The sequence below is a fragment of the Astyanax mexicanus genome, chromosome 18 (genome assembly GCF_023375975.1).
Source record: "Astyanax mexicanus isolate ESR-SI-001 chromosome 18, AstMex3_surface, whole genome shotgun sequence".
Taxonomy (NCBI): domain Eukaryota; kingdom Metazoa; phylum Chordata; class Actinopteri; order Characiformes; family Acestrorhamphidae; genus Astyanax; species Astyanax mexicanus.
This window is the reverse complement of record NC_064425.1, coordinates 42,706,996-42,828,891: the sequence shown is the minus strand read 5'-3', so window position 1 is coordinate 42,828,891 and position 121,896 is coordinate 42,706,996. Positions and strand designations below refer to the sequence as shown.

Sequence of the window (121,896 nt, the reverse complement as noted above, 5' to 3'; positions counted from 1 at the left end):
CCAGGTTAGGTAATCAATGGTAGCATTGTCCCATGTTAGCACTGTTCTATGTTAGCATTGTCCTAGGGAAATACTGTAAGCACTTTTCCAGGTAATCAATGGTAGCATTGTCCTATGTTAGCATTGTCCTAGGTTATTATTGTTAGCACTGTCCCAGCTAATCAATGGTAGCATTGTTCTATGTTAGCATTGTCCTAGGTTATTATTGTTAGCACTGTCCCAGCTAATCAATGGTAGCATTGTTCTATGTTGCCACTGTACCAAATTAGCACAGTTCTAGGTTATTATTGATAGCACCAGGTTAGGTAATCAATAGTAATATTGTCCTGTGTTTGCCTTAAAATACTAATACAATAACCTTTTTGTACTAAATTAATGCTAGATTAACTGCACTTTGACACTTTGATCTATTCATTTATACATAATTCATACTCAAATACTCTTGTTATTGTTTGTATTTAGTATGCAGTGGGGATGCACCCGCATTATACCACTGAACTGTTTCTTTAACTCTGGGTGGAGGTCTGTGGAGGTGAGCTGGTGTAATAAACACAGATTGGTGTTAAACAGTAACTCAGTAACACACAGGAAGATAAGGCAACTGATAGAGGAGAGATCAGAGACTGCACTAAGAACCCGTAAACACTAAGTGTGTGTGTGTGTGTCCGACTGGTTCATTTGTGTACCAGTCTCATTCTAATCCATTGTTAAAGCTATTATTTACAAAATCCAATTAAAAAGTACAGCTGTACTGCATGAACACTGCATTATAATTACTGTACATTACAGAGCCCATACCCTACACTAGAGGTCTGCGCGGGACTGTTTTTTTAAACCCGCTCCCGCCCGCTCCCGCGTCTTTTTGTCCCGCTCCCGCCCGCTCCCGCAAAAAAATCACTTCTTTTAATCCCGCTCCCGCCCGCCACATACACATTCCCGCCGCTCCCGTCCCGCAGTCCTAATATGAATTGAATTAATTACATTTAGTGCTTCAAATTTACATATGTATTTATTAAAACAGCAATTCAGTTCGCAGTCCAAACACATGCCATCAGGTGCATCAAGAATCCTAGAAGTGGATTAGAAGTGGATCTATATTATATAAAATAATAAATGTAAAAATATAAAAAATTAAATTCAATTAGTTTAATTAATATTTGTATTATTATTATTAATAATAATAATAATAATAACAATAATAACAATGTTTTTGTTATTGTTATTATTATTATTGTTATTATTATTATTATTATTATTATTATTATTTTGCACCAGTATAGTAAATGTCGTCCTTTAAATTACACACCCCCCTCCCCCCCCCCCCCCCCCTCCTCTGCACACGCCTGCTGGAGATGCTGAAAATGTGTGTGTGTGTGTCCATCCTCCGAGAGATTTTTCTTGTGTTTTTTTGTTGCTTGCATGGGAATCATAGCGTGATTATTATAATTTTCTTAACTATTTATCAATTTGCGGGAGCGGGACCACATGTTAATGTGGTCCCGCTCCCGCATGGCCTGTATTGATTAAATTACCGCTCCCGCCAATAACAATTCAGTTTTGTCCCGCGCCGCAACATATTCTGACGGGTCCCGCGGGTCCCGCGGGACTCCCGCGGGAGTGCAGACCTCTACCCTACACCCCACCTCACTCTTAAGGCCCCGCCCACACATATCTGGATACTTTTAAAAAACGAAAGCCCCGTAGGAGGTAAGAGTACCTCATGTACTCAAGGAGAGGCATTAAACACACCACCAAGAAGGAAAAAAAACACAAAGCTTTATCCCAGACATTGTCTGTGTCTAAATCATATTAAATGTTTAGTGAAGTAAATGTTTTATGAAAAGAAAATGCTTCAAAATACCTTCAACCTGAAGCCAGACTTGAATTGGAAGCTTTAAAAGAAGGATCTACTAAATATTTATGTAATTTTTCTGTTGGGGCCCAAATTTATTCACCTGCCTAATTTATTTTAAAGAATTATTAAAACTGACTTGTCTATAAGAACTTTAACTTTAAGGGCATTAATCCCCAATTGCTCCCTAAACATTACTCCCTAAGTAATGCACAGAAAACAGATACTAATTCTAAAAAGAGCATTGCATATTTGTAACAGAACAGAATTATTCCAAAATCAATTCGATTCTAAATCAGAAGGTCCTAATTCGATTTCTGATTCAATTAAATTAGGGATATTTCAGTTACTACATTTCAGTTTTGTTTGGCTATAAATCTATTGTTGGAATTGTACAAGCAAGATTATCAGCCATTTATGATGCTAACGCCATGACAGCTACGCTAACGCTGTAACAGTGACATCAGCAATGCAGTACCAGTGCTAACAACCCAATACTACAGTAACACATGCTATAGTAGCCAATGCAGTAGCGATAATAACATAACGTTAGCAATGGTAGGAGAGGCATGATGCACTGGGTTATAGACTCACCTATACAGCAGAAAAATAAGTTAGTCAAATATTGATCTTGGATTCACAGGAGTTGATTGCAGATCATCCAAATAAATATTTTTTTTGTTATCAAAAAAATCAGTTTTTAAATGCACCCTCAGTGTTTACATTTATTAATGTGGAAATTTGCAATGCCTTTTGTCTATCCACACAACAACATTGAAAACGGAGTGCCAGAAATAAAAAATAATCAGATTTTAGTGACAAAAAAAAAAACACAGAAAAGAATATCCCGATACATGCAGAGAGAGGCTGAGACTGATTTATAAAAATGTAAACCTAAAAAAAATGAAGGAAGCTCAGTTTTTTGGGGTATGGGCTCTTTAATGTTGGAGTGAAAAGCTGTACTGTGGTTTTCAGTGCTCAGTCTTGGCTGTTACATGTGAAGGGAAATGCTGTATACAAAAATCCCCCTATTTTATAATAGGAATAATAAAAAAAATAATAATAATTAGCTACTAGTCTTGATAGGATAGTCAGAATTACAGTCTATATTTATAAAGTCTAGTTCAGTGTCAGTAAACGTTTGTGTGTCAATTCTAGAGAGCAGTGTTGTGTAAAGAACTACAGAACCAGTTCAGAAACTATAGTCCTGCTTCTACATTTCCCCTGAATGTCTCTGGGACCTCTGAAGCTTGAACTGCAAGCAGAATAAGGATTTAAAAGAACCTAAAAATAACCATTGTTCAATATGGTTGCTACCTTAAAGAAGAAGCGCAGTCTCCACCACTCCTGAGATGTTAGTTCAGAAGATCCAGTGACATACATAGGATTAAACATTTGGTGTTTAAAAAATTTACCACCCTGTTACCAGCATTAATTTTACCCCACATAGGAAAAACAGACCCAGGTTCTTCTGGACTATAGAATGACGGCGTGTCCTCAGGTTTTTACAGTGAGTATATTTGGACTGTTGTTTCACAGTGAGGGTTCTAAGCAGGAGGTTCTCTAGTGAGGATGCATAGTTGTTTCTAAAACAGGTAGAAAAATACTGTAAATGATCACACATTGGAAAAGGAAAAAAAAAAAAGAATACACTGACTTCATTCACACTTTGGTTGGAGAACCGGCTGTGTTTCCATGCTCTAAAGCTGTGGTCACCAACCCTGTTCCTGGAGAACCCACTGCTCTGCATATTCGCCAAACACCTTAACACTGGCCAGGTTGGTTAACCCTTTAACTCCCAGTGAACATTTTAGTTCATGTATCTTCTTACCAGTTGCTTAAAGTGCTAAGATAGTAATGAACCCAACCTCTTTGAGGGGTGGTAGGGGTATGTTAGGTTAATGAAGGGTGCCCTCCACTAGAGGTTGCTGTGTCTTTCAGTAGTATGCTTTTTCATTCTTTACAAGTTGCATCAATCTACAAGGCCAGAGAACCAGCTGCAATTCTAGGCCAAAGGTTTCAGACCAGCAAATTTTTAAAGAATTATTGTAGTTTTAGCCTCAAAGCCTGGAGGATAAAGGGAATGCTGTTGTTTTAGGTTGACAATCTGTGTTGGTTTATTCAAAATTTAAATTCATTTTAATATATGGTTGCCTGATTAAAATACTCTCTTATAGAAAATTACTATTGTTTAAGTGTTAATCAAGTGTTAATCAAAAGTCTTAACTACCTTATTTTCTTATTTTTTACCAAATATTGAGAGTAGGCAGGTAATGAAATGTTAAGCATTTTTTTCTGGGAAATGCTAACTAGCTAATTTAGCAGGCTTTAGTAACAATAGGCATGTTTAAATTATATTTGTCACCAAGATTAGCTCCTTTAAAGCTGGTGTAGAGCTGCGGCTGGCTCTCTTGCTCTGAGGATGAAATATATTATTCCATATATATTATTAACTTTAGCATATTATAGTTTCAGAGGATTTAATAAATTAAATGAAATTATGTAACTTCTTACAGCACGAAAAAGAAAAAAAAAATTTTATTGTCTTAAACAAAACAATACAAAAATAATCCCTAGCTTTTTTTTTTCTTACTGAGTATGTTAAAGGGTTAATGCCTGGAATAAGCAGGGTCAGGGTTCTCCAGGGTCAGGGTTGGGAAGCTGGTACAGAGACTAACTAACGGTGGCACGTGTTCAGATTTTTTCACTTCAGGAAGGAGTCGAGCTTTCTCTCGATGTTTGTGAAAGCGTCCATGCCCATGTAATCCGCCTGGCCCTGCTCCCAGTTATTCTTCCGCTCCTGAGAGGAGACCTGAGGAGGTGCTGGAGGAGGAGGAGCCCAGTTCATCTGAGGAGTCTTGTCATGGAATCCCACCTGCGTACAGACAAGGAGAAGAGAATGACTAAGACCTAACTGTATTGGGATCAAGGGCATCGATACAGTAAGCTTAGATTTCCTAATTTCCACTATAGCTGGGTGCAGCAATATTATCATTAGCAGCTAATCGCTAGCGCTAACTGTAGCCAATTCCGCCCAACAGCACTACACTGAGGAACACTGAGTGTTCCAGTAAGCCAGCGCGATATTAGCTAGCAGTTTATCCCACGTAGCTTGTTTTAACATGGTAAATATGCACACTACAGTCCGATACTCACGTCTTAGTATATCAGCGAAAGAGCTAGCATTTAGTATGATTAGCGGCTAATGCTGCTCCAGCAGTGCTAGCCGGGATAAGCAGCAAGCTACAGGCTGAGAATACTCTCCCCTGAATGGTGAAAGAGCTAGCGCTTAGCACAGTTAGCGGCTAATGCTGCTCCGGCCGTGCTAGCTGGGGTTAGCAGCAGCTTACAGACTGGGTCTTATTCTCCTCAGGGTCACAGTGCAGCGTTACCTCCTCCACTCCGGTGTAGAAGGGCTGGGATCCGAACTCCTCCTTCATCAGAGGAACAATTGCGGAGGAGAACAGGCTCCACCACTGCAGCAGGTAGTTGGGCTGCAGGTTCGGATCCACCGCCTGACCCTTTAGCGTCCGGCTGCTGGAGTCGTACACATAGTCCCACGGCTTCACCTTCCCCAGGAAGTGCACCACTTTAGCATTGTGCCCGTACCTGCAGAAAAGGAACATAATCGCCGGTTACATATCTGAATTATTGATTTATTAATTTATCAATTAACTAATCAACTAATTAATAAATTAATCCCGAGACCTACTGTATCCTGTGCACACCTGTACTTTGTGCCGGACACTTAATCAGATCACGCAGGATACACATTAAATCACATGTGATCCGAGTGAAATCAGAGTCATGTTTGTCCAATCCAAGAAAGCTCTGGTGTGTTTAGTGGTCATTAAAGTCCTAAACTGACTCACGCAGTTGGCCATCAGCTGCCGGAGCCCTGAGAGAGAGCACAGTTGGCCTTGCTCTCTCTGAGTGGGTACAGTAGATGGCGCTCTTTCCCCTCATCACTCCTAGGGTGATGCCGATCAGCACGAGGCATCTGTGAGCTGATGTATCAGAACCGAGTCGCTGTGCTTTCCTCCGAGTGTTAGCGCTGTGATGCTACTCAGCAAAGCTGCATCAGCAGCAGTTCAAAAAGAGGCGGAGTCTGATTTCACTAGTGATGGGGAAATATACAGGAACCCCTCCTCATGGATGGGAAAATTGGCCAGATACAGTAAATTGGGAGAAAAAAACTTGAGGAAAGCTCTAAACTGACCACTAGTGACCATAATCAGACCCACACTGAATCCAGCACGGCTCAGAACACGCCAAACAACGCAAACGGAAAACAGATCATGTGCCGGACATGTCCCAAACGACATTCAGCCTGCATAAAGAGCCCGAAATATCACACTATTTAAAGAACACACACACACTCTCTCACACACTCGCACATCTCATGTTACAGATGGCTGTGGTATGGTCCTGAGTGTGTGACCCCATCACCTTTAACTGTAGTGTGATTACATCAGAACCCCTCCTCACTCCGTCTAAACCGGGCGTGGAGGATCTGCTGGGGTTTAGACATTTATCGTAGCTCTCTAATAGTGATTAGAGCTGTGTATGACAGTTTAGACTATCTTCTTGATAGTTGTTTTTTTACTGCCATCCTGGGTAATATAGGTATCATTTTATTGCACCACATTTACAACTCAACACTGAGCTAAGCTATTTTCTTCATTAAACTGAGCGTTTTGCTCTGTGTTGTAACACACAGCAGCTGCTCAGAGAGGTTATAAATGGAGAGACCAGCCACTGATTGAAATATGAGAGGAGTTCTATTAACACTCAACCCAGGGTCCATTCAAATAATAAACTCCCAACAAGAAGAATTAGAAGTAAAACATGGGGACACCCCTGGTTCTTACTAGCATCAGATAATGCGCCTTAAAAACAAAAATAGGCGTTTATTGATAGTGCGCCTTATAATCTGGTGCGCCATATAATGCAAAAAAATAGCATTTTTCTCACCATTTTAGATTGAAGGCTGAATGGATAAAATGGCCCAGGAGGGTGCCAAGTGAACACACTTGTCTATAAGTGGTTTTACTTACTGTTTGAAGGCAGGGAGGTAGGTGTAGATGGCGATGCTGCTGAGGTTGTAGATAAACGGAAGGTGTTTGGAGATATCTGCTGTGGCCCAGTCACTGAAGAAACTGTTCAGAAGCCCCTGATCCCCACCTGCACAACCCAGTAACACACATACATTAATACATAATCAATAATAATGATTATCACAGAGACTACTACAAAAACAGTAACACACGAACATTAATACATAATCAATAATAATGATCATCACAGAGACTACTACAAAAACAGTAACTCACGAGCACTGTCAAAAAACACTCAACACACTACAAATACATAATAACTAATACATAAATATTAATTATGCTCCTCATCAGCTGAGCCTAGTACTAATTAGAACAGGCCACTAAAAAAAGAAAAAATAATTAAAATAAAGACATAGATTTTACACAAACACACACTAAAACACTCCTTATAACTTATAAGCATAAAATGGGAAGACATAAGCTGCTGCATTAAAAAAAAAATTAAATCCTCAGTGAAGTGCTGTCAGGCGGCATTAGCGGTTAGCGACTAATGCTGCTGCACGCAGCCTTAAAGGAAATCTGGAAATCTAAGCTTACTGTAAATAAACAGAAGCGCTTTACTCAGTCAAATAAACAGTTTTCAGAAGAGAAATTGCAGAATTACAGTTTTGTTTGCTTAGCTTAGGGCGATTTCTTAATACAGAGTACGGAGTTTGGAGTCAGGACATGAGGATGGTAATTGGAGGACATCACTTTAAGGGGAACAAAAAGCGTTGTTCTGAAAAAGTAGAAGCACATTTTCACATCTCGCTTTTTTAACAAGTAAAACATATATCTGAAGTTATTGCCTAAAAATAACTTAAAACTTTATTTTATCACACAAAAATATGATTTTTAAAATGTATAACTTAAAGCTGATACTGCTGCGAAGTGCATTGTGGGATATCGGACTACAAGATGTCCACACAAGTCACCTTCCGTGTATCCTCGATAACTTGGGAGGAGAAACAACTCATCCAGGTATTTGTAGTGAACTTGGCTAACTGTGATCTTCTAAATGAAACAGTACTTGGGCTGCGACTGATGTTGTTACCAGAGTCCACAAGAACAGACAAGAATGCAGATTGAGAAACAGCCTTGGTTCCCCACAGGCTGGGGTGTGTTTGGTGTGCTGCAACTCTGTCCATGACCCTTAACCTCGTTTTGCCCTCTATACATCATCACACCCTCACAGTGATAACAGGAACAAAGCACTGACCTTTAGGACTTTACTTTAGCTGGACAGCTGCGACATAAACACCCCACCTCCCTCCCAACACCACCTAAACATCACCCACACCTCCAATCCCTTCCCCCCAAAACTACACCAACAGAACTATTTCAGATTTTATTTCAGGGCCTAACATAGAACTCTAGCAGTAGCAGACATGCTAAAGCAGCTAAAGCATGGGGTGGACAATATGGAACAAATATTATATTACAATATTGAAATATTTGGACAGGCAGACAAAATGCTTCAGCATAGCAGCATTCTCTTAAAAACAATATAAGTGAAAGGTCATCAGTTGTCTGAAGTCAGTGTTAGCAGTCTGTACCTGCCTGAATTTAGGCACTAAAGACAAGCTAACTGTGAACTTAGCCAACCAGAGAAGTGATGAGGCAGCTAAAGACATGCTAACACTGATATGACAGAGCTAGACACGTGTGGATACTGTTCTGAGGCAGGTAGAGATCTACTAAAACTCATATACGGTGGGTAGGATATGTGCAAAGGAAGCTAGAGATGTGCCAACCCAGAGCCCAGGCAGCAGCGGATGTGCTAACTCAGAGCTCAGGCATGTAGAGATGTGCCAACACTGAATTTAGGTAGCTAGAGATGTGCTAATGCTAATTCAAGGCAGCTGGTTTTGTTCCAACAAATTTGAGCCACTAGAAACTTGCCAACACTGAATTAAGACAGTTAGATATGTGTTATTGTCGAACATGCTAATCTGAGGCAGCTAGAGAAAGAAGTGCCATGGCTGTGGTATGGTCCTGAGTGTGTGACCCCATCACCTTTAACTGTAGTGTGATTACATCAGAACCCCTCCTCACTCCGTCTAAACCGGGCGTGGAGGATCTGCTGGGGTTTAGACATTTATCGTAGCTCTCTAATAGTGATTAGAGCTGTGTATGACAGTTTAGACTATCTTCTTGATAGTTGTTTTTTTACTGCCATCCTGGGTAATATAGGTATCATTTTATTGCACCACATTTACAACTCAACACTGAGCTAAGCTATTTTCTTCATTAAACTGAGCGTTTTGCTCTGTGTTGTAACACACAGCAGCTGCTCAGAGAGGTTATAAATGGAGAGACCAGCCACTGATTGAAATATGAGAGGAGTTCTATTAACACTCAACCCAGGGTCCATTCAAATAATAAACTCCCAACAAGAAGAATTAGAAGTAAAACATGGGGACACCCCTGGTTCTTACTAGCATCAGATAATGCGCCTTAAAAACAAAAATAGGCGTTTATTGATAGTGCGCCTTATAATCTGGTGCGCCATATAATGCAAAAAAATAGCATTTGAAAGGTCATCAGTTGTCTGAAGTCAGTGTTAGCAGTCTGTACCTGCCTGAATTTAGGCACTAAAGACAAGCTAACTGTGAACTTAGCCAACCAGAGAAGTGATGAGGCAGCTAAAGACATGCTAACACTGATATGACAGAGCTAGACACGTGTGGATACTGTTCTGAGGCAGGTAGAGATCTACTAAAACTCATATACGGTGGGTAGGATATGTGCAAAGGAAGCTAGAGATGTGCCAACCCAGAGCCCAGGCAGCAGCGGATGTGCTAACTCAGAGCTCAGGCATGTAGAGATGTGCCAACACTGAATTTAGGTAGCTAGAGATGTGCTAATGCTAATTCAAGGCAGCTGGTTTTGTTCCAACAAATTTGAGCCACTAGAAACTTGCCAACACTGAATTAAGACAGTTAGATATGTGTTATTGTCGAACATGCTAATCTGAGGCAGCTAGAGAAAGAAGTGCCAAGGCAGCTAGCTAACACTGAATTTAGGCAGCTAGAGCCATGCTAGCACAGTATTCAGGCAGCAAAAGACATGCTAATGCAGTTAGAGATATGCTAAAGCAGATTTGTGAAGCTAGATTTGTGCCAAAACTGCACACACTCATGCTAACTATGCTAGAGCTGTTCCAGTATTTGTACTATGCTAATTAGTACACTTGGGTAAATGTATGGTGAACCTCTGTAAAGTGTATGTAATAAAGGAATAAATCAAACTTATAACAATCAATCTCAGTTCGAAATAAAATCCTCATTACAAACAAGTTAAATACTCAGAACAGAAGCTGCTTTTTCAGCCTTACACACTTCCTGTCTTACATCACAAGCACAATTGCTTCCTGTGTAAAGTAATGTACTTGAGCACTGATGCCTACAAAGAGGGGTTTCTGAATGTATTGTAAAGTGAGCGTATGGGTCATATAAGCATTATAGAGCATTGTAAAGCATTATAGTGTCTGTAAGAATGAACGTGTGGATATGAACATTATACAGCATTACAGAGCACCCCCTACACTTCCTGTAGTGTATTACAGTTTGTCAAAATGAACGTGTGGATTATCTAAACATTACAGAGTATTATAGAGCACCCCCTACACTTCCATTAGTGTATTACAGTCGGTCCGAATGAGCACACAAATAATATGAACATTATACAGCATTATAAAACTATGCTCACCATCGAAGCTGCCGTTCTCTGTGCTGAAGGTCAGCAGTTTCTCGTATGTCTCGATGGAAGGCCGGAACACGAACACTCCAGAGTTAAAGCAGTCGGGCCAGCCGGGGTCTGGAGCCGCTGACAGCTCGTCTCTCTCGAACAGATCATCTACGTTACACACCACCTGAAGAACATCACCACACGTGCCTCAGACACAGCCAATAAATAAAGAATGGGACCAACGTGCTGTAGGCTAAATAATAGGTAGAGCCTCAACTGCTGTAGGCTGGAATAATGGAAGGGGCTAAACTGCTGCTGTAGGCTGAATGGGCGGGGCTTCTTACCAGTGTATCTGCATCCATGAACACACACTTGCTGTAGTGTGTGAGGGTCCAGCAGTGCAGTTTGGTGAAGGTGACCCCGAGGTCGGGACGCTTCATCAAGGCCAGATGAGCCTTATCTCCACTGTCCATCACGTCCACCAGCCGGACCTCATCATACAGCTTACACAACACCGCTCTACACACACAGACACACACAGTTTGTTGAGGCTAGAATCATAAAAATACATTATGCATTGATACTGATAAATACATGTGCGTGGACTCATCTTGGACTTCACCTTCACTAACTTGGACCTGGAACCAGACTTGGGCTCCAAAAGACTTAATACCCAATTTGGAATCCAGAATTTATTTATTTTTTGCACAAATTAAGTAGATCCCTCTACCGAGGGCTGAGACACTCATGCTTCTTACTGCATCTGACTGGTGGTGGAGTTTCTGTAGCACCTTTGGAAAGCAGCAGTAGAAGCTGAAGGGTTTTGATGTGTATGATGGAAAAAAAAAATATTATTGTGATTATTTTTAATTACTTTAAAAGTATTTACTTAATATTAAATGTTATTTTCCCAATCTAACATTGTCTCTTTTATTTACATTTAAACACTCACTAATCGAAAATTTTGAGAAGAGGAAAAGGCGAGAATAATTGTGATAAATCACAGAATACTGTTGTGATTATTAATTTGATTTAATTATTTGAATCGATTGACACCACTTACTCAATCACATAACTAGAGCATTTCGTATTGATTGCCTGGTGCTGCATCACTGTAACGGCGGGCGCTTTGTGCCTCAAGCCCATTTTACAGCAGATGCTGTTCCCGTACCACACGATGGCCCATGCTGAGCAATGTGCACTACGCTCTAATATTAAGGAAGGTAGCTTTTTTCACACTGGCTGCCCGGGTCACGTGACCCTGTGGCAGTAACAAACAGATGAAGAGCAAAAATCCATGTTGGGTCTATTTTGTGTGACACATTCTAACAATACAATCTATTAAAGAATGAAGCAGTAGTCCTTGTAGAACTGTTAGAACTAAAGGTCGGAAAGCAGGTCGCAGTTCTCGCAAGCGTTGGTCGCGGCCGCCTCGGAAAACTTACAGAGTCTGGTTTGAGCTCAGAGGAGCTTCGGCACAGACACGAGAGCACCGCTATTCCTCCTAGTACACCTCAATGCAGCGCTGCAGTGAGTTTCAAGCTGTAATTTTACTTCTTTAAAAAGATCAAAAATCAAGGAAATCCTACCTAGTGCTGCTTTAATACGTCAATACGTCGACAAACAGCTGTATATTAAAACTGCAGCAGCAATGCAAACCCTGAGCATGTACAAGTAGACCAACTGTATGATAAATAGAGTTTATGGTACAAATAGTTTTTAAAAAGCTGTGCCTGAAGCTGATGGTAAATTTTAGGTTATTTAAATTCCATGACAATAAGCTATTTGCCTGGTTTTGTAAATGGGAAAATACAATTTGCCAGTATCGTTAATTTAGTGTAAGTGAAAGTGTTTGGATGCTGCTTTCTTCCATTTCTGCTAACACAGTCTTTTCCTTAATGTGCAGACTGAGAAATCCAAGAGTAGATGTTAGAGATGGGCGTTATGGCCCGAAAAATAATAATATCTCGATATGTTATAAATTTTTCGCGATAACAATACTCTTGGTAGTATGACAAACATTTTAATTATTTTGGGAATACACTACTATAGCAAAATGAAAAATTAATTTTATTATTGCATACGATATAATATGGCACATTCCTTACTGAGATAGAAAAAAAAAATACAAACATTTTATCAGATTTGTAACAGAAGTCAATGATCCAGAATGTCATGATTCTAATAATGCTCTCCATATATCTCGATATATCCAGGATTAAAGTAAAATAAATGATACTGGTCAGATATCATCTGTCTTTAGTAGATATATTATGGGAAATAAGAACAGTGTGAATTTTTCTTTTGCTTAAAACAGTAAAAACAGTAGTACCCTGAAGTGATAATTAGGGGTGGGTGATATGGCACCACATTTAATATCGTTCATGATACTACTGCTTATGATACAATATGGCACACCCAAGTAGATGTGCATTGAAAAATGTAATTAATAAACTAAAATCCATCTCTATTTTTCCAGATTTATTATTTATATTTTAGGAATTCTCCTCTAATTTGCAGGGCCAATTACAAAACCCACTAATTAGGAGTTCGTAACCGCCTCTGTGCTCTCTCGAACTCCGGCTGCTGATGGACTGAGTGCTGAGAGCACACTGTTTACATGACTACTTAAATATTTAATCAGGTAACTGCACTAATGCAGTAATAAACATATATGTAAACTCATTCTCTATGCTAGTGCATGTTTAATGGTTGTACTATGCTCATATCCAAGCTGACGCCAGGAATTATGAATTATGCATTTATGTTTATGCATGTTCAGTCAGCAGTTAAGATCAGCAACAGAAATGAGTGACCGATTATTGATTATTATGACTTTTAATTATTGATCACTGCTCTTACCTGGACGGTTCTGAAACGTGAGGGCCGATCAGAGCCACAAGCTTGCGGGAAGTCTGGTGGTTCTTCAGGGACTGAGCCAGAACCAGGGCTCCTTTAGCATAGCTGTCATTGGTGGCGAGGGTTACAAAGGCCTGGTCTGGGTATACACACACACAAAAAAAAAATATTACTGTAATGCAAATACTCTAAGATTGATAATCAGCCAACCCCTTAATCAGCCAACTTTACTCATCTTAAAGTATTGGAGCTCCATCGTTCCAGAGAACACTGTTCCACAGCTGAATGCTGGAGATTTTTAGCCATTGAAAAGACCTCACCTGGCCTTAAGCATGATGCCAATAGATTCATGGTTATTTTCCTGTTCCAGAGAGTCCTACAGTATCTCACAAAAGTGAGTAAATCACTCACATTTTTGTAAATATGATACCTTTTCATGGTACAACACTAAAGATATGACACTTTGATATAATGTAAAAATAACTCAACACACATGAACGTTATTAATGTCTAAACTGCAGGCAACACAAGTGAGTACACCCCTAAGTGAAAAATGGCTAAATTGTGCCCAATTATCCATTTTCCCAATAACAAGTGTCATGTGACTCATTAGTGAAAAAAGTCAGGTGTAAATAGGGAGCAGGTGTATTAAATGTGGTGTTATCGATCCCATACTCTTTTATACTACTCACTGGAACTTCAACATGGCACTTCAGGGCAAAGACTGTCAATGCCCGACACTATACGTCACGCAATGCATCAACTCGGTCTGCAAGGCCGTCATTCCAGACGTAAGCCTCTTCTAAACATGATGCACAAGAAAGCTTGCAAAGTCTACTGGAGACAAGAAGACTAAGGACATGGATTACTGATAGCAAGGTAAACTTTTTGGGATTAGATGTCATTTTAGATGAATTTGAGGCGGCAAACAGGTCAAGAGTACCAAGACAAGTTTGTCTTGCCTACTGTCAAGCAGGGTGGTGGGAGTGTCATGGTCTGGGGCTTTCTCCTGCTAATGTGTGCTGTCTCTTGCCAACAAGCGCTGTCTTTACGTCTCTCGCACTGTCTCACACTAACTTGCACGGTCTCTTACTTGTGCTGTCTCCGGCTAAGTTGTGTTTGATATTTTTTAAAAGAATATGCATTATGTGTAGGTAAATGTTTTGTAGTTTAAGCACGAGCAACGATTACTGTTCTTAATAAAGGGCCACAGACATGCTCACTGTTCGTTCCAACAAGATCCAGAAAGATGGAGCCTCACATGATGAGAATAGATTACTTGTGTTGAGAAACCTTGGGTATAATTTGAGATACCGATTTCAAAGTAATGTTTTGATACCGGTGTTCGATACCGAATTCAGCACCTCCGCCAGAAAGAGCACCCTACGGTGGCTGAGAAAGCCCAGCGCAGTGCAAATTGAAAAGCGCTGCAAAAGCACAAAACACATCCATCAAAATTACAACACAGGCGCAGCAAATAGAAAAACGCGCTGCAAATAGAAAAACGCGCTGCAAATAGAAAAACGCTCTGCAAATAGAAAAACGCTCTGCAAATAGAACCACAACACAACGGAAGTGAGTCACAACACAACGGAATTTTCCCGGGGGACCTTAAAAGATGCTGTACCAGCTAAGCTGCGTCTTCAGTAACGTCTCGGACTTCACTATGTGTACAAAGGACAATAAGTGGCAAACAAGGCGTTTTGTGAAGCAGAACTTTTAATAATATGCACACAACCGTGGTAATCACAGATAATAAACATAACTTACTTTTCAGAAGCTTGTTTGCTACTTATTGTCCTTTGTATACAGCTGGTACAGCATCTTTTAAGGTCCCCCGGGAAAATTCCGTTGTGTTGTGACTCACTTCCGTTGTGTTGTGGTTCTATTTGCAGCGCGTTTTTCTATTTGCTGCGCGTTTTTCTATTTGCTGCGCCTGTGTTGTAATTTTGATGGATGTGTTTTGTGCTTTTGCAGCGCTTTTCAATTTGCACTTCGTTGGGCTTTCTCGGCCACCTTAGCACCCTCTCTCGGGAGCGTGCACGCATGTCTTCTTGGCTTTAACTTTTTTTTTGAAAATGAAAATACCCAAGATGCTGTTCTAAGCTACGCTGACTCCTAAGAAATAATGAAAACATCATAGCACACCATATAGTAAGTTGTGCCAAAATCTGCACCCCCGCCAGGAAAAGCACCCCCTCTCTGCAGCGCATATGTATGTCTTCTTAATAAAAGTGCTTCAACTTAACTTATTAATACACTTTGAGAGGGGGTGCTTTTCCTGGCGGGGGTACTGAATTCGGCACAACACCGGTATCAAAAGTTAAAAACGATACCCAAGCTGCGGAAGAGCGGAGATGGAATATTTAATAAAATTCAGACTTGTTATCATGTTTCACTACAATCCAAGTCCATTTCACACCGGATTTCTCCTTTAATTGTGGTGTTTTGCTAATTCATGTGATGCGAATTTAGCTTTAACTAAAGTGTGAACGCTCAAACCAGACTGAACCGAATCTATTTTCAATTTTCTCGTGCACGCGCGCTCGTGTACGTGCAGCACTGACATGTATAAATGCGTATGTGTGTGTGCTGAACAACCAGCTGGTCGCTCAACACACACACACACACACACACACACACAGAGCTAACTTAGCAGTGCTAAGCTAACCTGCAGCACTAAACCCCTCTTTAACCCACAGTTTAACCAGTACACCAGTCTGTCTCACCTGCCATGAGCCGAAACACCGCCGCTCCGCCTCCGCAGGAGTGTGTGTGAGTGTGTGTGTGTGTGGAAGAGAGAGAGAGAGAGAGTGTGTGTGTGAGTGTATGGCTTGTTTATACTGCAGCAGCTCTGACTCTTAGCGGTCATGTGATCTCTGACCGTTCTGGTCACTCCTACACACACTCACACTTACACACACTCCTGAGATAATACACACATCTTTATTTATAATAAACATAATTATAATTAGTGCTTTAATAATAAGAAATAAATTATATACATAAAAAACTATGTTAATTTATTATTATTTATTATTTATTATAGAGTGAATGAGAAGCGCTGTGGCTGCCATTATGTTTGGAGTTTGGCGACATCTAGTGGCCGAAGGAAAAACCATAGCGCTCGATTTGCTATTCAAATGATATGTTTTTGATTTTATTAGTATATACCTTTATTTAATTTCTGAAACACATAATATATAGTACTAAAGTATAGTCTGAGTATAGTCAAAAGTTTTGGCACACTTTAAATTCAGTGTTTTTTTTTTATCTTAATTATCCCTCTATGTAATGGCCCTCAAAAAAAACGTTTTTTGTTTTAGCATTACACTGTCCCTTTAAAAATCTCTCATTTTCGCTCTCTCTCTCTCTCTCTCTCTCTCTCTCTCTCTCTCTCTAAGTTTACATTATTTCAAACTATTTTCTAAAAACACTGTGCTAAAAACTGTGGCAATTTTGGAGGAAAAACTTTAGGAAAATGTAAAAAAGCAAATTAGAGGTTAGACAAAACAAAACATTCGGGTTAGGAAAAAAGGGGTTAAACACAAAAAATAAGGTTGGGGTAGACAAATAAAAAATTAAGGTTAGGGTTTGACAAATAAAAAAGTTAAAATTAACAATTAAGATTATGGTTTAAAAAAAAAATCAAAAATTAAAGTTAGGGTTAGACAAATCCAAAAAGGTTTAAACAAAGATAAAGTAAAGGTAAGGTGAGTTTTAGAATTTTCTGAATGGTATTTTTATTTTATAAGTGCTCTTTGACTAATTAATCTGTGCTATGAATGTATTTACATATTCAACCTGGCAAAAGTGATGTAATTTAGAAATTATTTATTTAATATTATTTTCTTTTATAACAACAATTACAGAGTCTCAAATATTTCACAACCCATTATATATATATATGACATCCACCAAAATCATAGTTAATACTCCTTCTAATCATTAATCAATAGACCATTAAAATACTATTCACTAAACAGCAGTTTAGCTCCACCCATCATTCAATCTACATCAGCCAAGCTCCACCCATTATTTAGTCTACAGCAGTTTAGCCCCACCCATTACTCAGATCTAAATATATCACATTTAATCACACTCATAATCAAATTATTTAAACCTGTACAATTTTAGCTGAGGTAAGTAACAGTCAGTAACAGATGCTGTAAATACTGTATATCTCTACTGCAACATTCTTATAGCTGCACCTTTATTCACTCTAATCATTAAACATTAACTACTTTAGAAGACACACACACCCCGGATGAAATGTGTAGGAGATTCTTTGTAGGAGACTACTTTAATACAATTTAAAGAGTAACTACACTCATTTTTTTGTTACATTTTTTACATTAATAGCTGAAATCTGTTGCTCTGTAATAATAGAACAATCAGCCCTGCTTAAAACTTACTTCGTAAAGTACAAATAAAAAATGTATGTAATTTATTATTTTAGTCAATACAGTAATTTCTGATGGGGCTTTTATTATGAAGCTCAAAAGGGCAGATTAGCCATAATGACTGGCGATGCTAACTGTTTTCTGATCTGAATTGCTCACTAATTTTTGATAAGGTAACTAATATAAAGTTCTATTGTTTGATATGATATGTGTGTGATGTCTGTAGCCTTCCATCACCCATAAATGACGAAACACCCACTTAGGTGGCCCTTTAATAGAGTTGTAGTGCCACACCAGAGAATAAATTGTAATGTGGTGCCCTATTAATGCCCTATCAATGGTACAAGATCACTCTATCACTATACATTGCTGTTAATCATGTACGAGTAAAAAAAACTGATTTCTGTTCTGAAACACTTGAATACATTTTATCTTTTTAAGTTTTATAACGTACACACCCCATGGCAAACAGTAGGTGCCCATTTTTTTGTTTTGCCCCTGCCCTTGCCCATACATACAGAGAAGAGTGTACACCCACCAGTTATTATAAGAGCTACAAGGCTGATGTAACAAAGCAATGGAAGCTAACTCTCTAACACAAGCTACCAATTAGCTTTGTTGCTACAAGGCAAACGTAACTGGCAAAAGAAGCTAACACTACATTTCAGGCACTTGAGACAGTGACATGTTCCTTCTGTCCGTATTTTGCGTGGATTCTGAGCCTCGGTAGGACATTGTGCTCAGCCTGGTGCTGAGACTGGGATGGTTCAGTGAGGAAGCACCAGAGGAACACCTCAGCAGTTTCAAGAGGCTCCTGCGGAAGTTCTTGCCTACAAAGCCGTACAGGATGGGGTTCATGCAGCTGTTGAAGAAGGCGATGCAGATGGAAAAGGGCATGGCTGTGTCGATGACCGCCACCACGGCGCACGCGTGAATCTTCTTCAGTGTCAACAGCGCCTCCATGAAGCTGAAGACCTGGTGCGGCGCCCAGCAGAGGAAGAACGAGAGCACGGCAGCCGCGAGCATGAGGAACACCTCGTCCCCCTGTGTCCCTGAACTCTTCCGGACCTGCCCCGCCTCTAGCAGGGCCCGGCCAATCAGAGAATAGCACGTCAAGATGATGACGAGAGGCAGAAGAAACCCCAAAATGGCCTTCATCAGACTCAGAGCGGCTAGGAGGCTCTTGTGTTCAGCATCCAGTAGGCCGCAGACGGTCACGTTGGCGTGTTTGATGAAGTGCGTTTTGCGGATGTACGTCGCTGGGAGGCTCAGAACGAAAGCAAAAAGCCAGACCAGAGCACACACCTGCCAGGCACAGGCCACCGTCCGGCACTGCCGCGACTTCACCGGCCGGACAATGGCGAGATAGCGATCGACGCTAAGAGCCGTGAGGAAAAACACGCTAGCATACAGCGTGAAAAATGACAGCCCAGCCACAGCCTTGCAAAGGAAGTCGCCAAATGGCCATTCGTAGCCCAGGGCCGTGTACGCCGCCCACATGGGCAGGGTGACGAGGAAGGTCAGGTCCGAGATTGCCAAGTTCAACACAAACACGTTGGCCACCGTCTTCAGCTTCAGGTGGCGGTAGATGACCACCACCACCATGCTGTTTCCCACCACGCCCAGCAGGAAGTTGAAGCTGTAGACAAGCGGTATGAAGGTGAAGATGAAGTCGTGTTTGGTCAGGTTACACGTGAGCTCCAGACCGGTGAGGTTCTCCATCCTTCACCTGAACAAAGTCTGTGGATACACACCTTCCTACAACAGCAGAGCAACAGAAGACACAAGTTAAACCAAACATAGTTCCATAGAACCAAAAACCAACTGAGGCTAAATGTTCCTATGAATTCATAAATTTTTGGCTTTTTATTTTAGGCTAACATACAGTACCAGTCAAAAGCGCACATGTTCTCATTCAATGTGTTTCCTTCCTTTTTACGCTTTTTTACATTTTACGTTTTCAAGACATATAAATTATACAGGAACACATGACGACCGCAGCACAGCACTGCCAATGTTACATGTTATAGCACAAACATCGAGTGTATTATTGTGATTATACCACAGTTCCATTATCGCTGTTTATTGAGAGATTCTGAGTTAAAGAGGAGGAGAAAATAGGATCTGTTTGGTTATAAACACTCCACCAGTTAGAATAGTTCCATTGCTGCTCTGTTTGTAGCTGCGCTGTTTGGCTTGTAAGCGCTGCATCGTTGCTAGGTTACCTGTATGTGGCGGAGTAATACATGAAGTGCTTTGGTTACAGTGCATTACCGGCTGATAACGGCACTCATAGAACCCATCTCAGCCAATCACCTTGCAGGGTCAGAACAAACTGAGGTATAATTTAGATTAGCTTAATCTACAATTTGAAAAACAAACAAACAAACAAAAAAAAAAAAACACCATTGAATATAAAGATATGCAAAAACAGCCCGAGCCCCGCCTCCCTCTCTTTCTCCCAGCAAACAATAATTTATGTTCTGACCTTTCACGGAGGTCAGACCGAGCCCTGGAGCAGAGTCTGATAATCTGAGAGAGCGTTCCTAACAAGCTGAAATTACTCAAGAGGAGTCAGAACATTACAGGGTCATTATCCCAGCAGATTCATTCGTCACTGAGCCGTGTTTTCATACGGAATTCCTTCAGTTTGGAATGTTTTCCTGAGATTATCAGCAGATTCCTTAACACACTGAGTGATAAATATACAAATAAAATGGCTGAGGGAGAAAACAGGAACAGAGCACAACCTATAAACAAGCAATACTCTTATATATTAATAACACTAGCTCTGGTGCTAATTAAAAAAAAGCTTCCATGACTAGTTATTTTGAAAATGTGTTTTGTCAAATACTTTTTGCAATGTTATATATATTTTTAAAAAACATATTAAAGGATATAGATTACAGATCTGGAAAAAAAAATTAAGAGACTACTTTCGTTACTTTCTGAATCAGTTTCTCTGATTGTGCTATTTATAGGTATATGTTTGTGTAAAATGAACATTTTTTGGAACATCTTTATTCTATAAACTACTAACAACATTTCTCCAGAATTAAAAATATTGTAATTTAGAGCATTTATTTACAGAAAATGAGAAATGGCTGAAATAACAAAAAAAGATGCAGAGCTTTCAGACCTCAAATAATGCAAAGAAAACAAGTTCATATTCATAAAGTTTTAAGAGTTCAGAAATAAATATTTAGTGGAATAACCCTGGTGGTTTTTAATCACAGTTTTCATGGATTTTGGCATCATGTTCTCCTCCACCAGTCTTACACACTGCTTTTGGATAACTTTATGCTGCTTTACTCCTGGTGCAAAAATTCAAGCAGTTCAGTTTGGGGGGTTTGATGGTTTGTGATCATCCATCTTCCTCTTGATTATATACGGCTGGCTGATTAATATTCTGTGTTTGTTTTTAATAAACTGTGAAAATATTCCATTGCCTTTTCTGCACAGTTTCCATTAAAAAACAATGTCAGTCGATCACTACTAGGCAGCATCACAATAGAAATATGAGGAAATGCTTCATTACATTTGTTTTCAACTCAGGTCAGTGCAGGTCTAGAAAAATAAAAATCCACCCGCTTGCCTAAATGTATCTGTACCAGATCTGGACGCTATGTGAATCCGGGGTCTATTTTTAAAGGCTTGTCTGGAGGAAGTGAGGTCTGATTAGATCTGTTTTAAGATCAGTCTGATTACACATATTTTTAATGTCTCAGAACTCCTTTCTGTCCTCCTTAAAGATCATTAATGATAGTTCACTTCCACTCCACCACTTCCTCCTCCGTCCACTGCTGTAGTGATGTGATCCTGCAGCCACGTGTGTTGCCTCATACTGGCAGTTTTCAGCAGGATAATGCTCCCCCACACACAGCAAGGGTTTCAAGCAGTGTCTCTCTGCCCTATTTTGATTCTGGCTGGTCATCTGATTTATCACCTATTAGATTAAAAATTAAAAATCTACTAGTGTACAGCAGGATCTACAGGTTCAGCTGTAGCAACACCTTTGGGTAAATGTGCTGCAGGATCCAAACAGAACCTGTACACCTCTATAAACAAAGATCGTATCTTATCTTATATCAAACCTAGAGCATCCTTCCTCCTTCCGTCTTTTTTTTTGCCAATAAACTTAGTCTTTCACTCTAATATTGTAACCAATTACACATATCATCATTACATTCACACATATAAAGCTTCATTACATTACTATTATGAAGTAGTTGTAGTAGTGTTAAAAACTAAAGTTGGAACCAGTTTGAAACCATTCTAAACATAAAGTCTGCCCACGAAAATGAGCGAGAGAAAGAGAGAGAGAGAGAGAGAGAGAGAGAGAGAGAGAGAGAGATTCTCTGTACTGTACCTTCAGAGCTACTCTGGACCCTCAGCATTCCAGCTCCATCACAGACTGACCACCCACACTCCAGTACCAGCCTTACAAGAGAGAGAGAGAGAGATGGTGTGTTATAGAGAGAAGGAGGAGAGAGGGATAGTGTTTAAGAGAGAGAGAAAGAGAGAGAGAGATGGTGTGTTTGAGAGAGAGGGAGAGAGTGTGTTTGAAAGAGAGAGAGATAGAGAGTGTGTTTGAGAGAGGAAGGGACAGAGAGAGAGAGAGAGGGAGAGAGAGAGATGGTGTGTTATAGAGAGAAGGAGAAGAGAAGGATAGTGTTTTAGAGAGAGAGAATTTATTCCAATTTTCATGTATTCCCATTGTTATTTAGACTTACTTTTGCTCATACAAAAATAATTAATAAAATGACTAAAATTTACTCTAAAAGTTTCTCTAAAGGTGACTATTCGAATGCTTTAGGAATTGTACACTTTAGGTAACTTCAACCTCAATTTTAAATCAAGTTTTAAAATCAGTTTTAAAAATAATTTTTAGTATTATTACATATTTTTGTATATTACTAAAAAAAATAGGAGAAATGCACTTAGAAACTGTGTGATTTCTGCAGTGTTTATGGCATAATTATTATAAAATCAAATCAATATTAATCCACTTATAGGTCCAGTTATTAGTCTGTAATGCCAGTATACTTACATTCATTAACCCTTGTGTGGTGTTCGGGTCTGTGGGACCCGTTTTCATTTTCCATCAAATGATACTAAAAAAAAATTTTTTCTAACTCAAACTCATTGGCATTGGCTCATTTTTTGTGAAAAACATATATCAAAACACATTTTCTATAAACACACACTGTACATCCCCCCCCACCCCCCCCCCCCCCCCCCTACACACATTTATATTACATACAGTCTGTTTGGCCAAGGGCTAATAAACATTGCTTCATTTGTAAATTTGAAACTAATCAAATTTTCTACTCATATCTTGAGTTAAATTCATTTTCTTTTACATTTTATTAAAAAAACTAATAAAAAAAGAGTAGCACTTTTTGAAAGAAATGTAACATAAGGAAGGTAAAGGGCAAATATTAACCATGTAAGCTGTTTATATTGCTTGCAATTTAGGTGAAGCGAGCATGTGTAAAGCATTTTAATGTAAAATTGCTTAATTGCTGGATTAAATACAAGTAACAAAGTAAACGAGTAACAAAAATATGAACACCACTGAATATGAACAGTTAAATTTGACTGTTTCAGTCGTCTAAACATTATGGATTATGAAAATGTATTAAAACAGGAATTTAAATGAATTAAAATTATGAATGAGAATTAATACAGACGCAGTGTGCCCTAATGTAATTTACAAATTTGCTGGCTAGTAAGCAAAATAATGGGAAATTAATAACCTTATTGTTTGCATCTACATACATTATATTACTATATCTCTTTTTTTTTAGATTTCTCAGTTTGTCTGCGGTGTTTATGATGTTGGACGTGTACACGTCCGCGTACATGGGGGTTATAAAAAAAATGGGGGTTATAAAAATACGATTTCCCATCAGTCATCTTTCTCTGCTGACATTTAAAGAGAACTTGAGGATTAAGATCTGTTCTCCATCATGGCTCCGTCCCCACTAACCCCCACTGAACTCCTCTGAGAGGCACTTCATTGTATAATCACTAATAATTTATATTACCAGACATGTGAACTCAAGTCACATGACCTGGACTCTGATCCGACTCTAGTCAAATATTCTTAGAATTGCAGCTTGATTTTACAAAATAAAAAAAGTATTGCTGTCAACATTAATGCAAGCATTAATGCACGAGATTAATTTGGAATCAGTGACACGTTATCAAATATACTTTGCTTAAATATAATCAAGCAAAACTGCTGATGAGGCACAGTTTAATCTGATATATTAGCCAGATCATATACTGCTATGAACAAATGCTGTCTCTGCTGCTGCTCCATGCTGTTTACACGCGCAGCCTGTGCAGCGTTCATTGCTCACACCTTTGCTGTAGTCCCATTGTAAATACTGTTTAAAAGTGCAGCAGCTAATTTTCGGCGTTTTGTGTTAAAGAAGCTTCACACTGCACAGATATACAGATATCAGATACACATATATCTTCTCACTGTTTTTACTTTCTTGCTCCCACGCCAGACAGCTCTGACCAATCAGAGGAGACAACGTGCTCATGTGGTTTATTGGTGCACATTTTGACTGTTTTCTAACGTGGAAACCAGTTCAAATTTAGGTTCGCCAACCGGAGCGGTGCTGGTTCCACATCAGACAACCCATTGGAACCAAATAGAACCAACCCACGTTTCCGCCAGTTTTATTGGAACCGTCAAAACTTCACGTCATACTGTACATCATCAACAGAGGGCGTTGAACAGAACAGAAGCAGTTATGGTTCGCGCTGAAGAACCAAGTATTCTTTGGAACCCGCTGCACATGAACGTTCCTGGTTCTGGAATCTACTTTTGTTGGTGAAAACGTAGCAGACCGGTTCAAAATTAGATTTGAGAACCAGAACGTGCCAATTCCACGTCGGTGGAACAGTACTATCAGACAACCCATGGGAACCAAAACAGCTCAGCACTGTTGCTACTCTCCCTAGGCGTGGTCATCCTGTAAAGATGACTGCAAGAGCACAGCGCAAAATGATCAACGAGGTGAGGAAGAATCCTAGAGTGTCAGCTGAAGACTTACAGAAATCTCTGGCACATGCTAACAGTTCTGTTGACATATCTACAGTAAGCAAGTTTGCAAAAGAGCACCTGGATGTTCCACACCAGTGCTGGCTAAAGGTACTGTGGACAGATGAAACCAAAATTGGGTTGTTTGGAAGGAAAACACAATGCTATGTAGCTCTACAGCAGAACTACACGTATAACTACACATAAAACAATATTAGCTTTACTACAGGACCCGTCCTGAGGTGACCGAAGATTCCTACAGCAGGACACATGCTGTCCCGGCATAGCAGGAACCGTTAAATTGCTGTTGTTCTATCGTAATCAGGCTAAGTGTGCGCTGTGTCTGGATGCTTCTTGTTATCAGGAATGAGCTCATCGCTCTGAGGAGAACAGGGATGGAGAACACTCTCTCACCTCACTGTCACTAATCTGCCCTCGCTCAGAATAACGCCAGCCGCCCCTTGGGGAGATAAGAGGTCTCTGCCTCCTGCCTTTACTCGGCATGCTGGGAACAGAAATCGCTCCCTAGAGGAGCTGAGGGGGTCTCAGAGTTGCTTTGAGACCCAATGGTCGGAGAAATTGTGAATGTCCGGTGGTTTTTCTGTCTGGGAATAATTTAATCCAGTGGGTAAAACTGTTTTTATATATTTATCACTGCGGGAAACAGAGTCTCAGAGCCCCTCAGATTATTAACAACATCTTTATATAACAACCCTAATTAAAGTGTATTGTTTTCAGAAATAGTTCATGAGATTTATTGACTATGTAAAAAGGTGGTCATACCTCACCACCCATTACCGCTCATCACCATTCATCACCATTTATCACTATTAATCACCATTCACTGTCCATCATTTATTACTGTTTATAAATATTTATCCATTAATCATTATAAATCATCAATAGTCCTTCATCTCTACAACTATTCATCAACTTATTACTCTTCATCACTATTAGTCACCTTTTTTAATTCAACATTATTCATCCTCTATCTTCAAGCATCAGTTTTCATCATCACTATTTCTCAGCATTCAACATTTATCACCGTTCACCATCTATCTCTATTAATATCCATTCAAAACTTTTTTTATGACTGTTCATCACTATTACATTACATCACCATTTATCATTCAATTTCATGTGTCTTTCATCTTCAAGCAGCAGTTATCCTCATCACTATTGCTTACCGTTTAATATTTACCACTGTTGACCATTCATCACTAATCATAACCTTTCATAACTTTTTTATTACTGTTCATCACTATTTATCACCATTCATCATTCAACTTTATTCATCGTTCATATTTTTAAGCATCAGTTATCATCACTACTTCTCAACATTTATCACTGTTTATCATTCATCACTAATAATCACCATTCATCACAATTTGTTACTGTTTATCACAAGTAGTCATCATTCAACTTTATCACCGCTTATCACCATTCATCACTGTTTATTAGTCATTCATTGCTATTCATTATTCATCACCATTCATTACTATTTATCACAATTTATTACTTTTTATTACAATTTATCATCATTTAAAAGTCAACTTTATCACCATTAATCATTTATCATCAAGCATTAGCAGTCAATACTACTTTTCACCTTTCATCACTGTTCATTGTTCAATCATCATTCATTACTATTCCTCATTCATCACTGTTCATCACTATTAATCACTTCATAGTCCGCTCCCATAACCGAGTGAGTTGTTTAATGTCACTGTGTGATAACAGTTAATAAATTAATATTTTTTTATGGAGTTCTGTTTGCTGTTTTCTTGCTCTGGGACAGAAAACCCAAAGCTCTGGAGGTTCAGGATTTCTCACCAGTATTTATAATTTTTATATTTTCCCACAGATTAACTCTGTAACTCTACAGAGAGCAGCATCCCTCACTGTAAACTATCATCATCATCACCATCTTCATCATCACCATCGTCACCACCATCATTATCCTCACCACCACCAGTATTATCATCAGCAGCAGCAGCATCATCATTATCCTCACCACCATAATCACCATAACCAACACCATCACCATTATCATCACTATCACCATTTCATCATCATCCTCATCACCACCAGTAACATCATCAGCAGCAGCAGCATCATCACGACCACTATTATCATCACTATCACTATCTCCATTATCATTATCAGCGTCATCATCCTCACCACCATCATCATCCTCACCACCAGTATCATCATCCGCAACAGCATCATCACTACCACCATCATCATCATCATCATCATCCTCACCACCACCATCATTATTATTATACTATTATACTAATCATGCTCACCACCATAATCATCATCACCATCATCATCATCACCATCATCACCACTACAATAAAATCACAACCACTATCCTCACTATCACCATCACCACCATAATCACCACATCTTATAAAGGTGAGGTCAGGTGCTTCCAAGCCAACTACCAAGGCAAAACTTCACGATAAAATTTACATACTGACTTTTGGCATGCCAGTCTTTTACAAAAATCGTACATTTTTACACAGAAACCTGCACTAATTAATACACAAATAAATATGACAGATAAACACACAGATCAAGCATAAAATTATGACCACCTCCTTGTTTCTTTACCCATTATCTAAAGCAGGGCTGGCCTGCAAGCATGAAACATCTGGCCCGTGAGGTTGTTTAAACTATACTGAACGATAATGAAAAAATAAAATAATTAAATGCTTTTCTAGTAAGCTTTTGTTTACATTCCTCCCCTGTCTCTCTCTGTCACTCGGCGCGGCATATCCCAATTCACTAGCTGGGGCAGTGGTACAGTATTGGACCACGACCCTGATGACAAGGGTTCGATTTCGCGTGAGGAGTAGTGTGTTTATTTATTTATTTACTTATTTTTTTCTTATTGGGTTTACCTGCTTTGAGATCAACTGTTCTGCAATTGGGTTCAACAACCCTCTGGGCTTGAGAGCTACCAGTTTGTAACACTCCATCCCATTACACTTTTTTTGTGGCCACCACGTAATGGCTTGGAAAATATCTGGCCCATGGCCAAACTTAATTGCTGACCCCTAGTCTGTTTACCAGTGAACACAGGACTCTGATGGTGGATTATTCTCAGTCCAGCAGTGACACTGAGGTGTTTAAAAACCCCAGCAGCACTTCTGCTGTATCTGATCCACTCACTTTACCAGCACAACACACACTAACACCTCATACACCACCACCATGTCATATTTAATAAACACTGGAGAAGAGCAGGAGCTGTTTGAGGTGTGGTGATGAGGCAGGTCTCACTGGAACAGAGTCTGTTTCCTCACGTAGACTCATCAGTCAAACTGAGCCACAGAACACCTGCACCACTTACCCAGAACAAATAACCCAATCAGAACCCGCTAATGCACACACTGCAGAACTGCGCCTGAGGGAGCACTGCTCCACCTGTCTGATCTCTATCACACATACACACAAATACACAGCGTGTCTAGTCTCTGTAGAAGAGAAGTACTGCCAAAAGAATAGAACCTTCTGGAGCTGAGGTTGCTGCAGCTGGTCTGCAGGTTTAGGTTCAGCAACAGTATGTGCTGAAAGAATGAGGTCAGCTGACTACCTGAATATACTGAATACAGACCAGGTTATTCCATCAATGGAACAATTTTTTCTTTCCTGGTGACACTGCAGGCATATTCCTAGAAAATGACAATGTCAGGATTCATGGAGCTGGAATTGTGAAAGAGATCCGGATTCAGGGAGCATGAGATCATCATTTATCATTTTCACACATGGATTGAGAGAGTTCACCACAGAGTCCAGATCTTAACCTCATTGAGAATCTTTGGGATGTGCTGGACGGAGAAGAGCTGCTTTGTGCAGTGGTCAGACTCTACCATCATCAATGCTGCTGCAAGATCTTGGTGAAAAATGAATTAATGCAACACTGGATTTAAATAAATTGTGTGAAGTTGCAGAGGCTTATTAAAACAATGTCACAGTGAATGAGTAAAACTGCAAACAAAGCCAAAGTCGGCTCAGCTAAATATTACAGTGTGTGACTTTTTTTTTTTTGGTGGCGACTTATTTTTTTGGCCAGGCAGTGTATTTTAGTATCATGGTAAAGCTTACTAAAGATGAGAGCTTTTCCTTATTTCATTAAGTTAAAAATCTTAAGATAAAAATCTTGTAATATGAATTAATCCATATATATCCATATAACGTCCTGCTCTTGTCCGATATTTATTAAATTTGACATGTTGGTGGTGTATGAGGTGTTAGTGTGTGTTGTGCTGGTGTGAGTGGACCAGTGACAGAAGTGCTGCTGAAGTTTTTAAACACCCCAGTGTCACCGCTGAACTAAGAATAATCCACCAACAATGTCCTGTTTTCACTGATACCTGTTCACTGCACCAAACAGCACAAAGTCAGGTCAATAAAAGCCTTTTTTACTTGACTTGAAGCGTGTGCTGTTTGGTGCAGAAGTTTGGTTTTAATAATGCTATATTTAGTTTTGGATATATATGGATATATTAGGATATATAAGTTATTGTGCAGTTTGGATGTTGGGTGGTTTTGAGAACTGTGCTAAGTATTTTAATTATTTATTTATTTTTAAACTCTGTTTAAGCAATTGGAAAAAAACTGTAAAAAAAAAAAAAAGAATATATATATATATATATATTTTTTTTTTTTTTCAGAAGAAACAATGTAATGTACTGGTGTTCAAATACTTTTGTTCATATAGTGTGCTTAAGTCTTAAACTGCTGATCCACTGGTGTGAAAAAAATGAATCATGAATTCTTTTACTGATTTATAATAAAACTTTATTTAAAATCAGACTCTGATTTACAGCCAACGATCAGATTCACACTGTACACAATCACAGCTGCACTGACCACACTGCCGGACAACAAACAAATAAACAAACAAACAAATAAATAAACAAACAAATATATAAATAATCATTGATTATGTGTTGGTGGATATTTTATGCAGAAAACAAATAAATAAATACAATAAGAAGAAAATGTATTTATAAAACATATTTAAAAACATTATCCATGAAAATGAGCAAGAACATATTTTTAATGTACTGTACCATTTTGAAATACATTATCTCACATAATTTATAAACAAATATATGTTCATATATTTCAGTTCTGTATGGGGGAAACTGCGAAACTGTGCGTAATTAACTTCCTTAACTACAGAAAAAAGTCACTCAGATTTAGCAACTGTTATATATGATTGTAACCGGAAATAAAATTGTTTTTAAATATATGTCAAATAAATTTGTTGCACCCGGAAGGAATCAGCCAACAGTAATGAAATGCCTGAGCCTAATCTTACGTCAATTACCTTTTTGGAACACACACAGCAACTGGTGCCTTATTTCAGCAGGACAATGCTGGTCCACATACTGCTGTAACGAGTGGGATGCAATTAGACATGCTAACCAACACTCCCAACACAATTCGACCTGCATGGGATGTATTAATCGCAGAGCACCATTAGGAACCTCTACAACTCCATGCTGAGATGTCTAGAATGTTGCAGTGTTACACATGTGTTACACACTACTTCTGTACGTGTAGCTCAATAAATATTACCCATATCAATCAAAGGGCCCTATTGTACACCCTGCGCAAGGTGCGTTGTGATGCTCATTGCTATCTTACACCCCGTCAACAGTGTATTTTCAAGCCTTGCGTCGGAGTTTGGTAATAAATCTACACTGATGGGCCTGGTGGTCTGGAAGTGAGTGTTTCAATCTTGGCGGCAGGAAATACAGGTGCGCTGTACTGTGCACTGACTGATTAAAACCCTGACAACAGTCAACAGTCAGTCACCCAATTCTATTTTAGCCATTAGCCAACAATTTATCCATTAGCTGCCCCCGCTCAATAAACACACACATATGGATGCACTGCAGAGCACAAACCCGACTTTTAACTCAACAATAAACAGAATAAAAAATAAAATAACATTACTGTTAAGATAAGAACACGCCAAAGTCAGAGCTCACCTGATTCTTAAAGGGAATGACAACTGGAGAATTAGTAGATGTCTTTTGCATTGCACTTCGAGACGCACTCACGATACAAAAGACACACCGAAACGCTCTAAATCCAGCTGCGTGATCCTCAACTGATCTATAGCGATCGGCTATAGATCACTAAAATAGCGCCCTTAATGTTTAATATATCTTCATTCTGAATAGAACTACAATCCCACACTTCCTTCTGGGTGCAACTACTTTTTTGATGACGAGTGAATATATATATTTATGTATGAACTAGACAATACTTTATTTCAATATAAGTTAAGAAATAGACTGTGATATAAATATATATACATATATTTTTTAAAAGTGTTTTCTTTTCAGCAACTGCTCCAGAAAGGTAAACGCAACTACTGTACTCTGCTCTACTGAGGGAAAATTAGAAAATAACTGAGCATCTAAACGGAGAGATACACTGAGGATTCTCACCTGCAACACAGAACATTTCCCCTTTTAACACAACACAGAATATACCCACTCATTAATTAATACACAGATAAATAAATAAATCAATCAATATTCAATAAATAATCCACATACATGAAGTGCATAGTGTAAACAATGCTGCTCATATACCTTTAACACAGTGCAGCTTAGTCAACAATGACTGCACTACAACCATGACTAACCCTAGACCACATGTCAACTAGACCTGGATTAACCCGGACTATACCTAGACTAATGTGGACTAAATGCAGACTAAACCTGGATTAACTTGGACTACACCCTACCTACATTCACCCCCAGCACTTTGAAGTACAGAGCTTTTAGCCAATGCTGCCAACATGTATACAATGCTAGCAATAGTGGCGTAGTCCTCAAAAAAACGCTACAGCATTCATGCTCTCCCAGCTTCTGATTACTCACACCTGGTTTGTGTTAGTATAAATACCCCTTTGTTTCATTAGCTCCTGGCCGAGTATTGAGTCTAGTTTTCTATCTCTCTTCTACATCGCCTTTCTTTGATTGTTTTTAAAAAGTGTTTGTTACTGACACATTTTTGTAATTTTTCTCTATTCTCCTGCCCTGCCCTCTGTATCGCTTATATATATTTGTATATTTTTGTGTATTTAGACTACTCTTTTTTTTTTTTTTACCAGTGTATGACCACTGTTTGCCGTCTTTACTTTGGTATGTTGTTTATTCTTGCTGCTTTACTGTTACTAACCATGCCCATCGCTTATGCCTCATTCTACCAATAAAGTGTGGAGCTACTTTGCACTTGTTGTTAATGGTGCAAAAATAGTGATAACTTTGCATGGGCACCTTTATGCCCCTATCTCTAGCACTGTAAGCCTGTTGGGAGCTTCGGCTAAAAGTGCTGTATTTTGGAATGCTGAGGAAAAAACGTTTGTACTCGTTATCATGTTTCACTACAACTTAAGTCCATTTCACACCAGACTTCTCCTTTAACCCAGACTGAACCAAGACTAAACCTGGACTACAGTAAAGCAGCTGTTCATGAATTTAACATTCGAGTCCAGCAGTACTCATTCACATTACATACTGTATATATATACCCAGAACATTCTGAATCAGATACAACACAGTGTGAACAGGAATGAATCAGCCTGATTGATCACTCACTTATTTACAATAAACAAGCAAACAAACAAACAAATAAATAAATAAATAAATAAAAAAAAAAACATCTATTTCTGTGACTGGTCCGCAGTTCTGTCAGTGAGTGTATTGAGGTGAGGGGGGTGGTAGGTACAGTAGGGGGTATTGGTATATATCAGAGGTAGTTTAGGGGGGTATTGTGGGTATCAAGGAGGCAGTTAGGGTTACTGTCTATATCCCTGATGAGGTGAAGATGGTGAAAATTATTTTTTTATAGGTCTGGTTTTAGGGGTACTGGGGTAACTACATTTACATTTAGGTGCAGTCCTGGTGTGAATTTTGTCTTAGAGGTTTGTTTTGGGGACTACTGTGGATAACTTTAGGATACAATGTGTAGTATACAGCTCTGACAAAAAATAAGACACCACTTAATGATGATGTTTTTCCTTGATTTTACCAAGTTGAAAACCTGTGGAATATAATCAAGAGGAAGATGGATGATCACAAACCATCAAACCACCAAACTGAACTGCTTGAATTTTTGCACCAGGAGTAAAGCAGCATAAAGTTATCCAAAAGCAGTGTGTAAGACTGGTGGAGGAGAACATGATGCCAAGATGCATGAAATAAAAACTGTGATTAAAAACCAACCAGGATTATTCCACCAAATATTGATTATTTCTGAACTCTTAAAACTTTATGAATATGAACTTGTTTTTTTTTGCATTATTTGAGGTCTGAAAGCTCTGCATGTTTTTTGTTATTTTAGTCATTTCTCATTTTCTGTAAATAAATGCTCTAAATGACAATATTTTTATTTGGAATTTTGGGAGAAATGTTGTCTGTAGTTTATAGAATAAAACAACAATGTTCATTTTACTCAAACATAAACCTATAAATAGCAAAATCAGAGAAACTGATTCAGAAACTGAAGTGGTCTCTTCATTTTTTCCAGAGCTGTATGTAGCTTGTGTGTATTGGAGGTATTTGTTGTTTTGGGGGCTTGTTTTGGGGGTACCGTGGATAACTGTACTCTACAGTGTGTAGTATTTATCTAGTTTGTGTAGTGTGTGTAGTGTGTATTGTAGGTTTTCAGCAGGTCTAGTCCTGTTGTGAGCATTTTTATGGGGGTTTGTTTTGGGTGGTACCGTGGATAACTGTACTCTACAGTGTGTAGTAAATATGTAGTGTGTGTAGCGAGTGTTGTAGATGTTCAGCAGGCGCAGTCCTGGTGCGAGCGCTGCGGCTGCTCTGTGAGCTGGGGTCCCTGTTTGCCCCCGGTGACGGAGGAGTCTCCGGACTCCAGACTCTCGGACATCCTCTCGCAGATGACGTCCACCAGCCGCTCGAACGTCTGCTTCACGTTGATGTTGTCTTTAGCACTGGCCTCGAAAAACTCAAACCCTGTAACCCGGGAGATCAGACGGGTCTGTCAGCTCACAATCACAGAATTATTAATATTTATATATTTGTAGTAAGTAAGTAAGTGTTATAGAACAAAAAGGAGATGAAAGAGTTAATCACCCAGCTGATCTGCCAGCTGTCTCCCTCTCTGAGACGCCACCAGCCGCTCGTCCTCTATATCACACTTATTCCCCACCAGCAGCACCTGAGCGTTATCCCACGAGTACGTCTTAATCTGAGTGGACCTGCAGCACAATACCACAGCACACAGAACCAGGAGAACCACGGAAGAAGCAGGGGAACCACAGGAGAACCAGGAGAAAGAGGAGAACACATTAAAAAGATCAATTTAAATAATCAAACCAGGGTTAATGAAGTAGCAATTAAACAATGTAATTGTAAATATCAAAAGTTACTCTAAAGTCAAAGGTAAGATTTAAATGATACAAATAAAAAATAAAAAAAATCACAAAATAAACAATAACAAAATCCAAACAAACAATAAAAAATTAAATAAAATATAAATTCTAAATCTAATTCTGATTAAAAAATCTAAAAGGAAAAAATATTTTGGTATGTGATATAAATATTATAAAATATAAAACTTTAATTTAAAACTTTAATAAAATATAATTTCTGTTTTAAAATTTGACCATATAAAATAATTATTCAACTTATCCAGGCAGAACTATGGACATTATCAAAAATCTCACCAGCCACACAAAAACAAAAAACTGAATAATTCATAAAATGAATCAAAAGCTGAAGGTTAACATTCCTCTATCTGTGTAATAATGTGATAATTCAGACCAAATTAATATTACGCAGTGTTTGTATGAAATTTAAAGATTTTTAAAGAAACTATTCTGCAACACAAAATACAGGATACATGGCGATACTGATATTGGATGTATATGTGTGTTTCGTACCAGTCCTGAACTGCGTTGAAGGAATCTTCATTAGTGATGTCGTACATCAGGATGAAGCCCATCGCCCCGCGGTAATACGCTGTGGTTATCGTCCTGTACCTCTCCTGCCCTGCAGTGTCCTGAACACACACACAATACAGGATCATATCGATGTAGCACTAGTACTGAATCATGTTTCTATTGCAATGTTAAATCTGCTAAAGTATGCTCTCAGAGGCTCAACAGCTCAAACTTTCCCCAACCAAATGTGGGTACGCATACTAGTGAACTCAAGGGGGTGGCAGGGGGGGGGCAGCTGCCCACTTGGTGCCCCTATGGTTGAAAAAACATTGCTAAAGTGCACTCTAAAGTGGCAAAATAGAGAGAAAGTGCCTTATTTGCTGCCCTACTTGAGTGCAGTGCAGTGCTGTATAGAGTTATTCTACAGGTGATTAAACATGATTAAATGTAATATGATGCCCTGTAGGCACCACATCCTTACTATGTGATACACTGTATTTTATACTCAAAGAAAGAATAAATTGTCAATGATAACAAAAGACGATGATAAACAACTTCTCAAATTTCTTATTCTTAAATCTGCATTCTTTCATGTTTTCAGTTTTAGCCACACCCCTCTAGTATGTACAGTACATGCCCCATGTTGTGCAGTAAGTGCCCTTTAAACAGCTTGAATCTACCACTGAGCACTAGGGGGCGTCACGGTTTTCTAAATCCTCGATTCGCTTTTATTTCCGATTTTAGGGACACGATTCGATTCGATTCTCGATTTTCTTTTTTTTTTTTACAGCAGAGAGGCCTATGCCAGTTTTAGATTAGTCTATGGTCAGTCATTGGTTTGATTAATCAAATTTACAATATCTTATTTCAAAAGGTGGGCTTGATATAAATTATGCAAAGTGATACAAGTGATCTGTAATACACCACATTAGGCACAAACGGTCAAATTTTAATCGTGACACCCCTATTGAGCACACACATACCCAGATCTGCAGCTTTATCCTCTTGTCGTTCCTGTAGATGGTCTTGACTTTGAAGTCGATGCCGACAGTGCTGACGAACGCCGGGGTGAAGGAGTCGTCGGCGTAGCGGAACAGGAAGCTCGTTTTCCCCACGCTGCTGTTCCCGATGATCAGGATCTTAAACATGTAGTCAAAGTTCTGGTCAGATGTGTCTTTCTGTCCATAACGGGGGTCAGTTGCTGATGCCATCTGCCACAAACACACAAACACAAATATTTTGCATTAAAAAGACTGTTTCAACGTTTCTTTTTTTTTCTTTAAATTTTCTTTTTAATGTTTTTCCTATTTTCTCCCCATTTAACTTACCCACTCATTAGGACTCCCCCTATCACTGGTTCACTAGTATTCTGAGTCTGGGTACCAATTGTGGTACTGACTTAGTGTACTACTGAATGTGGTACTAAATGTACTATTTTGGCAATACTGGCGATGCTGAGTGCAGAACTGAGACTGGACACTAGGTGACTACCTGTGCTCCTGGGGGGCGGGGCAGGGAGTTAACAGGCTCTGTGGCCTTAAACCATCTGGCTAATGAGCTGAGAGTGATCTGCTCGAGAGATTATTCCAAAACCACACACACCCAAACACACTCACACACCTATCATCTGACTGTGAATCTGGCAGTTGCTCTTTATATTGAATCTAAACGTAACTATGAATCGACCAATAGAAATGCTGAAAAGAGTAGAACAATTCCAAAAAAGAACATTTTCATTCACTTCCATTAAAAGATAAAAAGATATTTTCCTCGCCTGTGAAGCTGCAGAAGATGCTAGGTTTTAGGATAACACTAACAGGGTAGTTGTGTACCTGCACTGTGTGCATAGTGTACAGTCCTGTGTGATGAGCTGCAGGTGTGTGCTGCTCTGTTTAGAAGCTAAACTAAGTAACTAATAGAAGCTGACGGTTCTGAAAGTCCTGCGGGCACAACAGCAGACCAAATCACCTCGTCGCCCAGATCGCTGGCACTCATTACCTGTAGGCATGTCTGAACTTCAGTTGACCTGCAGTTGCTAGGATTTACTTGCTTCATTTTACTAGCTTCAGTTGCTACCACCTGTCAGATTAGTGTTTCTAGCGAGTGTTGTAGGAAAAAAACACACTATAACAGGGGTCTTAGGCCAAAAGAGGTGGTCTTGGTTTAGATCATCTGAACCATTGGGTATTGACAGGGTGGGGCTAGGTCAGGGACATGAAAAACAAAACACAGGGCCATGTGCAGTGGAGCACATGTGGTGTAAAACAAAACAAACAGGTTGTGAAAAACTCAGAAACTAATCTGGATAAATGTAACAAATCCAACAATTTGTCAGCTCCAACAAAATTGTGCTCAAACTGGGCTAAAACTGTGTAGTTTGATCTAAGCAGAACAGAAACCTGTGTTGTGTCCAGTATGAAAAAGTGTTACATATAATACCACAAGGTAATGCAGGGTAAAGCAGAATAAGGCTGGGCTGGCAACACAGAATAACATAGGATAATGCATGATAACATGGAGAAAAAAACACTGGGTAACTGGATAATGCAGAATAATGTAGACTAGTGTGGGGTAACAGGACAACCCATGATAATATAGAATAATGATGATGTAGATGCAGGGTACCAAATGCTGCCATAGAGTAAAGCAAGGTAACATCAGGTAAAGGACTGTACAGCAGGGTTATGTGGAATAATGCATGTTTACAGGGTAATGGAAAGGACTGCAGTATGACATAGAATAAAGAATAGTGCACAGGGTACACAGGGTAGTGCAGAGTAACACAGGGTAACAGGGTAAAGAAGGTAATGTAAGGTACTGCAGAGTTACATAGGGAAAGGCAAGCTAATACAGGATAGCACAGGTTAATGCAGGCAAGAGTGGATATATCAGTTTTTAACATTATAAAGTCCAATATTGGAGATACTAAAACAGTACTGTAATTACCCTGACTAAACACTGTGAATTAACACCTGATTAACCGAGGAAGTGTTGTCCTTCAGTCTCTCAGACTGACAGAGAGAACACTCAGAGTGCAGACAAGTGAACTCACCACTGCAGCCAAAGTTAGCCTGTGGTAATTGGTGGGCTATAAAGTTATGTGTCTTTTAATTTATATTAGTGCTATTACCTGTTATTTAGTAATAAATTATTGCTAATTTGTGGCTTTAATATTTTATTACCTGTTAGTTAGCAATATATTAATGCTAATTGGTGAGTTATAAGAACATATTAACTGGTAGATAGCTTATAACAATGCTAATTAGTGGGCTATAAGAATATATTACTTGTTAGTTAGCTAATACTAATGCTAATTGGTGGGCTATAAGTATATATTACTTGTTAGTTAGCACATAATAATGCAAACTAGTAGGTTATACGATTTTTTTTATTCTAATTGGTGGGCTAAAATATTAAATTACGTGGTAGCTACATTAATGCTATTTAGTGGGCTATAAGATTCTATTAATTCTTAGTTAGCTCATACAAGTGGTAATTGGTGGGCTATAAGATTCTATTATGTGTTAGCTACATTTTTTTAGCTACATTAATGCTAATTGGTGGACTATACAATTATATTACTTGTAAGGTACATTAATGCTAATTGGTGGGCTATAAGATTATATTACTTTTTAGCTACATGAATGCTAATTTATGGGTATAGGATTATCTTACTTGTAAGCTACATTAATGCTAACTGGTGGGCTGTAAGATTCTACTATGTGTTAGCTACATTAATGCTAATTTAGGCTATGAGATTGTATTTCTTGTTAGCTACATTCATTTTAATTGGTGTGCTATAAAATTCTGTTAACCTATTTTTTGTAACATTAATTCTATATGGTGGGCTATACAATTCTATTACTTGTAAGGTACATTAATGCTAATTGGTGGGCTGTAAGAATATATTACTTATTAGCTACATGAATTCAAATTGATGGGCTATAAGGTTCTATTTCTTATTAGCTTCATTGATGCTAATTGGTGGGCTATACGATTTTATTACTTTTTAGCTACATGAATGCTAATTTATAGGTGTAAGATTATTTTACTTGTAAGCTACATAAACGCTAATTGGTGAGCTATAAGATTCTATTATTTAGCTAGCTAGCTTTTATTAGTGCTAATTGATGGGTTATAAGATTTTATTTCTTATTAGCTACATTAATGCTAATTGCTGAGCTATAAGCTTATATTGTCCTTAAGCTAGCTAGTTACATTAGCATCATGGCTGTAATGTAAATTAAAGAAGGAGAGGCTGAGAGAGATGAGTCACTGAATTATCGCTTTAAAAACGCCAAATTAAACTACAACAGGCTTCATGTATCCTAAACCCGGAACCCCGCCTAGGTCCAGCAGACGCCCGGCTCCTCCAGCTCTTTATAGCCGGCTCTACCCTCACTGTGCCTGGGCTGCAGGATGAGCGATGCTCGTTAAGTCGGGAGACGAGACTAGTCTTGATATAGGAACTCTCCGTTCCACCTTAAACGGTGCAGCAATTACAGTAGTAGCAATGCCACAGGCGGCAGAATGTCATAATGTAACTGCTGCCGTATTTAAGGTGGAACGGAGAGTTGCAATAAGACGTCTCGTAGCTAGGGGATACAGAGCGGATCAGCTAACGCCAATGCTGCAACGGAGCAGATAAACGCTGACAAACGTTTAAAAACGCGTTAAATAATTACTATTGCTCTAAATGTTAGTGTTTCGTACGTAAATAATTAAATGATCATGTCGTACCTTCAGTCTCGTGCTGTTCCGCCGCTCCGCTTCAGTAACCGTAGCGTTAACTAAAGCAGCTAAACGGAGCTTACTTCTCCCACCCGTATTTAGACTAGTCCCGCCCACCTTCGCATCAGGATTGGCTGAAAGAGCCCAGCCTCCTTTGCTGAGATTGGCTAATGTGTATCTTTGTAATAGAACTCTACCAATCAGCGGGCCTGCTTGTCTGAATGCGGGTGGGAATAAAGATAAAGCATCAGAACCGGAGCTTAGTCTGATATGAGATTATTAAAGGGCCATTGCTGGTCTTTATATTGCAGAGGGTTATTTTTTATATTTAGAAAACTGAAATTTTATTCAAAATTCACTGTTTAGATTCTGCTTAATACATTCAAAATGCTGCTTGAGTACACCACACTTTTATATTTCTGAAAATATTTTATTATATGTTTGCATGGAACAGACATATAGAAATTAAACTTTAATAAAATGTTGAGTAATCAGTGTACAGCTTATATATTAGTATATAATTAATTTCTTCTAAAAATAACATTAATGTTCAAATAGCTGACAACAGTTATTATAAGTCAGTATACCTCACAGTGAACATGTTAAAATTGTAGACAGTTGTGTCAATATACCTTCCTGGTGTCATGTGACTTGTTAAAGTTATAAAGTTCCAGTTTGTTAAATTTGGTGTTTTGGTTACATATATCTCATACTGGTCACTGGATATTCAATATGGCACCTTATAGCAAATAACTCTTTGGTGGTGTAAGACACAGAATTGTTTCAAAATTCAACCTTAGATTCAGTGGTTGGTTTAAAAAAAGTAGATGCATGTGTGCTGCCAGTAATGCTGAGAATAAAATTACCAATAAATAAAGAGAATAAAACAACAAATCATTACAAAATATGAAGGGGCCACATCTGGCACTAGGATTGGCTACTTGAGAAGACAGGAAATCAGCCAAACACAACATTAGCCTACAATTATAAAGGAAAGGGGATGAAAATATGGGTTTTTAATATTCTTCTTTAAAACACAGACAGTAAAACAGCTTTGTGCTTTATTTGCATCTAGAATTGGAAAACAGTTTGGTACACAAGTTTGGAAAGTGTTCAGGGTAAACTCAGTACAGGAGGAACTGGAAAAGATCCAAAACCAGTTCATACAGATTCCCTCGTCTCTTACTGGTTCCATCTCCAATAGTGACACAGACAAACAAACAAATAAACAACAACAAAACAAAAACAGGTGAGTAAAAAAATATTAGGTCTGTTTCTCAGGATAGTGAAGCCCTCCTTATTCATTTGCACTTGCAACTTACAATCAGTAGAGTTACAGTAGAGTTACAGTAGAGTAACAGTGGTGTTACAGTTGAGTTTCAGTAGAGTTGCAGTATCGTTACAGTAGAATAACAGTGGAGTTACAGTAGAGTAACAGTAGTGTTACAGAAGAGTAACAGTAGAGTTACAGTAGAGTAACAGTGGTGTTACAGTTGAGTTACAGTATCGTTACAGTAGAGTAACTGTGGAGTTACAGTAGAGTAACAGTAGTGTAAAAAGTCAAGTTTCAGTAGAGTTACAGTAGAGTAACAGAAGTGTTACAGTAGAATAACAGTAGAGTTACAGTACAGAAACAGTAGTGTTACAGTCAAAAACAGTAGAGTTAGGGTAGAGTAACAGTAGAGTAACAGTTGAGTAACTGTAGAGTATAGTAGAGTTACAGTAGAGAAACAGTAGAGTTACAGTAGAATTTCAGAACAAATGAACCAGGAATATGGTGAAGGTACAATACAGTGGTACAGTACAGTTATAGCAAGTAGAGTTTGAGTAGAGTTAAAGTAGAGTTAAAGTTAAAGTTTCAGTAGAGTTTCATTGGGTTAAGTCGATTTAACTAGATATTCAGTAGAATTACGGTAAAAATTAAGTAAATTAATGATTTAGAGCTTCAGTAGAACTACTGAAATTCATATTTAAATTCTACTGAAGCTTTAAATAATTTCAGTAGGTTCAGTAGATGAATTTATTTTAGTAGAAATGAGGTAGAAGGTAGGTTTTGAGTTAGAGTAGAGTTTCTTGTTCTTTGTACTGCAGAGTTATTGTGGGGTTATGGTTAGAGTTTAGGATCGTTACAAATGTGTGTCAGAGTTTCACTAGTTCTGGTAGCGTTACTGTAGAATTTCAGTAGTGCAACAGTTACAGTAGCTTCATTAGAGTTACAGTAGAGTTGCAGGAGACATTCAGTAGAATTTCAGTAGAGTTTCATCAGAGTTGCAATGTAGTCACTGCAGAGTTTCTATTTTAGTGTATACAGAGTTTTAGAGTTACTGTCTTTAGAGTAGGCACAAGAGTGGGAGAAGAATGAATTAGGTTCTAGATATGCTGTGGCTTAAAATCAAATCAAATTTTAACTCAAATTAAATTCTAGTACCAGCACATAAAGCAAATCAAAATAATTCTAATATTGGTGTTTAAAAATGTCTAAAATAAGACCTTTATTTAAAAGAAGTTCTAATAATTACGGTTCTGTCAGTAAAGAACTTTGCTTGGAAGAATCTGAAAATAATAGAACTAAATAAAGACAAAGACCTGCATTCGAGTGATTAATAGTGATTATAGTGAATTTCTTTATTGGGGCTATCCAGAACCATCTACAACAAGTTTCCACCAATGTAATGCGTAGAACCATTTAATTAATAACCAAATTACAAAAAAGGTTCTTTACTGAAAATTATTTGATGTGAGTTGACATGGTTCTATTCAGAACCATAATGTGTATTAAACAACCCTTATTTAACAGGATAACTGTGGAACCAGACAAGGAACTATTTCAACATTCTATTTAAGGAGAGTTGATGTGTTGTGGTTCTATCTAGAACAGCTGCATTTACTAAATAACCCATAAAGAACCCTTTGTAAGAGAGGAACGCAAGTAGCTATGTAGATTCTTAGGAAAAAGTGGTTGGTGGAGTCATTTTTGGCACTATGTAGAACCATCTGCAAAAAGTTCTAGATATATTCAGTTCTATATCAAAATAACTTTTCAATGTTGGTGATGTATAGAACCATTTTTAAAAAGATTCTAAGTAGTACCATCAATAAGAATGTTTTACACCATGCTGAGCACCTTTAACCAGTTAAGGAACCATTTAAATATTTAATTTAAGGTTCTTCAAGTTATCATGGTGCTATCTAGAACCCTGGTTGCAGGCTAAATGTGTACACTATAGCAAAAGTGGGTTTTATTGCAGTAAACTAAACTAAGTCGACTTACTAAAAAAAGTAATGATGATCAAAGCCCTTGATGGTACTGTATAGAACAGGTTTTAAAAGGTTCTAGATAAAAGCATCTCTAAAAGACTAAACTGAACCGCTGCTCTGTAACAGTACTGTCCTCTCTAATGGAAACTCGCCTGGGGTGAGATGGAAATGGGAGGGGGGGAGGGAGGGTTAGACGGGGGCGGGATCATAGTGATCAATCACTGAGAGGAAAATTAAAACATGGTTCTGGAAGGTGCTTTTAGTTTTAGTACAAACACAAGCCAATCGCTGGAGAACAACAACATGTACACAGCAAAAAATGATATCTTATTAAAGGCTAAATCGTCTTAATGTCTGATCATCTAATATTTCTCATTTTGAGATTATTGCACAAGTAATATTACAGTATTTGACTTTTAAAATTAGTTGTAATGTATTTTTCCTTGTTTTAAGTCATTTTTTAAACTGAATGTGGGTCAGTATAACGTTTATCAGTTCATTTATCTGTTTGAGGTTAAATTGGAAAATAGAAAATTGAGTGTAAAACTTCATTATTTTATTTTTAGCCATTTACTATAGTAAAGACTTAATGGATTTTTTGACATTTTTTAGTTTTTAGTTTATACGTTTTAGTAAACTCTAGAAATAAAAAGAATTTTTACTTAATTCTCCAAATTTCCATTTTTGCATCTTGTAACATAAATAGATTTAAATAGACTGGATTATAACATCAGATTGGAGGAGAGAAAAATCTGTTATTTTGTAATTTTTTAAGTTTAAAAGGGGAGAAATTAAAAACTAAAACATTTTAGTCAATTTCTTTTATACTTTATCAAATGAAAAAAAAAAAAAAGAAATAATGAACTTTTACAAATCATTTTCTATTTTCATGTTGAGCCTCAAATGGTTCCTAAATTTAAGAAATAAAAAGAAAAAAACATCCGTATCAGTGGAATAAGACACTAAAACACTTAACACTTAAAACAAGGATAGGTTAGAAATATTTTCATACAATGCAAAAAACAATGCAAAAATGAGAACTTTCAGATTTTTTAAACTAGATTTAGAAGGATTCATCTTTAAGACTTAATTTTTTGCAGTGTAACCGTTACGATTCTGGATGAGGTTCTAAAAGCTAAAAAGCACTTTAGTCAGACTTTAGTTTATTTAGATTCTGTGCAAATAGAGTCCGACTGCAGCCCTTTCTCAACAGAACCACATTCACAGAAAGTTCTACATACCTACGGTACTGGAACCAGAACCAGAAAAGAATACGATCAACAGAACCTGCAGCAGCAACAATAAAAACACAGCGCGCATTGAAATCTACAAAGCTGAGCTAAAAATGGGTCGATATCAATATAATGTGTCTTTTGTGTCGCAAACACTATGTACCAAAACTTGTTCTAGATTTAGTCTGAATGAATACATTATACAAATGCATATATGTACAAATATAGACCTCTCTGTACCTCTATATACAAATTTATACTTTGATAACCTCCAGTTTATGCAGTGTATACAGTTTTCTTTGATGTGAGGGGTGGGCTTTTCACCTACATGTTTGCAGTTATTTTAAAAAGTTTTTAATAATGATTTTAATAGTTTATGCATTTAAATAATTCATGTAGCTATAAAGAAGTTCTAAAAAAATAGCCAGCTTTTGGATTAAAGCTCTATTATGCTACTATGATCGGTAGATCGCTGATTTGAATCCCAGTCATGCAGCTTGTCCACAGCTGTCCACCCTATTGTGGTAAAATATTTAAAATAATTTAAGCAAGTAAATGTATCTTTAAAACAGAATAAAGTCATCATGAACAATTTATTTTTATAAATTTAGCTTCCACCAAATATCAATTTGTTGCTAAAATGGTCCACCCTGTTGTGCAATTTGAAGTAACAGGATGGACGCATGCATGACAGGAAATAAATAATGGAAATATAATTTTAATCTAGCTCGAAAATATGATTTTTGTATAGTTTGAAATCTTATAAATATAAAAAGATAAAAAGAAAGAAAAAAACATTTTAAGTTGTAATTTTTTTTAGACCATTTTAAGGACCAAAAGCCACAGTATTTTGATAATGACCCAAAAAATACAGCAGTGGTTCTGAGAGTCCGTCCAATCCCAGGCTAACTCTGGTGGATCAGCTCAGGTTCTGGTAATGGTGGGTGCTGTGCACTAGGTGGCGCCAAAAACAAACAAACACAAAAACACAAAAAAAAAAGCAAAAGTCCCACAACCTGCAGTGCAATCCCAGCAGTGCAAAGGAAGTATTCAGTGTTCAGTGTAGAAGAACCGGCCCGAGGCCGAGTCCTGGTGCGTGTCCTGAGGTGTTTACGGGACGTTCAGGGTGGTTCTCTCAGCTTTTGCTCACGAGTGAAGACCACCGTTAAACGTTGCAGTAGCAGTCGTGTGTCGTCTTCTGGAATAAATGTCTAGTGCATATTAATATCACGTAAAAACACTTCATTCTTCCTGTACCTCAGAAACGAGTCCTGGTAAACGTCCGCTAGTCCGATTCTGTACAGACGGTTCTGATCTCTGTGCTGCACGAGCCTCTGCAGAGCGAAACGACGTCAAAACATTGTCAAAATGTCATTAACGAGATGTTACAGGTGTAACAAAGACAAACTAATAGATTTTAAAAACGTCTCGGTCTTCAGAACGAAGAGAGGAGCCCGTCGCCAATGCTACGCTGGAACCCAGGCCTTCAGTCCACATGTCTTCGATTTTTTTTATGATTTTATTTATAATTTTATCCCTGTTTCTTCCCAATTTGGAAGGTCCATGCATTGCAGCTCCTGTATCCCTGCAATGCAAAGTCAGACTCCGCCTCTTTTCCAACAGTGTCCAATCAATGCAGCATCACCAGGCAGCATCAAAAAACACACTTCGAGGAAAGTGCCAGACCCCCAGCTATTATACATCAGGTAAAAGACGAGAGAGAGCTATCTACCCACCCAGGGAGAGCATGGCAGAGCAGTTGTACTGTCTCGGACTCCGGCTGCTGATGGAGAAGGCACCATTATCCGGGATTCGAACCAGCGATCCTCGGACCTCTCGGAGCCGCGTATCCGATATTTTCTTTTTTCATAATTAGTTTTAAGATGTTAATGCATCTCGTAATGAGAAAAAGGCCAAGAAATCTGCGGTAAACATAAAGGGGGTGTGGTCTTCTAAGTGCTATGTCTCTTTGAGGAGTTTTCACACCTGTAGTTAGTTTTGTGGTCAGATTTTTTGGAGTGTTTTCCCCTATGCTTTGATTTGGTTTGGTTTTACACAAGTAAAACCATCTGCAAGTGCAACAAAATGTGTCATAAAAAATCGTGAACACATTTTTCCTCTTATTGGTCAGAACTGTCTGGGGCGGGGTTAATAAAGTAAATACAGTAAGAAGGTTATGTTAGTTTAGCGTGGAGCAGCAGGAAATATGGCATTGGTTAATAGGTGTAGTAATCTCTAGCTGGGTAATAAATCAAGCTAAACTGCACCTGAACAGCTGTTTAGCTCAAACATGAGGAGTATATATATGATAGCTGGGTTGGATCAAGGATGGATTATTTTTTCTCCACAAACAAACCAGGTGTAAAAACATCTGTAGTTGTCATGATTCTATATGGCAAGCATGCAGTGATGTTCGGTGTTTGTGTAGCATTACATTACTGGTGCAATTTTGCCAAATAAACAAGAGGAATTTGGAGGTGTGGCATAAAGGGGCTTAAAGTAGCTGGGTGGAGCCCCTTTTTTGTCTCATTCACGTTTTTCTTATCTTTAGAAAAAAGTTAAAAACAAACTTTTTTTAAACTACATAAAATTATGTAATTTTATGTAAATTTTAGATTTACCAAAGTATACATCTTTTGTACAAAATAACACCTTTTACATCTATTAAAAGCTATTTCAGTGGATGAAATAACTTAAAACTATTCAAAGGTTTCTAAAAAATGTTACGGAAATATTTGGCATTGAAAATAGATGCTCTAAGCGAAACAAATAAATAAATAAATAAATTCAATAAATAAAACCGCGAGTAGAACCTGCAGATTTCAGATTATAAGCTTTGTCCTCATTAAGAGATTACACCAACATGGCCTTCTCTTCTGCAGCGTCTCGGTGTAACAGAGCCCCCCTGGCTGATTCACAGAGCTTCATGATCTTCAGTGGTCATCAGAAGGAGCTGGTGAGTCTGGATGGGGCAGTAAACCTGGCATACGTGTGGGACGGTGGACAGGAGACGGGTGGGAAGACAAACAACAGAAAATGTCAGCAATAAGAAACGGCGTCCAGCGTTACGTTCCCGACCGCTGACGTGGAATATTCCTCCCTCCCCGGTGGAGTTCTCCGTCTCCGCCCTCGTCCTCGTCCCCGTCCTCGTCCTCCCTGTCCGAGCGCTGACCGGCCTTCCAGCCGGGAGCATTCCTGACCCAACCGTGTCCACTTTCCACTTCCTCCTCCGGACTCTCGGCGTCCGTCTCGCCCTCCTCCTCCTCCAGCGTGAGGACGATCTGGAACTTCTCTCCTGCAGCTCCGCCGGACCCGACGCCGGACCCTCCGCTGGCCCCCCGGCCCAGGCTCTTCTCCTCCAGCACGGCGCTCGGGCTGTGGGGGATCAGGCTCTGGTAGAACTCCCGGTTGTCTTCCAGAGTGTCCAGGATGTCCTGAGCATCAGGGTGGACCAGGTCTGCCCACGTCTCCCACAGCGGGTGAACGATGTAGTCGATGAACCCGACCTGGAAAACCCAAACATCTCCATTAGGAACACAGAACTAACCGGAATTTGATAGGGCCCTAAAATACTGCTACAAAATTTCGGGGTATTTTTGCGATAATGATATATAATATTTGAAGGTATGAAAAAACACAATATGACAAAATAAGACAAAAATTTACACATGTTATAATAATATCAGGAATATATTACAGCTACAAAGTAAATGTTAAGACTCTGATTTTATATTAAATAATAAAAATATTGACTTAAATCACAATATATTGTGTACAATAGAATACAGGTCAATGGGTTCTATTGACTTTGTTTTCCTATTTTTTTTACCTTTCTTGTACATTAATTAACAATACTTAAGACAGTAATAAATATTGTGAAATCAAGTAATTATTAACTGACATTAAACATTACTACGTTATAATGCTTAAAGGGTAACTAAACCCCCTGATTTTTGCTGTCTTCACCCTCAGCTCAAATTTGAAAAAAGCTAAAAAATGAAAGGGGGACTGGATGATGTATGGGTTTAGAGGTAGGGCAAGAGGGAGAGCTGATTGGCTGAGCTGCAGAAGCAAGAATGTGCCTCTGATAGCGGTGAGATGTAAATGTTTGGACGTCAGCAGGGTGGGCGGTACTATTGATAGACTGATTTGTTCATTGTGATGTGTCTGCGTACCAAAGTACACAAACATATTATATAAATAAAATGTATAATTAACATAATTAATGAACTACATTTCCAATATATAATATTTTTTTCAGTCTAAGTTGGAATAACTGACTGGACACTTACCTGTGATTTCTCGATGGAGGCGTTGTGTTTATCACACATGGGGCTGATCTCCATCCCCCTCTCCCTCTCCCGGTCTCCCTGGGTGAAGAACTCCACCATGATGCGGTCTGTCCACTGCCGGTACAGCTCCAGGGGCTTGGTGGGATTACTGAGGTCAGCACAGTGGACCATGTTCTGGAGGACCTTCACCAAAAACATGGTTTTGAAGCTCATTAGAGATTAGAGTTAGTGCCATGCTACTGTAACTGCTGAGGTAAACGCTAACATGCCAAAAGTCATGACACAGGAACTTTTGCCATGTCCCATGAAAGCTACAGAGCGCTGCACTGACCTGTGGGATATATGTGTGGGATCTTCTGCATTAAATGTGGATGTGATTTCTGTGCTAGTCACTGTTCACACAAACATTTCTAGCCAAACTCCACCAGTCATGATCATTACTACTTACATGTATCACTATGAATCAAGGAATATAAAAATATAAAAACTACTTGAGTTGACTTGACTTGAAATGTTAAATACCTACACAGTTCTCTACTGTTGGAATGGGCACTAATTTGTTAGTTGGGTAGCTAATTAAATACCTGTACGTTATATGTGCAATTTCTCTACTGGTCTACTTTTTGACTAGTCAGAATGATCATTCAGGATATCTACTAACACGAGATATCTACAAAAAACATCTATATTATCGACTTCACTGTCTAGGAATCCCGTGTTTTTCCTCTAATGTAATATAAGGCTCAACCAAATCATATAAAATTTCACAGTATAATAAATTATTGTTTCTCCAGAGCCTCAGCCAAACAAGACTGAACAAATAAGCAAAGAAATACAGAATACCTGAATGCGATCTGAGTAATTATCCAGTAGGAGAACCCCCAGACTGGTCACCTTCTTGGTTTCTACCATGGTCTTCAGATCTGCTAGCAGGTTCATGTGTTTGGACATATCTGTGGCCAAGACCTGTGATAGACATAAGATAGCATCCTATCAATAAAAAAATAGAGTTTTTAGAAGTTATCTGGGTATAGCCCTGCTGGTTTTAGTTCCGTACCATGTCAATCACAATTTTCCGCAGCGACTGTCTCTGTTTCTTGCTCAGGTTCTGGAAAATATCACAGTTTTCCTCCTGCAGGAGTTTGAAGCCAACAGCCAGGTGATGATTCTCCAGCACAGATGCGTCATTGTACATCAGAGCCAACTCTGAATCTGAGAGAAGAAGAAAAGAACAGGTTGACAAATATGGCAAATATTAAATATTTAAAGAAGATTATTGAATTCATGTAGAAATATCTGCTTACTTGTGTTGATTAGAAACTGATTAGATACTCCAGGATGGTCCACATCATGGATGGCGCTGGCAAAGAGTGCAGCCAAGATCTCCAGATCAGTGAATACAGCCTAGAAAACATATATCTTAATTAGACACTTTATTTAATAGTAAATGTGTAAAAGATGAGGTTTATATAACCACACACTCATTCTCACAGGATATACTACAATAAGCTTAGGGGGAGCTCTATAATGCTCTATAATGTTCATACGATCCACACACTCATTTTGACAGACTGTAATACACAACAGGAAGTGTAGAAGGAGCTCTATAATGCTCTATAAAGTTCATATGATCCACACACCCATTCTGACAGACTGTAATACAGTACAAGAAGGGTAGGGGGCACTCTATAATGCTCTATAATGTTCATATGGTCCACTCACTCATACTGACAAACTGTAATACATAACAGGGAGTGAAGGAGGAGCTCTATAATGCTCTATTATGTTCATATGATCCACACGCTCATTCTGACAGACTATAATACACTACAGGAAGGGTAGGGGGCACTCTATAATGCTCTATTATGTTCATATGATCCACACGCTTATTCTTACAGACTATAATACACTACAGGAAGGGTAGGGGGCACTCTATAATGCTCTATTATGTTCATATGATCCACACACTCATTCTGGCAGACAGGAAGTGTACCTCTAGTGCTGGAGTGGACAGCAGGACGTTTGTGGACTGGACTACATCCGCTGCATGGATGCTGTTGTGATACGCAACATCAGAACGGTAGTTCTCCTCCAGTGCCATCATAAACGTGATGAAGGTGTCAGCTGGAATTTTAAACATCTTCAGCAGGTCTCTTTCCTGTAAACGGTCAATTTATATCTTTGATATTTCATTTAATGCTAAGATTCTCATAAATGCAGTACTGTTTAATAACACATTTCCCTCACCTGAAAAATGCTGTACATTGTGACGGTTAATGGTCGGTTCCCAGAGTACTTGGATATCTTGAAAATGTCCACACCCCATCTTTGAATGTCTTCTAATTCCTAAAGGCAAGAAAACTCAGTTCAGTTAAATAAGCTTAAGATGAGTAAGGACATGTAAAGTTAATGAAATACTGCCGAACATAAAGTATAGGTTGAGGATTTGGTGTGCTGTTTTTATGATTTAAAAGTAAAACATTTTTGAATATTGTGAACAATATTATACCCTGAATTATCCTGCCATATCACACACCACTAATTATTAAATCAGTGTACTATATTATTGCTGTTTTTACCAAAAGAAAAAAATATTTCACTATATATCTATTAGAGACAGATATATAACCTGTATCTAGTAGTCTAGTAGTCCTGGATGTATGGAGATATATGGAGTGCATTATTAGTATCATAACATTCTGGATCGTTGTATCAGTGCTGGTAAAAGTGTTTCGCGTTTTGTAAATTTGTTTTAATTTTTGTAAATTTGTTTTTCTGAAATGTAATTTTTTTTTGTCCATGTAAAATATTTTTTTCTTTTGTAATTTTGTTTTCTGACATGTTCATTTGTTTTGCACTTCAGGGCCACCATATCATCGACTTTTCTTGATTTTTTTAAATATTTTAGTTAGGTTCTTAGTTATATCTTAATTATTTTTATTTTGTTGCAGTAGTGTATTCTTGAAATATTTTTTTATTGAGTGTTTTGTCATATATCCAAGAGTATAGTTATCGCAAAAATACCATGAACTATTGTAATATTATTTTAAGGCCATATTATCTGATTGTGATGATCTGATAGGGTGAGTGTGCAGGTAAATCAGACTGACCTTGGCCAATAGTTCCTCCTGGTTAGTGCTGACGCCGAAGCGTGGGATAGACACGCTGCGGTTAGGTGTGGATTTGGGTTTCTTTAATCCACAGATTTGGGACATCGGCCTCTTCTTGTTCTCCTTCTCTTTGGACGGCAGGGACATGAGCTCCAGGTCATGCTGCTTTTCTGCAGAGTATAACAATGGGCTACAATCACATTTAGCAAATCATTAGCACAGAAAATTACTAAAATGTACTAGACTTTTCTCAGTGTTTTTAAATGATAACCGGCAATAAGTCTTTCACATCTCTGTGGAGGAATTTAGCTCCACTCTTCTTTGCAGAATTGTTCATAATTCAGCCATTTTGGACGGTTTTCCAGCATCAACGATATGTTTACGATCATGACACATCAGATCATGTGTGCTTTGGATCATTGTCCTGCTGCAAAACCCAAGTATGCCTGAGCTTGAGCTCACAAACAGATAGTCGGACATTCTCCTTCAGGATTGTCTGGTAAACAGCAGAATTCCTGGTTTCATCTATTGTCCAGCAGCCCCAGACCATCATAACACTACCACCACCATGTTTTACGTTCAGTATGATGTTCTTTTTCTGAAATTATGTGTTAGTTTTATGCCAGACATTGGGGGACACACACCTTCTAAAAAGTTCCCATAAAAATACTTTTTCACACCACTTTTTGCCATTTGGCACCATTTGGTGCTGCGCTTACCCCTACAGTATATCTCTAGCTTAAGACGTAATGCATGTCTGTAAATTAAGTGAATATCAAAAAAAAACATACCTAAGAAGGTGCTGGAGATGTACTCAGACACCTGGTTTCCTGACTTGCTGGTTTCAGACAGCTGGGTGAGCTCCCGGCTCAGCATCCTCTTAAACTGTGGGACAAAAAAAACACAAACCTAATATCACACACTGCTTATACACATACAAAAAAACACAATACGGACACTCCACTGACAATCCATTAACACTTTATGAACACAGATATGCCACAGATAACATGTCTGCATGTGGGACCTGTATTTGTAGCTCAACTGGGACCCACAAAAAGATGTCAGCAATGGGCTCCATCAGGGTTAGTAATGGGAACAGGAGGGGTTATGGACTCCATTGGGGGTTTACACTGTACATGTAATAATGGATGCATGGATTCTCACCCATGATTTCTATAAATAACAATAATTATCAGACCCACTCTACTGACTGGATTACCTATCAGGTTCCTAAAGTTTTTTAGTGAACTGGTAAAATCTGCTTTTGGCTACCGAGCACCAGCAAGCAGGAATTCACTACAGCAAACATTAAAACTCAGCTAAATCATTTTAACTTTCAGTTTCTAACCACCTTCAGACAGCCTGTACTTATTTCAGTTGAGTTTTTCTTTTACCTTTTATTTATCTTATTTATTTTGCCTTTTTATTTGGCTAATTTTCCGTTTTACCTTTCAGCCTATTTATTTATTTTATTTATTTTAATTATTTCATCCTTTTATGTTTTCCTTGTTTACTTTTGGCCTTTTACTCATGTATTGCATTTATTTTATCATTTTATTTATTTTATATTTTACATATTTGATTATACTAATTGTGTACCTTTTTATTTATTTTATTAATTTACATTTTAGCATATCCACTTATCCTTTCATTCAGAATAATTAAATTTCTTCTTAATTAAATCTTAATGGTTAAATGCTTTAACCATTCAATTTTGGTAGTTTTGTTTATGAAGTCCCTTATTTTAGCTTACCTGATTAAATACTTGATTATAGTTTTAATTTAAATGGATTTTTCAGTCCCTTTAAGTTGAAAATAAGGATTACCCTCAATGTACTATCGAGTGAAAATAAAGGTTAATAGATTGATTAATTGGGTCTGAGTGACACACATGTACAAACCCACTCAGAGCCCATGCCCACCTTGAACCCACCTGGAACCTACCTACCCCATGCTTCACTCATGTCTCACATGAGCAGCTTGGCTGTGTCTACAGACACTCAACGTATAGTCCACTGTCACCTTCACAGTTTAGTACTAGTGATGCTTCAGTGGGATGTAGTGTAGTAGAGTAATCACACACACACACACACACACTGATACAGACTGATAAACAGGAGCAGATTAATTCATTACGCTGTCAGCATCCACAATGCAGCATCCCAAATGTGTGTATGTGTATGTGTGTGAGTGTGTGTGTTTCTTACCTCCACACTCCTCCTGTTTCTGCTGTCCGGCATCGCGCAACCAAGAGCGTGCACACACACACACACTACACACACTGCTTCACTATTTCACTATACTGCACTCTAAATCATACACACTCCTCACTGTGCATACTCTCACTCTCACACTGCAGCTCTGCTTCACCACACACTCTCTCGCTCTGCTCTCACGCGTAAACACACAGCACGCGCACCCCCTCCCAGCCAATCAGATTCCAGAGAGGTGGGGTCTGACGGAGCCGCCTGGTTGGCTGTATGTGGAACAATCCGTCCTGAGTGCTGCAGTCACACATATACTCTGTAAACACCCCTCTGTACTTATCATCACTTAACTTTATATATACTGAATGTACACTATATTTATGGACACCGCCTTTAATGAATGCATTCAGCTACTTTAATTAAGCTGCACCCATCGCTGACACATATATACGTGCAAATGCACAAACACAGCTTGCATATTCCCTGTAGAGCAGTTAAATAAACATGTAGCTAATCCCTTAAGCACTATGCCTAATGCTAGGTGTAGGCTAGAGGGGTATAAAACACCCCCTCAGCATTGAGGAACTGTGGAACAATGGAACTGTGTTCTCTGGAATGATGGAGCTCCGTCCAGTATTTTTAACTCAGTATTTTGGGATGAGTTGGGGAGTTGGGGGTAAGTTGGGGTTGAGTTGGGGATGAGTTTGGGACAAGTTGGGATGATTTGGGGAGAGTTGGGGATGAGTTAGGGGGTTGATGAGTTAGGGATGAGTTGGGGATGAGTTGGGGAGTTGATGATGAGTTAGGGATGAGTTGAGGAGTTTGGGATGAGTTTGGAATGGTTTGGGGAGTTGAGGATGAGTTGGGGAGTTGAGGATGAGTTGGGGAGTTGAGGGTGAGTTGGGAATGAGTTTGGAATGAGTTGGGGATGGCGATCATCCAAAACAGTAGAGACAGTTACTTCAACAAAAGCAGGATAAACATAGAAACTAATGTCAGTTATGATCTCTACCTTGTTTGAGGCCATCTGACTGACGGAGTTACGGGTTTTGAGGGTCTCCAGCTGCTCCAGACACCAGTCCAGCTCATCCAGTGTCTCCACCGCCAGCTTTGGCACTGGCTCCTCTACACACACACACACACACACACACTGTTAGTTCTGTAGTAAATGTTGTAGTTTATTGAGTAGTATAGCTAGTTTGAAATATAGTTAAAGTTGGGCAGTATTCTCTGTAGTTAGGTATTTAGTTTATTCAGTAGTTAATCCTGTAGTTTATTCAGTAGCGTGTTCTAGTTCAGCGATTCTCAATTGGTGAGTCGGGACCCAAAAGTATTATAAACTATTATTTTGTAGCTGAAGCTTTATTAGATAGGCTGAATGTGTGGACTGACCTGGCAGACTGGTCTTGCACATGGTTGGGGTTCCGGAGGATCTCCTGCAGACAGTGATCATCGGTTTACAATGTTGCTTCACAGTGTCATCATTTATTTGGATAAAGTTGAATCATGGCTACGAATCACGTACATTCATCAGAAATTACTGATGGCTTGTCAATCCAGTGCCTTCTATTTCTTTTTTTTTTATTTCTCATTTTTACCCCATTTTTTCCATAGTTTACAAGGCCAATTACTGTCTGGAGGAAAGCGCAGCGACTCGGTTCTCATACATCAGCTCACAGACGCAGCCTTGTGCTGATCCACATCACCCTAGACCAATTGTGCTCTCTCAGTGCTCCGGCAGCTGATGGCAAGCTGTATGACCGGGACTCGAACCCGCAATCTCCCGAGAGGTCTGCTGGACCACTCTGAACCTATTGCCTTCTATTTTGAATGCAGGGTTATATCTGTTTCAGTCATTTTTCTCCTGATCTAACAATACCCTGCTGGTAACTGGTTTTAGAAGGTGTAAGCTGGTTTTTGATGGTCAAGCTGGTTGAAAATTTGGGATCAAAACAGATCGAAACATAACTTATACTTCTAAGCTAGCTGGTTAACCAGCTTTTAAAGAGCACAGGGCATTCTGTATTTAATTTTTGTCATGCTTGTTCATTTTGGTCATGCATGGTCACACTGTTGGTCTAGCCTGGTCAAATTGACTGGCGGCTACGACACCAAACCCATACCAAAACCTACCTTATACTTGTCAAGAGCTAAGCTGTTCAACCATCAACCTTGACCAGATTGAGATAGCCAGTCTGCACTGGGTTACTGAACCTTTTTCTAGTCTTTTCTAATTTACGTAATCTGTCGGTTTTGCTTACTTGCTGGGCACACGATCCTGCTGGCAGGTCAGAATGGCAAAGTTGTTCCTCACCGTCCTCAAACTGGCCAGAACCTGCAGAGAGGAGGCAAAAATCTGGTACATCAAACCCTGCTTAAAATCTGCAGCCAAACTGCAGTTGGGGAGTGTAATTTGCTCTTTGAGACACCACTAAAGGACACGTCTAGCAGATGCATTTCTGGACAAGCTGAGAGATCCAGAAGCAGTGTCTAAAGTGGAAGGTGCATATAGACTGAGGTGTTCTAAAGCTATTGTTTAAAAGTAAAATGCAACATACTGCTACTGTAACTTTTTATATTTATGCAATTAGCTCCAATGCTATTTGTTGGGTGAAGTATTTATTTGTAGACACAAAACCTGAAACTAGTGTTCTCACACTGACCTGAGCGAAAGGGGTCACTATCATGTCTTCTCCGTGGCTGAAAAAGAAAAACAGAAGTCAGTTCTGTGGAGAAAATAACAGCATTGAACTTAATAAAGCAGAGCAAGGTAAAACAGCGTCTGAGAGGGAGGACAGGCTCAGGGGCATGATGGGAAAGGAATTCCAAAACAACACTGGTGTCAGTGACAATAACACTGCGCACAAGGCTGATGGTCCATATTGGATGCTGGTGATCTTTGAGGCCTCAGGTGCAATGCATTAAACAGGCATGAATATGTACTGGAAATCACTGCATGGGCTCTGGAACACTTCCAGAAACACTGTTTAAACTACAAACGCAGGGTAAGGCTGTATCATGTAGAAAATACAGAAATGCTGTTGTCTTCTCTGGCCTAAAACTGTTTGTTAGGTTTGACAAACCAAAATTTGACATCCAATTTTGACCGTCTGTCTTTTCATTTGTGCATAGGAATTTCCCCAGAAAAACATTTTACACAGCATCCCAACTTTGGGAACTTTGGAATTAGAGTATATGTCCAGTGTGTAGAGTCTATTTTAGTGTGCTCCATTTGGACTGGAAGGTTCTTTAGAGGGTTCTCATGGTTCAGGGTACAGCATAAACTATAGCAGGGCTTCTCAACCTTTTTTCACCTCATGTCCCACTTGTTCGTAGCAAGAAAACTGTTTATGTTTATTTATTTATTTCTCAAACTGTGTATATTTTGATGAATGTTGTTGCTTCTGCTATTATTTTTTATTTTATGTTTCTATTATATTTATATAATGTTTATAGGTTGAACATAATTTAGCTCCTGATTTTTACTTGTACAATTTTTTGCACTATTTTTATGAATTGCGCTGCTGTGGAAATTTCACCACTACACTTTCAAACAGATAAGACCCTATTGTACACACTGCGCAAGTTGCGATGCGATACTCATTGCTATCTTACAGCCCATGAAGAGTCAGTGGGAGGAGTACACAATTAGTGTTGCTATTTTGACGGTGGAAAACGCAGGAGCGCCACTGACTGAAATGAACCTAGACAACAGCCAATCTTCAGAGTCCATTCCTACACAGGTGTCCTCAGCGCTGTGTACACCCCGCTCGATAAACACACACACACACACGGATACACTGCAGAGCACTAACCTTTTAGTACTTTTGCACGCAGCCGGGAGGTGCCATGTGCACCTGCAAGTGGTACTAAAATAAGGGGCGAGCGCAGGTGCAGGTAACGGTCCACTATGGTCTACTCCCTCCCTCTAGGTACGGTCAGGTACAGCCCACTGGTTGAGAAACCCTGATCTACAGTTCAGGTATTTTGGGCAGGAGTTTAGGTGAGAGTGGGAGCAGGAGGTAGGGAGCAGCAAGGCTGGGGAATAGAGTACAGGCCGGGATCAGTATTTGGTAGTTATCAATATCCTCCTCACCGGCTCAGCCAGTTTACCTCCCAATGCTTCAGACTCTCCTCCCTTCAAAACACAACAACAGCTGATTCGCTACAAACTACAGTCCAACAAACCAGTAATAATAGGGGAACCCTTTTCGCTGCTGTAGGTGTGATTCCCCTATTCAGGAAGCTATGGGATGATAGGTCACAGGAAGTGTTCAGTACTCACAGCTCGCTGGCGGTGGAGGAGTTCCGGGACGTGGCTTTGGGCGACAGGTCGAAGTCCGAGTCGGAACGGTAGAGGAAGGATTCCCGCCGCTGGTTATGAGGAACACTGGCCTGCAGAACCACCCCAGCGCCCTGGGGTTCCATAGAGCTGCGGCCCAAACACAGACCATTCTCCGCATCAAAGCTGAGGAGCAGAAAACAACACACCTGAGTGGTCAGAACACCTGAACCTCAGTACACCTGCTGACCAGCGGTTCTTCGAATACAAGGAAAGACTTTTAAAAAGGATTCTACCATTGTAGATAGCAGAAAAAATAAACTGGCTCGGTTCACACAACTGCAGATATTCTGTTCCCTAGGTTCTTTTGCATGGTTAGAAAATAAAATACTAAAATACTGTTAAAGCTGTTACTAGCTAATTAGCATCTGTCAATTAATCAATTAGTCTTTAGCCAAGAAGCTAGCTACCAAAGCTTTAATTAACTTTAATTCCTTTCAAGAGCATTAAAACAGAAACGTTGAGAAACATATGAGAATATTAAACTAATATAGACCAAATATAGATTTTAACTGATGATAAAACCTGGCATTCATAGATGTCAATACAGACATCTCCACTCCCTCATTCTCTCTCTCTCTTTCTCTCTCTCTCTCTCTCTCTCTCTCTCTCTTTCTCTCCCTCTCTTCCACTCACTCTGAGGGGAGTCCTGAGACAGAAATAGCAGTGTGACGTGGACGGTGCGTGATCCGAGTGTAAACACTCCTCAGGTGAGGAGAGTGAACGTGGTTGACATTCTGATTATTCAAAACCCCTCCCAGACGCCTGCTGGCTTCAGACATAGATATAGCAGAGTATTCTCTCTTATCTCATTCAGACTGAGCTCAGACTCTCAGGTTATGTCAAAATGTCACATTGTCTCAGACTGTCTCACACTGTGTCAGACTGTCATATTGTGTCAGATTGTCTCACACTGTCTCAGATTGTCTCACACTGTCTCAGATTGTCTAATTGTCCAAAACTGTCCTAGAATGATACATTGTGTAAGACTGTCATACAGTCTTTGATTGCCTCAGACTCTTATATTGTATTAATCTATGCCAGATTGTCTCAGATTGTCTCACACTGTGTCAGATTGTCTCACACTGTCTCAGATTGTCTAATTGTCCAAAACTGTCTTAGAATGTAACATTGTGTAAGACTGTCTCACAGTCTTTGACTGTTTCAGACTCTTATATTATATGCAATGTAATGTATGTCATGTATGCCAGAATGTCTCAGACTGTCACATTGTATCAGATTGTCTCACAGTCCAAGACTGTCTTAGAATGTAACATTGTCTTAGACTGTGGCACAGTCTAAAACTGTCTCAGACTCTTACGTTATATCAAACTATGCCAGATTGTCTCAGACTGTATAATGTCACATTGTCTAAGACTGTGTGACAGTCTCAAACTGTCTCAGACTCTTGTTATATCAAACTATGCCAGATTGTCTCAGACTGTCTCACATTGTCTTAGATAGTCACATTGTCCAAGACTTTCTTACAAGAAAAACAGTGTCTAACACTGTGTCACTGTCTCAAACTGTCTTTTATACTAATGTTGTATCAAATAATATAATGCCAGATTGTCTCAGACTGTCACATTAGACTGTCTCATACTGTCTTAGATTGTCATATTATCTCACACTATCTTAGAATGTCACATTGTCTCAGACTGTGACTCTTATGGTATATCAAACTGTGTCTCAGACTGTAACATTGTCTCAGACAGTCTCATATTGTCTCAGATTGGCACATTATCTCAGACTGTCATAGAATGTCACATTTTCTCAGACTGTGTCAAATTGTCTCACTCTCATGGTATAACCTAATACCATGAAAACAGTAATACTGATTTGTCCTGCTCTGAGGTCATTTTTAAACACTTAAACACATTCACTTTTTGTCAAAAATTAAAATTGAAAAATTTAAACATTAGCAGAAGTGAAGGAAGCCAGTGGGACGACAGTTGTTCTCCAGACTAGTGAGGAACTGAATGAACTCTGAGGATGGTGTTGAGTCTTGGGGCTGCATTATGAGCTGGACATCCTCTTACAGTGAATTACATAATCACAACCTCCTTCATTCATAAATGCGTATGTGTGTGTGAGCAAATGCGTTTGTGTGTGTGTTTGCGCATGTTTTGCTATTTTAGTGGGGACCAGACGTCCTCACAAGCATGGTGGTATGTCAACTTGAAGGTTTGTGAGGACATTTTGGTGGTTCTTAGTACTTCACTGATTTTTCACTGTTTTTACAAATAATTGTACTTTAAGTAGAAAATCTAAAAGAGTGAAATTATTTGCGTTTGGTCACTGAGTTAATGCTAAAGTTAGGGGTTGATGTAGTACAAATTAGCTACAGTTCAGTTGTTATTATTATATGAATGGAATGCTATTCCTCACAAGAATAGCAAAACCAACATATCTGTGTGTTCGCTTATAGCTTATCCCAGTGTCTGTGCTGCTATCTTGAGATTCTCAGATCTATAAATATCGGTGAAGCTGGCGGGTTGTTTGTGCCGGAGCGCGGTGCCGTCTGTAGTGGGTTCTGTGGTTCTGCTGAGCTATAAATAGCTCTCGACTCGGGGGAACTGGGGTCCAAGCTTTTTTTAGCTCCACAGGTACAAACCCTTCCTCCTATTCATTAATATTAATGGGGGGGGGGGTCTATTCTCGGCACACAGACTTTATTTTTAGCCCTCAGTGCACTGCGTCTACCCACAATTTCCTGCTGCTCCCTTCCACACTTTTTGTCTTCCTTCTGTCTTGACAACACAATACAACCATACTTACCATTGGTGTTGGGATATCGCTATCTCAAACAGGTTACACTGGCAACGATGGTAGACTACATTAGTAGGTATTAGCCGGTATGTTTTTTGTTTTTTTTTACCAGCTATTAAACCAGGTATTAGTGGTTGGTCCAGTTGGTCAACCCCTTACATATCTGTATAGATACTATGGTTTAAAAGGACAAAAGCTTAGGCAGCGCCACAGAATCCTACAGTGCACTAACCCCCCCTCCCCAAAACAACTTTTTCTAAAAGCCATAATGACATTAATGTTCTATTAAAATGTTAATGTTGCTAATATAATTTGGGATGCACTAGGCTGTTCCCTAGTGTTTCAACTGCATATATGCCCATTGAAAATGAATGCCTTTTAGTAGAATGTAATATATTAAAGTTAAAGCTTTAGTTGGACTGAAGTTTGTCTGGAGTTCTCTTGAGTCTCTGCACGGATCATCATCATACTAGACTACATACATCTGCTATGTTCTTGCTGGAGTGTGTGGGGGGGGGGGGGGGCGTGATGTATACAGGTGTGATGGATCACAGTATAAACCAATAGGGAGGATGGAGAGATTTATCTTGATAGGGGTTTTACTGAACGATGAGAAGCCGGAATAAAAACAAGCTGTTTGTGTGTGTAAGGAGTAGACCTAAAACGTCGTCTGAAAAATTAATAATTACTCCAGTAAAGTATAGATAACCAACATTTCTACTCAAAGCAGCACTAGGTAGGATTTCCTTGATTTTTTATCTTTTTAAAGAAGTAAAATTACAGCTTGAAACTCACTGCAGCGCTCCATTGAGGTGTAATAGGAGGAATAGCGGTGCTCTCGTGTCTGTGCTGGAGCTCCTCTGAGCTCAAACCAGACTCTGTAAGTTTTCCGAGGCGGCCGCGACCAACTCTCACGAGAACTGCGACCTGCTTTCCGACCTTTAGTTCTAACAGTTCTACAAGGACTACTGGTTCATTCTTTACAAACTAACATACAGACACTCTGGCAGAAGCTGGAATGAGACCAAATATGTCTGTGAAAGCCAGAAAATGAGAAAGAGAAACTAATCCACCTGAAACATTTATTACACTCTGCAACTGTAGGGGGAGTCCACGAGCACAAAATCTCAATCCTACCTAGTGGAGCTTTAAGTAAGATAACGTACTTGTACTTCGTTAGTTGACACCTCTCTTTTTGTGATACAGTAATAACAGTATTTACAGTGACTACAGTGAGCACAGTAAAAACAGCAGTTACAATAACTACAGTAACTACAGCTGCTATAGCAATTTACATGTTTTAACAATTACATCAGCTATAGTAATTGCAGTAATGTCTGTAAGTACAGTTATTACTGTTATTACTGTGCAGTAACCACATCAACTACTGCAATTACAGTAGCTACAGTAAGTACAAAAGCTATAGTAATTATAGTAATTATATTAACCACATCAGCTACAGTCATTAATGCAGCTACACTAACAACAATAATCATAGTAATGAAAGTACGTAAAACTGTGATAGTAACTACAGCACCTGATGTAACTACAGCTGCTACAGAAACAGCAATAAATACAGTAATTTTAGCAACTACATAAACCACATTTACAGAATTAAACAGCAGTCTGCTTGATTACAATGACAAGAAAAAGTGTTTCCATTTGTTGCAGGTGACTTACAGTATATAGGACAGTGTAAATGTAATTCTTGGATTTGTGCTCTGTCAAAGAGCATTGCTCATAGTGATAAATTATAGCACTACGCCCTCTACTGGCTAAGCATTCATCTATCCTGAGAGCAAAATATGTACTAGTGCATCTAAAAAAAATATTCTAAAAAGAATATCATTGAAGAGTAACTTAATTATTTTAGTAATTCAGTTCATAATGTGAAACTCATATATCAAATAGATGTATTATATCCAGATTGCTCTACTATTGTTGATGATTATGAAGCTTACAGCCAAAGAAAACTCAAAAATTAGTGTCTCAGAAAATTATAATATTATATAAGACGATTGGTACTTTTGGCACTGTGCCAAGTCCTGCTGGAAAATGAAATCTGCATCTCCATAAAAGTTATCAGCAGAGGGAAGCATGAAGTGCTGTATTTCTTTTTTTTTTTTTTCGGGAAAACACTTGGTATAACACAGTGGATCAACACCAGCAGATGACATGGCTCTCCAAACCACCACTGACCATCAGTAAACTTTACATTTCATTTTTAAATCAAGGGACCAAAGTGTCCTCTGATGACAACTTTTATAGAGATGCGGATTTCATTTTCCAGCAGGACTTGGCACACTGCCCATACTGCCAAACGTACCAATTGATCTTATATAATATTACAATTTTCTGAGACAGTGATTTTGAGTTTTCACTGGCTGTAAGTCATAATCATCTGCAATAAAAGAAATAAACGCTTAAAATAGATCACTCTTTGTGTAAGACATCGATATAATAAATGAGTTTCACATTTTGAACTGAATTACTGAAATAAAGTAACTTTTTAATGATATTATAAATTGTTTGACATGCACTAGGAAGGAAAGAAAAGAACCCTAAGGATCTGAAGCAGAACTAAAACATATGATGCCTTTAAGGCTTTAAGATAACATTAAATATTTAACAAACAGCAACAGCTCAGCTCTGTGTTCACACATTTAACCAGCAGGGGTCCCCAAAACACACTGTAAAGGAGGGATCCCCAAATAATCCCCAACAGTAGGAAATGCCTCACAGACTTATCAGTTGTTGTGCATCACGGAAACAGATCTGAGCGAGTAACAGCGTGAGAGAGAGTGAAAGAGAGAGAGAGAGGCTGGTGGATCGATGGGCAGTGGTAGGAGAGATTGGCTAAAGCAGTCATGCTGAAAATTTGGAGCTGCATACACTGACGTCATCAGCGCATCCAGCCACACATCGACCACCGCAAGGTCCGGGCCTTTATTTTTGGTTCTGGACACTGACACTGTTATCCTGTGATTGCATTACCTCAGCTGACTTCCTCTGAGGTCATTCTGAACAGCCATTGGGAGATGCTGCAATACTGGAGCCAGAACTGCTGGTACTAAAGCAGCCGTTTAGGAGAGATGGTTCATTAGGAAAGGTGTTTTCAGCACAATGTGAAGCAAAATAATCACTAATCAGCATTGGGTCATCAATGAGAAGGTTGTGGGTTTTATACCAAGGTCTGATAAGGTCCTTAGACCTTTCTGCTCTCTGCAGACTGGCTAACCGTGCACTCTTATCCTAGCACTCTCTGCTGGGATATGTACTGACAACAGGATTGTGGGTTTGAGATCCAAGTTTACCAAACTGCCACTGTTGTGCGTTCAAGACCTAGGTTCAGCAACTGCCACTGTTGTAGGTTCAAGACTCAGGTTTGTGAAACTGACACTGCTTTGGGTTTTGAGACCCAGATTAATCAAGCTGCCTCTGTTATGAGTTTAAGACCCAGGTTCAGTAAGCTCCCTCTGTTGTAGGTTTGAGACCCAGGTTTGCGAAGCTGCCACTGTTGTGGGTTTAAGACCCAGGTTCAGCAACTGCCTCTGTTATGAATTCAAGGCACAGGTTCGGCAAGCCCCCAATGCTGTAGGTCTGAGACCCACATTTGCGAAGTTGCCACTGTTAAGTGTTCTAGACCCAATTCCAGCATTGTTGTGGATTTTTGGCCCAGGTTCTGCAACTGCCACTGTTTTGGGTTCAACACCCAGATTAAACAAGCTGCATCTGTTGTAGGTTTCAGACCTAGACTAAAAAAGCTGCCTCTGTTGTAGGTTTGAGTCCCAGGGTAACGAGGCTGCCACTGTTGAATGTTCCAGACCATGTCCAGCAAGCTTCCATTGTTGATTTTTGACCCAGGTTTAGCAAACTGCCACTGTTGAGGGATCAAGACCCAGGTTCAGCAGCTGCCACTGTCATGGGTTTAAGACCCAGGTTCCCAAAGCTGACACTGTTAAGTGTTCAAGACCCATGTCCAGCAAGCTTTTAGTGTTGTGAAATTTTGACCCAGGTTCAGCAACTGCCACTATTTTGGGTTCGAGACCCAGATTAACAAAGCTGCCTCTGTTATGGGTTCGAGACCAAAGGTTGCAACTCTTGGGCCCTCAAGCTTGGCCCTTTATTCCTACTGTTCTGCTGCTGCGTATGTGTTTGCACGGATGGATTAAAGGTGGAGGGCACATTTCATACCTTTCAAACTCTAATATTGTAAGTATGTTAGAGATTAAAATTACCTTAAGGGTTTTTTTTACATCTTAGAAATAAAGAACTCATAAAAGTTTGTTAAACAAATACTTTTAACAGTGCACTTGACTTAAAATCATGTAACAGAATTTCAACAGTCCTGGGTCCAATGAGTTGGTTTTATAGAATTCTGTTTGTCGACTTCATAGAGAACACCACTGTTTCAAAATTTCATATCAGTCAGTTTCAAATCCCATTTGTTCTTGACCAACATGTAAAGAAAAAAACACCAGTGGATGTTCTTCCTGAGGCAGCTGATGAAGTTGAACCTGCCATAGGCTCTGATGTTCTAGTTCCACACAGTGATCATTAATTCCACCATTGCATTATCCATAACCATGTGGTCTGGATTGTCGCCCCCCCTATAAGTTTGGGACCCTCTCACCCTGGATATCACTCTCTTACTGGGGCCTAGAATTTAACAAACCTTAGTATGATTGGGAACTACAAATCATCCTTAGTGTGGCCCAGAACTTCACAAACTCTCCCCACTGTGGCCCAGAACTTCACAAACTCTCCTCACTGTGGCCTAGGACTTTCCAAACTCTTCTTACTGTGGCCCAGAACTTTACAAACTCACCTTACCCTGTGTATAGACTGTATAGACTCATTACTGAGCCATAGAACCGAACAAATCAGCTTTCTGTAGCCAAAAACTTAACAAACTCTTTTAGTTTTGGCCGAGAACTTGACAAACTCTTCTAGTTTTGGCCGAGAACTTGAAAAACTCTTTCCATTTCGGCCCAGAACTTTACAAACTCTTCTCACTGCATAGTCATAGTGAGGGACAACTCAGTACCTCATCTCCACGTCCCAAAAGTAAGTAAAATCCCACAAGTACTAGACAGATCTACATCATTTTAATGGTTTACAGCTCAGTGCTGGGGCTTTATACCCCTCTATCCAACGGCTGCTATTTAGCATGATGCCAGTTGGTTTATTCGCTCTGTCCAAAGAATCTTATGCAATTGGCAGCACTTCTCAATATAAAGTGGATTTGCACATCTGTGTCAGCAATGGATGCAACTGAATGTAGTTGTAGAATGCAGAATGCATTTGTTAGAGGGGTATCCACAAATATTTGGACATTACAGTATATGTAAATGCGAATATGGTTTCAGATACTATAGCCTAAAGGTTAGAGGAGCAAGCTTTGGTCCAGAAGGTCAATGGTTTAGCGCTTTGGACTGGCAGGGCTCAATGAAACTTGACAAAGTCATCCAACCCTATTTCCTGTGTGCTGAAATGGATGTCTACTTCCATTTCAAGTTAGCTACGTTGGCTTTGTAAATATCTTTAATGGTAATTGGTGAGGAACAAGCTTCCAGTTTGTGTCCGGTGTTCAGATACTGATGTCTCGGTTGTGTTCAAGGTTCAAGGGATGGCAACTGGGTAAGCGTGAGTAGGAGGTGATACGTACCCTATGCACGAGTGTCTTCGCGTGGAGTAGCCGCTGGTCTTCCTGGGGAAGCGGGAATCTTTGTTCATGGTCGAGCAGGTTTACGTTTCTGTTTGAAATGTTCCAGTTTAAAATGGGTAAGTAGTTCTTCAGAAACCCAGCACAGCTGAAAGCCTCGCCTCCACTGACTTCTCCCAACTGTTCCAAATCCACATGATGCTGAACCCAATGTCAAGCACAAGTCCAGCACTGGGTAGAAGCCTCCATCTGCTGCCAAAGTCCTACCATCTGACCGTGAATGGATCAAACATTACATTCACTCAGAAACAACACAGGTCAGTTCGCCGTAAAGGCTCCAACATGCTGGGCCAGAACCAGCTGAGAGTCTCACTTTTGTACCCCTCCAAAACCAGTTCCAGGTCCAGTTCTATTTCCTCAGATTAGTCAATTCCTTTCCCATGAAAGAATGAAAACACAAAATCCAGTATAGATAAACTCTCATAGTCCCGTCACATGCTCCGACCCAACACTCTGGCTTCTCCACCCTGATCCCAAACACTGAACCTACTCTCAGCCTGAGAGAGAGAGAGAGAGAGAGAGAGAGAGAGAGAGAGAGGGAGGGAGAGAGAGACAGAGGGAGGGAGAGAAAAAGAGAGTATATGTTTGAAGCTTCACTATGTCCAGGAGTTCTACTCTAGATGGAGTATAGGGTTCCTGTTTGATTTCCCAGTTCTACCATAGGCAACGTTTAATGTACCTGTAGATCAGGTTAAAATGTTGAAGGGTTAAGGGGTTTTGAGCTACTAGACGTTTAGGGTGCTTGTTAATGGGTCTGGGGCTCCTATAAAAGGAGTTTAGAGTTCCTATGTGATTTCTCAGAATTGTCCCTGGGCCACTGTAGAAAGAGTTTATGTTTTTTCTAGATGGAGTTTAGGGTTCCTGTAGTTGGGGTTTAGGGTTCCTGTAGAAGTGTTCAGTGTTTTTGTGTAATTTCTCAGAATTGTTCTGAAGATATAGATTATGGTTCTTTTAGTCAGAGTTTAGGGATCTTGTGGATGAAGTTTAGGGTTTCTGTAAATTAATTTTAGAGTTTCTTTGTAATTTCTCAGAAATGTCCTAAAGATGCAGTTTAGGGTTCCTGCATTTGGAGTTAATGTTCTTGTAGATGAAGTTTCTGTGTTATTTTGTTAGAATTGTCCTGTAGAAGCAGTTTAGGGTTCCTGTAGTTGGAGTTTAGGGATCTTGAAGAAGGAGTTTAGGGTTCCTGAAGATGTAGTTAGGGGTTCCTTTAGTTGGAGTTTATTCATCTTGTGGATGAGGTTTAGATGAAGTTTAGAATTTCTGTAGATTAAGTTTCTGCGTTATTTTTTTAGAATTGTCCTGTAGAAGGAGTGTAGGGTTCCTGTAGTTGGAGTTTAGGGTTCTTGTAGAAGGAGTTTAGGGTTCTTGAAGATGTAGTTAGGGGTTCCTGTAGTTGGAGTTTAGGGTTCTTTCAGAAGGAGTTTAGGGTTCTTGAAGATGGAGTTTAGGGTTTCTGAAGTTGGAGTTTAGGGATCTTGTGGATGAGGTTTAGGGTTTCTGTAAAAAAATAATTTCTATTTCCCAGAATTGTCCTGTAGAGAAAGTTAAAGGTTCCTGTAGTTGAAGTTTAGTGTTCTTGTAGATGGAGTTTAGAATTCCTGTAGATGGAGTTTAGGTTGTCCAGTACTATCATAGGCAGGGTTTAAGGGTTGTTTAAGGATTGCTGACGGGTTTAGGGCTCCTATGAAGGGTGTTTAGTCTTTACATGTGATATCTTCTTTCTACTTTTGGTGGAGTTCATAGCTCCTTTAAATGGAATTTGGAGTTTCTGTGTGATTTCTCAGAATTTTTCTGTAGATGGGGTTAATGGTTCCTCTGTAAATTGTGTTTTTAAAGGGTTTAGAGTTCCAACATGATCACCCAGAGTCCTGCGGTAACTTGGAGGAGTTTAACTGTAGATGAGGTTTCAGGCTCATGTAGATAGAATGTAAGGTTCCTGTGCTGGATGTGTTTCTGTGTGAAGATCGATCTGCACATGGAATTGACCTGCTTTTAAATGAGGTGGCAATGCCAGCCTGCAGCTAAATAACGACACTGTTAGTGTCCAGTCCAGCAGACACAGACGCAGTGAGGGAACACACACACACACACACACACACAGCATACAGCTGCAAACTGATCCACAAATCAAACAATGTCTTAGCAACTCCAAAAATCTTAGCGATATCATAGAAGAAAGAACACAGAAAGAACATGGTAACCACTTAGATCAGCAACACCATAGCAACCACCTAGTAACACAACAAAAATACACTTACAACACCAAAACAGCATCTTTACAACAAATGTGGAGGAAAAGAACAACCACAAATATCTGAAAGAGGCTTTGTTTTCTGGGTCTTACGTTTAAAACTGAGACATGCAGTTGTGGACCAAACACAACAGCCAAATGAACCCACAGAAAATATACTCATGCTATGCAAATATGCTCATAAACTTGAGTAGGTGCAATCGGCTCCAAACGACGCTCACAAGGTTTTATTTGCGAGAAATGTGCTCATACAGTAGATGGATCTAAAGCAGCTGCTGGATATAAATGCGAACAGAGCCCAGGAAATCTGAAGGACCCGGGAAAATAGGGAGAACCGAACTTCCCCTTCTCTGATTTACTCTCGCTGAGATACCAGAGGGTTTATTTAATTCTTCTTCCTCCATCCTGCCATGATTCATCTTTAATGGTGTAAAACTAATATGATTTTGAAATAAATCATTAACATTCTTTCCACAGAAGAACTTTCAGTTCTTCAGAAGTTTGTTCCCCAGTCAGGTCTGACCTGTCCAGACCTCCACTCTATTTACACAGCGCAGCGGCCCGGCCGGCCGAGGTTTCCATCATACGGACAGCTGGAACTGAGGCACATGGTCCTGCTGGAGCTTATGTTACAGGATCAGTGTTAAAACAGAGCAGCTCTTATATTGCATGAGCTCGTGACGTAGAGTTCACGACTTTGTAAAAAAAACTGTGTAAAACTTATCTCGTACATTTACTGCCATAACCTGCCTGAAACCTTGTTCCTGTCCAATGAAAAACAAGTATCTCCATTCACTTTTTTGTCGATTTGTAGTTTACTACATAATTTGGACACACAATGTGTTCGCTACACTGCGTGACAATTTTGTGATGAATGAATCAATAGAAATTCTATCGAAATTCTATCGAAATTCTCTGAAATGACCTGAAAAAAATGAAAGTTGAAAGTTAAAAAGGTTTATATCTACCCTGTAAAGTTGCTGTTTTAGAGATTGGACTTGTCCTTAATTGGACAGCAACAACATCTAGTCTCAGCCAATTACATTACATTACTGTATTTTGGTATATCTGAAGAATTACTACTAATAATTTTTTATACTTTTTCTTGTTGTAGGTTGTAGTTTTCCATTCCAACTTCATGTTGTTGGGTCTGATTAGGGCAGTGTATTGGCAAGAACGTGGCAATATGACAAAAATCATGATCATGATTCAATATATCACAATATATTGTGATTGTTTAGATCAAATTGTAGAAATGTTGACTTTTTATCCAATCAGAACACTGGGACCTAACAAGTTTAACACACAACAGTAATAATTACTAAGGTTTAGTGATAGTATACAGCTTTTTGATCAGATATATGGTTTATATATAGCAATGTTTTTTTTTCTTATAGGAATGAATGGGCTAAAAAGCAACATCTTATTAAAATCATAGCAACTTATCAAGAAATTGTGAAGCTCTGCCACTGGTCTGCATTCGCAGATCCAATTGAGTTTGTTTCTAAGTGCTAGAAAAAAAAACGAAACAGGAAACTGGACCTTCATCATGTATAATTGTTCTGTTAATGTCACTTTATTTGGAGTTGCCCTTTTTAATAATCATACTCTCAGTAACTTTTTAACCAATGTATCAGTGATATAGCATAGCTGATCATTTAGTAGCTCTTTAAGAGACTTCTACTGAACCTTACGATGGAATTTATTTATTTATTATTGTTTTATTTGTTAGGATTAGGTTTTTAATTAAGAATAATGTTAGAATGATGGTTAGGACCAGTATCCAGGATGATGGTTATGATTAAGTTTGGGATTGAGATTAAGGTAAGGATCACGTTTAGGGCCAGGATTAGGATAAGGTTTTGAGTAAGAATGGGATAAATTTGAAAAAAGGATGAACAAATAATGCAATTTCATGGAACACATTCATGGTAATATGGGCAATACATAAGCAGTACGTCTAGATATTTAACTCAGTGTATTCAGACGCTTCGCTTGTTACTGATATTCTGTTTACTAAGAGTAAAAGTTTATAAAACATTTCCAAAGTTTCCATTTAAAATAAAGTGTCACCACAAAATTAAATAAGAACCCAAACACAACTCACAGAATCACAAAAAACAATTCTATCACAGTTCCAGTGCACACAACAAAAATAAACGTGTGTTTGAACTGAGAAGATGTGCTGACACTGAGGCCTGCAGGGTCAAAGACCTTACAAAACAAAGAGATCTATTGTTCCCAAAACTGCACAAAACCAAACCCACCTCCTTTGATATGAGTTTTGGTGAGCAGTGTTATCACTGATACAATATTTGATAGTGTGTGAATGCCGAACAAGCAGATATCTTGTGATATTCTTTTACGTAGATGCCACTAGCACAAGACACTCTGCTCAGCAGCCTTAAACTAAGGTCATCATCACTCGCATGGGGCAAAGAGACAAACCGGTCACATCAAACGTCAAACCAGAAAATTTGTCCAACACCAAACCTCTAATCGCTACCTACCAACCACCAAACAACTACTGCTAACAATCAAACCAGCAGGACCAACAATCAACTACTGAAACCAAACAAAGTGCTAATGCAACCACTAAATAATCAACACCAACCTCCAATACCAACATCCTAAACTCCACCATTAAACAACCGAAACCACCACCTCCAAATATCTAACCACCAGGACCAACCATCAGCTACCAACACCAAACAAATCCCCAAATAAATATTATCCACCAAACCAACTCCAATTAATAGCCTGAAAAGGCCAACTACCAAATCAACTACCAGCCAAACCAACAACTTTCTAACCCACCCCATCAAACACCAAACCACCAACATTCTAACCTCTGCTATCAAGCTACAAACCACTAACATTCTAACCTCCAACACCAAACCTCTAACAGATACCTTTACCACTATGCACAAAAACCACCAACATCCTACCTAAGATTTACTAGCAAGCATCAACCCTCTAACAGCCAAGTTACCAACTCCGAGCAACAAAGCTCCAACACCAACTTACACCAACAACCATCAACTACCGACACCAAACAAACCAAAACCAAGCACCAAACCACCTCTGGATATTAGCATGTTGAATTCTAACCTCCACCACCAAAACCCCAACATCCTAACCTCTATCACCAAACCACCAATACCAACATGTGTAATTTCAATACCAAGCTCCACACCTCCAAACATCAACATTTAAACCTTCACCACCATGCACCAAAACGCCAACATCCTAAACCTCTAACACCAAGCTCCAAACCACCGGCAGGCTAACCTCCTATCCTCTAAGAGCTAGACTTCCAATACCAAAATCCCAACCTCCAAATCTCCAACACCAACATTCTGACCTCCACCACCATGCACCAACCCACAAACACCAACATTTTAACCTTTATCACCATGCACAAAAAACACCAACACCAACATCCTACCTAAGATTTACTACCAAGCATCAAAGCTCCAACACCAACTTCCACAACCAACCATCAACTACCGACACCAAAAAACTAATACCAACCACCAAACCAACTCTGAATATTAGCATGCTAATTTTAACCTCCACCATCAAGCACCAAAACCCCAACATCCCGACCTCTATCACCAAACCTCAAATCTCTAACATCCAGACTACCAACACCAAGAACCAAATAGCAACTTCCATGAACTTGCCTGAATGAGTGTGTCAGTGTGAACTGTGCACCTTGGTGGGCGTGTCAGTGTGAATTGTGTACCTGGGTGTGTGTGCCAGTGTGAAGCGCCTCTGCGGAGCGATGCTGCGGTTGATGCGGATGGTTCTGAAGAGCAGCGGGGAGTTGCGAGGGGAAATCCGAGGAGAATCCCGAGGAGACATTTTTGGGGATCCAGCTGGTGAGCTTCCTCTAGAGGTGTTGGCGCTGGGTTTGAGCGGGAGGTAGGACGGCCTGTCCCTGCCCTTGTCCTCCTCTGAGTTTTCGGCCAGTGTTTGGCTCATCGCTTGAGTAATTATGTGTGGGGTCTAAACTCTAGAAAAGCTTCACCTGCCTGCCCGAATCCCGGCCTCAACGCCTGGTAGAAGTTAAGTCATTCTGATCTCAGCAAAGCTGTAAAAACACAGCAGACGCCTCTCGGCCTTCAGGAAGTCTTAGAGTCCGAACTGCAGACGCTGGTAATGGAGCCCACCAGCGGAAGCTTTCCTCATGAACTGCTTTTGTTTACATAAAGACTTTCCCACCCCCCACACTAAATATGGCAGACCGATTTACAGTGACAGTGAACCGTGACAGAACTGGCCCACCTCCACCATGAACGGGACTGTCGGCCGTTTCCTGTTCCAGGCTCTGAGTGTATTAGAGAACTGACCACTGATAAACGCTCCTTAAAGATAACAGCAGGACAGGAGCGTTAAAAATTAAACAAAAAAATACCCCTGAAAGTCCTAAAAGAGGTCAGTTTGCTCTTCACATGCTCTGAGCTTACCGGGCGAAGTCACATGAAGAAGTACAGCGCAAAAAAGAAAAGTTGAAGTTAAAAAGAGAGCGCATCGCCAGTGTCACGATGGATCTTTATCTCCGACTTCAAGCCTTTCCCCTGTAGGCTTTGATCATCTACTAGTCTAAAAAAGTTCTTCTTCTCTGAGAGGAAAACAGAGCGGTCGAGATTCTGAGCAGAACAGACCATCAGTCAGAAACGACTGCAATAACGAAAGAGCTCCAGGAATAGCTCTGTGTTTACTATCAGCGACCATCTAAACCAGGGGTTCTTCAACCCTCTGCAGGCTGGAACCCTCCCTGCGCAACAACAAACCCAAATACATTATGTACCTTCAAGTTTATTCAGGTTCTTCATAAGTGATCATCAGTGATAAGCTATTTTTTTACATGTTAACACAATATTACCAAATATTTTTGCGGACACTCCTTTAACAACCTCAATCAGAAAAAGTTATGATAATGTGTTCACTGCATATGAAACTTGCATTTATTCTGACTTTTATTTGACTGCAAACCCAGATGCATATACAGATGCAGTTCAAAAAATTTAAATATCATTGAAAAGTTAGTTTATTCCAGTAATTCAGTTCAACATGTGAAATTCATATACTTCATTTAGATGTATTACATACAGAGTGATCTATTTTAAGCATTTACTTCTTTTGTTGTTGATGATTATGGTTTGCAGCCAATGAAAACCCACAAATAAGTGTTTTAGAAAACTAGAATATTATATAAGACCTATTGGTACTTTTGGCAGTGTGGGCAGTGTGCCAAGTCCTGCTGGAAAATAAAATCTGCATCTCCATTAAAGTTTCATTTTCCTGACACTGATTTTTGCGTTTTCATTGGCTGTAAGCCTTAATCATCAACAATAAAAACAAATAAACACTTAAAATAGATCACTCTGTGTGTAATACAGCTATATATTATATGAGCTTCACATTTTAAACTGAATTTTTTGAGATGCACCTGTATTTTAAGTGTTATCTGGTCAGCTTAATTTCCTTAACGAATATGCATCCATTCCTGCATTTCAGCTCTGCGAAAAACTCTGTCAAGAACAATTTAAGTTTAGCATTGAGTTGTTTCCAGGAAGATAGGGAACAAACTTGGTATTTTTTTGACCAAATTTTTTAAAAAGTGTGTGAGAACGAATGAAAACATTACAAAGTATTATATGCTTTACAATCACAACTTTTTTTTTGTTCATTCTGTCTGAAATAAAATAAAAGACAAAAGTCTATTTTTTTAAATGCGGTGTACTAGACTGGTGCATCTAATTGAAGAAGGATGTGGCTCCCCCTGCTGGTACTAAACTTTACTCAACTCAGGTTTATGGAAGGTGGATTAGAAAAGTTTGTCTCCGTTGTGACCCGACTGGCTGAGTTTATTCTTTTGACCTTTAAACCGACTGTCTGATCTGCGCTCCAGATTATCACTCCTCTCGGATCAGACACACCTCACTCTTCCCTCAGTAAACACTCCTCCGTCTGCAGGAGCTGAGGGTGAAGAGCAGCTTCATCAACAGTGAAACTAATGAGGAAACTGTTGAGTCAGGGTTCCACTGTCTGACAGGAAAACAAACAACAGCCAGACACTCTTAGTGTTATTCTGCGTTTTAAGAAATAACTATAGAAATGATTAGAATTTTTAAAGAATATTTTTATAATCACCTCTGTATGATCCTGAATGATCATGATGCAAACCAGGGGTGTGTTCCCTAAATTGTTTTTAAGAACCTCGTTTTTTAGCATTTCCCAAAACCCGGTAAGTGCCGTTAAATATCTGAAGTACAATAATTTCCCTTAACTGTCATACTTTTGTGGTGGTACCACAGTAGTCTGAACTATGTTGGTTTGAAAAAAAAAATATTAAAAACATATTCGGTCAGGCTTTTCCAGAACGCAAAACAAGCAAAAACACACTTTGCAATATTATGTCAAAATATATAAAGTTGTGACCGAAATCATGCTATTAATGTATTATTTAGAACATTCATAATTTCATCACCACCACCATACAATTAATATAATTTAAAAAATAATAAAATAAATGTAGAGGCTATATCTTTAAAACATTAATTAAAAGTATATAAAATAATTCAATTTAACACTATACCATTCAATACTAGTCCTGACAGAGGTAATCAGCATCCCTTAAAGGGCTCAGTATGATACATGTGTGAAAGCAGACATGTGGAACTGGACTGTCTCATGTGTAGAAGCATAGGTTTGATTCATTAAAACACTGAAAAATTCTATGTTGTCAATATATCAACTAGATAAGAAAAAACAATCATCTAAAAATTTATTTAGAACCTAAAAAAATATTGTACATTTATATAATATTTGTAAATAAAATAATGTACTTTTCATGATATATCTGATACATGCATTGTGCATATATTTCAGATATTTATTATTCAAATTAAATTGTATTTTAAACAGTTGCAATACCTCAAGGAAAAAAAAAACATTTAATATATGTAAAGTATTTTATATATATATATTTTTTTTGGAGCGACATTGACAATGCATTTTACATTTAAAATGCTTGTACAGCTAAAATATAATAATTTTTTAGCTTTCTGACTGTAATCCATCCATCTATCCTCTGCATGTTCCATCATTAATGACATTTTGCCCAGGAACTAAGCTTCTAACGTAAGGTCTAAAGCTGTAGTTGGAACTACTTAGATCAGGGGTGTCCAAACTTTTTTGTTGGGGGCCAGAAGGAGAGATATATTTGAATTCATGGGCCACAGACTCTGTAATAAAACAAATAATGAAATATACCACTTTAAATAATACTTTTTTCCTGATTATTTCATTTACACACCATTTTACTTGACTTACTATATTTATCTTTGACAGTGTTGTGTAAACTACGATTTTTCAAATTGATGTTTAATTTAATGATGTCTCTTAATATTAAACTCTTTAGTTACAGCAACTTTTAGACTCTTTGGCCCGTTTTTCTGCGCTAGAAATGCGCACTCTCTCCGCTTTTAGACTCTTTGGCCCGTTTTTCTGCGCTAGAAATGTGCACTCTCTCCACTTTTAGACTCTTTGGCCCATTTTTCTGCGCTAGAAATGCGCACTCTCTCCACTTTTAGACTCTTTGGCCCGTTTTTTTGCGCTAGAAATGCACACTCTCTCCGCTTTTAGACTCTTTGGCCCGTTTCTGACACCTAGCGTTCAAACTTTGAATCTCACATTATAAAAACCTGCTTAACAGCGGGCCAACTTTCATTCTATTTCTAAAATACCTCGCGGGCCGCTCCAAAAAAGGAAATGGGCCGTAGTTTGGACACCCCTGACTTAGATTAACTAAGGTGGTTGCAAATGTTCAGGGGAACTACAGTTTTGGGAAACATCTGAGTACCTTAACGATGGTTCACACTATGTAATTTACTAACGTGATTACCTCCATAGATCCAACTACGGTTTTGGGAAACACCTGCATCACAACTGCATTATTCAGACTGTGTACAGCAGCTTGGACTAAAAAGAAAACATATAAATATCTTAAAACAGCAGGTGATAAAATAAAGGTGTACCAGTTTTTCGGAACTCTGCCCAGAACCGTCTCCTCGTTGACCCCCAGACAGAAGGTGACCCTGGTGGGCGCTCTGCTGGTGATGTTCTCCGGGTCGGTGTTGGCAGTGCTCCTGCAGGACAGCCGGGGAAGCTGGAGGATCCCGGAGTTGCTCCTCTTCACAGCACAGAAATCCGACGGCATTGACTTGCAGGACTTGATTGGCCTCTGAAGACCATAGTCTGTGGACCAGTCCCTCTGTACAAACAAACAAACAAACAAACAAACAAACAAACAAACAAACACATTTAGTCCCTCTGAACAAACCCTAAGCTAAACACACTATCTAAAAATAAATATTAGTTTTGAGCTTATATATTAACTATTAATTAATATGTTAGTGTTAAGTCAGAATGTTAGCACTCAGTTACAACACTAGGCATAAGGTAAACTAACTTTTTAATGAACACAGCCCTGAGCCCACTAGATATGAATTAATATGTTAGCCTTAAGCTAATACACTAGTTATAAGATGATATGTCAGGCAAAAGCTAATATACTAGATTTGAAGTAAAACAGCCTCGAGCTAATACATTAGCTATGAGTTAATAGCTAATAAACTAGCTATGAATTAATGGCTAATACACAAGCTTTGATTGTAATAGTAATACTAATAATAGTTAATAATACACTAGCTTTAACTTAAGAGCTAATGAGTTGATAGCTAATGCACTAGTTTGAGTTAATAGCTAATGCACTAGCTATGAGCTAATACATTATCTATAAGGTAATAGCTAATATACTTGGTGTGAGTCATGTTTGTGCTGAATTAAAACATTAGGTATGAGTTAATATGTTAGCCCTGTGCTGAAATACTAGCTATAAGTTAATAGCTAATACACAAGCTTTGAGTTAATAGTAATACTAATAATAGTTAATAATACACTGGCTTTAACTTAAGAGCTAATACGCTAGCTATGAGTTGATAGCTATACACTAGTTTGGGTTAATAGCTAATACACTAGCTATGAGTTATACTGTTAGTTCTGAGCTAATACTTTAGCTATGAGCTAATATACTTGGTGTGAGTTATGTCTGTGCTGAATTAAAACATTAGGTTTGAGTTAATATGTTAGCCCTGTACTGATATACTAGCTTTAAGTTAATAGCTAATATAATATATGTGAGTAATTAAGTTAATATGTTAACCATTTGGTATAACATTAGCTATGTTTTAATATATTAGCAGTGAGTTAATACATTAGCTATGATTTAATATATTAGCCCTGAGCTAAGACACTAACAGTTAGATATGTGTTGATATGTCAGGCATAAGCTAATATACTATATTTTATTTATAGCTAAGACACTGGCTATGTGTTAATATGTTAGCGCTGAGCTAATACTAGCTACTAGCTATGAGATAATATCTAACACAGTTTCCATACTTTTTTCAAATGAACAAAAATAAATTTGTAATAAACTAGGTGTAAGTAATTATGTTAGCGCTGAAGTAAAACACTAGCCATATATCCATATGTATTCTCTCAGCAAAAACAAACAAACCCCAGCCATGAGCTAATACACTAGCAATGAGCTAATACTTTGAGTAGGCATAACTCAAATGCTACATTTTAATTAATAGAGCCATTTGCTAATATACTGGCTATAAGATAATATAAAAATATTATCAGCTCTTAGCTAAAATACAAGTAAATGCTAACATGTTAGCCACAAGTAGTAGTTTAGTAGCCTGTAGTTTACCTCAGAGGGCCAGATGCTCTTTAGGGAAGATGTTTTCCTCATTTTGTTGTGAAGTAAAAGCTGAAAAAACACAGATGGTTCCACAAAGTGTAATTAAAATCTTCTTCATTCTATATATTTTTGAGAGTACTAATATATTTAAACATCTTAATCTTTAAGTGAAACTGAAGTTTGTGTTAAAGTTTGGATGAAGGGGATTGGTGTGGTCCTGCTCTTGTAATAATTTGTCTCATGAGTTTTTGTAGACGTCTGAGTACTTGGCAGTTGAGGCACGGACCATGAACATAGTTCGCTATGCTTCTGGATTCTTGTCGAGCCAGTATCAGATGGTAGTGGTTGCTGTGTTCTGCTCACACAACTTATAATGTGATTTATTGTGTGTGATTGTGCTTAGGTAAGTGTGTTGTTGCCATAGTTAAAGGAAGTGATTAAGGAGGGATTCTATGTGTTCATAGGTTATTTTTTGGTAGGTCTGTTACTTGGCAGTTGAGGCAATGGACCATGAACATAGTGTTAGGCTGTGCTTCTGGATTCTTGTCGAGCCAGTATCAGATTGTGGTGGTTTTGCTATTGTTGTTAGTTGAGTGAGTAGTAGATCCTGGCTGAGCCCTATGCATAACCCCAGCTGTTAGGTGCAGGATTTGTCAATTTCCTGTATTATATTACTTGATATCTAGTTAAGCTAGTGACTGCTGTGAAGAGAACAGTTGACAACAGAGGAAAGACCCTGTGACAGCATGGAAAGACAGCTGACAAGAGGGAATAGACCCTAACGGTGCTGCCATGGGCTGGCAATCCATGGTAGCAGCCACCATGGTTAACCATGTGTGTGCAACCAAGCAAGCTACATTGAAAAAGAAAAAAGCAATACCCCAGGAGTCAGCGAGAGCAGGGGTGGAAGATGACTCACAGGCGGATAACATGGTTACGGACTCTGGAACGGACATGACTACGAGAAGTGGGTTAAGCATAGAGGCAGGTGGGATGGTAAGTGGAAAGGAGTTGCTGACCTGTGTGTGTGGGTGGAGCAAGGTCACATCAGTGAGAGGGCTGAGGATACACCAAGGAAAGATGAGGTGCTTGAGTGAAGGAGTGCAGGGGCCCCGCATTGAACAATACTTTGAACAGAATTGTTTGAGTCAGTCGGCTGAAGTCCAGCGGCAGGTTACGTGCCACAGTCCGCAGGATATCAATACCTTTGATACTAGGGAGGCTAACTTAAGCACAGAAGGAGTGGAGGATGAAGGAGGTGTTGATAGGTCAAAGGCTAAGGGAAAGCAGATGGGTAGGGAGAAAGGAATCGGTCAAAGATCCAAAGTTAAATGGCCAGGCACAGGAGACAAGATGGCATGGAGGAGTATTAATGATGATTTGAAAGGTATGCTTGAGGGTTTGAAGGGAACAGCAGAGAGTAAATTGAACAGGCTAGGTAAAGTCATTTATGATTATGGAATGGCAAGATTTGGTGTTGTGCAGAGGAACGTAAAGTGTCAAGATGTAGTTAAATCAAGGCGGCAGGTAGAAATAGAAAAACTGGTTAAGGAATCAAGGTTACTCAGAAAGAAGTGGAAGAAGGGGAATGAGGCAGAAAGGGAGGGCATTGAGTTATTGCAGGAGGAGTTGAGAAGTAAGTTGGTAAAATTGCGGAGAGCAGAGGCTATGAGGAAAAGGAGGAAGAAGAAGGAGCGTGCTAGGATAGAGTTCTTTAGAGATCCATTTAGGTTTGTTAAGAGTCTGTTTAGTAAGGAGAAATCAGGAAATCTAAAGGTCGGAAAGAGGGAGTTGGAGGAGCACTTTAAGAGTGTTTACACAGAGAAGGAAAGGTCTAGCGACCTGGACCTACCAGCAGACATGCCGCCGTTAGGTGATATAGAGTGGAAAATGGATGTTAACCCCCCTAGGTGGAGTGAGGTTCAGGAGGTGGTGAAGGCTGCAAAGGCAGGTTCTGCCCCAGGGCCAAATGGGGTTCCATATAGATTATATAAAAGTGCACCAGATGTTTTGAAGTTTCTATGGAAACTAATGGCTATAGTGTGGAAGAAGGGGATTATTCCAAAGGAGTGGCGCAGAGCAGGTGGTGTTCTTATCCCAAAAGAAAAGGATTCTGTGGCTATTGATCAGTTCCGTCCCATAAGCTTGTTGAATGTGGAGGGTAAGATCTTCTTTAGTGTGGTTGCACGTAGACTAGCAACGTACCTGAAAAGAAATAATTTAATTGATACGTCTGTACAAAAGGCAGGAATTGCAGGTTTTTCTGGTTGCATAGAGCATAATAGTATGATTTGGCATCAGATTCAAACAGCAAGAGCCGAGAAAAAGGATCTACATGTGGTGTTTTTAGATCTGGCTAATGCTTTTGGTTCGGTACCGCATGCATTGTTGTGGAAGGCATTCAATTTTTTTAGGGTTCCAGAAGAGATTTCAAGGTTAGTTAAAGCCTATTTTGAAGACATACAGTTTTGCTTTAGTGTAGGGGAGTGTGTCACATCTTGGCAACGACTGGAAATAGGTATAATGGCAGGTTGTACAATTTCACCGCTAGCGTTTACGATGGCAATGGAGGTGATTATTAGGGCTTCTAAGTGGGTCGTAGGCGGGGAGAGGCTGCATGATGGCACCCGGCTCCCACCAGTTAGGGCGTTTATGGACGATATGACAACATTAACGACCACGGTGCCATGTACCCGGCGACTGCTAGGGAAGTTAAATGATAATCTTAGGCTGGCTAGGATGAAAGTTAAACCGAGCAAGTCTAGGAGTGTATCAGTCGTTAAAGGGAAATTGATACAAGAAAGGTTTATGATGGAGGGAGAAGTCATACCATCTATATTGGAAAAGCCAGTTAAGAGTTTAGGTAGGTGGTATACTGCAGCACTGAATGATAAAGAGCAGGTGGAAGGGTTGAGGACAGAAATGGTGGAGGCCATTAATAGAATTGATAAGTCTTTTCTGCCAGGTAAATTAAAATTGTGGTGTCTGCAGTTTGGTTTGTTGCCTCGTCTAAGGTGGCCACTTACAGTTTATGATATTCCGATTTCTGAGGTTGAGAGGTTAGAAAGGGTTATGAGCAAGGCTATAAGGACATGGTTGGGGGTGCCGCGTTGCCTTAGTAGTGTGGCGTGGTGTGGGAGAGGGATGCTGGAACTGCCGTTGACGAGCTTGGTTGAGGAGTTCAAATGTGCTAAGGTAGGACGTGAAATGCAGTTGTTAGGGTCAAAAGACGGGCTGGTTAAAGCAACAGCACCAGTGACTAGGTCTGGGAGAAAGTGGAATGCTCGAGAAGCTACTCAAGCCGCAAGGAGGGCACTGGAGCACAGGGATGTTGTGGGGCAGGTGCAAAATGGGAGGGCAGGATTAGGTTTAGGTGATTCTTGGAAAGCATTCGGCAAGGCCACATCACCTGAGAAAAGGCGTATGGTTACAGGGTTTATTCGTGAGCAGGAGGAGGAAGCAAGGAGGGCAAAAGCAGCAGGGCAGAGTAAACAGGGGCAGTGGATGAGATGGGAAAGTGTAGAGAAGCGGAGAATCACCTGGCGAGAGTTATGGGGATTGGATACAGGCCGTATAAAGTTTCTTTTGGGAGCTACATATGATGTTCTGCCAACGCCACAAAACCTTGCTCAGTGGGTGGGTGAGGATCCAAGTTGTAAGCTATGTGCAGGAAGTGGCACGCTGAAGCACATTTTGTCGGCATGTAAGGTGAGTCTATCCCAGGGGCGCTACACATGGAGGCATAATCAGGTACTTAGATCTCTTGCAGGTGCACTTGATAAGAAACGGTTAGAAGTTAATAACATGCCCGTGGTAGGTTGCAGTAGGGTAATAACGTTTGTGCGTGAGGGGCAGCATAGTGGAGAAACAGCACAGTGCTTGAAAACTGCTGGTAAGTGGGCCAATGCACGAGATTGGAAGTTATTAGTGGATGTAGGTAGTAAACTGCAGATCCCACAGTGCATTCTGGTTACAACCTTGAGGCCGGATGTAGTGTTGTACTCTGAAAGTAAGCGGATAGTGTATTTTATAGAGCTGACTGTTCCGTTTGAAGACGAGGTAGATGGAGCTTATGAAAGGAAAAGGCTGAGGTATACAGACTTGGTGGCTGAGGTGAGAGAGCGTGGGTGGCAAGCGTATATTAGACCGGTAGAGGTAGGTACTAGAGGCTTTGTTGCGAAGTCTGCCACAAGACTGCTGTCTGAATTCGGAATTAGAGGTCGTGTGCTAAGGACTGTAGTGAAGGAGTTGTCAGATGTAGCTGAAAGATCTAGTCAGTGGTTGTGGTTCAGAAGGGCTGAGGCTGTGTGGGGAAGGGAGTGAGTTTGTGCTTCTACAGCAAGCTTGGAGGGGGGTGGGTCTGGGACGCCAGACTTCACTGTTGAGCCTTCTGGAGGTGTCGTGGGCCTAATTCAGCGAAACACTGACGAAGGAAGGTGCCTACCTGATGACCCCTGAGAAGAGCTTGCACTGAAGTTTGTGTTGGAGTTGTTAGATGTAGCTGAAAGATCTAGTCAGTGGTTGTGGTTCAGAAGGGCTGAGGCTGTGTGGGGAAGGGAGTGAGTTTGTGCTTCTACAGCAGGCTTGGAGGGGGGTGGGTCTGGGACGCCAGACTTCACTGTTGAGCCTTCTGGAGGTGTCGTGGGCCTAATTCAGCGAAACACTGACGAAGGAAGGTGCCTGCCTGATGACCCCTGAGAAGAGCTTGCACTGAAGTTTGTGTTAAAGTTTGGATGAAGGGGATTGGTGTGGTCCTGCTCTTGTAATAATTTGTCTCATGAGTTTTTGTAGACGTCTGAGTACTTGGCAGTTGAGGCACGGACCATGAACATAGTTCGCTATGCTTCTGGATTCTTGTCGAGCCAGTATCAGATGGTAGTGGTTGCTGTGTTCTGCTCACACAACTTATAATGTGATTTATTGTGTGTGATTGTGCTTAGGTAAGTGTGTTGTTGCCATAGTTAAAGGAAGTGATTAAGGAGGGATTCTATGTGTTCATAGGTTATTTTTTGGTAGGTCTGTTACTTGGCAGTTGAGGCAATGGACCATGAACATAGTGTTAGGCTGTGCTTCTGGATTCTTGTCGAGCCAGTATCAGATTGTGGTGGTTTTGCTATTGTTGTTAGTTGAGTGAGTAGTAGATCCTGGCTGAGCCCTATGCATAACCCCAGCTGTTAGGTGCAGGATTTGTCAATTTCCTGTATTATATTACTATTTAAACATCTTAATCTTTAATAAAAGTCAGTATAAAAGTCAGTGTGTAGCATTTTTATTGGTCCATTCATCATGAAATTCTGATACAATATAATCAACTGCCCAAGTCATACTGTAAATAAAACTTACATAAAAAAAAAAAAAAAAAAAAATATATATATATATATATATATATATATATATATATATATATATATATATATATATATAAGCAGTCTATTTCTGTTAAATTAATAAAAGCTGTGTTGCTACGTTTTATTACGTATTTGTAAATCTTTTATACATTTTAGATCAGCCCTAAAACTTATTTACTTAAATGCCAAATATATATATTTTTAGATTAAACATGCCTGCATATAAATGTTGTTTCTGTAGATCTACTGGGTCTGGAGTTATCTAACATGTTCTGCCCTGGTTCTAGATCTAGATCATTTAACACATATAAGTTACAGTATACAGTTTTTTTCTAAAGTCAAGGTAAATATCCATTAAAATGTGTGGCATCTTCCACACTATACAGTAAATATTATAATTAATATTAAGTAAACTGAAAAAAGATGGGTTAACTGAGTTTGTATCAACACAGCCTCACTCACCTTGCTGCTCTGCCGCCACTTAGAACATCAGTCCTTTCAGAATTATGATAAATTATTCATCATTAAACAGGTGTTTATTGTTTACCTTCAGATCCTCTTCTGGTTTGGTTCCCACTAAAAAACAATTAAATAAAATAAAAATCTAAAAAAGAAGACATAAAAACACATTCTAAACCCTGAGAACTCGGAAAAGTCACTTTGTTGCATGTGTGTGTGTGTGTGCGATTTATAAAGGCTGAATGCAGGAAAACAGCAGCAGCCTGTCAGTCTGGCTCTACAGGTACCTAACACCTGAAGATGGAGAGATTTTCACACGCAGCAGCTGTGAGTGTGTGTGTGTGTGTGTGTGTGTGTGGGACGCTGTGAGATGTGCTGATAAAGCTGCAGGTGTGATGCCTTACCTCTGAATAAGCAACATTCAAAGCAAAGTTCATTACAGTGTTTTTCGTAATAATAGGGCATATAACAGCTATATGATGGGGTGTAATGGGGATGTGATGGGGTATATTGGGAATTATTGATTCATGTGATGGGGATGTGATTTGGATGTAACTGGGATGTGATAGATATGGTGTAATTAAAGTTTTAATGGGGATGCAATGTGGACGAGATATGGGTGGAAGATATATGGGAGTAATTGGGATGTGATGGGGTATATTGGGAATTATTGATTCATGTGATGGGGATGTGATTTGGATGTAATTGGTATGTGATAGATATGGTGTGATTAAAGTTTTAATGGGGATGTAATGTGGACGAGATATGGGTGTAATGAGAATCTTTTCCAGCTATCAGAAATAATTTCTTCACAGTTTACATGGTTAGCTCCGTTCCCTTTCCTTTAGAAAAATTGCCGTATATCCATGTATGTTGTAACAGCTGCGCTACGACCCACAGCAAACTCAAACATTCTCAAAAATCCTCCCCAGCCTGGCTCCCACACCAGCCCACCGCTTCGAAAACCAGCAAGCTGATTGGCTGTTTCTCCTGAAAGGCGGAACTTTATCCTTGTACTGGCTCCGTGATTAGCATTAAGATATTTCTATTTACACAGCGATCAGTGTCCTGTCTCCTCATTAATAATACAGCTGAGCTGAGAGAAACGATTCGGGGCTACTGGAAAATTATTCGGGGCTAAAGCCCCGGAAGCCCAGGCCAGACGTCACCTCTGGAAGTGCATGCAGTAGACATGTGATTTAGATGCAGCATTAAAAGCATATAAAGGAGATGCTATAAAATTGTGCTGTATGTAACGGATGTGGTTATGCTTAAAGGGATGTAATATAAGATATAAGATGAAAATTTTAAAAAAGTAAAAGCAGAAGAGGCATGACTGACAATATATACTTTAAAGTAAAAAATATGTATTTTATAATAGTTATTTTTTAATGTCGTAAACAGAAAATTACAAAAACATATCCACACCCTTTTTTGCTTCCACAATATTTCCACAATAAATATTTATTTGAAATAAAAAGATGAACTATAATGCATTTAGAAACACTTTATTAAACTCTATAGGAACACTGTTTGGTAAAATGTATGTAAACGTGACCATCAGAGTAGAATCTGCTTTATCACGATGAGAACTAAAGTGCTTCTGTTCCTGAACAGTCTCACTGTCTGAAAAGATTTACTGATAAAAACAAACAAGTGCTCCTTCTTTCTGACGAAGCAGAATACATATCAACCAAAGTTCAACCCAAGACACAACCTTTTACCACACAGCACTAATCTAATCCACACACACCAATTTACTACACAGTAAATCATACTCAATCCTAAAGATATATGACCATTTAATCAATCTTAATCTTATTTAAAATATTTAAATTATGCAAAACATCTTTAATAGTTCAAATCAGGGGTTCTGGGTTCTGAACTGCTCTCAGCCTGATACCCACATTTTCTCATGGTCATTTATACAAACCAAACACATTTATGTTTCAAAAATAGCTTTTAAAAAACAATTTAAACATACATATGCATGCAAAGTGAATTTTAGAGCATGAATCTTATGAAACTGAGGGCGAACATGACAACTACATGTATAACATTTACTACAATACAATTAAATATCAAAACTGCACAAAATAAATCATAGATTTTTGACTTTTCTGCATATCTCTGCATTCAGAGTACATTAGTAAGAAACTTTCTGTCTCTTTTTCCCCAAAATAAAAGATGAGTAGAAAATCAGATAAGCAAGGAAATTTCTTTTTTTTATCAAAGTATATCCTGTGAGCCGAGCTGAAGGACAAAGTGTAGAGATTCCAGATTTCTCCTGGATGCTCCTCAGCCAGCATGTGTATATTATTATGTTCAGTTCCGTCAGCAGCTCACCTGATTTACCACAAATACCAATTTACCAAACCAGGTGTTTATATGATATGAAAAAATAACTCTGTTAAACTCGGATGATGAGGAGAGATTAGGAGATGTTTTAAGTAAAAAAACAGGGCTGTAAAAGCTCTGCTTTTTTGTAAAATTGCTGTTTGTATTTATTGTAATGCTAAGTTAGTGTTTAACTGAGCTAATAAACACTTACTGCACAGATTAAAAGCTTTTTCCTTACTGAAATTCCCACAGGTGCCTAAAACATTTGCACAATACTGTATATTTTTAAACGTATTTCTTTTTTACAAGCTTTTAGATCCTGACCAACCAATTGAGAATCGCTTTAACGGTTTAAATGAGTTTAAGCATATAGAATCATTTCCGTTCAAGAACTGAAATCATATTGACCCCTCTTTGTGAAGTAAAAAGTCATACTGAGGCTGACTGAGGGGGCTGTGATTGTTGATGTCACAATTTTAGAAGAGGAGGCAGGATGTTTTTTGGGGGTGTTTTTGTTAAACTATGTAAATTTCAAAGCAGAACAAACACGGGTAAAGTGAATAAGGAACTTTAAAAATAAAAAGTAAATCAAATAATCAATGAACTACGTACATTAAACTAACATGTTCACAGAAACATGCTCAAGGTACAAACATGACAGCATACAGAGACACGAAAAAAACTCAATAAGGAATAAACCAAACACAGGCAATAAGAACCACCAATGGAGTCACGATCGATGATAAAGCTGTGCCGGTTCATGAGACTCATGAGATACTGAAAAGAGGCTTAGTAAATATAAAATCAAAAATTGTTTGCTGCTAAGAACATGTGATAGATTTAGCATTTTGCAAAAAAAAAAGCTGACTGCAACCGCCTTGCATCAAGCTAGATGCTTAATTACAAAATCTGGACATTACATTTGTATGTCTCAATTCCACCCGCGAAGTTACGCCTTCCCTCCGGCAGGGTTTCCGCATCAATAACTACACTGCTGTGTAGTGGCAATAAGTCGCAACTTTGCGGGTAACACAATCGACAAGCATTGTGGGAAATGTAGTTTTTGGTCAAAGAACGCTTCTGACCTATTTATTATAGACACTAAGATAATACAAGCTCTCGCGGGCCACATAAAAGGACGTGGCGGGCCACATTTGTCCCGCGGGCCTTGTGTTTGACACATGTGCTTTACAATAAGGCTACATTAATTAACACTAATATGAAAATAAGAAAATGTGTGTGGATTCAGAGTGTGTGTGTGTGTTCAGTGTGTGTATTCAGTGCAGGTGTGTGTCTGTCTGTTTAACACTTTCGCTGGGTTCCTCGGCGGTTCTCCGGTGCTGTGGTTCTCTCTGCTGGTAGAATGTGTACAGACCCCTCAGAAGGAACAGCAGAGCGATGATGGAGAAATATGATGCGTAGATTATGAACTATAACATAAAAACAAACAAACAAACAAACAAATTTTGTTTAAAGTAAATAGACTCTACAGACATTTTGGTGGTTGCTTTGCTTTTTTAAGTGGTTGCTAGGCCATTGTTACATGGTTGCTATGTATTACCTTACCAAGTGGTTGCTAGATAATTGTTATGATTTTTCAAGTGGTTGCTTAGGGTTGCTATCTGGTTGTTAGGCCCTTGCTACATGGTTGCTATGCTATGTGGTTGCAATGCTTTTCCAAAGTGGTTGCTAAGTGGTTGCAAGGCAGTAGCTATGCTATAACAAGTGTTGCTAGGTTGTTACTAGACAGTTGCTATGCTTTTCCAAATGGTTACTTCTGTATGTGGTTGGTAAGCTGTTGCTACCTGCTATGTGGATGCTAGATGGTTTCGATGCTTTTCCAAATGTTTGCTATGCATTTCCAGGTGGTTGCTAGGCTGTTTGTCGTGCTTTTTTTCATATGCTGTTTTTAAAACAACTCATAAAAGAAAACGTCCGGCTGACCTGAGGAACGATGTCCAGCCCGAGGCCTCTGCTGTCCACCACGATGGAGGTGAGGACGGTCTGCAGAACCAGAGCGGCAAAGGTGTTCGCTCCAAACACCAGAGCATAACGTTCCATCGACAGCCCTGCAGCTATCTGGAACCTGATAAACCCACAGAGAATCCATCATTTATCAGAAATAAATAAACTCCATCAAAAAACATACTATTTATTATAAATAATACAGTATTTTAATGAAGTGGCCAGTGAGTAAAAGCAAAGCGAGGTAGGTGTTTCTAATAAAGTGGCCATTTTCTGGAAGCACAAGGTGGTAGGTGTTTCTAATGTAGTGGCCATTGTGAGGAAGCACAAGGTGGTAGGTGTTTCTAATAAAGTGGCCAGCAAGTGAAAGCATAAGTTTGTGGGTGTTTCTCTTTTTTTCTTTTCTTTTGTTATTATTATTATTATTATTATTATTATTATTAGTATTAGTAAGTAGAAGTAAGGAGTAACTATAACTAATTACTTTTTCAAAGTAACGTGCCCAACACTGGTCATGGGTGTTTCTAATAGACCACTGAGGTTGTGTCGTCATTTTGTAAAACTAAGTTATTTTGTATATAAGTTAACTTAAGAACCATAGTGTAAAATACTTAATGTATAAAGGCTTAATGTGGGTTTTTTCCACTGAAACATATTATAAGGACAAATCTTAACGTGGCTTAATGTACTAAAACAAGGAGCCAGAAGCACCAAACAGCTCATAATTTATTTCACAGGAGGTAAATGGTAAAAAGTGCTACAGCTTTTAAAGCTGGTTCTGTGGTGACTTATATATATATACAGTGGCCAGTGTGTAAAAGCTCTTACATGGCGATGGTGATGAGGAGCATGTAGAGGCTTTTAAAGATGATGTATCCAGCGTAACACACCCAGATATTATCTGAGAACACCATGGCGAACAGGGCCGCGCCCTCCAGCCCCGAGAGAGAGCCTAGCGCCAGCTCTCCCCAGCGGCTCCAGTCCACCGGACTAAAGCTGATCCCGTACGCTGCTGCCGCACCTGCTCACACACCGACACACCTCGCATCATAACGTTTAGTACAACACATACATTTAAAAGTTGATTTAACGTCCTTGTGCTATCTGGGAGAGAATACAAACAAGCTCTCAGGCTGAAACGTGATGCCATACTTAACGTTCTATTTAATGCAGTGGGACACGTGGCCATCCTGCAGCTTTATATGGGTGTTGTAGTCCATGGCGTGGATATATGGGGGATTAGCTCAAATGGAAGTGCGCTCGCTTAGCAGGCGAGAGGTAGCAGAATCGATGCCCGCATCCTCCAATCACACGTAGTGGAGTTCAACACCCATTAAATAACAGTACTTTCCACGCTTAACAACATTTAGATATTTAAATGCTATTTAAATCTCATTTTCTGTTGTTTCTATCGTTTTTAGAGATGGCAGAAATAATCGCTGACTAATCGACTAATCAAAAAAATAAATAATCGTCAGATTAGTCGACTACCAAAATAATCATTAGTTGCAGCCCTATTCATAACATCACATTTCATTCTTTAAAAAACACCAAGTATCAGTCTCATAGCAATAAATGTCTTACTGTTGATGTCTGTCGTTTGTTTTTAGACATTTGCTCACCTGTGTTTTCTGTTGCCAAGATAGCAATAAACCAAAAATTTACCTGACCATAGAGACCCATGTATCACTTTCAGAAACATCATCATCTTTAGCTCTCAAAACCGGAATTGCTGGTATTGTTAAATGTGCTAAAGATAAGTCACTCTGGATATCAAGTTTAGCTAAATGCCTAAATGTGTTTGCCGATGCTGTTCCTCACCGAACAGGCTGGAAACGGCCTCCACTCCTCCGTTGTAGATGCTGAAGTTGCTGGAAGGTTCCACATGTTCCCAGAGTGCCTGGACGTAGTTGATGGTCTGGTTGTAGCCGCAGGTGGCCAGAGCCCACCATGCTGACCAGTACAGCATCTCTCTGCTGGAGTAACAGGTTAGGAAGTCTCTCCACAGCTGCAGGAGGGTACCACAGCAACCCCCTACAGAACACAGCAGCCAGAGAACACTCAGCTTTATAGCATTCAGCTACATTACACATTGCTATCATCATGCTATTAGCACAGCAAATACCAACCATGTCCAACATTGCTTTCAGATATTTGCATGCAACTACTAACCTCTACTGGCCTCATCCCACATTGCTCACATGCTGTTAACACAGCAGCTAATATCATTAAAAGACTCTTAGCATGTCGCTATACGTGTCGTACTACATCATTATTGCGGCATTAGCATACTGTCTACTGGCCTTTCCCCACGTCGCTAGCACAGCATTAGCACAAACAGACCTATAGACTACACTCCATAAATACAGAACAAAGACAGTAAAAAAGCTAGAAGGTTCTCCAGAGATCAAAACACATTTATACATTTTTAATTTCTGGAAAAATAATGACCCTGGATCTGTTTGCACAAGATGTTGCCAATCAGAGGATGCCTACACTGCAAAAAATTATGCGTAAAATTTACTTAAGTTTCGCAACTTTCTGCATTTGCTTTTTTTTAGTAAATTGAATTTCAGATAAATTTAAGTAACTTCAACTCAGTTTCAAGACTTAAATGTTACATAGAGTAATTAAGTGATCCTTTCTTTTATTAAACTTTAATTAATTTCTGCATACAATATTACCTAATTACAATGACTTATTTTTTACAACATTACTGAAATGTAAATATTTTTAAGTTAAAACACATTTATTTTGTAAACAGACCAAGTCTCACTGTCTCAACACATGGATGGCATGTAATATATTCTTTACTTAATTTCTACATAAAATGTTACCTAATTACAAATACTTAATTTAGACAATATTACTCAAATAATTTATGATACATAATATATTATAATTCCTGAAATTTAAATATTTTTTGTTAAAACACACATGGATGGCATGTAATACATTCTTTTTAAAGAATCTTTGAAATCATGTAAATATGTAAATATATAAATATATTCAGGAAGTATAATATATTATGTATCATAAACTATTTGAGTTATATTGTATAAATTAAGTAATTGTAATTAGGTAATATTGAATGCAGAAATTAAGTAAAGTTTACTAAAAGAAAGGTTTGACTGAAGTTCAGTTCACTTATTTAATCTATGTAACAGCGAGTTGAAGTTACTTAAATTGATCTGAAATTAAATTTACTTAAAAAAAAAAGCAAATGCAGAAAGTTGCAAAACTTTTTAAAGCAAATTTTACTCATAATTTTTTTCAGTTTTCCACTTCAGCTTCTCAAACTGCTGTTAACACACCACCACTCGGGCTCTCAACACGCTCAACATGCTTGGAGGAGAACACTAACTGCTAATTCTTAATAAGTTACATCAGCTAACAAACGCCTGCATGGGCTGGCTAGCATGAAGAAGGTTCATCCCTCCTATCATTTCTCCGGGATTCCTCACCTCGTTCCTCTGAAGCTGGGCTGGACTCCACCCTTTTCCCATGATCCTCCTGTGAATCATCTCCTTTAGCCTGTGGAGCATCCTCTACTCTCTGGACATTTCCTGTAGTTTCCATTTCATCTGCTCCACCTTTTCCTGCTTCCAGTGTACTTCCACTAGTGGAGCACTCTACCTGGCTCTCAGGTAAATCACCTCCACCTGGCCTCCTCCCGTGGTGGAAGAACATGCTGGTTTTGGGCATTGGCAGGAGCACTGCGGTCACCATTGCGACAGAGATCAGCACCAGCGTTAGCACCAGTATGTAGTGATAGCTCAGTAGGTCGAACGAGACCAGGAGCTGGCCCAGTACTGAGCCCACGGTGTATCCGATCAGCTGGGCGGTGCGGCAGTAGGAGGTGGCCTTCAGGTAGTGCTGCAGCGCCACCATGCTGTAGATGTAGGAGAAGTAGGCCACGTCGCAGGCCGTCACCACGGCGTAGACAAACTGCATGGCCTGCATGACCCCGACCCCCTGCAGCCACAGCAGCATGGAGGTTGTACCAAACAGAGCTCCACACTGGAACACGATCACGGGCTTGTAGCGCAGCCAATCGGTCAGCAGAAACACCGGCACCAGCACGGCCAGGTACGAGTATGTCCACACCGGGAAGATCTGATTGGCTACCTGACAGACGGACAGGAAAAGTGTTTCATTAGAACCCAGTCCTCCATCACCAACATGACACTTCCACTAAAGCAATGTCAAGAACCTGTCTGTAGATAAATCCGAGAACTGTTCTTGATACAGATACAAAGAGTTCAAAGGGAGCAGAGGAACCAGCTGTACTGATAGAGGTTCTAAGGTGCAGCTTGGGCACACTAATCACAAATTCTTTATAGCTTTTATAGCCATACCATTCATTCAAATTCTTACAGTATCATTACTTAAAACACGAATAACGAATACTGTTACAAATGTTCCTCAAGAATTCAGTGGTGTTATTTGATAATTCTTTAATTTTCATACTTTTTCAAAGGATTCCCAATTCTGGTCTATATACAATCAAATAGGCATTTTTTCTCATTTTGCCATCCTGTTACACCGAATTCCTAATGTAATATCATCCTATGAAACTTGAATACAATAAGGAAAGTTTTTTTTCAAGACATAAGTGGTGTAATTTGATAAAACATAGAGTTTCTTCTTTAATACGATTTAAAATTGTGGTCTAGACATAACATAATATTTAAAATGTAGTGGATTAAACCTGAAAACAGGTGTATTTTAATTTTAGTATGAGAAAGGTCTGCCGTTACAAACTGTTTACACTGTTCTAGAGATAGCTAGTTGTCTTTCTAGGGTATATTTGGTGATTAGAGATTCAGTGTTTTGTCATATCACCAAGAGTATTGTTATTGCAAAAATCCCATAAAATATTGTGATATTTTTATTAGTACCCCTAATACAAACGTAACATATATTTGCTGTAAAAAATTTTACAGCACAGCACAAAAATTATTTATTTATTATAGTCTTAGTCAAGATTTATTTAGACCTTCCAGTTAGCTAGCCCGCTGCTAATGTTAACTAGCTCTCCCCTAACCTTAGTTCTCTCCAGGGTAGCGTTAGCTAGCTCGCTGCTAAAGTTAGTATGTTAGCTAGCTCGCTGCTAACCTTAGTTCTCTACCCAGTAGCTTAGCTAACTCGCCGGTAAGGTCAGTTTGTTAGCTAGCTTGCCACCAACCTTAGTTATCTCCTCGGTAACATAGCTAGCTCGGCGCTAATATTAGCTAGCTCTCCGCTAATGTTAGTTCTCTCCTCGATAATGTAGCTAGCTCGGCGCTAATGTTAGTATGCTAGCTAACACGCTGCTAATGATAACTAGCTCTTTGCTAACGTTAGTTCTTTCCCCAGATTAGAAGACTTTAATTACTAGGACTTTAATTAAATACATTTTAAGACTTTTTAAGGACCCGCGGGAACCCTGTTATCAGGATAGGCTGTTTCTTTTTTGTACTATGAGAAGCTGGAATGAAAAGAAGCTGAAATTAAGTAGGAGTTTTAAATGTAAGGAGTAGAAAGTTCAGATTATTGTGTGAAAATGTAAGGGGTAGAAGTAAAAATGTGTTTAAAAAATAATCACTCCAATAAAGTATAAGTAACCAACATTTGTTGCTGTCCAATGAAAAACAAGTATCTCCAAAACAGTAACTTTACAAGAGTGAGATCAAATCTTCTTAACTTACAATGGAAGTCTATGTAAAAAGAGTTTATTTCAGGTTATTTTGGATTTGCTAAATTATTTTTGTTGGCCATTCATCAAGAAATTGTGAGAGTTTGTTTGTTCAAATTATGTAGTAAACTGAAAATTGATTAAAAAAAAAGAAAAGAAAATATTTGTTTTTCATTGGAAAGCAATGTAAGGAAACAAAGTATTTGCACTTTCTTACTTTAATCTTCTGGTTACAACCGATTACATTGTTACACTACAGTCATTATGTAACAACTGTTTGCATTGTTACACTACATTCATTTCCATGATTGTTACAACCATTTCCATGGATACAATGTCCTACAGTACCTGTTCCATGGTGAGGTTCTTGTCCGGTCCGGTGAGGAACGGGATGAGGAACGGCTCCAGAGGTTTTACCGTGCTGAAGAACCCATAGAAGCACAGCAGAGATGTGGGATAGACCCAGCTGGACCGACGCTGCTCCATACACCCCATTATTACCACGCTACCTTTCAGTACAGGTGAGTTACAGTCTCAGGTGCTCAGAGGGTTCCTGCAGGAAACGTTGACTAAAGGTTTTCAGTCACTCATCCATGATGAAGTGAAGATGCAGGGGAGGTATCAGTGAGAAACCCCTGAACACTTACCTGCTTTACCTGCTCAGGTGTGTGATTTACAGGTCATAACAGCAACCTGTCAATGAGCAACCAGTACAAAGGTCTGTACAGATTATTTACTGCCACAGTAAATAATCTGTAATCTTTAATCTATCAGACTAAAGTACTGTTATATAGATATATAGAGTTAATTACAGGTAGATACTCTCACTGATCTCTGACTTTATTAATGTTTATTTGGGTTTAGTTTTTTAATGTTATATAGACTTAATTACAGGTAGAGACTCTCACTGATCACTGACTTTATTAATGTTTATTTGGGTTTAGTGTTCTAATGTCATATAGAGTTAATTACAGGTAGACACTCTCACTGACTTTATTAATGTTTATTTGGGTTTAGTGTTCTAATGTCATATAGAGTTAATTACAGGTAGACACTCTCACTGATCTCTGACTTTATTAATGTTTATTTGGGTTTAGTATTCTAAAGTTATATAGAGGTAATCACAGATAGACACTCTCACTGATCACTGACTTTATTAATGTTTATTTGGGTTTAGTTTTCTAATGTTATATAGAGGTAATTACAGGTAGACACTCTCACTGATCTCTGACTTTATTAATGTTTATTTGAGTTTAGTATTCTAATGTTATATAGAGGTAATTACAGGTAGACACTCTCACTGATCACTGACTTTATAAATGTTTATTTGGGTTTAGTTTTTTTAATGTTATATAGACTTAATTACAGGTAGACACTCTCACTGATCACTGACTTTATTAATGTTTATTTGGGTTTAGTGTTCTAATGTCATATAGAGTTAATTACAGGTAGACACTCTCACTGCTCACTGACTTTATTCATGTTTATTTGGGTTTTGTGTTCTAATGTCATATAGAGTTAATTACTGGTAGACACTCTCACTGATCACTGACTTTATTAATGTTTATTTGGGTTTAGTTTTCTAATGTTATATAGAGGTAATCACAGGTAGACACTCTCACTGATCACTGACTTTATTAATGTTTATTTGGGTTTAGTTTTCTAATGTTATATAGAGGTAATTACAGGTAGACACTCTCACTGATCACTGACTTTATTAATGTTTATTTGGGTTTAGTGTTCTAATGTTATATAGAGGTAATTACAGGTAGACACTCTCACTGATCACTGACTTTATTAATGTTTATTTGGGTTTAGTATTCTAATGTTAGATCACTGACCACGGATTTTATGTTTATTTGGGTTTAGTGTTCTAATGTTATATAGAGTTAATTAAAGATAGACACTCTCACTGATCACGGACTTTATGTTTATCTGGTTGGTGAGCTGATACTGGATTTACTGAGTTTAAAAGGTGTATATCTGGAGTTTAAAAGCTTTAAAAATTCTGTCTGTGGTGCTGAAATATTTAATATTGGGTTGTGATGAAGAAAAGACTATAACATTAAATATAATAATTATAAAATCTCTATAAGTTCTGATTTTGCTCAGTTGCTCCATTTGTTCCCATTTATTTTGTCCTCAGTCGGGCGTGCCCTAGTGATGTGAGAAAGTGGTATTCCGGTAGAGCGTGTTTCCTGAGGGGACTTTTATTATGAAAGTAGTAGTGCGTTGTTTCTGGTCTCGCGCGCCTCATGTGACTGCAGTGCAGATCTGCAGCTAAACAGTAAATAAAGAGGATAAATCTGCTGAGAGTCTCGAGCTGCTGCAGCGATCAGAGTAAGTATTTACTGAGTTTACTGGTTTTATTAGCCTGCTAAATAATCCAGCCCTGATTTAAACTGGTGTTTACCCGTTTATTTACTATACTAAATGCAATGCTACACTGCACTATACTATACTGTACTGTTCTATATACTAAACTACACTACACTATACCATACAATGCTATACTGTACTATATTATACTGTACTGTACTATACTACACTATACCATAGAATGCTACACATCACTATACTGTACTGTACTATACTACACTATTCCATACAATGCTACACTGCACTATACTATACTATACTGTACTATATACTAAACTACACTACACTACACCATACAATGCTATACTGCACTATATTATACTGTACTGTACTACACTACACTGTACCATACAATGCTACACAGCACTATACTATTCTGTACTCTACTATACTACACCATACCATACAATGCTACACTGTACTGTATTATAATGTACTGTACTAAATACTAAACTACACTATACTATAGAATGCTACACTGCACTATACTATACTATACTGAACTATACTGTACTATATACTAAACTACACTACACTATACCATACAATGCTATACTGCACTATATTATACTGTACTATTATACTGTATTATTATGTACTGTACTATATACTAAACTACACTATACCACACAATGCTACTCTGTACTATACTACACCTTATTGTACTACACTAAACCACACTGTACTATACATTGCTACACTCTACTATCCTATACTACATTACACTATACTTTTCTATGATATACCATGCTACACTGTACTATACTAAACTACACCATACAATGCTACTCTGTACTACACTACACTATACTTCTCTATGGTATAATATACTACACTATACTACACTACGCTATACAATACTAAACTTCACTATACCACACAATGCTATACTGTACTATACTACACTAAATTACACTACACTATACCATACTATATTACACTGTACTATACTAAACTACACGTAATTTTCTGAACACTATTTAGAGTTTTCTGTTTACTGGTTACCATTTCCTGTTTGATATTTACTGTTTTTTGTTTACTTTTTGATGATGATGATGATGATGATGTGCTGTGTGTTTGCTGTGTCAGTATGGAGGGCAGGAAGGTGGCAGTGGTGGTCCAGGGGGAGGCGGAGGAGACTGACTCGGAATCAGATCAGGAGGTCTTCATGACTTCAGTGAGACCCTCCTCAGGACTGACCGTTCCTGGAGAAGCTTCAGAAACCGACAGCGAAGGAGAACCGGCTCCATGGAGACCAGAACCCGCCCAAACCTCCCAGAACAGACTGTTATTCCAGTCTGACCTGCCCCCTCTGGTGGTCACACGCAGCCCTGAGGTGGTCTCGCTGTGTGGAACGGATGATGGGCGGAGTCTGAGGGCGGACTCGGCCGGACAGAACACTTTGCTGCAGCAGAAACTGCAGGAGGGCAACGCTCGGCTGTGCGCCGACGTCCAGCACAGCCTGAAACTGCTGTACCAGGGAGCGTCCAGGGACATCCGGACCGCCACCGCCCACCTGAACAACTCCCAGAACAGCATCATCAACACCTCCCACAGCATCCGCCTCATCATGGAGGACCTCAGAGCCGTCTCTGAGAAGATCGACATCATCACCAGCTGTAATCTGCTCCCGGACATTACAGTTCCCGCCCAACAGCCCAGTTCTGCACCGTAAAGCTACTGTCAAAAGTGGAGGAGGTTCTACATATGTGCATTGGCTTCCATATTAACTATTTTTTTTACTGTATTTTTCGCACTATAAGGTGCATTGAATTTTAAATCGCACTATCAATAAACGTCTACACGTTTACATATATAAGGCCCACTGGATTAATAGGTCACATTATGTGACACTGTTAAGGAACAGGGGTGTCGCCATCATTTCCTTCTAATTCAGCAAGTTAACCTGTCAAGCTAAGCTTAGTAAACAAAACTAATTCTTAGCGGCTAATGCTAATGCTATTGCTGCTCCAGCAGTGCTAGCCGGGGTTGGCACCAGGATACAGGCCGATAATACTCACCCCTGAAAATCAAAAGAGCTAGCACTTAGTACGGTTAGCGGCTAATGCTTATACTTCTCCAGTCTTGATGCTAGAAACTTTGCAGACTGAAACTGACGATTTTTGGGAAAATTAAAGGATTTCAAGTGCGCCTTATAGTGCGTAAAATATGATAGTGAGTCGCGATATGTTTTTAAACTGTTATTTTTACAGCTTTTGATAATACAATGAAACAGATAATTCCAGTAGGGATGCACTGAATAACTTATAATGAACAATGACAATGAAAACTAATTTATTCAAATATTGATTGCACCGCCCCCTCCTCTCTTCTCGCAGCCTCACTGGTAGTGATGGAGACAGCAACGAGGACCCACAAACGGCAGGTTTACGTTCATTTTTTACTAACAGAAATAACAGAAATTGAACTAAATAATCAAAATAATGTATTTATCATCACTTATCACGTTTAGTATCAGTGTATTCAGTTTTCTATCTTTTTACAAAGTGGCTGTTTTCAAACTTAAATATGCAAGCTGTACAGGACTAACATAGTAAAGCTGTGATTAAAAATCTGTGTTATTCCACCAAATATTGATTTATGAACTCTAACTGTGTTAAAACATTAGTATTGTTGTTTCTAAATGAATATGAACTTGTTTTCTTTGCATTATTTGAGGTCTGAAAGCTCTGCATCTTTTTCATTATTTTGACCATTTCTTATTTTCTGCAAATAAATGATACATTTTTGTTTGGAATTTGGGAGAAATGTTGTCTGTAGTTTATAGAATAAAACAACAATGTTCATTTTACTCAAACATAAACCTATAAATAGTTCAATTAGAGAAACTGATTATTTTGCAGTGGTCTCTTATTTTTTTCAGATCTATCTATCTATCTATCTATCTATCTATCTATCTATCTATCTATATATCTATCTATCTATCTATTTAATCTTGAAACGTGCCGTTTCTGAGGCTGGTAACTCTGATGAACTTATCCTGTACAACAGAGGAAACTCTTGCTCTTCCTTTCCTGGTTTCCTAGGGCGGTTCTAATGAGAGCTAGTTTCATCATAACGTTTTTCATAGTCTTTAAGACTGAACTTGAGAATACTTTTAAAAATTAAAAGTAATCAAATAAACAAAACAAATAATGAAAAACACTGAATTTAAGCGGTGTTCAGACTTGACTGGTAGTCTAAAATATATATATATATATATTTTAAGAATATTTTTACATGTATGAAAATGTGTTCAGGTACCTTTAAACTCCAAAGCAGGATTTAGGCATGAGTGTATAGTCTGTCCAATAAGGGCAAAGCTGAGGGCGGAACCTGTGCAACACAGCTCACCTTCAGACTTAAGGAATCTGAGAAATGCTGATTTACAAAACAAAAGCAGGTGATATGATCACAAGACGATCACAGCTGAGTGAACATGTGACCTGTTTGACCTTACTAACTAACACTGAGACCTTCAACGTAACATAAGAAAACTAACAATATAACATGAAATAACAACAAAAGTAACAACAAAAATAACATGATAACAAAACTTACATAACATAATAGCATGACTTACAAAATAACATAACATATCAACAAAACTAAAGTGACATAACAAAAAAAAACAATTAAGAACAGATTTTACATAACACAAAACATATAACAACATAACAAAAAACCAACATAACATATAACACATAACATAAAACTAACAACAACATAACATCACATATATTGACAAAACTAATATAACACAAAATAACTCAAAACAGAATTGTACAAATATAATAAAACAAATATGACAGAGAGTCTAAACATAATTATTGGGAAGGCTTTACACTAGATGTTGGAACATTGCTGTAAAGAGAATTTGATTTGCATTTAACCCCAAAATAATAAAAAACTACAGATAACCTGTGACTGTAGCTCTGTTAATATACACCAAATCAGCCATAACATTGAAACCACCTTTCTAATATTGTAAAAAATATTTGGGGCATTAGTAGGAATAGGAACTTCACAAGGCCTCTGAAGATGTTCTTCGGTATCTGTACCAAGACTTACAGCAGATCCTTTAATTAATCCTGTAAGATGTGAGGTGGGCGGAGCCTCCATGAACATCAGTGGGACTTGTTTCCAAGACTCTGTCATTGGTTCTCAAGTTGCCCCCCTCTTGGACACTTTTGGACACTGGGAACCTCCCACAATAATGACCAGTCTGAGGTTCTGGAGATGTTCTGACCCAGTCATCATCTACAGTAGAACAGTGTTGTTCACTACAGCTGGCAGTGGATTTAATGATGTGGCTGATTTGTTTGTTTTTATTATTAAAAGTTGTTGAGATGTTGAACGTGGAATTTCCCTAGACTTCCCCCGACCTGCTTCAGTGGAAGAGCTGCAGGAAGATTCCTCTTTCTGTAAAGGTCACTCAGCGCGAGAGAGAGAAAGAGAGAGAGAGAGAGAGAGAGAGAGAGAGAGAGAGAAAGAGAGAGAGAGGAAGTCTGACTGTTTTTATTCTCCAAAATCCCCGAAACTAAAAATATCTACAGTATAAAGAACCCAATTTTAGAGTCAGATCTGACATTTATTAAACTAGTTATAGTTGACAAAAATGAAATTAAAAATATACTTTGTAAAATATAACAAAAAATAATAAAGAATATATATTTTTTTGTGTTTTTTTTTTTTAAATAACCATGACTAGTTAAACAAATTGAGTTCATTTTTAAATAAACTTCAATATTTTTATAACTTCTGCCAACTCAACACAAGTGGTGATAAATTATGTCCTTCTGCTAAAATTTCGGTCTCTCTCGGTCTCTCTCCGAGTTGTATATGCATGCTGCACACAGCTCATTGATGTAAATTTGCATACAGTGACATGATGTCATATATAACAATGTAATTAAATGTTAACTCTGAATAAGTAAAAAAAATAGTTATTAATTGTGGGTTATTAATTAATACTATGAAATAATGTAGTTATTTGTATATTAGTTAGTTATTTCATTAGTTATTTAAAAGTATTTTAGTTAATTATTAGTTATTATCTGTGGGTATTTGACAAATATGCAGTAAAATTCATTTTCTTTGAAAAAACATGTATTGCAAATTCTAATATTTGAGAATATATGAGAAAAAGCAGGAACCAACTTTGTCATTTGTTTCACTGTTTTTATGTGATATAACTTTTTTTTTAAATGTGTCAAAAAAAAATTCTTCAATCTTTGAAATTTTTAAAACATTTCCAAATTGAATAATAAATGTTAAATATTGTAATGATCATTAATTATATTATTTCACCTCATACAATAATCAATGATTTTAAATGATATATATTTTTAAATATATTGTTAAGTGTCACACTATAGGACATCGCATAAAAAAAATTAAAATGGGGTAATATAATACAGTGTTTTTCTTCACTATGATTATGTAAATACTGAAATGCATAAAATTTGTGACTGCTCAATGGCGAAAAATTGTTTTCTCAATTTTATTTAATTTTATAAAACACTACAGCAGCAAATCTACCTTATTTAATGACAAGACACAAAGACTCCTTGTGACACGTCAATCATTATTGAATCATGTGATCTGATGATCCCGAACTCCTCAGGGTAATGTGACTATGTGATGATACTCAGCTTCAACATTGTAATAAAACCACCATCCAGTATGAAGTTCTACAACCCTAATTCCAAAATAAAAAAATAAGAGGTTAAAAAAGTTAGTGGTACCAATAAACAGTTTGCAACAAACTCCCATGACTGGGCATAATCATAATGTACTGTACTTTCACGTGTATTATCAGGGCTAATATATAAGAGGGGACCGATCCTCCTTTGGTCAGACTTGTAAATTAATGTTAAAATTATTACACATCCACATATGTCTAATATATTCAGGTGAATAGCCACATCAGTGGCAGGGGGCATAATTTAGACGGAGGGCAGATGATCTGTGGTGGGTGGTGAGACTTCCATCAGTCTGGCCGGACAGGAAGACAGGAGAACCTGAGGGTTGAACATCCATCGGTATCAGGTTGGACAGGTAGGCAGTTAGTAAGTCGGAGTAAAGCAGAAAGATTTGTGGCAAACGACTCCGGCAGATCTGAATATAACAACCTAACTAAAGGGAAAGAGATAGCCAGAATATACACAGAGACACAGAGACATCCTGAACACTGGCATCCACCCACTTCACCGTCCACAACCACAGAAAGCACCAGGTAATCGCCACCCGTTAAACATCAACAGCTCTGCTGTGGAAATTTTGAAGAATACCAAGTTCCTCTGTGTTTACATTGCAGAGAACCTCATCTGGTCCCTCAACACCAGCTTCATAACAAAGAAAGCCCAGCAGCACCTCTACTTCCTGCGTAGACAGAGGAAGTAGACAGAGAAAAGCACATCTCCCACCCCCCATCCTCACCATGTTCTACAGAGGGACTGTAGAAAGCATCTTGAGCACCTGCATTACCGTCTGGTTTAAGAAATATAACATCTCAGATCACAAGACCCTACAGCAGACAGTGAGGACAGCTCTTCCCTCCATCACCGGCATCTACACCACACGCTGCATCCGCAAAGCCACCAACATTGTGGACGACCTCACCCACTACTCACATGAACTCTTCGCTCTGATGCCGCTTGGCAGAAGATACAGGACAGGAGCATCCGAGCCTCTACTACCAGACTCTGCAACAGCTTCATCCACCAGGCAGTCAGACTCCTCAACACACAGAGAGCCTCCACTACCAGACTCTGCAACAGCTTCATCCACCAGGCAGGCAGACTCCTCAACACACAAGTGAACTGAGATCCTCATCACTCTACACTCAGAAATGTCTCAATCAATCAGCAATTTTTGCTGCTCATCCCATAAAAGTATAAACTCTTCACCTCAGTAACTGCTGTGATTACGTATATTTTATATGTTACAGTATGTTACCTTATTCTCAGCATGCAAATTTCATTGTACCGTATCGGTACTGTACTGTCCAGTCTTTATTTATTGTATTGTTTTAGTTGCACTTTTGTTACACTTTTGTATTTTATGTTTATTTAATGACAATAATAGCCTCTTGACTTGACTTGAGAACTTGAGAACATTTTTGGCTATTAATGTGATTAGAGCTTCACATTGATATCCAGTATGAAACTCTAATAAAATTCATATCCATTATGAGTCTCTTATCAAATTAATATTAAGTACGAAGCTCTAATCATATTAACATGCAGATGTCGGTCTGAGTATTGATCAGTGGCTGGTTCACAGAATGAGCGACTTTTAGCCGATGCTGTTTTGCTGGATACTGATGACGCGCCGGTGTCTTGTGACTCTCAGCCAATCAGAAGCTGGGTCGGCGGTTTGTTAAGTTTGGAATGGGGGGATAAATGAGAATGTTCAGGGAAGTTTCGGACAGTCTGATCTGATCAGATACAGACAGATAATAAGAGAAGATGCTCTCCTTTAGGTCCGCGCTGCTGCTCCTCGCCGCCGCCGCCGCCGCGTTCTCTTTGATCAGTGGAGGTGATTGTAGACCGTCCTGCTCCGCTTCACCTGCGCAGTGGTGCTCGTCTGTGGAGACCGCGGCCAAATGCGGGGTAAGACTGTGATACTTTAATACAGTTAAAAAGGCTTAAATATAGTTTTATATATATTTTTATTAAATTTTGTGATTAATTTTAAGCCTTTTCTCTGTTATTTATGTCTTTATTAAAGTTTTTAAATCAATTTTCACTTCTCTTTTTTTGCAACTGTCCGTTCCACCTTAAATGGTGCAGCAGTTGCATTCTGGCGCCTAGGCGCCAGAATGCAACTGCTGCACCATTTAAGGTGGAACGGACAGTTCCAAAAACTAAGCATAAACAAAGTTGATTTAAACCCAAAAGTGTTTAATTATGAACTGAATTAGTCAAATATATCTAATAATAACGAATAAATAATCCTAAAAACTAGTATATGCCAAAAATCGGTCGTGATATAACTTTTTTATAAGGAAGTTTGGATTGTAGGTGTGACCTCACAACCACAACCAGGAAAGAGGAAAGATTCAGTGATTCACTGATTCACTGATTTTAGTGATTCACTGATTTCAAAGTCAAATATATATTTTTTTTAAGTTATAAAAATAGGTGTATAGTCTGTTTAAGCCCAGGACAAACAGATATTTATACAAACTATGAATATGCATATATTTTTACAAATAAAATATGAGACCACTTCAATCAATCAATCAACCTTTATTATAACTCGGATGTACATTGAGGGCAGCCCTCATTCTCAATGTAGCCGAGCATTTACAGAAACAGGGATTGACATAACAGAGAAAATAAAAGGTAAATTTAATTATTGTAAAATATCAGTAAATAAAATATAAAAAATAGATTAAAAAATAAATAATAATAATAATAATAATAATAATAATAATAAAAAAAGATTATAATTAAGTATGGTTTAATTGACAAAAATTAAAATCATAAGAAAGGAAGACTAATACAACAAAAATGGGTTAAAATGAGCTAAAACTAACTTGTAAATAAATGAACTAACAAAAATAAAAGCAATAATAATAAAAATAGTAATAACAATAAAAGAAAATCAAAATAAGATAAAACTATTAAAATAATAATATAATAAATATAATAATGATAATAATAATAATAATAAATAATAAAATGGAAATAAAATAAGGAAACAAAATTAAAAAAAGGAAATGAAACTAAAAAAAAGAACTAAAATAAAAGTTAAGGATAAATAAGATTAAGTAAAACAGGAACAGTCTGTCTGAAGGTGGTTAGATATTAATAGTTAAAAATGATTGAGTAATGAGTGACTTAATGATGTTTTTCCATGATTTTTACCAAATTGAAAACCTCTAAATATAATCAAGAGGAAGATGGATGATCACAAACCATCAAACCACCAAACTGAACTGCTTAAATTTTTGCACCAGAAGTGGCATAACTCTATCCAAAAGCAGTGTGTAAGACTGGTGGAGGAGGAGAACATGATGCCAAGATTCATGAAAACTGTGATTCAAAACCAGGGTTATTCCAACAAATATTGATTGATTTCTGAACTCTTTATGAACTCTAACTTTATGAATATGAACTTGATTTATTTGCATTATTTGAGGTAGGAAAGTTCTGCATCTTTTTTTTTTATTTTAGCCCTTTCTCATTTTCTGCAAATAAATGCTCTTAATGACAATATTTTTATTTGGAATTTAGGAGACATGTTGTCTGTAGTTTATAGAAATTCTCCAAAATGACTTAAAATACTTCCATTCAAAGTTAAGAATGTCTCACCTGTAAAGTTGCTGTTTTGGAGAGACTTGTTTTTCATTGGACAGTGATGGTATTGCACTGTTTTTAATGTACTGTAAGGTAGAAATATATTATTTAACAATAAAGAAATGTTCATATTTCTGTTTAGAAAATTATAGGAAATTATAAATGTAAATTAAAATGTAAAGGGGGAAAGTTGGTGTGGTTTAATGTATTAGTGTGGAGTGATACTGATTCAGCAAATCAGAACTATAGCCATAACCATAAACGAAATATTGCCACTTAAATAAAGCTATAAAGATAACCATAACTACTGGTATATGTACAATACCAGTCAAAAGTTTGGACACACTTTCTCTCTCACACTTTCTCTACATTGTAAATTAACAATAAAAAAACTTTAAAAATTAAGGTACACATATGGAATTATGTAGATAACATTAAAAAAGTGTTATTCCTCCTCATTAATCCCCTGATCTTTAACCTGATGAACTGAGATGGTGATTTGAGGTGATTTAATTGGGATGAGCTGGAGCTTGAAGTGTGAAGGAATCAAAGCAACTGTTGTTCAGCACCTCCAGGAACTAGGATAGGAACTAGCATGTCCAAGAACGTTTGGCTAAATGGTGGAAAACCAATGCTTTGTTTGATAAAGCAGTGTCCAAACACTTTTGGATAAATGGTGGAATGCGAATACTGCTGGCTCACTAAGCTGTATCCAAAAACCTTTGGCGAAATAGTTATATGTGGAATACCAATACCTTGGCTGATAGAGTAGTGTTTGGTGAAATATGGTTGAAAAACATTTGCCCAATAGCTGGTTTATCCAGCAGCTCCTCCGTACACACACCGTTCTAAAGAGCAATAGAGAGACACATGATTTTACATGTATTGGCTTTTCAAGCCAACTAAACTGTATTTTCATTGTGTTTTGGTCCTCAGGTTCTGGAGCAGTGCTTCGGGGCTAATGTGACCAAATCGAGCGCTCCGCCCGTGAACATCAGCCTGTACTATGAGTCGCTGTGCCCCGGCTGCCGGCAGTTCCTGGTGCTGCAGCTGATGCCCACCTTCTTCATGCTGAACGACATCATGAACGTGGAGCTGGTTCCTTACGGAAATGCACAGGTCCGGTTCTGGTTCAGAATCTCTGCTGTTTATAACTGATCTGATGATAAAAACGTTCTGTTTCAGAGTGTTCTGGTTCGGTTTCTAAATTATAAGCCCCTCCCCTTCTTGCCCACTTTACTCTAATAGGATACTCTCATGTGAACAATGCCACTCCTCCCTTTTTTTTGATTGGATGCATCCATATGTATAAACTTCACCCAATCCGATACGAAACTTCTTTACATATAAGCCCCACCCCTATGTGTCCTTTTTTTATACTTTAATATAATGTATCCATATTTATAAGCCCACCCCACTTTTTTCTGATTGGATGCTTACTTATACTTACTTATGCTTACTTAGATAGGATGATTCTGCCCTGCAAACTATTAATGTATTTTAAGGCCCCGCCCATCCTTGCCCACTTTACTCCAATAGGATACAAATAAAAATAGAAATAGTAAACTTGCCCCACCCACTCTGATAGAATGCATAAATAAGCCCCACCCCTGCTTGCCAATCTTTCTCCAATAGGACTGGATACTTCCAGATGTAAATCTCCACCCACTCCAATAGGATGATTCTACTTGTATTATCTCTGCCCCTCCCAAGTTTTAATATAAACCACACCCCTCCTTATACACTTTATTCCAATAGGAAACTCTCATGTGAATAAATCTTACAGCACTTCATGCTTCCTTCTGCTGCTGAGAACTTTTTTAGAGATGCAGATTTCCTTTTCCAGCAGGACTTGGCACACTGCCCACACTGCTTACCAAAAGTATCAATTGGTCTTTATATAATATTTAAATTTTCTGAGACACTGATTTTTGGGTTTTCATTGGCTTGAAAAGCCTCATCCATTTTTCCCTTATCTCTGCTGTAGGAAACGGGGCCTCCAGGTAATTACGTGTACACCTGTCAGCATGGACCGGAAGAGTGCACGGGCAACATGATCGAGGTGAGATGGTTCACATCAAACATATTAAAGTGATAGTTTAAACGAGGGCTGATAGTAGGTGCAGATGGATGGGATGTACAGTTTCTGAATTTTTATGGGTTTTACATTCCTTAATCCACATTGTCATGTGTGTACCTAGTATACAGTATGTTGTATTAGACTAATATTACCTCCCACAGTAGACAGGGCAGTGGGAGGTAATGATAGTGACTGGCGACTTCTGGATATAATTGTCCATGCAACCAGGGGGTGTTTATTGTGCCGTCAGTTAATAAAAAAAAAAAATCTTCAATATAATCACAATAGTATTCTTTTTCTTAAGTTTTTTTTCTGTTACTAAATAAATCACTAAATAAAACTGCTAATGCATTACCACACCAGTCATTTTTTTTATTTTGCGTGAATAATTAGGTAAAGTGTCCAGATTAATTATCCAATTTTTTTTAATAAGTTGTTTAATTATTGCATTTAGGAACAATGAATTAGATTTTTAAAGGAATAATCCTGTCTCCTAGTGGGCAGTAGAGGTACTGCAAGGGGCCAACATTAGTAGGCCAATTATTATTATTATTATTTATTTTATTTTTTTTTACTATTTTGCAAAGAAATATTTAAACAAATATAACCAGTTCAGCAAATGTTCAAATTCAAGATGTGGTTTTAATGAATAAAAAGAAAATAAGTTAATTTAGAATTTTAGCAGGGTAAAAGATAGCAAAAAGCATGTTGGATTAAAATCAGGATATGGTGTGATGTTCTCAGCATTTATATGCTTTTATTTTGAATTGATAAAAATTAAAAATGGAAAAATATGTATGGGATAAAGCATTTAACAATAATGGGTCCATTTAAAGCGTTAACTGACAGTAAGAAATATGTAATTTTTCATCCTGCATGCGAGTTATATCTCCTCCGCTTTGTGTTTGTGTTGATGTTTAGACGTGTATGCTGAATAAAATGGGGGGCGCTGCGTATTTGGCAATAAACTGTATGGAGATGTCTGCTGATGTGCTGAAAGCGGCCAAACCGGTGAGTCATTACACAGACAGACTGACAGACACTCCTCCAGACAGTACTCCTATTTAATCAGTTGAGCTGAAAAAAATATAATAGGTGTAGAAATGCACAATAATGGACCAAGACAACTTCCTATAACCCCTCCTCCCCTGTCCGCAGTGCTCTGAGCTCTTCACGGAGAAAAGCTACTGGGACGACATCCAGAAATGTGTGAGTGGAGCCGAGGGGAATAAACTGATGCACCTGAACGCCGTGAAGACCAGAGCTCTGAAACCGCCTCACGAATACGTTCCCTGGGTCACCGTCAACGGCGTAAGAGCCTCCTCACTTTCTACAACTTCAGGATTTTATTCAACTACTTTTATAAAAAGCATCAAAAAATGATCTACCAATAGAATACAATTTTTATTTAATATTTTTGTAGACAAAAAATTAGTTGCAACATATACAAGTGTCTATAAATAAGAACAGTACTCCTTATTAACCTTATTAAACAAAAACAAAAAACAGTACCACAAATAGGCCTGTCACGATAATTGCAATATCGATTTATCGTACAATAAATGAACATGACCCCAATCAAACAATTTTTGAAAATCGTGATATCGTCTGTTGGGATTATTTGTATGTTTGTTCACATATATATATATATATATATATATATATATATATATATATATATATATATATATAAATATAAATATAAATATAAATATAAAATGGTGAACACTATTTTAGCCAGTCATGCTTCAGTAACTGTAAATCCAAGCACACAGTGTGGACTAAAGTAGGTAAAGAAATAAGTATATAATATAATTCCCGAACTAATTAAAATAAATGATTATTTACATTTTTGATGTCTTTAAAAAAAAAGTGTATAATTACTTTTTTGTGCTATTCTGTTCTCATTATGTCAGTGGCATTTAATAGTTTTAAAATTACAAAAATATCGTGTATTGCAATAATTTCTGGGGCAATATATCGTCCACAAAAAAATCTTATCGTGACAGGCCTAACCACAAAAGTATAGCAGAAATATTCATACCCCTTTAACTTCTTCACATGTTGTCACCTTATAACCACAAATGTAAAAATGTATTTTATTGAGATTTTAAGTGATGAACCAACATAAATAAGCACATCATAGTGAAGTGGAACAAAAATGATATGTTTTTATTTGGTTAATATTTTAAAAACCATGTGACGTGCACGTGACAAGTGCTCAGCCCCCTATATCAATCCTAAGTAGCATCACCATCTTTCTCTGCAATTACAGATACAAGTCTTTCATCTTTACAAAATACCTAAACGAAAATAGAGGCTGTAAAAGACTTGAGACTTGAGGGAAGGAGATTCGCCTTCCAGCAAGACAATGACCCTAAACCTACAGCCAGAGCTACAGTGGAATGAATGTTTCAGATCAAAGAATATTTACGTGTTAGAATGATCCAGTCAAAGACCTGACTTAAATCCTATTGAGCTTCTGTGGAGAGACATGGCTCTACTAAATATTTGCAGTGGCTTGCAAAAGTATTCATACCCCTGGAACATTTTTTCATATTTTGCCGAATTACAAATACAAACATAAATATATTTCACTGGAATTTAATGTGAAAGACCAACACAAAGTGGAATACAGTTGTGAAGTGGAAAGAAAAGTATGCGTGATTTTAAATCATTTTTTACAAATAAAAAACTGAAAAGAGGAGAGGGTTAAATTTGGGGTTTTAAGGTGACAAAATGTGGAAGTTCAAGGAGTATGAATACTTTTGCAAACCACTGTACATACAGGTTGTTTTAATATATGTGTGTGTGTGTTACAGGAGCACTCAGAGGATCTGCAGCAGAAGGCCATGAGTTCTCTATTTAACCTGGTCTGCAGTTTGTACAAGGTGAGTCTCGGGCTGATCTCAGGTCAGGTCTTACTGTATTTTTCGGACTTTAAGGCGCATTAAGCCTTAAAGTCCGAATGATGATGATGATGATGATGATGATGAAAATAATACTGTTATTACTTCTACTACTATTATAATAATAATAATAATAATAATAATAATAATAATAATAATAATAATAATAATAATAATTTTTAAGACAAAAGTAGTGGTCAAGGGTGCATAAAGGGGCAGAAAACAAATAGTAAAAACACAAAGGAAATGCGAGGAAGAACTGCTATAAAAATAGATTCAATATCAGGCGACGAGAAAGGTAAAGCAGGAGCTATTTATAGTGAGAAGTCCAGGTGTTAGCAATCTTAGAAGCACGGTGAGCCGGATTGCTGAAGTCGTATGATCCGGCATTTCCGGAAGGTTGAGTGCAGGTGCATCCTGGGAAATGGAGTCTTTCTCGAGAAAACTAGAGTCAGTGGCAGGTAGACAGACAGCGACGGGACTGACTATTATCATCATCATGGTGATGTGTGTGTGTGTGTGATACATACCCTTTAAGAAAAGAAAGAAAAAAAAAGTTCCTTCTAGCACTTTCTCAGTTATTATAACTTATTATAACAGTTATTATGACACATACTGAACATCCCTACAGAGAGCATCACTACGGCACAGTGTGTGAGTGTGTTCCTTCTCCTTTTAAAAAGGGATTTTTTTTTTGTTTTTATTTTTATTTATTTATTTATATATATTTTTCTGCTTTTACTGGTCTGTTTCAACCATTTTTTAAATAAAACACTTTTACTTTAGTCCCATTTCACTGGTTCTGAAACGATTTACAGAAGTAAATCTTAAAATACTAGTTATGAAATTGTTGTTTTGTCATTTGTTCCATCAGGATTTAACCTGAAAATATTTACAGTCATGTGCTCACAGTACGAAAAACACGAATGAGCTGCTTAATTAATTTCTCCGATTCCGTTTTTGGGCTCTTATGGGTTAATTTGCTGTTTGTTGTGTTTTTTTTTTTTTTTTTTTTTTTAAATCCCGCTCTGTGTCTGTGTGTTGCAGGGAGATAAGCCAGCTGCCTGCACTGTGGGACAGGGTGGTAAAAAAGTTAGTGTGTGCTGATTCAGGATTCACCGTCCGTCCGTCCATCTGTCATCCGTCTGTCTGTCCGTCTATCTTGTTTTAAAGTGTCAGTCAGTGGGAGAAACTCTCAGTCCTGCTGCTGCTGCTGTCGTCAGTGGGAGTCTGAGTGAAGGACCTGAGCACTATGGGATCACTATTTTAATAAAAGAATAAAACCTCATATCTGCTGTCCTGCAGTTCTGTTCTCACACAACACTCCAGTCTATTATTACTGTTACTTATGTTTACATTTCAAACACACTGACTGTTTAAAACTACATTTACATGCACAGTGTGGTATCACACTAAATCAGTATGATTTTTTTTTTTTCTGGTTTGGACTCTTGTCATGGTGGAAGAGCGTGAGTCATCTTACTTAAAGCTGTTTATTCACTACACGACTTTAAAAAGACTTTAAACAGACTAAAGTCTGACACCCTCTCACATCTAAAGACTCGTCACAGACTGTTTAATCACAGATTAAGATTTTGCAAAGACTGGGAATGACTAACTGCAAGACTGCAACTAGTTTCTTTCTGAGATTATTTCCCATCATGCCTCATGGTGGAGTTTACATACAACACATATTACATATTCAGTTACAAATAGCAGACGTATGTAGCCTAGTATTAAAAGACTCAAGAGAACTCCAGACAAACGTTCAATTAAGCTTCTTAAATATATTTATTAAGTATATTTTTTCATTTTCCATGAGCATACATGCAGCTAAAACAGGGAACAGCCTAGTGCAGGGGTGTCCAAACTTTTTTTTGTTGGGGGCCAGACGGAGAAATATATTTGAAGTCACGGGCCACAGACTCTGTAATAAAACAAATAATAAAAAAATACCACTTTAAATAATACTTTTTTCCTGATTATTTCATTTACACACCATTTTACTTGACTTACTATCTTTATCTTTGACAGTGTTGTGTAAACTAAGATTTTTCAAATTGATGTTTCATTTCATGATGTCTCTTAATATTAAACTCCTTTAATACGGCAACTTTTAGACTCTTTGCCCCGTTTTTCTGCGCTAGAAATGCGCACTCTCTCTGCTTTTAGACTCTTTGACCCATTTTTCTGCGCTAGAAATGCGCACCCTCTCCGCTTTTAGACTCTTTGCCCTGTTTATCTGCGCTAGAAATGCGCACTCTCTCCGCTTTTAGACTCTTTGCCCTGTTTATCTGCGCTAGAAATGCGCACTCTCTCCGCTTTTTGAGTCTTTGACCCATTTTTCTACGCTAGAAATGTGCACCCTCTCCGCTTTTAGAGTCTTTGACCCGTTTTTCTACGCTAGAAATGCACATTCTCTCCGCTTTTAGACTCTTTGCCCCGTTTATCTGCGCTAGAAATGCGCACCCTCTCCGCTTTTAGACTCTTTGGCCCGTTTTTCTGCACTAGAAATGCACATTCTCTCCGCTTTTAGACTCTTTTGCCCCGTTTTTCAGCGCTAGAAATGCGCACTCTCTCCGCTTTTAGACTCTTTGCCCCGTTTTTCTGCGCTAGAAATGAACCTACAGTTCACTTACCAGCATCCTTCATTACATTTTGAGAATGACAAACTCCAGGGGAAGCAATTTAAGGTGAAGTTAAAAGCTAACAGCACTATCCAGTATAACTCAGCTTTACGTTTTTTTGTAAGCTATTTTCTGTGCCTTACTTAAACCAGCCAATCAGAACAGAGCTTTCAATGACATGATAATGAATCGTCTGAAATCACATCTGAAACAGATAGTACTAAAAAGGACATAAAGAAGAAATCTAAGGAGTGAATGTAATAGACAGGATTTGCTCACCTGGGGGCAGCACTGCTCGTCCTGAAGTTCACAGCAGAGTACTCAACATCCTGGTCCTCTATGGTGTAGGAAGGCAGGGTGGAGGTGGTGGGTGAAGCCTGTTTCAGTGCACCAGGGCGTTTGAAATTAATGCTAGCGTAGTGAACACCATCCTGTTCGGCTGAAGCTTCTCTCTGTGTGGAAACGGAGGGCATGGCCAAGGCTGAGACATTACTGTACACAGCTCCAGAGTCAGCCTGAGAGAGAGGGAGTAAAAGAGAAAGAGAATATGAGCCATGCTAGACATGGTGTAAACCTAATCTAGCTTTCTACCATCAAAAACATCATTTCAACAGAACCCCCAAGCATGGGTTTGGTAGTGTGATGTGTGGGGATGCTTTGCTGCACCAAGAAGATCGAAATAACTCAATTACTGATTAATTCATGAATTCATAAATTCCACTCTTTAACAGAAAATCCTACAGGAGAACATCTGTTCATCAATCGTTGATCTAAAGCATAAGAGCACCATAACAATTCCAAGCACAAAAAGCTCTTTTCTCATTAGTTTAAGCTGTCAGTTTCCACTGTGAGGAACAGAGTGAGGAAATGGAAGAACCGCAGACACAGTTCTAGCTAAAGACCTGAAGCTGCAGAACAAGAAAAAAATAAGATAATCAGAGGAGAAGGATGGTGAGAACAGTCATAGTCAACCTACAGACCTCCAGAGTTATTTGGAGGGCGGTTATTTATGCATGGAGGAAAAAGAACACAGCATTCCAACACAAACACTTTACTGCTCCCCACAGTAAAATCTGGTGGTGGTTCATCATGCTTTGGGGCTGTGGGATCAGTGCAGGTACTGGGAATCTTGTTAAAGTTGAGGGTCTCATGGATTCCAGTCAATATCAGCAGATTCTTGAGAACAATGTTGAAGAATCAGTGAGAAAGTTGAAGTTGAAGCGCCGGGGCTGGAAACTTCAAAAAGACAACGACCCTAAACACTAAACACTAATCACTGCTCAAAATCTACTAAATCACTAAAGTATTCATGCAGAGGAACAAGTACAACATTCTGGAATGATCATCTCAGATCATCTCAGATCATCTCAGTCCCCAGAACTGAATATTATTGAAAATATGTGGTGTGATTTAAAGCGTAAAGGTTTTTCATGCTCAGAAACCTGCCTGAACTGGAGATGATTTGTAAAGAAGAACGAGCCAAAATACCTTCAACCAGAAGCTTCAACCAGACTCTCATTGGAAGCTATAGGAAGAGTTTAGAGGCTGATATTTATATAAAATGAGGATCTACTAAATATTGATTGATTTTTCTGTTGGGGCCCAAATGTATGCACCTGTCTAATTTGGTTTAAATAATTATTGCACACTTTCTGTAAATCCTATAAACTTAATTTCACTTCTCAAATATCACTGTTTTCCTCTGCTATATGATAACTGAAATTGATGATCTAAACAACCAATGATTTATAAAGGAACATCATGAAAATTATTAGGGGTGCCCAAACTTTTTTATACTACTGTAAATAAAGTTCATGAAAATGAACTTGGGCAGATGTAGGGCAGGTAGGGCAGGTAATTACTGCTCTCTAAGACACCTACCTCCCTATTTTCCATGTTGCTCCTCTGAACTTGACCTGGGCTGGACCTCCTCCTTCTAGAAAATAAATACACACAAATTAAGACAATAATTTATATTGTCTTAATAATAAAATGTGTTCATACACACATACAAACCTCATCCATATCCATCCTGCAATGAGCACTAGAGCCAGAAAGAATACTGCAGCCACTGTCATGAGCTTCAAAACTGTGGTGTCCTCTGGACCTTCTGGAAATTTTATATACAAAATAGATATATATATATATATATATATATATATATATATATATATATATATATATATATATATATATATATAATATAATATACCGGTACATTATGCATTCATTATATCCATTCTATCCATTATATAACAATTGTGTTACAAAAATGTCTAAACTACAAAAAGTTGATACCTCCTAGAGTACAGGAACACTGGAAAACATCCTCAGGGCTTGTTGACTCCAGGTAGAGCTTGTTGTATCTGGTGGGTTTGTTGGTTACAGGCTGTCCGTTCTTGTACCAGAAGTAGGTGGGGTTGTTGGGCAGAGTGCAGGTGGAGCTACAGGTCAGTGTTACTGTCTGTCCTTCTGATGGAGAGCTGGGACTCATTTTCACCTGAAGATCTGAACATGAACATAATAAAAAGTGCAGCATTTCCTGTATTCAGATATAAACTGGAAATAAAGAAGAAATGAACTCAGATATAACTGATCAGATACCTGTAACACTCAGAATAACTCCAGGACTACCAGAGAAACCCCTTCCTTCATTATTAAGAAATCGATACCGATATTCTCCAGAGTCTCTCTTCGTCACATTTCTGATTCTCAGAGTGCAGTTTCTCTCTTTATCCCCCGGAAACTCCACTCGGCCTGCAAACTGCTCTTTCTTACTCAGATCATTTGGATTCACTCCAGGCTGAAAGTAAAACCAGTATGATTCAGTAACTCTCTGTCCACTGGGATATGAGTAAATACAGGGAAAGTCCACTGAGGAATCCTCCAGAACACACACTCTTCTCTCTGAGTAGATCACACTCCAACAGTTCTCACCAGAAACACCTGTAGAAGTAAAAGATCATCAGCTTCTGATTGGATTGATTCATAATTAGTTAGTTATGAACAGTTTTATACTCACATACTGAGCTGGAACGAATGTCAGGAGTCCAGCCAGCAGAGCAGGAGTAGCTGCTAGGAGTATCAGTTTGATATAAACTTATCAAACTCCAAAGTCTATAATTTGTTGAGTGTGAGTTTTGTCCATTGTTGTACCAGTAATAATAAAGAGGTTTAGAGCTCAAACTGCAGGAGGTGCTACAGTTCAGTGTCCATTTCCTGTCGGTATCAGAGATCATCTTTATCTGCAGATCTGAGTGGAAATAAAGTTGTAAATATTGCAGCATCACAAAGTTGTTAAAAAGACTGAACAGATTGTTGTAGTTGAGCTGTTTTACCTGAAACCGTTAGAGTGATCGCTGTAGAGCTGGAATATTTCTCTCCTGATTCTGTAATGATCATGAGCTGATATTCCCCCGAGTCTCTCTCTCTCAGATCTCTGATCGTAAGAGTTGAAGTGGAGGTAATGGATGAGGAGCTACTGGTCTTATAGATCACTCGTCTTGCGTAGTCTGAATCTAAAGCTAAATCCTCTGGATCTTCTTCTTTCCTCCATTTAGCTTTTAGTTTGGAGCTGAACCAGAAGCTTTGCTGAGGTTTGATGGTGTTTGAATAAGAGCACTCCAGATCCACTGCTGATTCCCGCAGAGCACAGATAGTCTGAGGACTGCAGGACACTTTATCACTCTGACCAAGAGAACCTGAAAACAGTGAAAACCACTGAGTCGGCAAAAAATCAAACAAATCAAAATAATCCCGTTACATAAACGTTACAGAAACTGATGCTGATTTTGAGCTGGTTATTTCTACATTGACCAAAGAAACATCTTAAGAACATTCACCATTCTGTAGCTGCTACAGGTAAAAAGCTCTGCAGTGGTGAAGAATATGGATTACTCCCAATCATTGATGGTGTACACTGTATGTGTTTGTCTTGTAACTTTGATTCTTGTTTGTTTTCCTGGTCTGTATTTTCTTTACACATATGGATCACCTTTCATCTATCTCTCTATTTTATTTTATTTGCTTTGTATACATGGTTGGTAAAGCATAACTGGTAACAGTATTGGCATCCCTGTGACTGTGAGGCTAAAGTTTGATTCACTATCTGGCCAAGAGCATCATACTGGTTTTAGCAATTGACCAATTTACCAATAACTATAGACACACATAAAGGATTATATACTAATAATTGTTTACATTTTGTCGTAGCATCCTTAGTCACTAAGGAAGAACATTTATAAAATCTGTCAGGCTAGACTTCAAGCTGTTTGGACTGTGTGTCTCTCCACTCTTCCTCCAGACTCTGCTCCCTTGATTTACTTTAAATGAAATGTAAAATGTACTGATGATCAGTGATGGTTTGTTTAGAGAGACATGTCTGATATCTGCTGGTGTTGATCCACTGTGTTTTATTATCAAGTCTAAAGTCAGTGCAGTTTTGTTTTCCTGCAAAATCTTACAGCACTTCTTGCTTCCCTCTGCTGCTGACATATAAAACTTTTATGAAGAGGCAGATTTCATTTTCCAGCAGGACTTGGCACACTGCCAAAAGTACCAATTGGTCTTATATAATATTCAAATTTTCTGAGACACTAATTTTTGGGTTTGTATTGGCTGTAAGCTTCATAATCATCAACAATAAAATAAATAAACACTTAAATTACGTATAACACTACAGTAAATACAATAAATACAACAGACCAGACAATCTAACAGACAGGAAAGTGCAGTGCCGATACAGTACAATGAAACGTACTAGGGATTTTGGCCACACTGCTAAATTGTTTGTATCAGCTGTGTGATGGTCATGAAATGGGCATGAAAAAGACCAAGATATCACTCGAATTTATCACCAATTGAGCAATTGAGTCACAAACATAAAACCACATCCCCTTACACCAGCGTGCCGTGAAAGTGCTGTGAAGTGCTGTGAAAGTGCTTCCCTTTAACTCTTTCTTTCTGACTTTTATCAAAATAAACAAAATCAAACTAAAAAAGGTGAAAACCGGTGGCTTACAACGCAGCCATGGCTCATCTCCGCGCGTAAACTATACTGGGTACACTGGGTCCACATTCTCCACCACTTGTGATCTCAACCCATGGACAGAAAACAGTCATTTGACTGGACAGCAGGGCCAGGCTTAAAAACACAATATTTAAATAGCAACAGAGCTTAAAAATATATCTAAACCGGTGGGCATGGTGGTCTTTAAGTGAGGTGTGTTCAGGTAAATTTGTGGCATATTGCTATATTGGCAATGTAAAAAAAACGCAGGTGCGCCACTGACTAAAATTAACCTAGACAACAGTAAACAGTTAGATGTTCGTTGCTATCTTGGCAACGCATGCATTCAGCATGCTCAGAATAGAAAATGCTTGTGCACCTTCATAGCATGAACGTACTATAAAGTGCAGAAGTGCAGCGCCAGAAGAATAGCAATCTGCCAAAGTCAGAGCACACCTGGCTCTTAAAAAGAATGGTTTATTTCATGTTACGATCAAAACACAATCATTAATTAGGAGAATTAGTAGATGTATTTTGCTTTTCCTGCCATTATGATAGCAAAGACACACTGAGACACCCTAAACCAAGCAGCAACAGGGTAATGGATCGCCTATAGGTCGCTAAAACAGGGCCCTATATATTACTACTCTTTAATTCTTGTCTTTAGCTCTCATGTTCTCACTCACAAGTCAGTCTCTAGAGCTGGCCACGTATTATTGGGTATCTATACACTTAATTATATCTATTAATATTTGCCTACAGGTGTTATTAACACATTAGTGATATTAATGATACAGAACTGAAGAACTACATATGCATTTGGATAGGCAGACAGCAATTTAAAAAAATCAGAAATAATCCTACCTGGAATATTCATCAGGATGATCAGTGGTAGGATTCCCCATTTGAAGCCCATACTTCCACCTGACCTGAGATCAGCAGAAAGAGAGAAATAGCTTTAAATGAGTTCCTTCTGCAGATTCGATGCTTTTAATTATATATTAACCTGCAAAACAAGAACTGAATGAGAATTTTACTCACTCAACTCAACTTCAGTTATTCCAGAACAACTAAAGATCAACTGCCTACCATATCTTTTGGATTATATGGATCACTATCAATAAACATCTCTTTTCTGGTCTATTTTCATACATAAGGCGTATGAAATTAGGATTATAAGGCGCATTAAGCGATACTAGTAAAGATGCCTACATTAAAGTGAGCAAGGGTGTCGCCATGTTTCCTTTCTATTGGGGAAGCTCAGGGAAGTGCCTAAGTAAACAAAACTGTAATTCTTAAAAAAACATTTTCTTTCAAAGTCAAACGAGTGCTGGATGTTAATCTACACAGATTTCTCTTCTGAACGCCATTTATTTGGGTGAGTAAAGCGCTTTTTTTATGTTATTTACAGTAAGTTTTTCTGTGAAGTTTCTCCAGCACTAAGGCTGGGTGCAGCAGCATTAGCATCAGCTGCTATCCATAGCAATAGCAGGACATAAAAATGCCGCCTAATAGCGCTACACTGTGGAGCCACGAGTGTTCCAGTAACCCAGGGTGCTATCAGCTAGCGGTTTGTCACACATAGCTTGTTTTAACACGATAAACACGCAGACTACAGTCAAATATACTTGTCTCTGAATGGCAAAAGAGCTAGCGCTGGGGTTAGCGCCTAATGCTATTGTTTAGTGGCTTATAAGTAGGGAAACTTATAGTGCGAAAAGTACGGTAAGTCCTTTCTGTTCATGTTTATGGACATCCACTCTTTCTAATAAGTGCTTAATTCAGCTACTTTAAGTTGCACCCATTGCTCACACAGATCTGCAAATGCACACAAGCATACTGTTTAATGTCTGGTGTGGGCTAGAGTTTGTTTTTCTCCAGTGTTGAGCTGTAGATCAGTGGATCTGTGTTCTCTGGACAGTTACTCCAACAAAAGCAGGATAAGCTCTTTTTAACACCCTTTATTTCAGAAGAAACAAAGAATTGTCTACATGGTGAATGTTCGTAGCCCGAGGACTGTAAAGTTTGTATCATGTGAGGCAAAAATATATAGCAAATATATATTTTTAAATATACTTTGTCACTTTATTATCTTTTGCAGTTATTAAAAAATGATTACTATTTGAAATTTGCCAGTTTTTGCTTTTTTTCTGTGGATTCTTTTGGATTTTTCTGCTAAAGACTTTTGCTTCTGGAATCCCTCGTTTGCTTCTGCTTCAAAACTCTTTATTGCTTCTGAGTTTTGGTACACTTTTCATAGGTGGGCGGGGCTTAAAAGAGGGCGTTACCCTTGAATCTCCATTGGTCAGCTGAATAAGCTCTTTTTAACACCCTTTATTTCAGAAGAAACAAAGAATTGTCTACATGGTGAATGTTCGTAGAAGTGGAAGTTAAATAAAACAGCTGAAGCCAGAGGACTGTAAAGTTTGCATCATGTGAGGCAAAAATATATAGCAAATATATATTTTTAAATATACTTGGTTACTTTATTATTATTTGTAGTTATTAAAAATTTTTAGAATTTTGCCAGTTTTTGCTTTTTTTCTGTGGATTCTTTTGGATTTTTCTGCTAAAGACTTTTGCTTCTGGAATCCCTCGTTTGCTTCTGCTTCAAAACTCTTTATTGCTTCTGAGTTTTGGTACACTTTTCATAGGTGGGCGGGGCTTAGAAGAGAGCGTTCCCTTTGAATCTTCATTGTTCAGCTGGTTCTGGACTAACTGCTGGGCGTGGTCAGTCTCAGACGAGGGTTCAGGGAACCCCCTCAGTCCAAAACCAGCTGACCAATGGAGATTCAACTGACCAAAGGGTAACGCCTTCATCTAAGCCCCGCCCACCCGTGAAAAGTGTGCCAAAACTCAGAAGCAAAAAACTGACGCAGAAGCAAACGAGGGATTCCAGAAGCAAAAGTCTTAAGCAGAAAAATTCCAAAAAATTAACAAAAACACAAAAATTAAAGCAAAGACTGGCAAAATTCAAACAGTAATAATTTTTAAGTAACTGCAAAGAATAATAAAGTGACCAAGTATATTTAAAAATATATATTTTCAACATATAATTTTTCCTTTTGAAATTTTAATTACAGATTTTATTTTTTTGTGTAAAACATTTGGCACAAAATTTACTCCATAAGAATCATCCTCAGGATGATCCATTGAACTGTAGAACAGGTGAAGTTACTGAGA

General features: G+C 38.5%; 8 protein-coding genes across 11 annotated transcripts; 2 read left to right on the top strand and 6 right to left on the bottom strand.

Moving 5' to 3' along the window:
- Positions 1-2,539: 2,539 nt before the first annotated feature.
- Positions 2,540-16,377, bottom strand: gyg1a (glycogenin 1a). Of its 2 annotated transcripts, XM_022678914.2 has the most exons (8): positions 16,230-16,358; positions 13,821-13,876; positions 13,504-13,639; positions 10,986-11,160; positions 10,663-10,825; positions 6,910-7,036; positions 5,245-5,461; positions 2,540-4,727 (listed from the first exon to the last, which is right to left on the bottom strand). In XM_022678914.2, the coding sequence occupies exons 2-8, from the start codon at positions 13,849-13,851 to the stop codon at positions 4,557-4,559; spliced, it is 1,020 nt and encodes a 339-aa protein (XP_022534635.2). In that variant the 5' UTR covers positions 13,852-13,876; positions 16,230-16,358; the 3' UTR covers positions 2,540-4,556. The 2 variants fall into 2 exon arrangements, with proteins under 2 accessions (XP_022534635.2, XP_007245196.3); XM_007245134.4 differs by lacking the exon at positions 13,821-13,876 and having other exon boundaries at positions 16,230-16,377.
- A 1,020-nt stretch (positions 16,378-17,397) lies between these two features.
- agtr1a (angiotensin II receptor, type 1a) lies at positions 17,398-22,584 on the bottom strand. Its single transcript, XM_007245133.4, has 2 exons — positions 22,273-22,584; positions 17,398-19,661 (listed from the first exon to the last, which is right to left on the bottom strand). Exon 2 carries the CDS (start codon positions 19,623-19,625, stop codon positions 18,561-18,563), a length of 1,065 nt encoding a protein of 354 aa, XP_007245195.3. The 5' UTR covers positions 19,626-19,661; positions 22,273-22,584; the 3' UTR covers positions 17,398-18,560.
- A 9,507-nt stretch (positions 22,585-32,091) lies between these two features.
- Positions 32,092-39,731, bottom strand: rab3aa (RAB3A, member RAS oncogene family, a). The gene is made up of 5 exons (XM_007245132.3): positions 39,650-39,731; positions 35,893-36,120; positions 34,910-35,028; positions 34,101-34,225; positions 32,092-33,980 (listed from the first exon to the last, which is right to left on the bottom strand). The coding sequence occupies exons 2-5, from the start codon at positions 36,118-36,120 to the stop codon at positions 33,790-33,792; spliced, it is 663 nt and encodes a 220-aa protein (XP_007245194.1). The 5' UTR covers positions 39,650-39,731; the 3' UTR covers positions 32,092-33,789.
- An 893-nt stretch (positions 39,732-40,624) lies between these two features.
- On the bottom strand, positions 40,625-84,524 carry LOC103025888 (cAMP-specific 3',5'-cyclic phosphodiesterase 4C). 3 transcript variants are annotated; one of them, XM_022671027.2, is made up of 18 exons: positions 84,424-84,524; positions 78,623-78,682; positions 76,881-77,116; positions 58,028-58,210; positions 57,839-57,880; positions 56,406-56,442; positions 56,004-56,077; positions 55,135-55,178; positions 54,755-54,867; positions 52,324-52,417; positions 51,533-51,702; positions 50,670-50,768; positions 50,416-50,580; positions 49,727-49,826; positions 49,480-49,634; positions 49,266-49,388; positions 48,423-48,605; positions 40,625-47,636 (listed from the first exon to the last, which is right to left on the bottom strand). In XM_022671027.2, the coding sequence occupies exons 2-18, from the start codon at positions 78,662-78,664 to the stop codon at positions 47,196-47,198; spliced, it is 2,301 nt and encodes a 766-aa protein (XP_022526748.2). In that variant the 5' UTR covers positions 78,665-78,682; positions 84,424-84,524; the 3' UTR covers positions 40,625-47,195. The 3 variants fall into 3 exon arrangements, with proteins under 3 accessions (XP_022526748.2, XP_022527101.2, XP_007245190.3); XM_022671380.2 differs by lacking the exon at positions 57,839-57,880; XM_007245128.4 differs by lacking the exons at positions 76,881-77,116; positions 78,623-78,682; positions 84,424-84,524 and adding an exon at positions 66,522-67,211.
- Positions 84,525-87,684: 3,160 nt separating this feature from the next.
- On the bottom strand, positions 87,685-95,085 carry slc19a3a (solute carrier family 19 member 3a). Its single transcript, XM_022676065.2, has 6 exons — positions 94,751-95,085; positions 92,190-92,853; positions 90,547-90,759; positions 89,554-89,746; positions 88,705-88,846; positions 87,685-88,190 (listed from the first exon to the last, which is right to left on the bottom strand). The coding sequence occupies exons 1-6, from the start codon at positions 94,895-94,897 to the stop codon at positions 88,038-88,040; spliced, it is 1,512 nt and encodes a 503-aa protein (XP_022531786.1). The 5' UTR covers positions 94,898-95,085; the 3' UTR covers positions 87,685-88,037.
- Positions 95,086-96,630: 1,545 nt separating this feature from the next.
- On the top strand, positions 96,631-99,539 carry bloc1s3 (biogenesis of lysosomal organelles complex-1, subunit 3). The gene is made up of 2 exons (XM_007245130.4): positions 96,631-96,742; positions 97,871-99,539. Exon 2 carries the CDS (start codon positions 97,872-97,874, stop codon positions 98,454-98,456), a length of 585 nt encoding a protein of 194 aa, XP_007245192.3. The 5' UTR covers positions 96,631-96,742; position 97,871; the 3' UTR covers positions 98,457-99,539.
- A 4,587-nt stretch (positions 99,540-104,126) lies between these two features.
- On the top strand, positions 104,127-112,366 carry LOC103023905 (gamma-interferon-inducible lysosomal thiol reductase). Its single transcript, XM_022682750.2, has 7 exons — positions 104,127-104,397; positions 107,026-107,208; positions 108,077-108,151; positions 109,091-109,180; positions 109,328-109,480; positions 110,992-111,060; positions 112,126-112,366. The coding sequence occupies exons 1-7, from the start codon at positions 104,254-104,256 to the stop codon at positions 112,183-112,185; spliced, it is 774 nt and encodes a 257-aa protein (XP_022538471.2). The 5' UTR covers positions 104,127-104,253; the 3' UTR covers positions 112,186-112,366.
- Positions 112,367-115,986: 3,620 nt separating this feature from the next.
- On the bottom strand, positions 115,987-118,782 carry LOC111192755 (sialoadhesin-like). The gene is made up of 5 exons (XM_049466921.1): positions 118,770-118,782; positions 117,044-117,406; positions 116,728-116,958; positions 116,310-116,651; positions 115,987-116,213 (listed from the first exon to the last, which is right to left on the bottom strand). Exons 1-5 carry the CDS (start codon positions 118,780-118,782, stop codon positions 115,987-115,989), a joined length of 1,176 nt encoding a protein of 391 aa, XP_049322878.1.
- Positions 118,783-121,896: the final 3,114 nt, after the last annotated feature.

Excerpts from the sequence above, each read along its gene's own strand:
- rab3aa (XM_007245132.3), bottom strand. The coding sequence starts at position 36,120 with ATGGCATCAGCAACTGACCCCCGTTATGGACAGAAAGACACATCTGAC. Across the intron at positions 35,029-35,892 it reads GGATAAAGCTGCAGATCTGG|GACACTGCAGGGCAGGAGAG; the intron begins GTATGTGTGTGC and ends GTGTGTGTTCAG. Across the intron at positions 33,981-34,100 it reads ACAGCTGGCAGATCAGCTGG|GGTTTGAGTTTTTCGAGGCC; the intron begins GTGATTAACTCT and ends CCCGGGTTACAG.
- slc19a3a (XM_022676065.2), bottom strand. The coding sequence starts at position 94,897 with ATGGGGTGTATGGAGCAGCGTCGGTCCAGCTGGGTCTATCCCACATCT. Across the intron at positions 92,854-94,750 it reads AGAACCTCACCATGGAACAG|GTAGCCAATCAGATCTTCCC; the intron begins GTACTGTAGGAC and ends TCCGTCTGTCAG. Across the intron at positions 90,760-92,189 it reads CCCAGCTTCAGAGGAACGAG|GGGGTTGCTGTGGTACCCTC; the intron begins GTGAGGAATCCC and ends TGTGTTCTGTAG.
- agtr1a (XM_007245133.4), bottom strand. The coding sequence starts at position 19,625 with ATGGAGAACCTCACCGGTCTGGAGCTCACGTGTAACCTGACCAAACAC.
- LOC111192755 (XM_049466921.1), bottom strand. Across the intron at positions 116,959-117,043 it reads GATCACTCTAACGGTTTCAG|ATCTGCAGATAAAGATGATC; the intron begins GTAAAACAGCTC and ends ATTTCCACTCAG. Across the intron at positions 116,214-116,309 it reads AGTTATTCTGAGTGTTACAG|ATCTTCAGGTGAAAATGAGT; the intron begins GTATCTGATCAG and ends GTTCATGTTCAG.
- gyg1a (XM_022678914.2), bottom strand. The coding sequence starts at position 13,851 with ATGAATCTATTGGCATCATGCTTAAGGCCAG. Across the intron at positions 10,826-10,985 it reads TCATGGATGCAGATACACTG|GTGGTGTGTAACGTAGATGA; the intron begins GTAAGAAGCCCC and ends GATGTTCTTCAG. Across the intron at positions 4,728-5,244 it reads TCTACACCGGAGTGGAGGAG|GTGGGATTCCATGACAAGAC; the intron begins GTAACGCTGCAC and ends GTCTGTACGCAG.
- LOC103023905 (XM_022682750.2), top strand. The coding sequence starts at position 104,254 with ATGCTCTCCTTTAGGTCCGCGCTGCTGCTCCTCGCCGCCGCCGCCGCC. Across the intron at positions 108,152-109,090 it reads GCACGGGCAACATGATCGAG|ACGTGTATGCTGAATAAAAT; the intron begins GTGAGATGGTTC and ends GTTGATGTTTAG. Across the intron at positions 109,481-110,991 it reads CCTGGGTCACCGTCAACGGC|GAGCACTCAGAGGATCTGCA; the intron begins GTAAGAGCCTCC and ends TGTGTGTTACAG.
- bloc1s3 (XM_007245130.4), top strand. The coding sequence starts at position 97,872 with ATGGAGGGCAGGAAGGTGGCAGTGGTGGTCCAGGGGGAGGCGGAGGAG.
- LOC103025888 (XM_022671027.2), bottom strand. The coding sequence starts at position 78,664 with ATGAGGAAAACATCTTCCCTAAAGAGCATCTGGCCCTCTGAG. Across the intron at positions 55,179-56,003 it reads CAGGATCGTGTGCCCAGCAA|GAGATCCTCCGGAACCCCAA; the intron begins GTAAGCAAAACC and ends CACTGTCTGCAG. Across the intron at positions 49,389-49,479 it reads GGAAAATTGTGATTGACATG|GTCTTGGCCACAGATATGTC; the intron begins GTACGGAACTAA and ends TGTCTATCACAG.